Here is a 144,179-nt window from a genome sequence, read left to right as displayed (position 1 = left end):
GGTATCACTGTGATAGGAAAAGTCGGAAAGCTGGAACAGCTCGGAGCGTTGATTATAATCACATCCACTGAAAGTATGTGAAAAAATAGTGTGCAAAAATATAGTATAAAGCAATCCACAAATGTGAGAAGTAAAAAATCAGTCAAACCTGTGTGAAGTGAAATTTTGAAGGTGGGAACTTAATCTCAAAAGGGAGAAGGATCAAGTTACTCCTACCACAAGAGCAAGTTAATATTAACCCCTTCCATCCCAAGAAGCCAGACTGTCATGCCAAGACCAGTTCAAACAGATAGAAATGACCCAGTCGGTTGAGAATTGTCTGAGGCTTGCCCAGAACACAGGTGAACATGAGGTAACAATTGGTATAGGTTATATTAGTAAAATTGTCCCAATTACTCGGAAATGCCAAAGGCTACAATTGACTGAGATATAAGTTTTCACGCTACAGTGAAAAATTGATAAGAAAGGAATGTAAAACAAATCATATGAAAAGGAAGCATAGGTTAGACAATTGGAAGTCCATTACTTGAGCTATGTACTGACACAGGGTACTAAACGCCTATCAGTTTTACCCTGCCACAGTATGATAAGGAAGTTTTGACAAGTTCTGGGGCTATTCAATTTTATTTGAAATTAATAGTAGAATACAAGATCTGACCAAAGAGGGGAGACCTTCCCTGACAAATTATATAACTTGCATTGAGACTGCTAAGAAAACTCAACAATTAGATCAACACCTCCTAACTCAAGTGTTAAAACAAAGAGCCACATGGAATGGAGGTGGACATCGTAAAAAGAGATAGGCAAATATGGAGACGTAAAGATCTGTGATAAGTGATATAGCAACTGCCTTTGCCTCCGTTGTTAACACCATTGATTTGACAACATTAGATCAAAAGGTCAGAGATTTAGGGTCTCGCATTAAAGATATATTAAAAGATAAATGAAAATACAGATAAGGAATTGTCTGAGGATCAAATGCTGACCATATATTTGCAAAGGAAAGCTACAGTGCTAGAAACACATGCCCAAACCATTAATAAATTAATAAAAGAGGAATATAACGTATCTTAGCAGGCGGCTACTAATGATATCTGCTTAATGTGGTTACATCTTGAAAACACAGAGATTAGGACTTGGAGTTAGAAATTCCAGTCTGCAGCCCTGCGTACATCTGCATGTGGAAGAGACAGTGTTTATTTCAGACAGGCTGCGGGCTTCAGAGAAAGAGCAAGAGTGGAACTAGGCAAATTCTCTCTCCTGTTTTGTTTTCTAAATTTGTTTTGGGTATAGGGATTATTCCTTTGGATAAATAAATAATAAATGAAGATTTGACAAATTAATCACTTGGGCTCTCAAGAAGAGCCGCAATGGATTTTCTGTGTTTCTTTTAAAACAGGTGACCCTGGTTTTTTTTTGGGACCACGTGAGTGTTGATGGTGCAGGATTACCAAGAGTAGTTACAAAGTTACGGTGCAACCTTTGCTGGAGAAATTTGGTGCAGGAAACGATCCAGTGGTGTTAAAGATTTAAGACTTTAGCTGCAGACATCAGCAGATACCAAATGTCACAGCGTGGTGATATCAACCTGATTCTCTTCTTTTGAAAACATTTTGATTTGTTTTGTTTTAACCTATTTGTTGTCTTCCGAGACAGAATGCTCGAGGTGGGGAGATATGGGAATTTCTCTAAAGTCATTGAATTGGGCATGATAAAAAATCAATCTGGCATAAATATACAATCTAGTGGAAGTCAGGAAAGTGTAGTTGAGAATAGTAAATTGATAGCTTTCTCGTGGAGATATTTGTGTCCTTGCCTATAATGAATAATGAGAAAACTACACTCAATAGCCTGGCCACTACCCTGACATCGGGACCATGCAGGGGGAGATAAGCACTCTAGATACCCCTGATCTTTTTGATAAGATAACCTGAAAACCTAAGAATGGCTACAGTGGACATAAAAGATACAAATGTATGTTGCCATCATCTGAAACGGAGATCAGGATGAAGAACATGATTACAAAGGCCTATGGCCTGGTGAGCTATTGCAACCACTCTTTAAACAAACCAGTTGCTTTTACAGGACTGAATCCTACAGGACATATGATGTGTGCCATGGAAAATGTTCGGAAATACCATGAGGAAGAAGAGACTGGCCAGCAGAAAGTTAATATCCAAGAACACTAAGCTCATTCCTATGAGATGCTGCTAGTATGCGGAGATACATGAAGAAGATACATTGAAGAATGAGTCTCAGACGGGCTCAGTTACTTGACAACAGCACAACAGGAAAATGGTTAATGTGGTCCAAGCGAGTGAGAAATCCTTTTAAACAAGGCACTGACACATGGTCCATAGAGAAACCAACTAATTAATGAAACAGTCAGGAAACACTGGTATCAATCAAAAGGACTGAAATTAAAGTAAAGAGGGACACAGTAATTTGGATTTCCAAAATTCAGGGTTAGGTTCCCATCAGTTAACAATAAAATTGGGAGAAACAATATTTAGAAGATATCCGCACGATGGATACAAAATTACAAGATTATGAGTGGCCCAGATAGAGTAGACAGGAAGTACCTGTTTCCCCAAGCAGAGGGTTCAAGAACTAGAGGACGTAGATTTAAGCTGATTGGCTAGAACAAAAGTAAAGGGATGTGTTACTAGACATGCTGTCACTGTGTGTCCACATAGTGTTGGACACAGCCTAGAAGCACAGTGTGGGTTTAATAATACCGGTACCAATCGGGATATTAACTGTACCATGGAGGCCCTAGAGGCGGATCTAAAACCCACTTAAGTGGTATATGCCGGAGAGGGCATATTGTGTTACAACTAATTTGAAAACGTTTAAATATGCCAATCTAACTTGTGATATTTTAAGTCCAGAATTCTACTCCATTTCTGAAGTCCTGGTTCGGATTGGACCCGAGGAACTGGTAGAGATACACCGGCATAACCTCACCACCTTACAAGTTTCTGAGAATGTCAGAAAGGACTTAAAAGCATATCAGGACACATTTGGGTATCTGACACCCCTGTTGCCTAAATACTTGGAAGCATTGTGAATGGAGATACGCCTCTCCCAGAAGGTTTATTATAACCTACAACAGGACAATAACAACATTAAGCATGACATTGACCAAATTAAAGTCACCATCTGGTGAAATGACCTCTGGAATTTGGGACTGAATATACAGATCCATCTTTGGATTAGATTAGTTTCATATGTATTAGTCGTAGTGCAGTTTGTTGTAATGTGCTTCTTGATTTTCATTGCATGTAATAAATGTAAGCAGAGGATGAAGGGTTTGGCAAAGGTAGTAAAACAGAGCCTGGGTGAGAATGTCCCCATTGTCTCTGTGGTTTCAACTAAGAACACATCTTAATGGTACTGGGAGTAGCACCCGCTGGGGTAAGGTGCATGTAAAAGGGAAGACAATTATAGTTTGATAGGATTATCAGATGCTCTGCCTCTCTTCCACCCGGACTGGTGGCCAACACGAAGGGAACCTGGTTAAGATGAGGTACAGCATCTAACGGGATATTGTAGGGAGAATTTGGATTAAGGGATATAATGGGGAGGGCACCAATTCACAGGTGTAAAATGGTCTGAAAGGTACCATTCAGTCTAGTTAGGCTGGAAACAAAATATAAAGCACCATGAGATATGTGACTATGTTAGCCTTTTCAAACTAACATGAATAGGTTTAGCTGACCAAGGACATTCGCAGCTTACTTGAGAGATGTTTAGAAGGAGTCTGTTCCTGAGAACAGATAAGAGTACAAAGGCGTATTGATGAAACATGTCTGTGTTCTATTGGGACTTCTCTAGTTCAAGGGCTAGTCATATTCATTGTTATAATTCTTATAGTTTATTGCTTACTTAAATGTTGCTACACTGCAGAACCAGTGAGCACCGTAATAATTGGTTATCATAAAATGATAAAAGGGGGGAATGAGAATCCCTACGTGGTCAGTTTTCGGTAAAATATTAAAATGCCTACGTGGCAAAGAAGCAGAATGCAAAATGGTTAGAAAGGGTTAATTAGTTAGTAACTGAGATTGATACAAGTGGCCTGGCCCTCCTGCTGGGCCATATGTTTGCGTAGTCAGCAGGCCTGCATTGTCTTATCAATGATAGGTCTTTGATGTGAGTCAAGGACTGGTCTGAATGTCTCCATGTTTATGGCAGATCAATATAGGTAACGAGCTTAGCCAAAGTTGAAAGACATTCCAGGTTGGGAGATAAGGAACAGAAGGAACAGGGAAGAACATTCCAAGTTGGAAAGTGAGGAAGTTATCCCCTTTGATGTCTAACAGCAGCATGATCAGCACATGGACGATTTATGATTGGCCGGAAATAATGTAACCTCACATGGCAACCTATGCCCGGCTTATGATTGGTGGTGACCCTCGTTAAGTATGTTCCAACCCTGTTCATCTGTATAAAAACGTGTGGATTTCTGTATGTTTTTGTTCTTGCTCTGCCAGCATAGAGGGACTCTATCAGGAGTCCAAATCAATGCTGCAGACTAAGAACCCTGCTATTAAAGATGTGTTGGACTTTAAAATGTATTCGACTTCAGTTATTACTGAACCAGACTGAGGGGAAAGAATTCGGATCGTCAGTTAGACTCTCTCTTGTTGGAAATGGTCATTGCCTGGCACTTATCTGGCGCGAATGTTACTTGCCACTTATGAGCCCAAGCCTGGATGTTGTCCAGGTCTTGCTGCATGCAGGCTCGGACTGCTTCATTATCTGAGGGGTTGCGAATGGAACTGAACACTGTGCAGTCATCAGCGAACATCCCCATTTCTGACCTTATGATGGAGGGAAGGTCATTGATGAAGCAGCTGAAGATGGTTGGGCCGAGGACACTGCCCTGAGGAACTCCTGCAGCAATGCCCTGGGGCTGAGATGATTGGCCTTCAACAACCACTACCATCTTCCTTTGTGCTAGGTATGACTCCAGCCACTGGAGAGTTTTCTCCCTGATTCCCATTGACTTCAATTTTACTAGGGCTCCTTGGTGCCACACTCGGTCAAATGCTGCCTTGATGTCAAGGGCAGTCACTCTCACCTCACCTCTGGAATTCAGCTCTTTTGTCCATGTTTGGACCAAGGCTGTAATGAGGTCTGGAGCCGAGTGGTCCTGGCGGAACCCAAACTGAGCATCGGTGAGCAGGTTATTGGTGAGTAAGTGCCGCTTGATAGCACTTTCGACGACACCTTCCATCACTTTGCTGATGATTGAGAGTAGACTGATGGGGCGGTAATTGGCCGGATTGGATTTGTCCTGCTTTTTGTGGACAGGACATACCTGGGCAATTTTCCACATTGTCAGGCAGATGCCAGTGTTGTAGCTGTACTGGAACAGCTTGGCTGGAGGCGCAGCTAGTTCTGGAGCACAAGTCTTCAGCACTACAGCTGGGATGTTGTCGGGGCCCATAGCCTTTGCTGTAATCCAGTGCACTCAGCCGTTTCTTGATATCACGTGGAGTGAATCGAATTGGCCGAAGACTGGCTTCCGTGATGGTGGGGATATCGGGAGGAGGCTGAGATGGATCATCCACTCGGCACTTCAGCCTTGTCTTTTGCACTCACGTGCTGGACCCTGCCATCATTGAGGATGGGGATGTTTGCAGAGCCTCCATCCTCCCGTTAGTTGTTTAATTGTCCACCACCATTCACGACTGGATGTGACAGGACTGCAGAGCTTTGATCTGATCCGTTGGTTGTGGAATCGCTTAGCTCTGTCTATAGCATGTTGCTTCCGCTGTTTAGCATGCATGTAAGTCCTGAGTTGTAGCTTCACCAGGTTGGCACCTCATTTTTAGGTACGCCTGGTGCTGCTCCTGGCATGCTCTTCTACACTCCTCATTGAACCAGGGTTGATCCCCTGGCTTCTTGGTAGTGGTAGAGTGAGGAATATGCCGGGCCATGAGGTTACAGATTGTGCTGGAATACAATTCTGCTGCTGGTCCACAGCGCCTCATGGATGCCCAGTTTTGAGCTGTTAGATCCATTCTGAATCTATCCCATTTAGCACGGTGGTCGTGCCACACAACACATTGGATGGTGTCCTCAGTGTGAAGACGGGACTTCATCTCCACGAGGACTGTGCGGTGGTCACTCCTACCAATACTGTCATGGACAGATGCATTTGCGACAGGTAGATTGGTGAGGACGAGGTCAAGTAAGTTTTTCCCTCGTGTTGGTTCGCTCACCACCTGCCGCAGGCCCAGTCTGGCAGCTATGTCGTTCAGGACTCGGCCAGCAGTGGTGCTACCGAGCCTCTCTTGGTGATGGACATTGAAGTCCCCCACCCAGAGTAAATTTTGTGCCCTTGCTACCCTCAGTGCTTCCTCCAAGTGGTGCTCAACATGGAGGAGGACTGATTCATCAGCTGAGGGAGGACGGTAGGTGGTAATCAGCAGGAGGTTTCCTTGCCCATGTTTGACCTGATGCCATGAGATCTCATGGGGTCCAGAGTCAATGTTGAGGACTCCCAGGGCCACACCCTCCTGACTGTATATCACTGTACCGCCACCTCTGGTGGGTCTGTCCTGCCGGTGGGACAGGACATACCCAGGGATGGTGATGGAAGCGTCTGGGACGTTGGCTGAAAGATATGACTATGTCAGGCTGTTGCTTGACTCGTCTGTGGGACAGCTCTCCCAAGTCCCCAGATGTTAGTAAGGAGGACCTTGCAGGGTCGACTGGGCTTGGTGTTTTGCCATTGTCGTGTCCGGTGCCTCGTGGTCCGTCCGGTTTTATTCTTATTATGACTTTTCGTAGCGAGATTTTACAACTGAGTGGCTTGCTAGGCCATTTCAGAATCAACCACATTGCTGTGGGTCTGGAGTCACATATAGGCCAGACCGGGTAAGGGCGGCAGGCTTCCTTCCCTAAAGGACAATCGTGAACCAGATGGGTTTTTACAACAATTCCGGTAGTTTCATGGCCATCATTACTGATACTAGTATTTTAATTTCAGATTTTTATTTAATTAATTGAATTTTAATTAATTAATTGAATTTAAATTCACCAGCTGTCGTGGCAGGATTTGAACTCATGACTCTGGATTTTAGTCCAGGCCTCTGGATTACTAGCCCAGTAACATAACCACTATGCTACCGTACCCGTTGCTTGACTAGTCTGTGGGACAGCTGTCCCAATTTTGGCACAATTTTGGTTTCTGTGCTGTACGTTCTATGTAATTCTATGTAATACTGTAATGTTGACCAGAACTACCCTCCCCAAGTCACTGTTGCTGTCTTCCTCATAGCTATTGGGTGGCTTTGGGAACCAGAGGGATTTCTGCACTTCATTGTCGCTGGGTCAAAATCCTGGAACTCGCTACCTAACAGCACTGTGGGAGAACCTTCACCACACGGACCGCAGCAGTTCAAGAAGGCGGCTCACCACCACCTTCCCAAGGGCAATTAGGGATGGGCAATACATGCTGGCCTTGCCAGCGATGCCCACATCCCATGAATGAATTTTAAAAAAGGATAGGAAAAGGCCACTTGGCCCACTGGACTTTGTCCCTCCAGAACATTATCTTGTCAACGTAGCACCTAGTTGCATTTTCAATGCATCTAAAGTCAGCATCTCTACCTGCCTGCCAGATTATCCAGACATTTATCACTCATTTAGAAGAAGTTCTTGTGATAGCCGATTTAAATTGCATTTCACTAGTTTATGTTTCGGAGAGGTAATTGACAAAGTCATGCTCCCAGTGATGAGACTTGTCTGTTGGGGGTGCACATCAGGAATTTGGATTCACATCCCACATGGTTTTCCATCCAAATATGTGTACCTGAATTCCCGATATGTAGGATCGGCTCCCTACTGGGAACGTCATTTTGTACAATTACTTCTATGACCTCTGGTGCTACTATATTTGCCTTTCCAACAGCCATCGCTGGACTCCAAAATAATTGTGCAAAGCACTTTGAAAAGTTTCAATGACATGATGAAGCATTGCATAATCATAGAATCATAGAATTATACTAGCACAGAAGGAGGCCATTCAGCCCATCGTGCCTGTGCTGGCTCTTTGAAAGAACTATCCAATTAGTCCCACTCTTCTGCTCTTTCCCCATAGCTCAGCAATTTTTTCCACTTCAAGTGTTTATCCATATCCCTTTGGAAAGTTATTATTGAATTTGCTTCCACCACCCTTTCAGGCAGTGCATTCCAGATCATAACAACTCGCTGCATAATTTTTTTTCCCTCATGCCGCAGGTTTTTCTTTTTTTCTGCTTTTGCTTTTATGTTCTATTCTGGAATTACTTGGTTGAGCTATCCAATATATTGTATACTACAATGAGGTCTTCCCCCTCCCACTTTGTTCTCTTTGGGCAGTAGAGTCTGAGCTTTTTTTCCACCTCTCCTCATATCTCGTCCTTCGTGCAATTAAAATCATTCCTGTTGCTCTTCACTGCACCCTCTCCAAAGATTGCACATCCCTTTTTCTAGTGTGGCGACCAGAACTGTACACAGTACACCAGGTGTGATCATCAGTGCATTGGACAGTCTCAGCATAAGCACATTAGATTTGTATTCCATATTTTTATTAACTTTTTAAAATTACCTTGCCACACAATGTGCTCGATTTTTGGACCTCCGAGACGGCGGGTTTGTGGCGGGGGGGCTCCGAAAATCGGGGATTCCCAGGGCGGGTCCGGAGCCCAGCTCCAACCCGCCAACTTCCAGGTTCCCCAGTGACGCGCTTAGATGCGTGCGCAGCCTCCGCATGCCGGACTCCTGCCGGCAATTAAAGCTGGCGGGGTGCCACTTAAACTAATTAAGTAGGTACTTCAGGTCGTTAGCAGACCTGATTGACCTGTTATTTTAGGAGGGCTGGGATTTTCAACTCAAATGGGACTGTTTCCCGTACTGGGGGAAACACTCCCAGTTGAAATGGACGTGTTGCAGCCATCAGCTTGTGGCAGCTGCAAAGGTCCATTTGACAGGTTGGGGGGAGACCCTCACTCATTGCAGGAGGCCACTCTGTCACTTTGGACAAAGTTTGGCCTCCACCACCCTCCTCCTAACAATAAAATTCACAAACTTGCAACCTCAAACCCGGTGTGCAGACAAATGTACCTACCTTGTGGACCCCCTCAAATGTACATCTTCCGGATGGGGGCTGCCGTAGCTGCAGTCATGACCTCCTCGGAGGACGAACAGCATCACCAGCCTCGCCGGCCATGCCATCCACCTCTGACACGTGGAGCTCCACAACACAGTGCTGTGACACATCCACCTGCACAGCAGGAGGGAGGGCGACGGCAGAGAGAGATGCGTCGCAGAAGGCACTACCCTCGCCACAGGGTCTACAGACCGAGGCTCAGCTTCCTGGACCTCTCTGAGCAGCAGTGCACACGGAGGCTCAGAGTCACTCGACATGTAGTCGTGGACATCTGCAGCCTCCTTCATGCCGAGCTGCTCCCGGCTGGCTCGAGCACTATCTTCTTACCTGTCGCTGTCAAAGTCACCACTGCCCTCAACAACTTCTCCTCCACATCCTTCCAGGGTGCCACCGGGGACATCGCCGACGTCTCTCAGTCGTCTGTAGAAAAGAGCCCTGCAAATACACCTACACCCACTCTGCAGTGACACAATTGGTGGCATCAGTTGTGAGTCTTCATTGTGATCCTCAGGAAAGGGCATTATTGCACAAACCGGACAAGATTTGCAAAGACGTGGCAGTAGTGGTGCCAATATAATATGTAATGTGAGTTGATCAGAAATCAAATATAAGTAAAAACCATGACAAACCCTCAAAACCCTTATGCATCCCCTTCATGCTCACGACACGTTTGCCTTACGCTTCCTACTGCACATATGTGATGCATGCCCTGTGGCTGCAGCACAGGTAGTGGCAGGTTGGTTGAGGCTGACCGTGAAAGAGATGCATGAGAGGGTGAGTATGAGATAGAGCCATGAGATTGTATGAGGATTGAGTTGAGTGGTAGTGGTGGGATGAGTACTGGCGAGGTGAGTAAATGCAGGTAAGATGAGGATGAGCTTTGAGTGGGTGTGAGGGTGTGATAGAGTTGTGTTGGCAGTGCAGAAGGAGATGTGGGGTGGGGGCAGTGATGTGGCAGACGGAGTGTAGGGGAATGAGTAAGTGTACTCACTTTGGCTGACCTACTTAGGTCATTGAAGCGCCTCCTGCACTGTATGCAGGTGGGCGATATGTTGGTGGTGCTGGTGACCTCCTCTGCCACCTCGAGCCAGGCCTTCTTGGTGACAGAGGCTGGCCACTTCCTCCTGTCCGCCGGGGAGAAGATCTCTGTCCTCCCCCTCCTCCTCACCCCATCCAGTAGGACCTGGAGTGAGGCATCATTAAACCTGGGAGCAGCCTTTCCCCTGGGCTGCTCCATGCTGTAATTTTGCATATTTTCTGCAGCGTCAGTCAGTGGAGGACTGCTCCTTTAAATAGGGCTCCTCCAGCTGACAGCCTATGATGCAGCTGCGCAGTCTGCCCGCTGCGCAGCTTTCCAGCTCAAAACCTGGAAGCACAGGTAAGTACCTTCAATCAGGCTGCAATCGCATGCGGAGCACCCCGATTTCACTGGGCGGGTTACCCATGCACCCAGTCGACCCCCCCGCTGCCAACCCACCTCCCTCCTAAAATCGAGCCCAATGTCTCTACATTGACAGTGATAAATTCACTGTTACTTGCAGGTCCCTTTCCGAGTCTCCCTGCGCTAATTCTATTCCATCCAATTTGTACTGTCCAATGTGCAATGCTTATTAATATCAAAGTATTACTATCACATTTCACCTTCCATCTGACTGTGCATTTAAATAAATGATACAAATCCTCCATTAATCCTTAGCTGTACCTTTGATTACTACTGCTCTGTGGGGATAAAGATGGTTTCCTGATGCCTATTAATTTTAAACCTATGTCTTCTAGTACAGAGTTCACAGTATCGACTAAATAACCTGGCTACATCTACATAATGTACACTTCTCAGCATTTTACACAGAAACTCCTTAATATTTGGAAGTGTAGCAGCTTGTTACATGGGTGCACAGTGATCAGATTGATATTATATCCATGTTCTGTCAAAAGAATGATTGTAGCCAAATAAGGTGCTGTTCAAATATCTTCTTGCATAGATTAGTTTATATTGGTCCGGAAATTGCATTGAGCAGCAAACCAGCATTGCTCGCCGCTCATTAGATTTAATGTCGCCCACTAAGTTACCACATTCCTTTTGGCGGCAACTTCCTTGAACTGCGAGTTCTTTCCTGGGCTGTGTGAGTGGTGAAAGGATCTTTCAGGACCCTCAACCAGCTTGAAGCAAGCCAAGTTGTGAGAACCAGAAAGTGCAGTTCATTCACAAACCGCGCAAACTAGCAATCAGGAAGTGCCGGACAAGGTTAGAAAATGTACAGTAAAATGAGATAGAGAAAGTGAAATAAAGAGAGGGTAAGATTAAAAGACTCAGATAAAAGAGACAGAAAGAAAAAGTAAAAAAAAAATTTTTTTTATATATGTCCAAAAACTATTAAAATCAGGAATGATGAGACTCTACATTTTAAAAAGTTGATTTTTAGTGCCAGAGAGCATGTTTGGCAGTCATTCATACTTACCATGCTGTTATAGAATCATAGAAAGTTACCGCACAGAAGGAGGCCATTCGGCCCATCATGTCCGTGCCGGCCGAAAAAGATCTATCCAGCTTAATCCCACTTTCAAGCACTTGGTCCGTAGCCCTGTAGGTTACGGCACTTCAAGTGCACATCCAAGTACTTTTTAAATGAGTTGAGGGTTTCTGCCTTTTCCAACCTTTCAGGCAGTGAGTTCCAGACCCCACCACCCTCTGGGTGAAAAAGTTTCTCCTCAGTTCCCCTCTAATCCAATTACTTTAAATCTATGCCCCCTGGTCACTGACCCCTCTGCTAAGTGAAATAGGTCCTTCCTATCCATTCTATCTAGGCCCTTCATAATTTTATACACCGCCATTAAATCACCGCTCAGCCTCCTCCGATCCAATGAAAACAACCCCAGCCTATCCATTCTTTCCTCATAGCTAAAATTCTCCAGCCCTGGCAACATCCTCGTAAACCTCCTCGGTACCCTCTCTAGTAATCATATATTTCCTGTAATGTGGTAACCAGAACTGTGCACGATACTCAAGCTGTGGCCTAACTAGTGTTTCATGCAGTTCTAGCATAACCTCCCTGCTCTTATACTCTATGCCTTGGCCAATAAAGGAAAGTATCCCATAAGATATCTAGATTATAGGTTTATTATCGGGCTGGAGCTATGACGCTTGCTTTAGAGATGGCTGCTTTTAGGCCCACCTTATCTACCTGTCCTGCTACCTTCAGGGATCTGTGGACATGCACTCCAAAGTCTCCCTGTTCCTCTACACCTCTCAGTATCCTCCCATTTATTGTGTATTCCCTTGCCATGTTTGCCCTCCCCAAAGGCATTACCTCACACTTCTCTGGATTGAATTCCATTTGCCACTTTTCTGCCCACCTGACCAGTCCTTGATATCTTCCTGCAGTCTATAGCTTTCCTCTTCACCGTCAACTACATGGCCAATTTTTGTATCATCTGCAAACTTCTTAATCATACCCCTTACATTTAGGTCTAAATCATTAATATATACCACAAAAAGCAAGGGACCTCGTACTGAACCCTGTGGAATCCCACTGAAAACAGCCTTCCAGTCACAAAAACACCCGTTGCCCATTACCCTTTGCTTCCTGCCACTGAGCCAATTTTGGATCCAACTTGCCACTTTCCCTTGGATCCCATAGGCTTTTACTTTTCTGACCAGTCTGCCATGTGGGACCTTGTCAAAAGCCTTGCTCAAATCCACGTAGACTACATCATACGCACTACTCTCATCGATCCTCCTTGTTAACTCCTCAAAAAATTCAATCAAGTTAGTCAGACACAACCTTCCCTTAACAAATCCACACTGACTGTCCTTGATTAATCCCTGCCTTTTTAAATAACGATTAATACTGTCCCTCAGAATTGTTTCCAATAATTTGCCCACCAACGTGTTAAGGCTGGTAAAGTTAAAACTTAGTTTAGGCCTAAAAAACTCAGTGGATCAGTTTTGTGGTGAGATTAGTTCATTTCCAGCTGGGAAGTGCAGCAAGTTGGCGCTGGTCCCTTGATTGCAGCTGTGAGGTCCCTTTAAGACAGAGCTGACGGATCGCCAGGTGAACCAGGAAGAGCAAGATCTGGATTTCCACGTTTGACTACGCACGTGCGGTTGTCGGAACTTGCTGTTCGATTTCGGCCACTAATAACGCTGAGTGCTGTTAGGCTCACTGTTATTTTAAAAGCAATTTCCGACCCATTAAGTCTTACTGACAGTACTAATTGTACATTAATTTTAGATGTTCATGATATCAAATGTGACTGGATTTATTGGTGAATACCATGAAATGCTAATTCTGCCTGTCTAATTAGCCTACTTCTTCCAGAAAGTGACAAATGAACCATACAACTAGCTTCATGTTAAGTTATCAGATACCTCAGCGAATAATTGCTTTTTAATTACCTTCTCTTTTCTCTTCCTAATATAGCAAGGGTGGACAACTGACATTTCACAAGCCCCACATGCAGCCCTTTTGTGATTAAAGCGTACTCTTTGCATCTATCCGCACGTTAATCTCAGCTCTGTGCACTAACCACCATAAACCATTCAGGCATTCTGATCCAGCTAAAATATATTTTGAATTAATCTGAATATCAACAGAGCAAATAGTGAGCATTAATGACACTACCATGAGCACTAGACTGGAGGTGCTGCTCGGTGTTTAATGATTAAGCTGCTGTTGGTAACTAAGTGACGAAAAGAGAATGAGAGTCTGAGGTATAAAAAAGGGAACATGAATCAGAGAGACGATATTCAAAATCGGTCACCCCTTATATGCCATGCCTGATTTTCCTTTCTATTCATTTCAATAGAAAGAAAAATCGGTCGGATGTATCACAAGCAGCCAATCCACAACCGATCGTATTGCAGCCCCACCGAAGTTGAATTTCACCCCCAGAGAATTTAATGAGAAAGAGAGGGAAGAAGTGAAAGGAGAACAGAAGGAGACCAGGAGGAAGGGTGGTGGAAAAGTCAGGAGATGAGAGACTGGAGAATGAGGGAGAGCGGAAAATGAGATATGAAGAAAGGAAAATGGAGAGAGGGCAGGAGAGAATACAATCGGAATTTCAAGAAAACAGTTGGAAATAAAGCATGTCAGAAGTCATACTGGTGTGCTAGGCTTCAAAGCTTTTTTCACAGTTTACTTGTATTAGTTGCAGTCACAGTAAGAAAGTTGATGAGCATACTAGCACACTGTAATCCTGGTTTTGTGAAAATGTCAAGAAATGTTTGAGTTAACCCATAGTGCAGGTTCACCTACAACGGCGGTTTTGGGGGCAGCCATGTCAAACCTATAATGGGGGTTCTGTCCCCTAATTTCAGTAGACTCCTGGCATATGAAAAACTTGTCTAGAGAGCTCAGCCTGTAGCACACTTGGATGGGGAATGTAAAATGTGGCAATTCAGCAGGACTTAAAGGGCTGAGTTTACCATTAAAGGATGAATTGTGGTGATGGCAGAAAGTGGACTAATTGTTCACAATGGCACAATGAAGACATGTGGTCCTATTTGGGGCTGAAGGCCACCCTCCAGTAAAAGTATTGGTGCAAGCTGCATGGAGAGAGGTCACCTGTTGAGTTAATGCTCTCTTGTACCTAACTGCAAATGAGGAAGAAGTTTACTGGTATCAAGAGGAATCTGAAGGTAAGTGTGCTCATTTTTTTACACATATTTCTTGTGGGGCCCATCAAGCATGGCACAAATCTAAATTGGGAACTCCTGCCTTCTCTGGAGGCACCATTTAAAGCACTGGCCACAACCATTACCCTTATAAAGAGATATGTCTAATTTCCGCAGAAGTTCTCCAGTGGGAGATTAGAGGAATCCCTGGAGAAATGGTGTCAATTGTTAAAAACAGTTATTTACATTATTTCTCTGAGGGGGGGGGGGTCTGCCGATCTCTTGCTGTAGTTATGGAAATTCAAGGCTGCTCTTTCATTGTGCCAGAGCTGCACAGCACACTTTTCTTACCAATAGAAGTGGCAGATGTGGCATTTCTCTCGGCCATTAACAGGTTTCTCAGTGGAATCAGCAGATTAGTCCTGTAGAAATACCCATTCTCACTACTTGTAAGATATTATTGAAATGACAGCAGGAACCAAGAATAATGAAGTAAAATGTTGACAAAAGAAACAAAAATGCAAAAATGGCAGACTACTAATCAAAACTAACTAATGCAAATAGGAATATGCAGCAAAATGTCATTTGAAACATATAAGTGTTTTTCCCACAACAGAAACTCTTACCTCTCTTTCAGAAATCTACTTGACTGAGCCAGTTCTCAGGACTCAGGATTCTCAGGACTGTCCAGCTTTTATAGGCAAGGTATGGGCTTAGAAATGTTTTTGCACCAGCCTGCCAGCGCGAAATGGGCACAGGGATCAATCCCTGCGCCTGAATGGCTAGGCCCAAGGCGCACCTGATATTGGGCCTTGGACCTCATTTAAATAAGACCAGCGAGCTGCGGACACGTGCTGGGCGTCCCCAGACAGGACAGGCAGCGGCCTCAGGTAAGTGCTTAAAGAGGAAGGGAAGGCGATCATGTGGGGGGGGGGGGGTGGCAACCAGGAGAGGAGGGTGATCAGGTGGGCGATGACTGGGAGAGGGGGGGAACCAGAACTCGTTGGCAATCAGCACATGGGGACAGGGGTCGATTGAGACATTGGGAAAGAGGGCAATCATGAGGGGGGTGTGGCGGAGCAGTGGCCGGCAGCGGCTAGTGGTTTTAATGTGGAGCTGGGAGGAGCAATCCCACACCTCTCAGCTTCACATATAGGTAAGAATTTTTTAAACACTTACCTTTTTGATGGCGGCCTGCACTGGTCCCCTTAAGGACCGCTGGTTAGGCCGCATGTATTCCTGCTTTTCCTGAACACAGCCAGCAACCCAATTTTGCACAGGGAGCCTCAAACAGGCATTAGACCTCTTATTTGCATATGCAAAGGCCCTAATGGACGTCTATTTTTTTGTTTATACCAACAAGGCGGGCTTGTAATGAACGCATGCTTCCTGCCTAACGCATTGGAAGCTTAAGCACCCATTTAACACCTGAAAAACAGGCTCAGCACCATTGAACTTCTAGGCCATAGAGTCTGGTTGAGACCAAAGATGTGAATTTTGATGAGGTAGTTGATTTATGTAATTAATCTAATTAAATGAGGCCACACGTGTAGGTAGTGTGTTCCCTAGTTATAATTTTGCAGTTTAATTTAAAGTAGTATTCCAGGTTAACTTTTTCTGTAGCCTTAATAATCTTCTATGTCACTATGAGATCATCTCTCTGATTATCTAGCCCCAAATTGACTAGTACAAGCAAGGTCACACATCTGTTTTTTTGACCCCTGGCCTCCACTAGCAAGGTCCACACAATTGGAAGGGATTTACAAAATGAGCCCTAATATTTAAAATTTGTGACTCTTTGTCAGGATACAATTTCTTTTTCTGGATCTTGAGTTTTGAAAGGTTGGTTGTGCCGGTACTATAATGAAGTGAAATTTCTGTAAATGGATTGTACACTCATGCAGAATTGATTACAATTATATTTTTCATTTTGAACAATAAAGTACGTCAACGTTCTTTAATGCCATTAAGTACCTTTATTATTTCTTCACAGAAGATCTGATGAAATAATTATACAACTGACAGAAGGGAGAAAACTGAACTACAGCAACATATTATTAGATCAAATAAATTCTCCACTCTAATGCCAGTTGTAGTTTTCTGAATATGATGATTATAAAGAGCAAACTCCTGCCACAGAGTGTGTGCAGTGATGTGAAGAACATTGCTCTGGACATGGCACAAATAACAACCAGCAGACAATACAAACTTGCATAGGAAACACTACATCAGGAGAAATAAACATGATGGATAAGTATTTGAGATAATTAGTTTCAAGTTGGTGGGCAGCAAGATTCAAATCTATTGAATCTAAATCAGTGTACAGGTCAAAATGGGAGCAGTCATTTCTTACCTATGCTTCTTAGATTATGTGAATCCAGTCTGAAAGGCTATGGACCTATGGGAAAGATCTATGGGAAAGAACCTGAATAAGTACTATTTGTAATGTACTGTACTTTTATTGCACGGTATTGTGCTAAGATCACAAGATAATTATGGCTATTCCAACGTTCTCCTAGCCAGCCTCCCATCGTCCAACCTCCATAAACTTGAGCTCATGCAAAACTCTGCTGCCCGTATCCTAACCCACGCTAAGTTCCATTCTCCCATCACCCCTGGCTCCCAGTCTGGCAATACAGTGACTTTAAAATTCTCATTCTTGTTTTCATATCCCTCCATGGCCTTGCCCCTCCCTACCTCTGTAACCTCCTCCAGTCCCACAACCCTCCGAGATCTCGCGCTCCTCCAATTATTGCCTCTTGTGCATCCCCGATTTTCTTCGTCTCTCCGTTGGCAGCCGTGTCTTCAGCTGCCTAGGCTCTAAGTCTGGAATTCCCTCCCTAAACCTCTCCTCCTTTCTACCTCTCTCTTTTCCTTTAAGACGCTCCTTAAAACCTACCTCTTTGACCAAGCTTTTGGTCACCTGTCCTAATATCTCCTTATGTGGCTCAGTGTCAAATTTTGTTTGATAATGCTCCTGTGAAGCGCCTTGGGATGCTTTACTACGTTAAAGGCGCTATATAAATGCAAGTTGTTGTTGTTGTAAGGAAGGCTATTTGGCCCATCTTAGTTCATCCATTCAGAGAGATCCTAATGACCCAACCATTGTAACATCCAATTATTTCTTAAATGATTCCAGGGCTTTTTCCTCCACTACTCTATCTGGAAGGTATTCCGCATATTGATCACTCTTTGTGTGAAAAAAGAATTTCTTGATATCAGTCCTAAAATTACCTTTTACTAGTTTGAACTGTGCGCCATAGTTATAATTTTGCAGTTTAATTTAAAGTAATATTCCAGGTTAACTTTTTCTACACCCTTAACAATCTCGTCTGAGTTACCTCTCAGGTGACTCTTTTCTAGGCTGAAACCCACATTTTCTCCAGTCTTTCTCCATAATTCAGACCCCTGACACTGGGGATCTGGGTAGTAGCTTGAATGTCTCTGTTATTTCTTGACAGCCAGAAATGGACATTGTATTTAAGGTGCGGTCTATTCAGAGAATTATAAAGTTTGAATATTACACCTTCTGATTTATATTCTACTCTTCTGGCTAGGTAGTTCAACATCCGATTGGATGTGTTGATTGCTGCTCTGCATTGGTTGGACATGTTTAGTGTCGAATCTACTAAGACTCCTAGGTTTTTTTCAGCTTCACCTTTAGCTATTTCAACACCATTCACAGAGTTTCATCTATTTCTCATTCCTATGTGTGTCACTTTACACTTGCTGCATTAAATTTCATCTGCCATTGTTCTACCCACTGACATTTTGGGCTTGATTTTAACTTCCAGGTGGGAACGCAGCAAAGCGAGCGGCAGGCCCGTCCGGGAGCGGCAGCGGAGAGGCTCGGCCTATTTTAATGGCCCGGTTCCATTAGCATGCTGCTTGCCAACTTCCCTTTTAACATTTTCTTTTTCAAATATTTATCCACTTTCTTTTTTATAAGCTATTATGGATTCTGCTTCTCTGTAGGGCATTCCATGTTCTTACAACACTCTGCGTAAAAGAAGTTCTCATAACCTCTTCCTTTATTATTATAGTGATAATGTTAAATTAATGTAACTAACTCCACTACCATTGGAAATAGCATTTCTCAATTTACCTCATCAAATCCCAGCATTTCTGGTTTTATTCCAGATTTACAGCATTAGCATTCTTTTTCTTTTTATCGCATGTATGTTTTTGCGAAGTAGTTTTTGTTCTGATTAAATGACAAAATGAATGATTGAATCATCTGTGCTGCAAAGATTTTTTTGAAATTGGCTGCTTATATCTAAATCCTGATCCAAGCAGAACATTTCTTGGCAAATTAGTTATGTGTTGTTCAGGATTCAGCTGTACAACTCAAAGCAACATCTGTCTTCTGAAGGAGAGTGTCAAAGTCAAGTCACAGTAATGAAAATGAATGTTACAATTATGTTACTTCAAAACTCGTTTGCCCCTGATGAAGATTCAAAAGAACAGTCTTTGCTGACAACACTGTAACTCTTTGAATCTGCTCAGCTGGCATTTAAACAATGTCCAGGAAGGAAACAGTCAAGCTTGCACATGTGAAAATAATGTTTAGCAGCTTTTGCAAGTAATTGACTGCTTTAAGTTCCATTTGATACAATCACCTTCTGTTCAAACTCCAATCAGCATTGTAAAGTTAAATGCCAATAATATGCTAAGATAATTATTCTGTTTATAGTATTGTGTATTCAGCTTATAGTCTTGTGCTATAAGCAAGAGTTCTACACACTGCATGTAAAAATATTATGTATCGGGGTTTCAAAATAATAAACATTTCATTTGTTTTGCTCCTAATTCTCCACTGTTAAAGGCCTTTTAATGGCACATATCCTACTCCAGTTGGAAGGCAGAATGGTTGAGCTCTAGACATCTTATCGCTGCTCTGTCATTAGTCTGGCAAGAGGTATGATTTAAACAACACACCGAACAATATCACTTATTTTCCAATATCCTCCTTGTAATGGCCTCTCTCCATATAGCATTCCACTAAGCAACTTGACTTAGAGTTGACTAAATTGGGCAAAATAAATTAAGAAAATGTGAGTGTCTGAGAGCCATGTAACCTGAACTTTTGACCTGGCTAAGAATCACTGAGATCCTGGGCCATCTGGGAAGTTTGATGCTATATGTTGTAGCAGAAAGCACTCTGTTGATATTTTTTTATTGTCTGGAGATGTGGGCAGTGCTGCCAAGGCCTCATTAATTGCCCATCCCTAAACTAAGTAGCTTGCTATGCCATTTCAAAGGGCATTAAAAATTTCATGTTCGCCTAATTGGGTAGAGGTGGGAGGTCCACTTCCCTGAACAACAACAGTGACCCATTTGAGTTTTTGTGACACCTTTCTGGTGCAAGCCCACAAATGAACAAATTCAGTTTCATAACTTGTCATGATGGAATTGGAACTTATAACCCCTAGGTTGCCAGTCCAGTACAATAACTACTAGAATACCAAGCCTGCATTAAAGTGAAACAACAGCAAATCAGAACTGAGAAGGTAGGAATTGAAAGTAAGGAGAGTGGCCAGAAACCTGCCAATGAGAAACCACTAAGGAATCATGAAAATAACTTTTTCTGTATAAACTATCAGGAGAACCTACCAAGAAAAGAAAGGAGCAGGCGAATCAGTCAAATTGCTCAAAATACTAAAATAAAAACAGAAAAAGCTGGAAAAGCTCAGCAAGTGAGGCAGCATCTGTGGAGAAAAAAACAGAGTTAACCTTTCAGGTTGAAGACCTTTCATCAAAACCCAGTTCTGAGCTTGCTGAGCTTGCACTTCCTGAGCTTTCCTGAGAGTGGAATTGATTAAAGTGGACTGGGAAAATAGATTAAAGGGTAAGACGGTACATGAACAGTGGTGTTCATTTAAGGAGTTATTTTACAACTTTCAAAAAATATATATTCCACTGAGGAAAAAAGGGTGTAAAAGAAATGACAGCCATCCGTGGCTAAGTAAAGAAATTAAGGATAGTATCCGACTAAAAACAAGGACATATAAGGTAGCCAAACTTAGTGGGAGGATAGAAGATTGGGAAGTCTTCAAAAGACAGCAAAAAGTAATGAAAGGATTGATTAAGAAAGGGAAGATAGATTATGAAAATAAATTAGCAAAAAATATAAAAACAGATAGCAAGAGTTTCTATAGTTATATAAAAAGAAAAAGGGTGGCTAAGGCAAACGTAGGTCCCTTAGAGGATGAGACCGGGAAATTAATGGTGGGAAACATGGAGATGGCAAAAATGCTGAAAAAATATTTTGTTTCAGTCTTTACGGTAGAGGACACTAAGAATATCCCAACACTGGACAAACAGGGGGCTCTAGGGTGGGAGGAGCTAAATACGATTAAAATCACTAAGGAATTGGTACTCAGTAAATTAATGGGACTCAAGGTGGATAAATCCCCTGGACCCGATGGCTTACATCCTAGGGTCTTGAGGGAAGTGGCAGTAGGGATTGTGGATGCTTTGGTAATAATTTTCCAAAATTCTCTGGACTCGGCAACGGTCCCGGCAGATTGGAAAACTGCTAATGTAACACCGTTATTTAAAAAGGGTATTAGGCAGAAGGCTAGAAATTATAGACCAGTTAGCCTAACATCTGTGGTGGGTAAAATTTTGGAGTCTATTATTAAGGAGACAGTAGCGGAACATTTGGATAAACATAATGTAATAGGACAAAGTCAGCATGGCTTTACGAAGGGGAAGTCATGTCTGACAAATTTGCTTGAGTTCTTTGAGGACATAAAGTACAGGGTGGATAAAGGGGAACCAGTGGACGTAGTGTATTTAGACTTCCAGAAGGCATTTGACAAGGTGCCACATAAAAGATTATTGCTCAAGATAAAGAATCACTGGATTGAGGGTAATATTCTGGCATGGGTGGAGGATTGGTTATCTAACAGAAGCAGAGAGTTGGGATAAATGGTTCATTCTCGGACTGGCAACCAGTAGCCAGTGGTGTTCCGCAGGGGTCGGTGCTGGGTCCCCAACTCTTTACAATCTATATTAACGATTTGGAGGAGGGGACCGAGTGTAACATATCAAAGTTTGCAGATGATACAAAGATGGGAGGGAAAGTAGAGAGTGAGAAAGACATAAAAAACCTACAAGGGGATATAGACAGGCTGGGTGAGTGGGCGGAGATTTGACAGATGCAATACAATATTGGAAAATGTGAGGTTATGCACTTTGGCAGGAAAAATCAGAGAGCAAGTTATTATCTTAATGGCGAGAAACTGGAAAGTACTGCAGTACAAAGGGATCTGGGGGTCCTAGTGCAAGAAAATCAAAAGGTTAGTATGCAGGTGCAGCAGGTGATCAAGAAAGCCAACGGAATGTTGGCTTTTATTGCTCGGGGGATAGAATATAAAAACAGGGAGGTATTGCTGCAGGTATATAAGGTATTGGTGAGACCGCACCTGGAATACTGCATACAGTTTTGGTGTCCATACTTAAGAAAAGACATACTTGCTCTCGAGGCAGTACAAAGAAGGTTCACTCAGTTAATCCCGGGGATGAGGGGGCGGACATATGAAGAGAGGTTGAGTAGATTGGGACTCTGCTCATTGGAGTTCAGAAGAATGAGAGGAGATCTTATTGAAACATATAAGATTGTGAAGGGGCTTGATCGGGTGGATGCGGTAAGGATGTTCCCAAGGATGGGTGAAACTAGAACGAGGGGGCATAATCTTAGAATAAGGGGCTGCTCTTTCAAAACTGAGATGAGGAGAAACTCCTTCACTCAGAGGGTAGTAGGTCTGTGGAATTTGCTGCCCCAGGAAGCTGTGGAAGCCACATCATTAAATAAATTTAAAACAGAAATAGACAGTTTCATAGAAGTAAAGGGAATTAGGGATTACGGGGAGCGGGCAGGAAATTGGACATGAATTTAAATTTGAGGTTAGGATCAGATCCGCCATGATCTTATTGAATGGCGGAGCAGGCTCGAGGGGCCGATTGGCCTACTCCTGCTCCTATTTCTTATGTTCTTATGTTCCAGCATCCGCAGTATTTTGCTTTTGTTCAAAATACTAGAAAAAAATTTCAATGGTTATTTTTAAACTTCAGCCTGGCAAATATGGGCTCAAAATAAGGTTTTGAACAGAGATAATTATATTTCATAATAACATGACTAACTTTCACACTGCTGGCTGGGAGCCTTGCCTGCTGGCAGCACACATTGGGAGATGGGGTGCCTACCCCACCATTGGCAGCCATGTCTTAAGATGTCTAGGCCCTAAGCTCTGGAATTCTCTCCCTGAACCTCTCCATCTCTCTCTCATCTTTTAACATGCCCCTTAAATGCCACCTCTTTGACCAAGCTTTTGGTCACCTGTCCTAATATCTCCTTCTTTGGCTCAGTGTTAATTTTTGTCTGATTACGCTTCTGTGAAGTTCCTTGGGGCTTTTTAAAGGCACTTTATAAATGCAAGTGTTGTTGTTGTTGCTCTGTGTGACTGTCTGACCAGTTAAATTATTAAAAATTAGTCTATTCCCAGTGGCTGAGGCTCTCTGACAGCAATATGAAATTGGAAAATTACCCCTATACAGTTGGTCTTTATATGTTTGAGTAACTTCATTAACATTTTTACATCAAGACCTTAGCCTCTCTCAAAAATCTGAGTTTGAAGTTGATATTTTGACCAACGACTATCATGCTGTTAGCTTCAGGGAGATGGTGCAGTATGAACACGTGTGGAATTACCATCATACATCATTAGATTTCTGTCACGGCGAGTTGCAGGCTGACTCACAGCTGGAAGGCTATATCTCCTCATGGTATATTGCTCCTCAGTAATGGGTGGAAAATTGTGAGGCGTGTACCTGCGATGTCCTGATATGAAATCCCATTGAGCGAGGCTCCCCGCCAGAAGCGTAATTTTGCAAAATTGGCCATTATAAGTTAGAGACAGTTCACTAACCAGACAGTAAGGTGAGAGCGAGAGGGAAGGAGAGGCCTGGATTTTCTTACTGGGTCCACTCAATATACAGACTATATTGGGAATTCCCCTGCTTTATTGGTATTTGGAAAAAGAGCAGGAGAACAATGGAGAGATGCCAGGCTGGTCAGCGAGCACTAGAGAAGCATGGTGTCCACCCACTGGTACAACCACACCAGAACATATAGTAAAGGTGCATATACATGCATACGTCAGAAGAGCAGTGCCCGTGTAGGCTTTGCTTTACCAAGCAAGCCATCATTTCATTATGTCACATGCTGCAGTGGACCTACAATCCACCTCCACATGGGCATCACACTGCTAGTGGTTGTTAAAGTCACACCTGCCCTAAAGTTTACGTTGGTGGCCCATTTAAGGCAGTCTACCATGCAAGCAATCTTTGACCCAGAACGACAAGTCTCAGTGTGGCTTCTGGAAGATCGATGTCTATCCTCTGCAATCAAGGCTCAAGACATCTCTGAGCTTTGCAGGGCAACAGGGTGAGTCCCATCATAATAAGATCCATTCACATGCCAGAGTGCTAATTGAGTACACCATTGATATGCAGAAGGCACACCACAGGTACCTGGATTGATTTAGGGGAGTCCTATCACATGCTTCAATTAGGTTCTCAAGGATATTGATAATGTGCTGCACTCTACTCAACTTTAACTTACAAATAGGCCTCATAATGGAAGTCCCAAAGGAGGAAGTCACCCATGAGTATCAAGGAGATCAGCCAGAAGAGCAGCAGCAGCCTGAACAGGATGCAGTGGATGGCCTGTTTCCAGCTGTGAGACACATTTGTACCAGTTTCATGCAGGAGGACTTCTCTTGACTTTCACATCTAGCCACCTCATTAACAGTCCTGTCCACATCTTCCCTCTTGAAAGATGCCATCGTCCAGAGACCCTTCTTGGTGTGCAACAACGATCCAAGCTCCACCATTCATATATCAACTAATGAAAGCAACTCCAAATCTTGGCAGAGATAATCTCCACACTCACAACAACTTTAGTGCATCCATAATTTTAATTAGAACCATCACCTTGAACTTCTGTGGAGGTTCTCCACTGGGAAATCCACCCATTAAAATTGATGAATAATCATGTTAGGGGAGTGGAATCAGTCCTCAAATCCTCTGACTCCCTGTGAGGGTCCCTCCCCATTGGGAGAGGGGATCATTCCTCAAATCCTCTGACCCCCTGTGAGTCTCTCTCCCCATTGGGAGAGGGGATCAGCCCTCAAATCCTCTGACCCCCTGTGAGTGTCGCTCCCCATTGGGAGAGGGGATCAGTCCTCAGATCATCTGACCCCCTGTGAGTATCGCTCCCCATTGGGAGAGTGGATCAGTCCTCAGATCATCTGATTCCCTGTGAGTGTCACTCCCCATTGGGAGAGGGGATCGGTCCTCAGATCCTCCGACTCCCTGTGAGTGCCGCTCCCCATTGGGAGAGGGGATCAGTCCTCAGATCCTCCAACTCCCTGTGAGTGTCGCTCCCCATTGGGAAAGGGGATCAGTCCTCAGAACCTCTGATTCCCTCTAAACAACATGACAAATGCACCAGATGTCACACAGCAGACCTTACAAACAAAAACAGTTTACTGTACACAAGAAGTGCAGGTGTTTTCACTTAGTATTCAACTTGAACTAGATTCATGCTAACGATTCTTCAGACATACCACGCTGTGCATTATCTTAACAATTCACATTTTCACACCTAATTCATTACATTTGCTAACTGTTGTTTAATAATATACATGTTTTCAACCAGTCCGGCAATTTGCTGATCTCCAATGTAGCCAATAATCACTACAAGGGTGAAACTTAACTTCGACAGGGTCACAAAATGGGCAGTAGCGGATTGGCTGCCCATTATATATCCTACCCGATTTTCCTTTCTATTGAAGACAATGGAAAGAAATATTGTCCGGGCTGTATAACGGGCGGTGATCCGCTACTGCCCATTTTACACCCCTGTCGAATGAATTTCACCCTCTACATCTTAGTCAGATCCATGTGACTAATATGGCTTAATTTCCTATTCATAAATACAATATAGCAGGAGTCATCTATATCTTCTCATGTGATTTGAAGATCAATTGATTAGATTAAGTTTCCATGTATATCCATGAAAATAAAAATGCTCTGACTCTTAAAATAAAAGTGTAATATAGGTTTCCCCAGTCAAACTTCAAAGGTGGCCCTGATCCTTTAAATTCTTTGTTCTGCAGTAATCGACATTGAGGCTTTGATGTGATTTACTTTGTCAGTGAATGTAGACTAAACAAGAAACATTTGTAATCTGGAATGTCATCATGAGGTTATTGTGTAGCAGCATGTGTCTGTCTGAACGTGTGACCTGTAAGATGCGTAAAAACTGATAAACTATGCAATTTTCTATTAGTAAAATAACTGTAATTTCATTGGGCCCTAAGAAAAATCCACTCCTCTTTGAAGCAGTGATGATCCTGATTTTATGGTTACATTTTATTTTATATAATTAAATAGCATGCCTTATCAAATTTATATATGTTAACAAAAATATTGTACTCCTGTATAGCCCAGCAAAGGTATAAAAAGTAATTACAGTCCACTACAAGTTCGATAAGTTCACTATACAATGGGGAGCAAGAATGCAGCAGGCTGAAAAGGAGGCCCAGGCACCACCATTAGCAGATGGGGAAGATAAGAAAGAGGAAGAAGAAATGGTGGAAGCAGATGTGCAGCCATCAACATTTATGCAGCAGGCACTGATAGAAAAATGCTTCCAGCAATTTGTAGATTTGGCCCTTCCACAAGTAGCCCTGACCAATTTATCACTAATAAGTGGCCCCAGAAACGCCACGCTATAGATTCCCACGTACTGAACCTTAACTAGCATGTTATAGCGTCCGGCCATCTATCACCCTTTTCAAAAGAAAACTCTCTGGACTAAGAAGAAATAAAGTTCAGACAATTTATGATGTGAAATTTATACTATAGTGTAGATTTTACGAGGCTTTGTTTAAAGCAGGGTGACTTGCGCGTAATAAGGGTTTTTCGTTACTGTCTGTGATTTTCAGGCCTGCAGTTTTCTGATGCATGCTCACAATGTGCAAGATACCTTGTCGTGTAAGAAAATATACCCTTACAAGTGCTTCTACTGCCTGCTTTTGAGTTTCCTTTTGTTACCCTAAAGTATGCTTCTCCGATTTCCTAACCAATGTTATTTCGAAGGACTTTCTGACTGGGTAGGGCAAGTGTAGAATCTATTGTAGCTGCTATTGTTCAGTGCGAGCCTCAAGGATGGAGGTGGGTGCAAGGTTAGGATTCTATTAGCTTTATTGATATATTTAGCATCAAGTCTACTAAGATCTAAGGTCTCTTTCAGCTTTAGCTATTTCAACACCATTTCTTGCAGTATGTGTATTTCTCCCTCCCATGTGAAGTACTTTACACTTGTGCATTAAATTTCATCTGACATTGTTCTGCTCACATACTTATTTTCTCCAAATCATTCTGTGAGCTGTTTGCTATGCTCTGATTCCACTGCTCCTCTTAGTTTGGTATCATGAGCAGATCTGACTACTTTACATTGAGTTTCTGAGTGTTTGTCATTTATGTAAGTGAGAAACAGTAGTCGTTCCAACACCATGCCCACTCGGTACTTTCCCCACCCCCTCCCCCATTCTAACATAATGGTTACTCATTGTTTTCTATCCTTCAGCTAGCCTCTTAACCTTTTTCAAGATTTACCCTGAATCCCCATGTCTTTGAGTTTGACCTTTGGCCTTTGTGTGGAATATTCTCAAATGCTTTTTGGAATTGCAGGTACACTATACCATAGTCACTTCCTCATGGAAGTTGATGAGGTTGCTCAGACATGAGCTTCCCCTTCTGAATCCATGTTGGCTACTATTTACTTGGTTATTATTGTACAGATAATTGTCAAGTTTAGTCCTGATAATCAGTTTGATTATAGATTGGAAAGAGCTTATTCTCAGCTTTACTGTTTTGGAACTTGTAATTTTTTCTCAAAGTTGTTGGAGAGGAGGTGTAGTCCTTAGTCATAGCGACAGCATTTATTAAGGAATATTACAAGTTAATCAGAGGAAGAACTTACATCAGTTGAAATATTCATGCTGTTTTGAATAGGACACATTCTGGACATTTCCTAACTCATTTGATGGTTGTAGAAGTATAAGTGTATAAGTCATTGAAGCACTTCAAGTGGGAAATGAGCAAAGCATTTTATAATAAAGTGTATCTCAAGGCAAATTTGTCTGAACTTGAATTTTTGTTCCACTTCTGTTCCAACAACCAAGAAACTTCATCACAATTTTCTGTGGTTTACTGCCCTCTGCAGGAAATTCCAGACATTAATAAGACAATGAACAATTAATGTGTGTGTGTGTGTCTTTCTGAAAAAAAACTGTTGGGTTTTCTGAACTCCTGATACCAAAAATACATTGCATACCTCATTAGTGATGTTGTCTTACAGCACTTTTTCCACAATTGGGAAATGCCATAATTCAGAGCTTAGCAGTCACAGATTACGAATTATTGCTGTGTAATTTGAATGACTGGAGTGGAAAATTTGAGTTCACTGTAACTTTTATCAGCGGCTTTATTAAAAGTGGGATTGGAACCAGAAATTCCCTACATTATGGAATGGAATGGAATGTTCTGCTTGTCATCATCCCAGCTATTTCACACCTTATTTGAGTATAGAGCTGAGCACTGGTGACCTGAATATTCTTTTGTTGAACTGTTACAACCACCAAGACATTATAGTCAGTGTAAAAGATTGCTTTGATGACTGTTATTCCAACATACGTGTATCGGCGTGATTTAAAATGCTGAATTTTAATGTGGTCATGCATATTTAATATGGGCTATCTAAAAGAACAATAGTAGGTTATTTATTTTTGTTACTTTAAGTGCATGGGCAAATATTGCAGATATATATATATATATATATAAAGATTTCAAAAAGTCAAGATGAGCTTCCAATTCCATAATGCACAATAATTAGAGAATATAACAATATTTGTGGTGATGTTACCATTGTTCTTTATCAAGGCATGAATGACTAGTTGCTTTTAAAGTCTTTACTATATTATTCTATAGATATTTATGACTAATTTAAAATCATTCTAGACACTTCACACCTTGACGCACACATGTTATTCTTTCAATTTTCTCTATGGCAGATAGGGAAATTGTTGTGAATGTCAATTTAATATACGATTGAAGCCTAGAAATTACTGTTATCGATATTACCAGATGAACATTTAGCACTCTATTATGACATTCCTATGTCCATTATTTTAATGGAGGCATTAATCCATTTAAAGTAAACAGATCAACATCTCTGTTAAAATAAATAGAGGAATATCACATGAATGTGTTAAGATTCATCCACTAATATCAATATTAATAACTTCTAGGCTAGTGTTTTTAACATTAAAAGTGTAATAATTACGATGATGATAATAAGCAGCATCTACAGACTAACTACAATTTACAAGTCTGTGGAGTAAATGCCAAAGAAAATTGCATTTTGCTGTCACTCCCAATACAGTGTACAGTGAGTGCTGTGTGGAGCATATATTTCCAAGCAACTTAAGCTTCGAAATGTTGCCTTGTGTCATCGGCTGTTGGACTTTAATGTCTTTCCTATATTCATCCCAAACTTTCAATAAGTAAGACTGACCAATTTGGTTGAAATAGAAATTGATATGATGAAGCAACATAAACAGGTAATGACAATACAGTTTGTTATGATAAAAGTGTAAGGAAATCAAATTCAACTTCGGCGAGGGCGCAAAATGGGCAGTGGAGGATCGGCTGCCCGTTAGACAGATTTTCCTTTCCAATGAAGTCAGGCAGGGTGTATAACAGGTGGCTGATCCACTACCACCCGTTTTGTACCCTCGCCGAAGTTAAATTTTGCTCTTAATGCCTTTATAACACCATTGTCTCTGTCATTTCCTCTGAGTTTAATGGTCATGTATCCATTTCTTATTCAAACATATCACTTGGAATACACAATGTCTACACATATTACATAAGCAATTTATAATTTGTAGCATGCCTTTATCTAATTAATTCTGCAGTACACTGAAAACATATATTTAATGGAAAAACCCTCATCAAAAAAGTCATTGCTCTTTTAAAATTGGGTTCAAATTTTAAATTAGTGTAGCTTAATATACAATATGAATATACAAGATGATTAGGTGGTACAAAACATATGCGTATACAGTCTTCACTACCTTTCTTCAAGTTGAATCAGATAGTCCATTTTACTCATTTCATCAAAATAGGAAAATAAAGACAAAGAAAAAAGATTTAACACAGAGGCAAAAATACCATCACCAGGAATTTCCTTGTAGGGCGCTCCAATCGGCTGCCATTACTTCGGCAGTAGATTGGTGGAAACCCCAGATACGTGTGTAAACGTGGTTTCTATCAATCTTCCACCGAAGTTTACTACGGCTGATTGGGAGAACCCTTGAGTAAATGCCCGGCACAAGAGAGGATGAGAAGCAGACAGTACCCACCAAGAGCCAGTGCTTTCAAAACCAAGAGCCAGTGCTTTCAAGAGAGAAAAGGAAAAAATGGAAGAGAATTATCTTGTGTAAGAAAATACAGCAACATAATGGGGTAGAAATTGGTTTGCGCCGGCATGAACTGGATGCAGGGAACGATCCCTATGCCGAAACAGGTAGGCCTGAAATCTGATCGTTATTGGGCCTCGGGCCTCATCTTAAAAAGACCGGCGAGCTGCAGATGTCTATCGTGTGTCCCCAGATAGCTGACCGGCGAAATGAATACAACACAGGCAGCGGCCATCAGGTAGGTCCTGGGAGGGAAGGGCGAAGGTTGGCCAGGTGCAGCCCGCAGTAATGATAAGTTTTAAATATATCTTATCTTTTAGGTGGCAACTTCCAGTGGTCCCTTTAAGGTTAGGCCAAGTAAATCTGAGTGGAGCAGGCCCAAAGCAAACTCATTTCTGGAATGGGTCCTAATACAGGCTTTAGGCCCCTTATTAGCATATTCAAGGGGCCTAACCTCTCTTTTGGCTGACGCCAGGGTCGCCTTTACATCGCCTGAACCAGTATGGTGTCAGACGTGTTTGCGATGCTGTTCAGGCACGGGAGGTTGGCCCCCTGAATTGGACCTCTAGTTCCCTGTTTTCTGCCCAGAAAATGGGTGAATGAGACAGTTTTGCCCCCAATTATTTTTGAAATTATTTTTGAAAATACTGTTAGCTAATCACTTCTATTTCACCATCTTATTTGGGTCATTCAATATCAGGCATCCATTTTACCTAAACATAGCCTAAACTGTTGTAAAAGATATGCAAGAAGCTCACATATCAGTTTATTAGCATCTTTGAAACTGGAATATATGATGCCATTTCAGCTTTAATAGTAGATTTATAAATATTTGAACACATAAGTAACGATATTAAATAGTGGCACTAATCAGCATTTAAAAAAAATCATTAATCAGATTCTAGATCGCAATGTTATTTAGATGTTGTTCACTCGTTCCTCAAAATTCATTCTTTAGATTTAAAAACAGTAGATTCTGAATTGGAATTTCATCACACATATTGTATTCCATTGCTATCTAGGCCACATCCTGCTGTGGATTGAAAGTTAAGAGTATGCAAGTGTGCAATCTGATACTAGAATTGGAAATTTGGAAGGGAAATACCCCCTGCAATCTTCTACAGACTATAACCATTCTGATCTAATGCTTTGCCTTTCAGCATGCCAAATAAAATAGGATATCCACTTGCCTAAATAATTAAAGATCTTAGCAGGGATGTGAACTAGGAACATTTAGCACAAATAGAATAAGGGTCAACTTAGTTATGCTGATTCTGTGAAATAGCAAGATGAGCAGATGAAACCACTAGTATAAATCATCTGTAATATATTAAAAGTCTTACATTTGCGTGCACTTCCTGTCTTAACAACTTGACTTCCTTTTGACATTTTTGTCACACTTTTTGTGTCAACTATTTACCATTATAAATTCATATGTACACATTTATAATGGGTTTTGCCTGTGTAAACTTTTCATTTAAATTACACAATCTGGCCATTAAATTTCCACAAATTGTTCAAAACACTTTCTGAAAATGTTTTCAAACCCATTTTTTTTCTTAGTTACTAAAATTTCTGTCTTAAATAAAGGTTTAAAGAAAATTTTAAAAATCTAAAAAATTAAACACTTCACAGTAGTATGATTAAATATATCCATTGCATTGTCCAGAATTGTCAAATAGAGTTAGTGAATTAGTAGAAATTCATTAACTCTATTTGATTTTAAATTTGTTATTTATTTCCCAATCACTTCATTTACAGTGCTTTCAGTTACAAACAAGAAAATAATTCAATATGACACAATAAGAACATTCCTCATAGTTTCTGAAAATATAATCGTTATCTACTTTGGTATTTGTCCTGAAATGGTTTAATGGTGCAAAAAAGTAATTAATGGATATTGTCACAATGAATTGCTGAGGTTTGTCCTTTCCTTTTTCCAGTATGATATTTTCAAATGTTAAGTTTGTTTAAGAATAGGGCATGATCAGAATGCAGTGCTAATAATGTGGACAATGAGAGAATGGCGGTCCAATGGATAGCATTATAAAATGGATATAAAGGGGTAAGAAAGAGATCCCACTCAGATTAATATAGATCAAAATGCTACACTGAATATATTGGGCTCTAATCAGAATATATATATATAAGAAGGTTGGTCTTGAAATTCGTAAATAATGCTAGTGCTTTCAGATACATTTTACAGTGATGGGATGTGATAGCTAACCTGACCTCTCTGTTGGTTCTATTATAGGTCACAGTGAGCAAAGGTAGTCCCTCCTCCTCATTTTAATAAGCTTCTTGCACATAAAAAACAGACACAGGGGGCTCGGGTTTCCTGCGGCTTTCCAGCGGGGGGGCCCAGAAAATCCCGATATGCGGTCACGTGACCGGATCGCGCTGCGATCCCGACCACTTCCGGGTTCCCCGATGACGTGCGCGGCTGCGTGCGTGGCCCCCACTGGTGGGAATCCCGCAGGCAATTAAAGCCAGCGGGGTTCCACTTGAGAGTACTTACCTTGGTTGTTGAGGTCAGTTAATGAGCTGAATCAGCTGTCAAAAGAGGAAGTGTGGGATTTTACCTGCATCGCAGAGTGTTTCACACACTGGGGGAAACAGTCTCTCTCCAACCAGGCGTGTTGCAGCCAGCAGCCTGTGGCAGGTGCCAAGGTGCACTCCACGGGGGAGAGCCCTCACCCATGCAGGAGGCCACCGCGTCACATAGGGCAACCCCTGCCCCCCACCACCCCCCCGCCAAGCCAGAGGACAGACCGACACGAAACCGCAGCCCCAGTCCGAGGAACCACCCACCTACCCTGCACAACCCCTCAGACCAACACCTGCCAGATGGGTGGTGCGTGGACACCCTCGGAGGACGAACAGCATGACCAGCCCCAGCAGCCTCGCAGTCCACGCCGTCCGCCGCAGAGACGTGGAGCCCCCCAACACGGGGTTGTTGCACGCCCACCTGCACAGCAGGAGGGAGGGCTACCGCAGAGAGAGACGCATCGCAGAGGGCACTACCCTCGCCACAGGGTCCACAGACCGAGGCGCAGCTCCCCGGACCTCTCCGAGCAACAGTGCACACGGAGGCGCAGATTCGCTCGACATGTAGTCGTGGAGATCTGCAGGCTCTTTCATGCCGAGCTGCTCCTGGCTGGCCCCAGCACCAACTGATTACCTGTTGCTGTCAAAGTCACCACTGCCCTCCACAACTTCTCCTCCGCATCCTTCCAGGGTGCAGCCGGCTACACCGCCGATGTCTCTCAGTCGTCTGCGCGGAAGAGCCCTGCAAATACACCTGCACCTACTCTGTAGTAACACGATGGGTGGCATCAGTGGTGGGTCCTCATAGTGATACCCAGGAGCGGGCATTATTGGACACAACAGACAGGATTCACGGAGACATGGCAGTGGTGGTGCCAATATAATGTGTGCTGTTTGTTGCTCTGAAATTCAATATAGGTAACACCCATGGCAAACCCTCAGACACCCTTGTGCATCCCCTTCATGCTCACGAAACATTTGCCTTATGCTGCCTACTGCACATATGTGATGCATGCCCTGTGGCTGCAGCACAGGTGGTGGCAGGTTGAGTGAGGCTGGCCTTGAGGGAGATGCACAAGAGGGTGAGTATCGGATAGAGCCATGAGATTGTATGAGGATTGGGTCGCGTGTTAGTGGCAGGATGAGTACTGGCGAGGTGAGTAGGTGGAGGTAAGATGAGGATGGGGTTTGAGTGGGTATGAGGGGTGATGTGACAGAGTAGTGTTGGCGGTGCCGAAGGAGATGTGGGGTTGGGGCAGTGTTGTGGCAGATGGAGTGTAGGGGAAAGACTTCGTGTTCTCACTGTGGATGACCTACTGAGGTCATTGCAGCGCCTCCTGCACTGTATGCAGGTGGGCGATATGTTGGTGGCGCAGGTGACCCCCTCTGCCACCTCGAGCCAGGCCTTCTTGGTGGCAGAGGCTGGCCGCTTCCTCCCGCCCGCCGGGTGGAAGATCTCTGTCTTTGCCCTCCTCCTCACCCCATCTTATGATACCTGGGGTGAGGCATCATTAAACTGGGAGCAGCCTTCCCCCTGGGCTGCTCCATGCTGAAATTTGTTCCATTGGTTGCAGCATCTGTCAGTGGAGGACTGCCCCTTTAACTAGAGAGCCTCCAGCTGACAGATCGTACTGCGCATGCGCAGCCCGCCCGACGCGCAGACCAGCAGCGTGGACCCCGGAGGAGCAGGTAATTGATTCCTATTAGTGTGTTGCCTGCTACGATCGCGCGGGCAACCCACTAATTTCACCGAGCGTGTTGACCACGCTCCCGAAACCCAACCCGCCGGAAACCCGCAGGCCTGGTAAAATCGAGCCCAGGAAGACTAAGCAGCTTCTTCGACAGCATCTCCGAAACCTGCAACCTCCACCACCTAGAAGGACAAGGACAGCAGACGCATGGCAACACCATCACCTCTAAGTTCCCCTTCAAGGCACACACCGCCCTGACCTGGACATATATTGCGCTCCTTCATCGTCACAGGCTCAGAATCCTGGAACTCTCAACCTAACAGCATTGTGGGAGTATCTTCACCACACGGACCGCAGTGGTTCAAGAAGAAGACTCAACACCACCTTCTCAAGAGCAACTAGAGTTGAGCAATAAATGCCGGACTTGCTAGCAATGGCCATGTCCCCAGAATGAATAAAAAAAGTGTAATTGTCTGGGGAAGGGAAATCCAGTGAGTAGAAGGCCTTAAAGGTGCTGCTGCTTGCCAGTTTAGTGGAGGGCTGGTTTTATGATGTTGAAAGTTCTGCTTGCTGGAGAAGAATTGTGTTAAGCTGTGTTTAGGCCTCTTCTAGCCCTGCTTCCTCTTCCTGCTAGGTTGGTCTGGCGGGAAATCCACAAGCAAAGGGGGGGGTGGTGGAGGCAGATTCAATCGTGGCTTTCAAAAGGGAACTGGATGAGTACTAGAAAGGAAAAAATTTGCGGGGATAGGGCGTGGGAGTGGGACTAGCTGGATTGCTTTTGCATAGAGCTGGCACGAACTCGATGGGCCAAATGGCCTCCTTCCGTGCTGTAACCTTTCTATGATTCTTTAAGCAAAGGTAGTCCCTCCTCCTCATTTTAATAGGCTCCTTGCACATGAAGAATAGACAAAGGAAGACTGAACAGCTTCTTCGACCAAACCCGCAGTCTCCACCACCTAGAAGGACAAGGGCAGCAGGTACATGGGAACACCATTAGCTCTAAGTCCCCCTCCAATTCACACACCACCCCGGCATGGACATATATCATCGTTCCTTCATCACCGCAGGATCAGAATCCTGAAGCTCCCAACCTAACAGCATTGCATTTCCGCAGTCAGGGTTAAAATTCCCCTCTAGCTTCAAAATTCAAACTTTAACAAACCCGGCCAGTGTATTAGTCATGAGTTCTTTTTACATGGACGAGATGAGTATCAGGGGTGGAGCCTGCCTGAAGAACATGAAATGAAGAGTGGGATCTAATGAATAAAATAACCATATGACTTTGCCCACCATTTTTCTTTTCTTCGAAATGTGTTGCATTGCAAATTGGCCATGCAGGCCTATGAACCAAATTCATGATCTACACTCACTCCCAGCGAGGCTTCAGCGGTAGCGCAGACGAACAAAATGTTTACTTGACAATTCTTTATTGAATGGTTGAAGATGTACGATGAAGCCTAATGATGTTATGGAATGCTCATTCTCTATTCTATCATGTTTGTGTGTATTTTGTGGTCCCTTGCATCTTGAGGCATATTCAGTCTAGATTGTTTTTTGGAAAGGCTGATATGATATTCTTCTTATGAATTCAAGCCAGCATTAAGTCTACCTTGATGTGGCCAGGTATTGAGTTATGTATTCCTGATAAGACCTTGAACTTCCAGAAATATTTTCTACCAACAACTGAAAAGTTTCTATTGGTGGACATTGGCCGGAGATGAGTTTGATCTGCTGTATTGGCTGTCAGAAAGATGACACTATATTGAGGATTTTAAAACAGAAATTATTTGGAACCTGTCCAGAACAGTAGTCACTATTGATTTATGAATAATGAAAAGCTGCTTTTCAAAACAGCTTAAAATATTTTAATTAACACAATGAAGTCACTTCAGCAGAGAGACAAGGCTTTAGGTAGAAATGGCAGTCTTTCAATAAAATGTACATCTGTGGAAATGTCAATGGCTAAGGGGATTCTGCAATAAAGCTGATGTCTTGCTGAGTAGCATACAGAATGCGCTTCACAGGATCGTAAACAGACAAAAATTAAAGATAAATAACTCAAAGAAACAATATAGAAAATACATTAGGGTTGATTTTAACCTTGCCCGTCCATCTGGAATGATGTACAAAGGGTTAAAATGCAGGCTGGGCGGAAGCTCGGAAGCTGCTGCGTTCCCGCTCTTTGATATTTTAACTCTCGGGTTCTCAGGAGCGTGGAGACTGTCCGCTGCAGGCAGGTGAGGGCCTCATAAATATTGAAATGTTGAGGTCCAATGACGCCATTCGGACTCCGACACCAATTTAACTTGGCAAGCAGCATCATGCCAGAAGAGGCACAGGTCAGTATTAAAATGTTAAATTTCTCAGAGGTTCCTTGTAGTCCAACAAGGAAACCTTGGGCCTCCTCTGCCCTGGGCTTCCCCTCTTCCTCCAGCCACAATCGGGTGGACCCTCTCCGCCCACATACCTTCCTTGCCGGGGTCCATTTCCTTTGATCTCCAGGGGCAGCCTGCAGCCTTGCGATTTTCCACCCCCGCCCACCGACCTCTACATCATTCCTGCCAGCTTCGGGTGGGAGTCAACGGTGGGAACTTTAAATGAAGCCCAAGAGTTGGAATTTCCCGGGCCTCATGCTCTGGGGGGCTGAATGATTTGCTGGCCTCTTTGGCTACCACACCCTCGATTCCTGCCCTGAGTTAAAATTGGCGCTATTGTATCTTATAGCTAAGTACTGCAGAGTAGATTTTATATTTATTACTTTTAGTACAGTGACTATGTGCTGCATAATGTTACATTGAGTTACATCGAAACTACAACACAGAAACAGGCTATTCGGTCCAACTGGTCTATGTGGCATTTATGCTCCACACGCGCCTCCTCCCTCCCTACTTCATCTAACCCTATCAGCAGACCCTTCTATTCCTTTCTCCCTCGTGTGCTTATCTAGCTTCCCCTTAAATGAATCTATGCTATTTGCCTCAACTACTCCTTGTGGTTGCGTGTTCCACATTCTTACCACTCTTTGGGTAAAAATATTTCTCCTGAATTCCCTATTGGATTTATTAGTGACTATTTTATATTTATCACCTCGAGTTTTGAACTCCCCACAAGCGGAAACATTTTCTCTAAGTCAAATCTATCAAATCCTTTCATTATTTTAAAGACCTCCATCAAGTCAGCCCTCAGCGTTTTCATTTTTAGAGAAAAGAGCCCCAGCCTGTTTAGCCTTTCCTGATAAGTATATCCTTTCAGTTCTGGTATCATCCTTGTGAATCTTTTTTGCACCTTCTCCAATGCCTCTATATCCTTTCTATAACATGGAGACCAGAACTGTTCACAGTACTCCAAGTGTGGTCTAACCAAGGTTCCATACAAGTTCAACATAATGGGCTCGATTTTAGGGTCGGGTTTCCTGCGGGTTTCCAGCGGGGGGGCCCAGAAAATCCCGATATGCGGTCACGTGACCGGATCGCGCTGCGATCCCGACCACTTCCGGGTTCCCCGATGACGTGCGCGGCTGCGTGCGTGGCCCCCACTGGTGGGAATCCCGCAGGCAATTAAAGCCAGCGGGGTTCCACTTGAGAGTACTTACCTTGGTTGTTGAGGTCAGTTAATGAGCTGAATCAGCTGTCAAAAGAGGAAGTGTGGGATTTTACCTGCATCGCAGAGTGTTTCACACACTGGGGGAAACAGTCTCTCTCCAACCAGGCGTGTTGCAGCCAGCAGCCTGTGGCAGGTGCCAAGGTGCACTCCACGGGGGAGAGCCCTCACCCATGCAGGAGGCCACCGCGTCACATAGGGCAACCCCTGCCCCCCACCACCCCCCCGCCAAGCCAGAGGACAGACCGACACGAAACCGCAGCCCCAGTCCGAGGAACCACCCACCTACCCTGCACAACCCCTCAGACCAACACCTGCCAGATGGGTGGTGCGTGGACACCCTCGGAGGACGAACAGCATGACCAGCCCCAGCAGCCTCGCAGTCCACGCCATCCGCCGCAGAGACGTGGAGCCCCCCAACACGGGGTTGTTGCACGCCCACCTGCACAGCAGGAGGGAGGGCTACCGCAGAGAGAGACGCATCGCAGAGGGCACTACCCTCGCCACAGGGTCCACAGACCGAGGCGCAGCTCCCCGGACCTCTCCGAGCAACAGTGCACACGGAGGCGCAGATTCGCTCGACATGTAGTCGTGGAGATCTGCAGGCTCTTTCATGCCGAGCTGCTCCTGGCTGGCCCCATCACCAACTGATTACCTGTTGCTGTCAAAGTCACCACTGCCCTCCACAACTTCTCCTCCGCATCCTTCCAGGGTGCAGCCGGCTACACCGCCGATGTCTCTCAGTCGTCTGCGCGGAAGAGCCCTGCAAATACACCTGCACCTACTCTGTAGTAACACGATGGGTGGCATCAGTGGTGGGTCCTCATAGTGATACCCAGGAGCGGGCATTATTGGACACAACAGACAGGATTCACGGAGACATGGCAGTGGTGGTGCCAATATAATGTGTGCTGTTTGTTGCTCTGAAATTCAATATAGGTAACACCCATGGCAAACCCTCAGACACCCTTGTGCATCCCCTTCATGCTCACGAAACATTTGCCTTATGCTGCCTACTGCACATATGTGATTCATGCCCTGTGGCTGCAGCACAGGTGGTGGCAGGTTGAGTGAGGCTGGCCTTGAGGGAGATGCACAAGAGGGTGAGTATCGGATAGAGCCATGAGATTGTATGAGGATTGGGTCGCGTGTTAGTGGCAGGATGAGTACTGGCGAGGTGAGTAGGTGGAGGTAAGATGAGGATGGGGTTTGAGTGGGTATGAGGGGTGATGTGACAGAGTAGTGTTGGCGGTGCCGAAGGAGATGTGGGGTTGGGGCAGTGTTGTGGCAGATGGAGTGTAGGGGAAAGACTTCGTGTTCTCACTGTGGATGACCTACTGAGGTCATTGCAGCGCCTCCTGCACTGTATGCAGGTGGGCGATATGTTGGTGGCGCAGGTGACCCCCTCTGCCACCTCGAGCCAGGCCTTCTTGGTGGCAGAGGCTGGCCGCTTCCTCCCGCCCGCCGGGTGGAAGATCTCTGTCTTCGCCCTCCTCCTCACCCCATCTGATGATACCTGGGGTGAGGCGTCATTAAACTGAGAGCAGCCTTCCCCCTGGGCTGCTCTATGCTGTAATTTGTTCCATTGGTTGCAGCATCTGTCAGTGGAGGACTGCCCCTTTAAATAGAGCGCCTCCAGCTGACAGATCGTACTGCGCATGCGCAGCCTGCCCGACGCGCAGACCAGCAGCGCGGACCCCGGAGGAGCAGATAATTGATTCCTATTAGTGTGTTGCCTGCTACGATTGCGCGGGCAACCCACTAATTTCACCGAGCGTGTTGACCACGCTCCCGAAACCCAACCCGCCGGAAACCCGCAGGCCTGGTAACATCGAGCCCAATGTGTTGGAGAAACAAATCTATCAAATAGAAAAAAAATAATTTCATTTTTGTTTTGTTGAGAATATGGGGTTGAAATTCTGCAGCCCTTCATGGGGACTTCGACGTATATTACTGTTTCTTCATTGTCGCTGCATCAAAATCCTGGAAATCCCTCCCTAATACCTTTGAGGGAGCACTATCACCACAAGGACTGCAGTGGTCTAACAATGCCCACCACCACCTTATCAGGGTAACTAGGGACGGGCAATAAATGTGGCCTTGCCAGTGTCACCTATATCAGAGAACAAATATAAAAAATATATTGTTCTATTTAAGGAGATATGGCTTATGGCTTTTTAAAAATATAATAGCGGTACAGTGTACTCTGGTTCATGTGCAGGGTACCATTTTTTGAAAATGTTGAGTAACAATGGGATATAACCAGTTCTGACAAAATATCATCGACCTGAAATGTTAATCTCTTTTTCTCGCTACCTGCTGAGTATTATCAACCGAGAGTACTTGCTGAGTATTACCAACTGAGTAGTACCTGCTGAGTATTACCAGCATTTCTTGTTATTTCAGTTTTCCAGCATCTGCAGTATTTTGCTTTTGATATAACCCTATCTTGTCTGTCACTATACTCACACACCATCTGGAAGACACAGCAGCACACTCACCAAAAATGGTAGTTATGGTGGGTGAGTGGATTTCACTGAACAGACTTTTTGGAATCAACAGAATATTAAATGATTTTTTAAAAATGTACTGTGGACTTTAAAAATAACTCATACAGCTTTTTCAAAATCAACCTACTTAATGGCTTCATCTTTCAAACTCTACTACATCTCTACAAAGTTTGTACCTTTCCCCACATCTGCACATTGACAGCTCCTGAAAGCCAATCAACAAGAGGTTCCCTCCCCATTGGCCAGTGACCACACACTTGCCAGTGACGTTACAATCAGTCTTCCTGCTGCGACCAATGGGTTTTCGCGCGCAGTCACGTGGGGATGCGGCGGCGGGAAGTTTGAAATGGGTTTGGGGAAGGGTTGCGTTGGTAACGTGTGCTTTGTGCTCTCTCTCTCTCTCTCTCTCTCTCAGGCGGGATGGATGTGGGGCAGGATCCAGCAGATAATGTCGCAAGGCAGCAAGTTAAAGATGAGCTGGCTGAAAAGTGCCAGAAACTTTTCTTGGAGTTTTTGGAAGTGTAAGTGCAACGAAAATGACTTAACCTAGCAGAGGGTGGCTCAGCAATTTAAGACGTTGCTTTGGTAAATGAAAATTGGGGCACGTTTGTAATTTTGCTGTCTTGTGATATTTTACAAAAAACGCAAGTTATTCTGTTAAATGCAGCGGACTGCTCTAATAGGGTCACTTTTTGTGGAGGCCAAGGCTAGTGCTTTTATGTAACTTTTCATGGACAATAACCATAATTACGCTACGAAGTCATAAATCACAAACGTGATATCTAATACAGAAGGGTTCAGTGACATGAAGGTCGTGTTCTGCTCACGGCTGGTGCAGTTAATAGATTTAAAATATTGATAAGTAACTAAAATGAAAATGTTTTATTAATAGGAGCAAAGTACTGTAGTGTCCTCTACAGTAGCTCTTCAGTAATGGCTGTTAATTGAAATTCCAAGGTCAGTAACTAACTTTAAAACGAAATTCTTTACAGTCTTCACCAATTTCAAGCAAAGGATCACACTTCATATCCTGGTAGGGATAGTTTTTAATTTGTAACTAGGTTGAGCAAATGGTCCCATCTGTCTCTGGCACAATGATGTGATGAATGCAGCATTGGGTTGGTCACTTGTGCTGAAAGTGCTGAGGTGGAGGTACCGCTGTGTTTTTAACATAGCAACAATTTGGACTGTAGAGGATACAATATACTCTTATTTATATACTTACGTTGATTTAAAAAGCCATAGTAGGAAGATTGAATAATAACAAAATGTTTCTCATTGCAGACCATATTACTGCATTGTTTACAAACAGTGAAGTGACCAAGCATGATATTTCATCAGATCATACCACTTTTTTAAAAACAAAACTACTGGTATGAAATTGTGAATGCCACAAACATTTCATCTTAAATTGCACCTTTTTTCTTTTTATTTTCTTCTCCCCTCCCTCCCTGCAAATTCTTTCATTTCCTACACTCAAATGCTCCCATCTTGTGTGGTGCTTTGAAACAAGGGGTGCTTCTATAAATGTAAGGAGATTGTTGTATCTAATCTTGTCCCTGTAGTCTAAATCTCAGCTAGGCTCCAAAATGTAAGAATTATGTAGGTGACATTAAAGGAATGTAACTATTCAAAGAGTAAGTGTTACATTTTTATTGTAATGCATTAATGGAATGCAGTGTTAATAATTATAGGACCTGATGATAACTTTACAAGTTTTAAAAATAAAAGCTAGTTTTACCAGTAGTGGCTGTAAATGTGTGTGAGGTAAACATGAAAGTAGAGATTTATACTAACCTTTAGACCAGTAGCAAATTGAGGGAAAAATCAGTTTTGTAAGTTTTCAGCTCCTCCCACTGTGATTGAAACACCCACTCCACTATTGCAGTAATAAAGATCTTGGAATAGTTTTATTCCTGCAATATTTACTTAAAACTACTGAAGCAACTAAAACTGTTTTACACATAAATTAAATACTACTTGTGTTTGCCCAGTTGTCACTTTTGTTCATCTCTTCTCTATATTCTTTCTTTTGCTCTTTATCTTATCCAGTCAAACCTTTCCTTTTTTTTTCTAGTTTAAAGCCATTTTTTTCTGTTGTCCCCATCCAATTAGGGACATGGGCCCAATTTGAAAAGAAAGCTATTTAATTGTTTAACAAGGAGCTCTAATGTAAAATTGTTTAGTACACTAAGGGTTATTCTGCTGTCTTTATTGCTCTTCCTCAGGGATAGTCTTAAACATTCTCACTTTGACTAATCATATGATGTTCAATGTAGGTATTAACAATCTTTCACCATGCCCCCTCAAATATTTTTTTATAAAATTAAAACTGGGAGTGGCTTATTCAATTGCATTTTCCAGTCTTGGTTCAATTTTCCAAACTTCCCTTTCTTGGCTTCTTCTCCCATTTTTTTATCTTCCTCATTTGCTCTGCAAGACTCAACTGTACTGCTGAGCTCTTGACCTTGTATAGTGGTTTCATCAGACTTGACGGCAATGGTCCTGTATGCCTAAAGGTAGAGCAGAAAGAGGACAAAAGGGGTGATTTGATAGAGGTGTTTCAAGTTGTGACGGGATGGGACAAAGTAGACTATGTTCCTAGTGATTGAGGGATCTAGAATGAAGGAGCATAGATACAAGATTAAATGTGAGACTTAGGACAAAACATGAGAAACATTTTCAGAGGGTTGTGAGGCTGTAAAATTAAGCACTGGAATTTGTGATTGAAGTAGAGACCATGTCAACATTTAATAGGTTAGAAAGGTGGTTGAAGGAAAAAGGGACATGAGAACAGGGCATGCATATGGAATTAGGACTACAATTTATGTTGAGAATAAACACCAAAACTGGCTGGTTGAGCCAAATGACCTGTTTCCATGTTGTAATTTCAAAGTAGTTCTATGTAAGTAGTTAAAACAAGCAGGAGAAATTGGGGGAGAAAAGATGCATCAACAATTCATTTTACATGCAATTTTCTTCCTTATATACCTGTAGAAGCTCTTACAATATTTTTTATATTTCTTGCTAGTTTACACTCATTCAATTTTCTTCCTCTATCAATTTCTAGGTCATCCTTTGCTGATTTCTAAACCCTCCCAATCCTCAGGCTTACTTCTCTTTTTGGCAACATTCGAAGCCTCTTTTAACCTAACATTATCCTTAACTTCTCTAGTTAGCCACGGTTGGATCACTTTTCCTGTGGAGTTTTTATTCCTCAAGGGAATGTGTATTCATTGAGAATTATTAATTATTTCTTTAAATGTTTGCCATTGCTTATCTACTGTCATATATCCACTGTAGCCAACTCTCCCCTCATACCTACATAATTGGCTTTGTTTAAATTTAAGATCCTTGTTTCGGACTTAACTATATTCAATCCGGCCAATTACCGCTCCATCAGTCTACACTCAATCATCAGCAAAGTGATGGAAGGTGTCGTCGACAGTGCTATCAAGTGGCACTTATTCACCAATAACCTGCTCACCGATGCTCAGTTGGGTTCCGCCAGGACCGCTCTGCTCCAGACCTCATTACAGCCTTGGTCCAAACATGGACAAAAGTGCTGAATTTCAGAAGTGAGGTGAGAGTGATTGCCCTCGACATCAAGGGCAGCATTTGACTGAGTGTGACATCAAGGAGCCTGAGAAAAATTGAAGTCAATGGGAATCAGGGGGGAAACTCTCCATTGGCTGGAGTTATACCTAGCACAAAGGAAGATGGTAGTGGTTGTTGGAGGGTAATCATCTCAGCCCAAGGACATTGCTGCAGGAGTTCCTCAGGGCAGTGTCCTAGGGCCAACCATCTTCAGCTGCTTCATCAATTACCTTCCCTCCATCATAAGATTAGAAATGGGGATGTTTGCTGATGATTGCAGAGTGTTCAGTTCCATTTGCAACCACTCAGATAATGAAGCAGTCTGTGCCCACATGCAACAAGACCAGGACAACATCCAAGCTTGGGCTGATAAGTGGCAAGTAACATTTGCGCCAGACAAGTGCCATCTCCATCAAGAGAGAGTCTAACCACCTCCCCTTGAAATGCATCGGCATTATCATCGCCGAATCCCCCACCATTAACATCCTCGGGGCCACCATTGACCAGAAACTTAACTGGACCAACCATATAAATACCGTGGCTACAAGAGCAGGTGAGAGGCTGTGTATTCTGTGGCGAGTGACTCACTTCCTGACTCCCCAAAGCCTTTCCACCATCTACAAGGCAGGAGTGTGATGGAATACTCTCCACCTCTCTGGATGAGTGGAACTCTAACAACACTCGAAGCTCAACTTCATCCAGGACAAAGCAACCCACTTGATTGGCACCCCATCCACCACCCTAAACATTCACTCCCTCCACCACCGGTGCACCGTGGCTGCAGTGTGCACCATCCACAGGATGCACTGCAGCAACTCGCCAAGGTTTCTTCGACAGCACCTCCCAAACCCGTGACCTATGAATGAACTCTCAAACTCAATATGAAATTCATCATATTATGATCACTCTGCCCCCCAGAGGATCTTTAACAATATGATCACTAATTGACCGTGTCTCATTACACAATACTAGATCTAAAATAGCCTGTTCCCTAGTTGGTTCCTCGATATATTGTTCTAGAAGCTGACTCGAATGCATTCCTTGAACTAGTCCTCCAAACTACTTTTGCCAATTTGATTTGCCCAGTCTATATTAAGATTAAAGTCCCGCACAATTATTGCATTGCCCTTTGTTACATGCTCCTGTTTTCCTGATTTTATACTCTGTCCAACACTATAACTAGTGTTGGGCCTATAAACTACTCCTACCAGTGTTTTCTGCCCCTTGTTATTTCTTAGCTCTACCCATACTGATTCCACACCCTGATTTTTCTGAGCTAAGACCGTTTCTCACTACTGTCTTTATCTCATCCTTTATTATCAGGGCTACCCCCACTCCTTTTCCATTTTGCCTATCTTTTCTAAAAGTCCAGTATCCTGGAATATTTAGTTCCCACCTGCAACCATGTCTCAGTAATGGCTACTAGATCAAACCCATTTATCTCTGTTCCATTAATTCAACTATATTGTTATGAATGCTTCGTACATTCAGATACGGTGCTTTTAATTTTAATTTTTTCTACTATTTTTCCTTGATGTGACCTTAATCACTAATACCCTATTACCTTTGGTAAACTCTGACCTTTTCTGACACACTCTGCTTGTTTTTACCTAAATCACTACTTTGCTCTACAGCCTTGACTTTTCTCTTTAGACGTATAAAATTATCCTTACCTGAACCCTCCCCCATCTTATTGTTTAAAGCGCTATCTACCGCCCGAGTTATTTGATTCGCCAGGACACTGGTTCCAGCCTGGTTTAAGTGGAGCCCATCCCAATGGACAAGCTCCCTCTTTCCCCAGGACTGGTGCCAGTGCCCCATGAGTTTAAACCCCTGCTTCTCGCACCACTCTCAGCCACACATTTAACTATCTAATCTGTTTGTCTCTATGCCAATTTGTGCGTGGTTTAGATAGTAATCCAGAGATTATTACCTTTTGAGGTTCTGCTTTTTAATTTGGACCCTGGCTCCTCAAACTCCCTCAGCAGAATCTCATTCCTATTTCTACCTATGTCGTTGGTTTCTACGTGGACCATGACAACTGGTTCCTCCCCCTCCTGCTTCAAGTTCTTCAGCCGCGAGGCGATGTCCTTAACACTGGCACTGGGCAGGCAACACAGCCTTCGGGACTCCCGGTCGTGGTTGCAGAGAACAGTATCTAACCCCTGACTTTATTATCCCCCTGACTTTATTATTCCCCTAACACTACCACATTTCTTTTTGTCCGCCCCCCCCCCCCCCCCAACGACTTGAATGGCCTCCTGTACCTTGGTGCTGTGGGCAATTTGCCTATTCTCCTTGCAATCTTTGTTCTCATTCACATGGGTGGCAAGTATCTTGTGCCTGTTGGACAAGGGCAAAAGTTGAGGCTCCTCCACCACTGCATCTGGGGTCCCCTTACCTGCCTGACTCGCAGTCACCTCCTCCTGTTCCTGACCACTAACCAAATCTAATCCACTACCTAACCTAATGGGCGTGACAGCCTCCTGGGTCAAAGTGTCCAGGTAACACTCCCCCTCCCTGATGCATCGAAATGTCTGCACCTTGGACTCCAGCTCAACAACTCTGAGCCGAGGTTCTTCGAGTTGCAGATACTTACTGCAGATGTGATTGTCTGGGATCAAGCTGCTCTCCACAAATTGCCACATGCTGTAGTTATGGCACACCACTTGCACTGCCATTGCTATCTAATCTTGTTTTATTGATTTACTTAAAGTTTTTATTCACTTGGTTTATTTTTAGTTATTTTTTAAACTAATTAATTTATCTAGTTTAAGTTATTAATGTAATAAAGTATTAGCAATTTATAGGTTCCTAGTTTAAACTACTCCCCTAGCTTCGAGAGCAAAAAATGTATTACTCACCAACCTGCTGTCCTCTCATCTCTCTCTTTCAAATTTCTGCCTGTGTTTGAATTGGTCTCAGCTTTATGTGCTCGGCTCTCGGTCACTGCAAAAGAGTATGCCTACATAGAGATCTGGTCCATTTTGTTCTTACACCCCAAGGTCCCAATATTTTACGAGTAGACATAGGGCAGTGTGAGTCAACACCCATCAAAGTAAGCTGCTCAGACCAGTTGTGGGATAGACTGATACCACTGAACCCAGGAAGGTTTGGTGTCTAAGGCAGATCTGAATTTTTAATACCTAGGCAAGGTGTCTTCACCAGGTATAAGGTCACACTTCAGATTGTAGGGAGTGGTCATTAGCACAGAACATGAGAGTAATAGCTGGTGGAGCTCAAATCATAACTGTGCTGGCAGTGATACAGTAAGCAGACCAAAATTGACTGTTCAAATTATTAAATTAACAGTAAATCAACAATTGCAAGTGGTAGCGTTTAAAATTATCTGCGCGAAGTGCAGATTCCAACCTAGAGTTACCATAACGGAAGGGGAAAAGGTCAAAGAAAGACTGCTTAAACTGGAGGCTGCAAACGAATGATGGAAACGAGGAGAAGAACTAATACTACAAATTTGAGCCTGAAAACAAGGAACATCATTGCAAATTTAAGCAGAAGAAAGAACACCATAGACTTGATGAAAAGTGCAAGCTTTAGGCAGCAGAAATGGAGTAGCAGTGACAACGTGACTTCACGATGCCTGGACAAATTGCAACAAATTCAGTCCTGGTGTGTGCAGGCACACTCTATTCCATAACCTGTTAATTATGGAGTAAATCCTAACCTGGTTTTAAAATTTAATGATTGGGTTTAATGTCTTATCTGAAAGACAGCACCTCTGACAGTGCAGTACTGCACTGAAGTGTCAGCCTGGATTATGAACTCATGTCTGTGGAGGGGGGCTTGAACCCACAACCTTCTGATTCAGAGGTGAGAATGCTACCACTGAGCCAAGGATACACCTTAATAGCTGGTTATGAATCTAGTGGCCATTCAGGAGTGAGGTAAATAAGATTAGAAATGACCAGAATAAGCTTCTGAAGAATCTATTCAGTTAAAATATCACACTGTACCTTGAGTGACTGAAGTCCTGCTGAACCAGTAAGTGACTATCACTCCATCTAGTGGTAAACCAGTATTGCTGGAGTTACAGAACAGGATAAAACTTTCCCAGATCCTAGAGAGTACAGCCGGGCGGGACTTCCGCCTGTTGCTTTGGCCTACTCATGACCACATCCAAAATCCCACGATGGGGTAATTTCCATAATTGGGGTGCAACAAAGGTGCCTGTCTAAGTTTCTGCTGGAAACTTGGAATGGTATCCTGCCACTCTGACAGTGGAAGGCCAAGGTTGAAAAAACTTTTCTGAATGGACTTGTCCAGCTCCCCTTTGAATGCTTAGAGTATCTGCAGGAGCTGCTCGAGCTGGCAACTTGTTCCATAGTTTAATAACTCTCGGTGAAAAGAAGTAGCTCATGACCTCAAACCTACTTCTACACTTGTGTAATTATATTCACTTTTCTTGGCCTTCCTTAACCTATCTAACTGAAATAGCCTATCCACCCAACATTATTATGTTAAGCATGCTAATTGTAGCAGTGAAAAACATTGGACAATATTTAAATCCAAAATTAAATGTTTGCTATTTGTCATTTTGAGATTTGCAAGTGATGCTACTGATTGGTCAGGGATGTCTTCAATAAAATTACTAAACTTTAATATTAGTCCTTAATATTTATTGTGATATTGCTGAAAGGAGCTTTATTTGTTTAATATATCACTTCCTTAAGATCAACAATTAACTGAGTCAAAAGACAATGAAAATTAATCTTCACAAATTTGACTAGCAAAATGAATTTTTGGGGTTTATACTCTATGTAAACAAATTTTGGTTATGGCCCTTCATTTGTAATGTACACATCCAAATATGTGCATTTTTGCAAACCTACAATTGAGTTTGATTTTCTTAAACCCCATTATATTTTCAGGTTTCAAAGTGTTGATGGGGATGTCAAGTATCTTCAAGGGACTCTAGAGCTTATGCGACCAGAGCGGAATACTTTATTTGTGAACTTCACTGATATGGAATATTATAATCAGCAGCTGGCAACAACCATTCAGGAGGAGTATTACAGGTCTGAGAAAGTTATTTCTGTTGATGCATGTATCAGGTTGTCTTGTTTTAAAGTAGTGCGCAAGCTGTTTTATTAGATTCTGGTCACTCTCCCATAGTGTCGCTATGAGTCAAAGGATTTGTTATTTTATAACAATAGAGGTATTTGCTTTGCAGGGGATAATATCAGGGGCACTGATTTAGTGACTGAATAAGTCAAATTACATTATTAAATAATCTGATATTTTTCTGATGATTTTACCCTCCTCCTCTGTCCATATCCCTCCCTTTCCTTCCCCCTCTCGTTCTTTCCCCCCTCTCCCTCCTTTGCCTATGTGACAGGCCAGTTGAGATGGTACTTGAAAATTTCATCACTGCACCACCTACAGTGGTATAAGTACTGATGAAAAACTGTGGATACTTTTTTGCTAAAGGGATATGGGGGAAAAAGCGGGAACAGGGTACTGAGTTAGACGATCAGCCATAATCATTTTGAATGGCAGAGAAGGGCCGAATGGCCTACTCTTCTATGTTTCTATAATGTGATTTCCCATAAGGACTGGTTTACACAGGTGCTTTCAATGCAACGCATGTCCCATGTAGTTTCATATAATACTGGTTAATTTCCCATGGGGTTGCACACAGGACTTAAAAGACCTGTATAACATTGATATTTCTTCTCTCAGTATTTCTAAAGAATTTGACATTGTGCCTCACATGGCTACTGAAAAAAAATCAATATTTTAATACTTTGTTGGAAGAACATAAAGTACAGAGAATAAGAATGGAATCTATCCAATTAAATTAACTGAGTAACAGCATCAATAAATCCAGAATGCTGGGAGAAGGAAGTTACTGAAATGGGGATAGTTTCACTTGTTTCAAATATAAAATATAATAAATTATAAATAATAATGAGGAAAATACCTTCAGTTTTGCAGTTCCAAATTTGAAATCATGAAAATGGATATTCATTCACCGAGCATTTTGAGAGCGTGATTTATTTATTTAACACAGAAAAAAATCCTTCAGCTTTGAATCTAATGAATTACAAGAAGGAAAATGTGTTCAGATTTGAAGTTGGGAACCAGAGATGATGAAAGTGGCCATTTATTTAATTACATTGACAAAGTGGATTCAATAGTAACTTTCAAAAGGGAAGCGGATATATACTTAAAGGAAAATTTTGCAGGGCTACGAGGAAAGGGCAGGGCAGTAGGACTAATTGGATAACTCTTTCAAAGAGCTAGCACAGGAGCGATGGGCCGACTGGCCACCTCCTGTGCTGTATGATTCTAAGAGCAGACGAAGCACGGTGTATTTATTTAGAATGAAAAGGCATTATTTTCCGTGGGGGGGAAAAAGAATTCCTTCAGTTTTAAATGTAATGAATTGTAAGAATCAAAATACCTTTGGCTTGGGAGCTGGGAATATGAAATTACGAAAGCAGCATTTATTTGGAAGGAGCCTCGTCTTAAATGGTCCCCTAGGGATCAAGGTCGACTCAGCTACTGGGACTGAGTCATATGACGCTTGAGGGAGGGGGCTTTGCACTGTTTGCAGCCAGTGGTTTGGGGGTGGGTGGGCGGGGGGATATATTGCAAGGGCTTGGGGGCATTGGGCCACAGTTGGTCCAAAACTGAGGAGTACCACAGCTGTAAGGAGAAAAGAAACAGATAATAGGAAGCAGGGCTTCAAAAAAAAATTGGGAGAATAAAAAAATCCCTAATTCTGTCAATTTTTTTAACCCAGAATTTATCCATACATTTGCCGTGCAGTGCGGAACTTTGCTCGCGATAATGGAAACATCCCTGCTTCTAAGGAGTTTTATGTTGCTTTTCAAGACTTTCCAGCTAGACAGAAGTAAATAATTTGTATTTTTATATCTGTAACCACTGTTTACCTAAAGTACCCTTTGAAAAATGACACATCTACCTGTTTATAATAATTTTTCAAATGCAGCGTCAGATGGTTTTAAATGAGTGAAATGTTCCAATTTCATTTTTTTAAAACTTGTTTTTCAGATTAGAAATATCTGTACACTTGTCACTCTTGCTTGTTATCATTTTGAACTCGTAGTTGGAGACCATCTGGGAGCTGACATTTTGTCTGGAATGCTCCCAATGTGACCTCATGAAATGCTTTCCGAAGATATTAGAGGCTCATGGGACAAGCGAGGTTTCTGTGCTGTGTTGCTGGCACCCTAATTTGCATTCCAGTTTGTTAGAATAATTATGCATAGCTGCCTGCACAGCTTTGCTCCTGAGCAAGAAGTCAGCCCAATGGAGCAAGCAGAATTTCTGGCCATCAACTCCAAATTAAAGGGATGTGCACAGAAAAAGTTGAGTCTGCATATGGGAACAAATGTTTAATTCAACTTTATGAAGCTTCAAATCAATTTCAGATATTAGTGAGTTTTGGCCAATGCTTTGGGGGGCGGGGGTGGGAGAAGAGGAGGGGTTGAGAAACGGGGGAGGCAGAAAGTGAATGAGTGTACTGCACCTAATGACATGTTTCAGGGATGGCAAAATTCACATGCAGCTGGCACTTCAGAGCATGCTTCCTGAAGACACCATTTATGGCAGCAGTTGGTTAGCAGGTTCAACATTGTGAACACTCCCTGCAGGATAAGGGGTCAGGCGGAGAACAAGACAGCACACAAAGGAATCTGGCAACTGAACAGTACCCAACTATACTGTATATATTCAAATGGTTGCTTGCTGGAAAGTATTGCTTATTCCACATGCACTCCTCACCCATGCCAAGCCCTTGTGTAACTTTGTAGCTCATACTTTACATTTCATGCATATCCATGCTTCAGGATGCAAAGTACAATCTGAACTCAATGGCACATTCATATCTTTCCAGTGCCTAACCCCTTAAGTCATTTTAGAACAACCTAGCTGCATAATGCACAGTCACGCACTGACACTCGGTGACTTGCAGGTTGTGCACATCTATCAACTTCCAACCTCTTGAGACAATTGCTGGGAGAACCTGATGCCATCTTGAGGGCTCAATCCCAACATGGTGACAGGCCTCTTGTGACATGCCCAAGAAGGTCTGGTGGGATCTCTGGACCACCCTACCTGTGTAATGGTTCTGGACACCCACTTTAGCTACAGGCAAACATCCCTCTGATAAATCCAGCTGGTCTGCAGTTCCCAGATGGAAATCCAAAGGAATACCCAACCTATCAGTGCAAGCTGTTGCATGTGGCAGTGATGCACTTGTGATTGGTAGGTCATAACGAGCTAAATAAAAATAAACTAACTAGAACTGAAAAAGACTTAAAAAAAAAAGTTTCAAAACCAATCAAACAGAAAAAACCCCACAAAGTTTTAAAAAAAAATTATACTGGTCCATCTGAGGGTGATACTGCTTTAAGAGGTACTAATAGTGCAAAATTGCACTGCTTTGCTCCATTGCAGCAGGTGCGCCAGAATAAATTGGAACAGAGGGTATGCCTTGCCAGCGCATACCCTCTGTTCCAATTTATTCTGGCGCACCTGCTGCAATGGAGCAAAGCGGTGCAATTTTCATGACAGGACACTTCCCTAGGATGTCCCAAATGCATACGGTATTGAGACTTGAACCACAGAGCATTTCAAGGTTCTTTTGTCCCTGGCACAATGCCAACAGGAAACCTTGGGTTGGTGGAAGGACAGTGCCTCAGGTTTTCTGTTCCCTTTTTGTGCTGGGCTTAATTGCACAATACTGAATACTGAATTGGAAAGTCACGATGCAAAATTTGGGGAAAGGGATTGCACATAACGTCTGCTCCCAGGCTGCTTGTAACCTGCAGTTCTAAAGTATAAACACAATACAAATCCCTTTTTATATAATTCATTACGGCGTAGTTCAGCAGAATGTGTTTTCCTGTAAACTAAAATGTTTTTTTTTTGCTTGTCAATTTCTACCCACCTCTATGACTCTCACAAGGTACATTTTTCTGAGATGGGTGCCCTGCAGCACAATGCCAAAATGCCCATTCTGAGTGAGCCTAGATTGAGTGTCAGCTGGCTGTTTGACCACAAGTCTAATCTTGCCCTTACCTTGTATGCTCGGGAATTGGATTCTGAATGTAGCATCCTTAGCATCACCCCAGCTAAGATTGGCTAACTCACCGACCCAATTGGGACCTCCCTGGTTTATATGGCTTAACTGCTTGCCTCTAAGTAGAGTAATCTGTAAAATACTAAAACTGAAGGTCCTGGAAAATATGAATAAATATATTGGTGTACCAATTCTCTTTTGGTAAATAGAATTCGAGAACTTACAGCAGCGAAGATTGGGACATTGTTGTGCATTAGTGGGCAGGTGGTACGCACGCATCCTGTTCACCCTGAGTTGGTCACTGGTACTTTCTTGTGTATGGACTGCCAGTCAGTTACCAAGGATGTGGAGCAGCAGTTCAGGTACACACAGCCAACCATCTGCAAGAACCCAGTTTGTGCTAATCGGCGCAGGTTTATTTTGGATACCAGCAAGTCTCGTTTTGTGGATTTTCAGAAGGTTAGTTTTGGAAATACAGGGAGCTGGTTCTGTATTTCTCCTGTTCTCCCTCTCCTTTCTGATTGCATGCCCAACCTTTATGCTCACTGCAACCTTTCTTTACCACCTTTGAATGGGGAACATGTTCATATGAATGAAATCAATTCTTTGAATGTTGAATAGGACAAGGGGACATTACCTTAAAATCAGAGGTAGGCCATTCAGGAGAGAGGTTAGGAACCACTTCTTCACGCAAAGGGTGGTAGAAATATGGAATACTCTCTCAAAAAGCAATAGATGCCGGCTCAATTAATAATTTTAAATCTGAGATCGATAGATTTTTGCGAGCCAAGGGTATTAATGGATATGGAGCCAAGGTGGGTAAATGGAGTTAGGATGCAGATCGTCCCCTCCCCACCCCCCCCCCCCCTCCCACATCCCCACCGGGTGACTGACCCCTGATTTTCCACCCTCCTCTGATCACTGACCCACTAAACTTTGACTTTGACAGAGTTGGTAAGGGAAGAGGCAGTGTCATTGGTACAGTCAGCTTCTTAGTTATTTTGCAAGTCTTGCACTCTTGTTCCTCCTCCCAGATGACTTCAGTCTTCCGTGCCCATCTTTCCCGCAACTCCATGTTTGAATCCCTCCAATCAAGTTTCCGTCCCTGCCACAGTACTGAAACGGCCCTTATTAAAGTCACATGACATTCAATGTGACTGTGACTATGGTAAACTACCCCTCCTCCGTTCTTTGTGACCTGACTGCAGCCTTTGACATGATTGACCACACCTTCCTCCTCCAATGCCTCTCCTCCATCATCTAGTTGGGTAGGACTGCGCTCATCTGGTTCTGTTCTTATCTATCCAGTCTTAGCCACAGAATCACCTACAATGGCTTCTCTTCCCCCTCCCCCACAGGTACCTCTGGAGTCCCCCAAGGATCTATCCTTGGCCCCCTACTATTTCTCGTCCACATGCTGCCCCTCGGCGACATGATCTGAAAACACAATGTCAGATTCCACATGTATGCTGATGACGCCCAACTCTAACTCTCCTCCACTCTCTCTCATTTGTCACACTGCTTGTCTGACGGGATGAGTAAAAATTTCCTCCAACTAAATATTGGGAAGACCGAAGCAATTGTCTTTGGTCCCTGCTGCAAATTCCGTTCCCTAGCCACCAACTCGATCCCTCGCCCTGGCCACTGTGAGGCTGAATTAGATTGTTCGCAACCTTGGCATCATATTTGACCCTGAGATGAGCTTCCGACCACTTATCCGCTCCATCACCAAGATTGCCTGGTTCCACCTCCGTAAAATAGCCGGTATCTGCTCCCTATCTCTGTAACCTCGTCTAGCCCTACAACACTCAGATCTGCACTCCTCCAATTCTTGCCTCTTGCGCATCCCTGATTTTAATCGCTCCACCGTTGGCGGCTGTGCCTTCAGCTGCCTAGGCCATAAGGTCTGGATTTTCCTCCCTAAACCTCGCCGCCTCTCTACCTCTCACTCCTCCTTTAAGACAATCCATAAATCCTACCTCTTTGACCAAGCTTTTGGTCACCTGTCCTAGTATCTCCTTATGTGGCTCGGTATCCTATTTGAAAATTGCTCCTGTGAAGCGCCTTGGGATGTTTAATTATGTTAAAGGTGCTATATAAATGCATGTTGGTTTTTTTGTTGTCTTTAAAAGACTGAACGTGGGGCACCTGCTGCTCATCCCTCATTATCTGGTAACTGGCAGCTGGCCAGCTGTTCCAAGTCTTTTTTTTTCTTTTAGTTGCTGCAGGTCTCTGTTCCAGTTGCTGTTTTGCTGCTTCATTCTCACCTCTTTCCGCATCATGTACTGGAACTTTTTATAGTTCAAAGTACCTTTCTTTAAACTCTATTAGTTACTACTGCAGATTTCTACAAAATTTGTTTATAATTTTTTCCTCAGTGACTTCTCAATTTGCTTTCTCCCCCCTTGACAGAACTAGCGTTGACAGAATGTGGTGACTTCAAAGAAACCTAAACAGTGCTAAAGTAAACACACCAGCCCTCCTCAAAAATAAGAACTCTATCCCGCAATCTCTAATTTACATTCCCTACCATGGTGTGGTAGGAAGCCACATTCAAGCCTGAGATTGCCTTGCATACAATGAGTTGTACCTTGCTTGGGGAAAGTCCTGAGTGCAGGCTCAGCCCATCCCTGCATGTCATGGCAGAGAATCTGAGGGTGTCCTCATGTTGTACACCATTATCAGAGGTGATTTGATGGGCACATGAACAAGTTACCTGCCTGACCCTCAAATAGGAAAAGGTGGTGCAGAAGAAACATGGAAAACTGAAAGGGAAAATTTAACTTGCAGCTTGGGGAAAAATGTACTTTTATTGTAGGTACGAATTCAAGAAACCCAGGCAGAGCTTCCTCGTGGCAGCATTCCACGCAGTGTGGAGATCATAATGAGAGCAGAGGCTGTGGAAATGGCTCAGGCTGGGGACAGATGTGACTTCACTGGTACACTGATTGTAGTCCCTGATGTTGGCCAACTAGCTACACCAGGTAAGAAAGTGTAAACTTATTAAAAAGGCAACAACTATCCACTATACTTGAGTTAAAGGAATCCCCATTCAGCAATTAGTATCCACATTTTTATTCGTTCCACATTGCAATACAATGAATAGACCCAAGTTACAGTGAGATAAATAAGAATATATTTTCAAATCAAGTTGTATGTATAAACTGATACACCTAATATGATTGTGTTCAAAAGAAACAAGGTAATTCACTCCAGTTATACACACCTTATTTGATGATCTGATCTATTTTCCAGCTTTTTCCCACCTCGTATTTGCTTCCTCTCTTCTGAATTAGGAATTCATCAAATTTTCTTTTGAATACTTCAACAAATTGGTATTGCAAGATGGCAGCCAATTCCATAAGCTTGAACTTGCTTAAGTTATCTTATTCCTTCTTTTCCTCCCCTACAACAGTCTTATACAAAATTGCTCTCTAGATCCATCCGTATAGTTAAAACCCCTGGATCTTGCATGTGTCCATAGCATTACATCTTTAAAGGTGCCACACCTGAAAGCATGGCTTCAGAGCATTGCACCTCAAATGTCATACATCACTTCCAAAGAGCAAAAAGCCTTGTTTGATTCAAATAAACACAAATCAGTTAAATTACTAATCTATTTAATGTGGATAAATGTGACTTCATATATTTTGGGATGAAAAAACAGGAATGGGATAATACACTTAATGTAAAGACACTGAAGGGTGTGGATGAACAGAGACCTCTGGGTTCAAATGCAGAATTCCCTGAAACTGTAAAGAAAAAAGACATCAGCATTTTAGGTTTCATAAATAGGGAACAAAACTAAAGAAGTAATGAATTTGCACAAAAGATCGGTTAGGCCACTGTTGGAGTACTGTATGCAGTTTTGAGTGGCCCATTTTAGAAAGGATATTAAAACCATAGAGTTTACAGTGTACCAGGATGATGCCAGAGATGCAACACTCTCGTCATGAGGAGATGTGAGATACTGGGACTATTTCCATTGGAGCAGAGAAGGCTGAGGCAATTTAATAGAGGTCTTTAAAATATGAAGGGTTTTGATAGAGTGAATAGGGAAAGTCTGTCTCCTCTGATTGGAGAATCAGTGGTGGTGGTGGGGGGGTGGGAGGGGGAAGAGAGATCAGGTTGAGTGAAGAGAGGTTAGAAGAATTTTTTTATGTACAAGGTTGGAAATTGGAATGCTTTTCCACAGGGAGTGGTTGAGGCAGATATTGCATCTTTTAAGGGAAAATTGGATAAATATTTGAACCAGAAGATAATACAGGGCTACGAGTAGAGCAATGGGATTGGTTTTTGATTGCTCTAGCAAAGAGTCAGCACAGGCATGATGGACCAAACGGCGGTGTCTCTGCTGTAAATTTCTGTGGTTCGCTGTGTAAGTAAAGTGGCTGGGGGTGGTGGGGGGGGGGGAAAGAAGAGAAAAACACTCATAATCTTGTAAATAACTTCGAAAAGGAAGATTTTTGAGTGAGGAGGAAAAAGTAAATAAAGTACCTGCATCTTGGGTAAATACTGCAAATCCAGTACAGGAGGCAGAGCGTAAAAAGCTTTATAATATAAATATCTGAGATATGACTTTGGGGAGACAAGACTAAAAGAAAGCTACTCGCAACTTGTTTGCAAAGTGGTGGATAATTAATACAAATCTTATCTTTGATATCTGTGGAAACTGCAATAAGTACATTTTATCTACATCACCCTGCCAACTAATTTTACAGTCTACCTGCTGGAAATGTATTTCCCCTTTCATAAAAAAAAGTAATTGCTGGTATAAAATGGTGTATAAAAATTAAACTTTTGCTGTAAAAAGCTTTAGTAAATTGTAAGTAAAGTGATCACAATTTTTACAAATCAAAAGCAAAATACTGCACAATTTTTATAAATATTTGTTTTGACTGCCCAAATCATTTTCCAAATTTTGGCAGACAAGTCAGTTGTTCCTATCTCTTGCTGCTCGTTAAAATTTTGCTTTGTATCAAAATCAGGTATAAGAGCAGAGACAAGCAGTCGAGTTTCAGGGACGCAAGGATCAGAGCTTGATGGTATACAGGGCCTGAAAGCTCTGGGAGTTCGAGATCTTTCCTACAGGTTGGCTTTCTTGGCTTGTTATGTAGCACCTACTAACCCCCGGGTAAGAATCATAAGCTATTTATTTTTTTTATAAGTCTAAAGTCATAATGGGAAGGGCTTCTGTTTTAATTGGGTTTCATATTGAAAATGCTGATTTTATTGAGTCACTTTTTACAATCTAAGTTGTAGTAGCTGAGAAGTCAACAATTTTATTTAGAGCCCAACTTAATATGAAACAAGAGTATATCAAAGATGTATCCGTAGACCACTCCTATTTCTCTTCTACATGTTGCCCATTGGTAGTTAGCCAAAGATATGATGTCAGGTTCCACATATAAGCTGATGACACCCAGATCTACATCACCACCACTTCTCTCAATCCCTCCACTGCCTATGTGTTATCAGCATGTTTGGATGAGCCACAATTTCCTCCAATTAAACATAGAGAACAACACAGGAAACAGAGATTAGGGGTTAAAGGTAGTTACCCAGACTGGTGGATGGTGGGAAGTGGTGTTCCACACAGATTGGTGCTGGGACCACAGTTCACTATTTACATAAATGATTTGGACTCGGGAATTGGAAGTACAATATTAAAATTTGCGGATAATATCATGGGGGGGGGGGGGGGCGGTGGGGTATAGTTAATACTGAGGAGGACTGCGACAAAATACAAGACCGTGTTAATAAACGTGCAGAATAGGTGTGTAAATGGAAAATTTACAGATTCACATATCATTAAAAGTAGTAATGCAGGTTAACAAAGCCATAAAGTGAAAACAAAGCACTGGGTTTAATTTCTAGTGGAATAGAATTCAAAAGCACAGAGAGTTACGTTAAACTTAGAACCTTGGTTAGACCACATTTAGAGTACTATGCACATTTCAAGTCCCCATGTTACAAAAAGGATGTAGAAGCACTGGAGACAGTTGTACCCTCTTAGTTCTGATCTCATCCTTGTAATTTTTTTTGCACTATTAGGAAATATTGAATAGGCTGGGGCTCTTTTCTCTAGAAAAGAGAAGACTGAGAGGTGATCTGGTAGAGGTCTTTAAAAATTTTTTTAATTTTTTTTATTCGTTCACGGGATGTGGGCGTCGCTGGCAAGGCCGGCATTTATTGCCCATCCCTAATTGCCCTCGAGAAGGTGGTGGTGAGCCGCCTTCTTGAACCGCTGCAGTCCGTGTGGTGACGGTTCTCCCACAGTGCTGTTAGGAAGGGAGTTCCAGGATTTTGACCCAGCGACAATGAAGGAACGGCGATATTTCCAAGTCGGGATGGTGTGTGACTTGGAGGGGAACGTGCAGGTGGTGTTGTTCCCATGCGCCTGCTGCCCTTGTCCTTCTAGGTGGTAGAGGTCGCGGGTTTGGGAGGTGCTGTCGAAGAAGCCTTGGCGAGTTTCTGCAGTGCATCCTGTGGATGGTGCACACTGCAGCCACAGTGCACCGGTGGTGAAGGGAGTGAATGTTTAGGGTGGTGGATGGGGTGCCAATCAAGCGGGCTGCTTTATCTTGGATGGTATCGAGCTTCTTGAGTGTTGTTGGAGCTGCACTCATCCAGGCAAGTGGAGAGTATTCCATCACACTCCTGACTTGTGCCTTGTAGATGGTGGGAAGGCTTTGGGGAGTCAGGAGGTGAGTCACTCGCCGCAGAATACCCAGCCTCTGACCTGCTCTTGTAGCCAAAATATTTATATGGCTGGTCCAGTTAAGTTTCTGGTCAATGGTGACCCCCAGGATGTTGATGGTGGGGGATTCGGCGATGGTAATGCCGTTGAATGTCAAGGGGAGGTGGTTAGACTCTCTTGTTGGAGATGGTCATTGCCTGGCACTTATCTGGCGCGAATGTTACTTGCCACTTATCAGCCCAAGCTTGGATGTTGTCCAGGTCTTGCTGCATGCGGGCTCGGACTGCTTCATTATCTGAGGGGTTGCGAATGGAACTGAACACTGTGCAGTCATCAGCGAACATCCCCATTTCTGACCTTATGATGGAGGGAAGGTCATTGATGAAGCAGCTGAAGATGGTTGGGCCTAGGACACTGCCCTGAGGAACTCCTGCAGCAATGTCCTGGGGCTGAGATGATTGGCCTCCAACAACCACTACCATTATGAAAGGGTTCAATAAGGCCGATGTAGAGAAGATGTTTCCACTTACGAGGAAGACTAAAACTAGGGGCCATAAGTACAAGGTAGTCACTAATAAGGAATTCAGGGGAAACTTTACTCCAGAGTGGTGAGAATGTGGAGCTTGCTACTGTACAGAGTGGTTGAGGAATTTAAGGGGAAGCTAGACATGTGCATGAGGGAGAAAGGAATAGAAGGATATGTTGATAGGGTGAGATGAAATTGGGAGGAGGCTTGTGTGGAGCATAAGTGCTGGCATAGACCTGTTTGGCCGAATGGCCTGTTTCTGTGCTGCAAAATGCTATGTAATTGGAAAAACCAAAGCCATTGTCTTCAGTCCCCACCACAAACTTAATTTCCTCATCACCAGTTCCATTCCCCTCCCCGGCCACTGTCTCTGATTGAACCAGGCTGTTCGCAATCTCGCCGTCCTATTTGACCCAAGGCTGATCTGCCAACCCCACATCCTCTCCATCACAAACACCGCCTACTTCCAACTCTAACATCGCCTGTCTCCATCCCTGCCTCAGCCTATCTGCTGCTGAAACCCTCATGCTTTTGTCACCTCCAGACTTGACTATTGCAATGCCATTCTGACCGGCCTCCCATCTTGCACCCTCCATAAACTTGAGCTCATCCCAAAACTGCTGCCAGAATCCTAACCTGCACCAAATCCTGTTCACCCATCACCCCTGAACTCCTTTTGGCTTGCCCATGCTTCCAATTTATAATTCTCATCTTGGTATTCATATCCCTACAAATCTTGGCCTATCTCTGTAACCGCTTCCAGCCATACAATCCTTCAAAAACTTTGCACTCTTTCAGCTCTGGCCTCTTAACACATCCCCCACTCCCTTCGTCCCATTATTGGCGCCCATGCTTTCAGCCGTCCAGGCCCTAAGCTCTCCAATTCCCCCTCTCGCCTCCACCAAGAGCCTCCTTAAAACCTACCTCTTTGACCAAATTTTTAGACACCCCTCCCAATATCTCTTGGCTCCGTGTCAATTTTTGTCTCGTTATGCTTCTATGAATTGCCTTGGGGTGTTTTCCTACATTAAAAGTGCTTTATACCCGCAAATTGTTTTGGCTGTGCAGCCCTCACTATTGTGGCTTCCACATAACTGCACTACTTTTCTTTGGCTCAATTTTTTTTTTAAAAGTAAAATTTTAAAGAGGTATGCAAACATATTTTGTAAAGCTGTTACACTGGTTGGACGTTGCTTGGAGGAAAGTATGTTTGGTTTGCTGTCATTTTTGTGCATACACTGGGACCAATGCATATTTAAGGGTTGAAATCATTTGTTTGGCTTGGTTTCTATAGTTTGGCTGGGCTAAGGTGGAAAAGAGATCCAAACAACATAAACTCATGATTTTATTGGTTGGGCTCAGGGTTATTGTCCTTGCCTAGCTTCAGACAGGGCACTGCTGTCTGCTTATGTCTTTTCCTGCATTAGTTTCATTGAATTATTTTTGCTAAGTATACAGGTACTGAAGCCTGGAATTTCTAAGATCACTCTTGTGCCGAAATTACAATGATTTTTAGGCCGCTTTCTTAATCTTGCCAATGGGTACTTGTATCCAAATTTCCTGAGAATTGCACTCGCTGGAACATAAAAGCCTGCATAAAATAAGTAGAAATCAGCATGGAATATATGCCACTTTCCTCCTTAAGTCCCTCTTTTATCATGTTGTTTGATGGCTTCATAACATCAATAACAACAGCTTGCATTTATATAGCGCCTTTAATATAGTAAAATGTCCCTAGGCTTCACAGGAGCGTTATCAAACAAAATTTCACACCGAGCCACATAAGGAGGTATTAGGACAGATGACCCAAAGTTTGGTCAAAGAGGTAAGTGTTAAGAAACTTGTGAGAGCGAGCGAGAGAGCGATTTAGCGAGGGAATTCCAGAGCTTGGGGCTTAGGCAGCTGAAGGCACGGCCGGCAATGGTGGAGTAATTAAAATCGGGGCTGCGCAAGAGGCAAAAATTGGAGGAGTGCAGAGGTTTCGGAGGATTGTAGGACTGGAGGAAGTTAGAGAGATAGGGAGGGGCAAGGCCATGGAGGGATTTGAAAACAAGGATGAGAATTTTAAAATCAAGGTGTTCCTGGACCAGGAGCCAATGTAGGTCAGCGAGCACAGGGGTGATGGGAGGACGGGACTTGGTGCGAGTTAAGATATGGGCTTAGTTTTGTTTGAGTTCAAGTTTATGGAGGGTGGAAGATGGGAGGCCAGCCAGGAGACCATTGGAATAGTCCAGTCTGGAGTAACAAAGGCATGGATGAGGGTTTCAGCAGCAGATGAGCTGAGATGGGGCAGAGACGGGCGATGTTACACAGGTGGAAGTAGGCAGTCTTTGTGATGGAGCGGATATGTGGTCGGTAACTCATCTCAGTCAAATAGGATGACAAGGTTGTGAACGGTCTGGTTTAGCCTCGGATGGTGGCCAGGGAATGGAGTTTGCAGCGGGGACCAAAGACATTGGCTTCGGTCTTCCCAATATTTAGTTGGAGGATATTTTTGCTCATCCAGTCCTGGACCATCATTCATGCACATTAAGCACAGCATGTGTAAGAAAATGCAACTGTGGAAACTTTTCTCTTTTTAATGTAACAGATTCTGATGCCCTATTTTAAAAAAAAAACATAATCAAGGAAAATACAATGCAGGTCTCAGTAAGGAGAAATAATTTTTATAAAAAAATCAGTATAAAACACCAGAAATCGTGACCAAGTGTCTTGCTGCACCAAAAATATTGGGTGTAAATTTACATCTGTTCTGAACGGGTATAAATGCAAGAAACTCGCGGGGGTGGAGCTATGTTAATGAGCTAAGTGGGATTTTGCAGACATAACTCGAGCAGTGCAAAGGAATGATTAAATTCACGTCTAGTGATGTTTCGGCATAAAACTGGTTTACATCAGTTGCGCGCAAGTTTCCTTGGTAAAATGGTACAAATCTACTGTTACGCCATACTCATTTCGAAACTTTCTAGGAAATTCCGGACTCTCTGGTCCTAAATTCATTGAGAGTAAAATCATAGCTACCTATTTTTAGCCGCCTTAAATGATTTCTGCATAATTCCTAGGCAATGCAAGTTTCTCATTAACATAATGACTGCGTTTGCTTCTCTTTCCTCCCCTTTACCTTTTCTTGATTCACTAAAGTTTGGTGGGTCAGTGTTCAGAGAGGAAAATCAGACAGCAGAAAACATCAAGAACCAGATGACTGTGCAGGAGTGGGAAAAAGTGTTTGAAATGAGTCAGGATAAAAATCTGTATCACAATCTTTGCACCAGCCTTTACCCGACTATTCATGGTAAGTGACAGCTTAGTTTAGCCAGAGTATGAAAAACAATTCTACTTCTTAAGTCAACAGTGATGAAGCTGAACAGTTTTTAATTGTTTTCCAACTATACTACAGTTAAAATCCAGTGTTTCACTGTCTCATTGCTATTTATATTGCAGTGGTTATGCAGTGTTGCTCTGGATTCCCAATGGTTGCTAATGGGGTGTGGGGAGGGACAGAATCCAAAACTGCAGCAACTGTGAAATATTTCAAAGTTGCAATTTGTAATTTTATTTCTGGCAACCTTATCCTCAATGTTGGAAAAGGTATGTACAGGCTAGTGAATGAAAAACATGTTTGAATATTTAAGATATATTAAAAACATTGAGTAATCTCCAGATCTCAAAGGAACTGCACTAGTAGGTGGTGCTGTGAATGTGACATCCCATTCTTCACCCCCAAGTGAGTGTGTATTTGGTCCTTCCTCCTTTTCAACCTCCCTTCCCTTTCTCCTCTCTCCTCCCCCCGCCCCCCCCCCCCCCCCAAAACACAAACTAGACCACTGAACTTATATCCACCGCCCCTCTCCCTGGAGTATATAGAGGAGAACACTCCTACCACACAATGAAGAACAAAGAGAAACAGCACCTACTCAAAAATTGTTGGAAGGCAATGGCCAGAAAGCAGCAAGGCCAAGTAGCTGACTAGTTTGAGGAATTCCTGTAGCACCAGTGGAATTCCCAGTATCTGAGCCAAACAGTCCCCCCTCACAGACTAGCCATATCCTGCTTCATTTCTCTTTTTACAGTAGCTCCCTTCTCCTGATGGCTCTCCCATGCCTCAATCTTCCTACCCCCACTGATCTGAATTTCCCTTCCTGAACACTGGCTTCTCTTCCCCTTCCTCTACTCCTGTTTTCTCCCTCTGTCTCTTCCCTCTGCTCTTTTTTTCCCTCCCACCCCTTCAGTTTGCTTTCTCCTTCTCCTCCCCCTTACCTCCATCATTCAATCTTATTGATTCCATTATCCTCCACTGTTTAACTCTTGACTTGAAAATTTCAAATTGGTCTTGAATACCCACATGTAGTGCAATGGGAAATTGATCAATAATTTAAAAAGTCTTGTTCTGTTAAATATTCCATACCAGAAACTCCATATGGATAAAATTATAGGTAAAAATTCAAAATCAGTTTAAAGAATTCTTAATAGTGTTAAATACATATTTGAATAATTTCTAGCTAGTTCCTCATTAACATAATGACATTTGCATTTTCAACAAAATCCCGAACTGTAGATTACAAAATGAAAACGAATCATTATGGAATTTGAAAGTTGATGAATAGTCGGCCAGTAAGAGTGGTAATTCCTGTAAAGATGACAGGGTTATGGACTCTGCAGTGTATGTTGATTATTCTAGATCTGGAACTATTGGGTATCAAACACCCAAAATACATTTGAAACTTTTTTGATGCCCTGTAAAATATTCCAACAAGCTTTCCAATTGGTTTGTTTACACTTCTGTAGACTTATTTCATGGTTTATAGTGAACATCACTTAAGTAATTCTGAGTGGTACTTATAAATGTATATGTGACTTCTTCCAATTATTTCCTATAACTAAGACATAATTTTTTTTACAGGTAGTGATGAAATTAAGAGAGGAATCTTATTGATGCTGTTTGGTGGGGTTGGAAAGACTACAACAGATGGTATTTCTCTTCGTGGTGACATTAATATCTGTATTGTTGGTGACCCCAGCACTTCTAAAAGCCAGTTCCTTAAGTAAGCAATATGAGAAATGATCACAATTTTCAGCTACTATTGTACAGGGATCACTTTCATGAAAATAACTTTATTGCACAAAGGGAAATCTCACACTCCATTCTTGTCTGCTGTCATCACCTTTGGTGTTGTGAGTAATTCAAAGATAATTTTAATTTTGGAGGGAAATATCTCTACCAATTCTTCCAATGTTGATTTGCCATATGACTGTCTTTAAGATAAATCGCACACCTACACATAGTATCACAAAATGATTGTAAAGAATTAGTTGTTTTTTTTTCCTGTGATTATTGGTGCTGATAGTGGGAAAAGCTGTTTGCAGGGGATATTAAGCCAGGCATCATGAAGGATATAAATGAACATGAGTATATAGAATTACATTGAATGTACAGCACAGAAACAGGCCATTTGGTCCATGCTGGTGTTTATGCTCCATGTGAGCCTCCTCCCACTTGTCTTCATTTAACCCTATCAGCATAACCTTCTATTCCTTTCTCCATCATTATTATCTAGATTTCCCTTAAATGCATCAAAGCTATTCACCTCAACTATTCCTTGTGATAGCGGGTTTCACGTTCTAACCATTCTCTGAATTTCTTGTTGGATTTATTAGTATAGATGTAATCATTTTAACTCCAGGAGCGCCTCTGATTCTGTTAATTCAGCTACATGTTCAGCTTGATATGTCATTTAAAAACAAAATTGTTTTGGGGATGTGTGAGAACTGGAAAGGCCATTTTTACTGCTCATTCCTAGTTGCCCTAAGAAGGCGATGGTGGGATTTGGTTTGAACCATTGAAGTCCTTGATGGTGTTAAGTAGTGAATTCCAGGAAACTGACCCAACGATGGCAAAGGAATAGTGCTCTATGTCCAAGCAAGGATGGTGAGAGACTTTGAGGCAATCTAGCAGGTGATGGTGTTCCCATAACATTGCTGCTCTTGTTCTTGGTGGGAGGAGTTGCAGGGCTGGTAGGTGCTGTCAAAGTAAACTTGGCCAGATGCTGCAGTGCATCCTGTAGATGGTATATACTGCAGCCACAGCATGCCAATGGTGGAGGTAATGAATTTTGAGTCCAGTGGTGGTGCACCAATCAAGCAGACTGCTCTCCTGGATGGTGTTGAGCTTTTTGAGTGGTGTTGCAGCTGCACCTATCCAGGCAATTGGTGAATATTCCATCAAACTCCTGCATTGAGCTTTGTAGATGGTGGAGAAGCTTGGAGGGGTCAGGAGGTGATCCACTCAGAGTATCCAGCCTCTTCCCTGCTCTTGTAGTCAGGTGTTGAATGGCTGGTCCATTTAAGCTGTTCAGTATTAACCCTAGGATGTTGATAGTGGGGGACTCTGATGGTTTTGCCATTGATGAATGCCGGAGATAGTTGGGCCTTCTCTTGTTAGAGATGGCCATTACCTGGCACTTATGTGGCGTGAATGTTACCTGCCACTTGTCAGGCCAAGCCTGAATGTTATCCAGGTGCTGTTGTAGGCTGGCATGGGCTGCTTCATTATCAGAACAGTTGTAAAAGGAGCTGAACATTGTAGGATCATCAGTTAACAGCCCCATTCCTGTCTGTGCATTGGATAGAAGATCATTGATGAAGTAGCTGAAGATAACTGGGCTGAGTACACTTCCCTGAGGAGCTCCCACAACAATGTATTAGTGCTGTGATTGATTTCTGACAACCGTGACCATCTTGCTTCGTGAGTGCAAAAGACAAGGCTGAAGCGTTTGCAACCATCTTCTGCCAGAAGTGCCGAGGTAGATGATCCATCTCTGCCTCCTCCCAATATCCCCACCATCACAGAAGCCAGTCTTCAGCCAATTTGATTCACTCCACGTGATATCAAGAAACGGCTGTGTGCACTGGATACAACAAAGGCTCTGGGCCTCGATAACATCCCAGCTGTAGTGCTGAAGACTTGTGCTCCAGAACTAGCTGCGCCTCTAGCCAAGCTGTTCCAGTACAGCTACAACACTGGCATATACCTGACAATGTGGAAAATTGCCCAGGTATGTCCTGTCCACAAAAAGCAGGACAAATCCAATCTGGCCAATTACCTCCCTATCAGTCTACTCTTAATCATCAGCAAAGTGATGGAAGGTGTCGTCGACAGTGCTATCAAGCGGCACTTACTCACCAATAACCTGCTCACCGATGCTCAGTTTGGGTTCTGCCAGGACCACTCTGCTCCAGACCTCATTACAGCCTTGGTCCAAACATGGATAAAAGAGCTGCATTGCAGAAGTGAGGGGAGAGTAACTGCCCTTGACATCAAGGCAGCATTTGACCGAGTGTGGCACCAAGGAGCCCTAGTAAAATTGAAGTCAATGGGAATCGGGGGGAAAACTCTCCAGTGGCTGGAGTTGTACCTAGCACAAAGGAAGATGGTAGTGGTTGTTGGAGGCCAATCAACGCAGCCTGAGGACATTGATGCAGGAGTTCCTCAGGGCAGCGTCCTAGGCCCAACCATCTTCAGCTGCTTCATCAATGATCTTCCCTCCATCATAAGGTCCGAAATGGGGATGTTCGCTGACGAATGCAGTGTGTTCATTTCCATTCACAACCCCTCAGATAATGCTGCATGTGGGCATGGACTGCTTCAAGACCTGGACAACATCCAGGCATTGTCTGATAAGCGGCAAGTAACATTCATGCCAGATAAGTGCCAGGCAATAACCATCTCCAACAAGAGAGAGTCCAACCACCTCCCCTTGACATTCAACGGCATTACCATCGCCGAATCCTGGGGGTCACCATTGATCAGAAACTTAACTGGACCAGCCACATAAATATTGTGACTACAAGAGCAGGTCAGAGGCTGTGTATTCTGTGGCGAGTGGTTCACCTCCTGACTCCCCAAAGCCTTTCCACCATCTACAAGGCACAAGTCAGGAGTGTGATGGAATACTCTCCACTTGCCTGGATGAGTGCAGCTCCAACAACACACAAGAAGCTCGACACTATCCAGGACAAAGCAGCCCTCTTGATTGGCACCCCATCCACCACCCTAAACATTCACTCCCTTCACCACCGGCGCAACGTGGCTGCAGTGTGTACCATCCACAGGATGCACTGCAGCAACTCGCCAAGGCTTCTTCGACAGCATATCCCAAACCAGTGACCTCTACCACCAAGAAGGACAAGGGCAGCAGGTACATGGGAATAACACCACCTGCATGTTCCCCTCCAAGTCACACTCCATCCCGACTTGGAAATATATCGCCGTTCCTTCTTCACTGGGTCAAAATCCTGGAACTCGCTACCTACCAGCATTGTGGGAGAACCTTCACCACATGGACTGCAGCGGTTCAAGAAGGCGGCTCACCACCACCTTCTCAAGGGCAATTAGGGATGGGCAATAAATGCTGTCCTTGCCAGCAACGCCTACATCCCATGAACGAATTTTAAAAAAAAACAAATTCAGCATTCAGGTTTTGTACTCGTGTCTGGCTGTGATGTGGTCTGGAGCAGTGATTTTGGCGCAACCCAAACTGAACATCATAAGAACATAAGAACATAAGAAATTGGAGCAGGAGTAGGCCAATCGGCCCCTCGAGCCTGCTCCGCCATTCAATAAGATCATGGCTGATCTGATCCCAACCACAAATCTAAAGAACACAAGAAGTCGGAGCAGGACCCGGCCATATAGCCCCTGGGCCCTCTCCGCCACCCACAGGGCATTGACCGATCCGAACTCAGCTTCATGTCCAATTTCCTGCCCGCTCCCCATAACCCCTAATTCCCTTTACTTCTAGGAAACTGTCTATTTCTGTTTTAAATTTATCTAATGATGTAGCTTCCACAGCTTCCTGGGGCAGCAAATTCCACAGACCTACCACCCTCTGAGTGAAGAAGTTTCTCCTCATCTCAGTTTTGAAAGAGCAGCCCCTTATTCTAAGATTATGCCCCCTAGTTCTAGTTTCACCCATCTTTGGGAACATCCTTACTGCATCCACCCGATCAAGACCCTTCACAATCTTATATGTTTCAATAAGATCGCCTCTCATTCTTCTGAACTCCAATGAGTAGAGTCCCAATCTACTCAACCTCTCCTCATATGTCCGCCCCCTCATCCCCGGGATTAACCGAGTGAACCTTCTTTGTACTGCCTCGAGAGCAAGTATGTCTTTTCTTAAGTATGGAGACCAAAACTGTATGCAGTATTCCAGGTGCGGTCTCACCAATACCTTATATAACTGCAGCAATACCTCCTTGTTTTTATATTCTATCCCCCTAGCAATAAAAGCCAACATTCCGTTGGCTTTCTTGATCACCTGCTGCACCTGCATACCAACTTTTTGATTTTCTTGCACTAGGACCCCCAGATCCCTTTGTACTGCAGTACTTTCCAGTCTCTCGCCATTAAGAAAATAACTTGCTCTCTGATTTTTCCTGCCAAAGTGCATAACCTCACATTTTCCAATATTATATTGCATCTGCCAAATCTCCGCCCACTCACCCAGCCTGTCTATATCCCCCTGCAGGTTTTTTATGTCCTCCTCACTCTCTACTTTCCCTCCCATCTTTGTATCATCTGCAAATTTTGATATGTTGCACTCGGTCCCCTCCTCCAAATCGTTAATATAGATTGTAAAGAGTTGGGGACCCAGCACCGACCCCTGTGGAACACCACTGGTTACTGGTTGCCAGTCCAAAAATGAACCATTTATCCCAACTCTCTGCTTCCTGTTCGATAACCAATCCTCCACCCATGCCAGAATATTACCCCCAATCCCGTGATTTTTTATCTTAAGTAATAATCTTTTATGTGGCACCTTGTCGAATGCCTTCTGGAAGTCTAAATACACTACGTCCACTGGTTCCCCTTTATCCACCCTATACGTTATATCCTCGAAGAACTCAAGCAAATTTGTCAGACATGACTTCCCCTTCATAAAGCCATGCTGACTTTGTCCTATTAAATTATGCTTATCTAAATGTTCCGTTACTGTCTCCTTAATAATAGACTCCAAAACTTTACCCACCACAGATGTTAAGCTAACTGGCCTATAATTTCCAGCCTTCTGCCTACTACCCTTTTTAAATAACGGTGTTACATTAGCAGTTTTCCAATCTGCCGGGACCTCTCCTGAGTCCAGGGAATTTTGGAAAACTATCACCAAAGCATCCACAATCCCTACTGCCACTTCCCTCAAGACCCTAGGATGGAAGCCATCAGGTCCAGGGGATTTATCCGCCTTGAGTCCCATTATTTTACCGAGTACCATCTCGAGTGATTTTAATCGTATTTAGCTCCTCCCCCCCGAGAGTCCCCTGTTTGTCCAGTGTTGGGATATTCTTAGTGTCCTCTACTGTAAAGACTGAAACAAAATATTTGTTCAGCATTTTTGCCATCTCCATGTTTCCCACCATTAATTTCCCGGTCTCATCCTCTAAGGGACCTATGTTTGCCTTAGCCACCCTTTTTCTTTTTATATAACTATAGAAACTCTTGCTATCTGTTTTTATATTTTTTGCTAATTTCTTTTCATAATCTAACTTCCCTTTCTTAATCAATCCTTTAGTTACTTTTTGCTGTCTTTTGAAGACTTCCCAATCTTCTATCCTCCCACTAAGTTTGGCTACCTTATATGTCCTTGTTTTTAGTCGGATACTATCCTTGATTTCTTTACTTAGCCACGGGTGGCTGTCATTTCTTTTACACCCTTTTTTCCTCAGTGGAATATATTTATTTTGAAAGTTGTAAAATAACTCCCTAAATGAACACCACTGCTCATGTACCGTCTTACCCTTTAATCTATTTTCCCAGTCCACTTTAATCAATTCCGCTCTCATACCATCATAGTCTCCTTTATTCAAGCTCAGTACGCTTGTTTGAGAATCAACCTTCTCACCCTCTAATTGGATATGGAATTCAACCATGTTGTGGTCGCTCGTTCCAAGGGGATCCTTAACTAGGACATTATTAATTAATCCTGACTCATTACACAGGACCAGGTCCAAGGTTGCCTGCCCCCTTGTAGGATCAGTTACATACTGCTCAAGAAATCCATCCCTGATGCACTCAATGAACTCGTCCTCAAGGCTGCTCTGCCCAATTTGATTTGTCCAGTTAATATGATAATTAAAATCCCCCATAATTATGGCTGTTCCCTTATTACATGCCCCGACTATTTCCTGATTAATACTTCTTCCAGCAGAGTTGCAACTATTAGGAGGCCTATATACTACACCCACTAATGTTTTTTTTCCCTTATTATTCCTTATCTCCACCCAAACTGTTTCATTATCTTGATGCTTTGTCCCAATATCATTTCTCTGTATTACAGTGATTCCTTCCTTTATTAACATAGCCACCCCACCTCCCCTTCCTTCCTGCCTGTCCTTCCTTATTGTTAAATACCCTGGCACATTTAATTCCCAGTCGTTGTCACCCTGCAGCCATGTTTCTGTAATGGCCACAAGATCATACCCATACGTAGTTATTTGTGCCGTTAACTCGTCCATTTTATTACGAATGCTACGTGCATTCAGATAAAGAACTTTCAAATCTGTTTTGTGACGCTTAGTTCCTGCTTTTTCCTTTTTTAACACTTTACCTATTACTCCATACCTTCTGTCCCTTCCTGTTACGCTTTCCTCTCTCTCCCTGCTCAGGTTCCCAACCCCCTGCCACTTTAGTTTAAACCCTCCCCAACAGCACTAGCAAACACTCCTCCTAGGACAGCGGTCCCGGCCCTGCCCAGGTGCAGACCGTCCGGTTTGTACTGGTCCCACCTCCCCCAGAACCGTTTCCAGTGTCCCAGGAATTTGAATCCCTCCCCCTTGCACCATTCCTCTAGCCACGTATTCATTTGAAATATCCTCCTATTTCTACTCTGACTAGCACGTGGCACTGGCAGCAATCCTGAGATTACTACCTTTGAGGTCCTATTTTTTAATTTACCTCCTAACTCCCTATATTCTGCTTTTAGGACCTCATCCCCTTTTTTACCTATATCGTTGGTGCCTATGTGCACCACGACAGCTGGCTGTTCGCCCTCCCCCTCCAATGTTCTGTAGCCGCTCCGAGACATCCTTGATCCTTGCACCAGGGAGGCAACACACCATCCTGGAGTCTCGGTTGCGGCCGCAGAAACGCCTGTCTATTCCCCTTACAATTGAGTCCCCTATCACTATAGCTCTGCCACTCTTTTTCCTCCCAGCCTGTGCAGCAGAGCTACCCGTGGTGCCAGGAAGTTGGCTGCTGCTGCCTTCCCCTGATAAGTCATCTCCCCCAACAGCATCCAAAGTGGCATATCTGTTTGAGAGGGGGATGGACACAGGGGACCCCTGCACTACCTGCCTGCATCTCTTACTCTTCCTGGTGGTCACCCATTCACTTCCTGCCTGTATACCCTTTACCTGCGGTGTGACCAACTCGCTAAACGTGCTATCCACGAGTTTCTCTGCATCGCGGATGCTCCACAGTGAGTCCACCCGCAGCTCCAGCTCCGAGATACGATCGGTCAGTAGCTGCAGGTGGACACACTTCCCGCACACATGGTCGGCAGGGACACTGGTAGTGTCCATGACTTCCCACATCTTGCAGGAGGAGCATATCACGGGTGCGAGGCCTGCTGCCATGACTTGCCTTAGCTGAGTTACCCCTTTTAAATTACGTTGAAATTAGAAAATGTTAACTATACTAGGGACCTAGGTTCACTAAAAAAAAAACACTATCTGCTATAAAACCTGCAGATCTTCCCTTTCTTATTACTTTACTTACAGTAAAATGGTAGAAATACTCACCTGAACCTACTCACCAATCAGCTGCCTCCCCTGTGCCGCGTCACTTTCTGACTGGTGACGTCACCCCGAACTGCCGCTGGTCTCAGAGTCTCGCTCTCAGAGTAAGCTCTGGTCTCGCTCTCTCCGCGCTGTTTTTATCCACGCTCTGGTCTCGCTCTCTCCCGCCGCTCACCGCTCTCAGGTCCACTACCGCTCTGCAAGAAAAGCAAGGCAAAGCAGCACCTCCTTCCCCCACTTCACCTAACTCCCACACGTACCGAACTCTCAGCACACTGTGTAATATCCGCACACCGTGTGCAGATTTTTTGCTGAGTATGTATCGCTTGATGGCACAAGGGAAATGAGTTACAAGCTCTCTCCAAGCAGAATTGACAAGTAGTATTAATGATTTTGACATAAATGCGATGGCAGTCAGGCTAAAAGAGCCCAAAACAAACACATTTCAAGGAATAGATAGTATTTATCTGAGAATATGGAGACACTGAGGAGATCTGAAATTCATTGACAGTCCTTATGAAGGAATTACTGGACTCTGGAAGTACCAGTAGATTGGAAATAGGCTAACATGGTTTCCATTTTCAAAAAGGGTGACCAAACAGGGCAACTACAAACCCATTAGTCTTCAATATTGTTAAAAATAATAGAATTCATTATTGGGTGTGAACTTGGGAATTATTTGTACAATGATTCAGTAAACAGTAGCCAACATGGATTCACAAGGGGAAGACTCTGCCTTATCACCCTCCTTGACTACTTCTGAGGAAGTGATGTCCCATGTAGACTATGGAAAGCCCTATGATGTAGTGTACCTAGATTTTCAATAGACATTTGACAAATCCCACATGAAAGCTTATTAGTTAGGCTCCAAACATTGTGGTTTCTGATAATCTCCAAATTACTACCTGAGCCACATGCTAATTGACACAGGATCTGGAAAGTAAATGTGTGGCTCAGAGGGTGGTATGGGAAGGAGGGTTCCATTTCAAGGAACACTGGCATCTGTACTGGGACAGGAAGGATCTGTAGCGCTGAGACTGGCTGCACCTGAACCAAGCTGGAATGAAGGTCCCAGCAGGAAGGATAAATAGGACTGTAGAAAGGAGATTAAACCAATAAAAGGGGTGAGGGTCCTAGTGGAAATAATAGTAACCCAAAGAAAAAAAAAATCAGAACAAAAAGTGATAAAGATAACAAATACTCCAGGAGCAGAAAAAGTTATAGGAAGTAATAAATATATTTTTTTTAAAAAAGCAGGACCGATCAAAAACAAGAACATATTAAATTGCCTGTGGCAATTTAATTGTGAGGAAAAGCACCATCAGGGCATATAGGCAGGGTGGGGACAGTTAACCAAATAAGAGTTCTGTATACAAATGCAGGTAGCATAAGAAATAAAACAAATGAGTTGAAGCACAAACTCTGCTGAAAGGGTATGATGGAGTAGACACTCGAGACCTGACGACAAGTTGAGCATGACTGGGAGCAAAATATTCCAGGCTATTTAGGATCTTCAGAAAGGACAGAGAAATTGGGAAATGAGGAGTCGACACTATTACAGCAGTAGAAAGAAAGAGGATTTTAGTAAAGGTGATCAGACTGTGGAAACACTGGGTAGAAGTAAGGAACAGCAAAGGATGCAAGGCCCTGGTGGGAGTTGTCTGCAGACCACCTGACAGTAGTGATGTAGTGGGGGGATTGTATAAATACAGAGATCAGGGAAGCATGCAGCAGAAACAATGGTTATAATGGGGAATTTTAACTTTCACTAGAGCAGCAGAGTAATAACAATTTGCATTTTAACATAGTAAAAAGTCCCAAGGTGCTTAATGAAGGTATTGAATTTCTAGAATGTGGTTATAGTTTTCTAGAACAATGTTTTAGAACTGACAAGGGAACAGGCCATACTGGATTTAATTATGAGTAACAAACCAGAATTAGTTGACAATCTTAAAGTAAAGGAGCTTCTTGCAAATAATGACCATAATATGATTGAATTTGATATTAGGTTTAAGGGGGGAGGGAAAGTCACAAATCAAGGTCTTAAGTTTAAGTTAGGCAAACTACTTGAGAATAAATTGAGTGGGAGAACAGGATACAAGTTCAAACCAATAAAAGGCAAATTTAGAAATTACCTTAGGAACCAGTTTTTCACAGTGATCCACAATTGGAATGGATCCCCAAATAGAGGTGCAGATGAAGAAAGAAAGAACTTGCATTTATGTGACAGCATTCAGAACCTCAGATGTCCCAAAGTGCTTCACAGCCAATCAAATAATTTTGAGATGTAGTCACTTGTAGTGAAATGTGGCAGCCAATTTGTGCAGAAGTAATAAACAGCAATGAAATAAATAACCAGATTTTTTTCATAGTGATATTGGTTGTTGGTCAGGACACCAGCAGAACTCTACTGCTCTTCAAATATTGCTATGGCATCTTTTAGATCCACCTGAGGGGGCAGATGTGGCCTCATTTTAATGCCTCATCCAAGTGACCGTGCTCCCTCAGTAATGCATTGAAGTTTCAACTTAGGTTATGAGTTCAAATCCTGTAGTACGGGTTGAACCCGCCACCTTCTGACTCCGAGGCAAGATGGCTACCATCAAGCCCTGGCTCACGCTGAAAACCCTGGAATTATGTCGTCAACAATTGGATGCTTCTTCGGTGAGACTGTAGAGTCTTTGTGTGGATGAATTAAGATTTATTTATTTTGTGATTTTTTTCGTGACACTCATTAACATACGTTAAAAAAATGATAGACTTGTACTTGTGTAGTATTTCTGTTCAACCACTGGAGGACAGTAGTATATCATGTAAACCTGTTGCTGGCAAACAGAAAGATAGACAATTTCCATTAATGAATCAATTATCCATTTGTTTAAGAAGCAAAAGTGCAGCATTTTCAGCTGGTTCATTTACCAAATAAAACTACTTGTGTTTTTTAAAAAGGGGCAAAGTAATTAGGAAAGCAATTGAGGTAGCCTGCGATAGTTATTCTCCCAATTTTCTCTATTGCTTCCTATGCTGTAGTATAACTCCATGTAATGAGAACTATTCTATGCATTGTGTAAGTTTCCATTTGTCATGGTTAAGCCCAGTGAGTGTCATCAGGTACACCTGATCTCAATCCTATTCTCAGCTAACATCCATATATGCACTTTCTAGCAGACATAGGGATCAGAAATAGAACATCTCCATCCTCTTCGGCCAGGATTGAGCTAGGCGCAGATGCTCCCGTGTTAGGATAACCTGCTGGCATTCACTATGTAGACTCACTTGAGTGAGGTAGCCAGTTTCTGTGGAGCTGTACCCAAGCAAGGATTTATAATTTGAGGAGAGGCCATGAATGGTGGGAGAGCATAAAGTGAATAGAATTTCCTGTGGCCAACCATGTTTGTTAGTGAGACTAATCAGATAATTCATTGAGGGACGATATTAAGATATTTAACAGATGTTATAGTCAGCCAGACATCTCCTTTTAACTTATGTTTACATGTGATTTTTTTTTTGTTATTCGTTCATGGGATGTGGGTGTCGCTGGCAAGGCGAGCATTTATTGCCCTTGAGAAGGTGGTGGTGAGCCGCCGCCTTGAACCGCTGCAGTCCGTGGGGTGAAGGTTCTCCCAAAGTGCAGTTAGGAATAGAGTTCCAGGATTTTGACCCAGCGACGATGAAGGAACGGCGATATAATTCCAAGTCGGGATGGTGTGTGACTTGTAGGGGAACGTGCAGCTGGTGGTGTTCCCATGTGCCTGCTGCTCTTGTCCTTCTAAGCGGTAGAGGTCGCGGGTTTGGGAGGTGCTGTCGAAGAAGCCTTGGCGAGTTGCTGCAGTGCATCCTGTGGATGGTACACGTTGCAGCCACAGTGTGCCGGTGGCGAAGGGAGTGAATGTTTAGGGTGGTGGATGGGGTGCCAATCAAGTGGGCTGCTTTGTCCTAGATGGTGTTGAGCTTCTTGAGTGTTGTTGGAATACTCTCCACTTGCTTGAATGAGTGCAGCTCCATCACACTCCTGACTTGTGCCTTGTAGATGGTGGAAAGGCTTTGGGGAGTCAGGAGGTGAGTCACTTGCTGCAGAATACCCAGTCTCTGACCTGCTCTTGTAGCCACAATATTTATATGGTTGGTCCAGTTAAGTTTCTCGTCAATGGTGACCCCCAGGATGTTGATTGTGGGGGATTCGACGATGGTAATGCCGTTGAATGTCAAGGAGAGGTGGTTAGACTCTCTCTTGTTGGAGATGGTCATTGTCTGGCACGAATGTTACTTGCCACTTATCAGCCCAAGCCTGGATGTTGTCCAGGTCTTGCTGCATGCGGGCTTGGACTGCTTCGTTATTTGAGGGGTTGCGAATGGAACTGAAGACTGTGCAATCATCAGCGAACATCCCCCTTTCTGACCTTATGATGGAGGGAAGGTCATTGATGAAGTAGCTGAAGATGGTTGGGCCTAGGACACTGCCCTGAGGAACTCCTGCAGCAATGACCTAAGGCTGAGATGATTGGCCACCAACAACCACTACCATCTTCCTTTGTGCTAGGTATGACTCCTCCTCCTCCTATTAGTTGTTTAATTGTCCACCACCATTCACGACTGGATGTGACAGGACTGCAGAGCTTTGATCTGATCCGTTGGTTGTGGAATCACTTAGCTCTGTTTATCGCATGTTTCTGCTGTTTAGCATGCATGTAGTCCTGAGTTGTAGCTTCACCAGGTTGGCACCTCATTTTTCGGTACGGCTGGTGCTGCTCCTGGCATGCTCTTCTACACTCCTCATTGAACCAGGGTTGATCCCCTGGCTTGTTGGTAATGGTAGAGTGAAGAATATGCCGGGCCATGAGGTTACAGATTGTGCTAGAATACAATTCTGCTGCTGCTGATGGCCCACAGCGCCTCATGGATGCCCAGTTTTGAGCTGCTGGATCTATTCTGAATCTATCCCATTTAGCACGGTGATGGTGCCACACAACACGTTGGATGGTGTCCTCAGTGTGAAGACGGGACTTCGTCTCCACGAGGACTGTGCGGTGGTCACTCCTACCAATACTGTCATGGACAGATGCATTTGTGACAGGTAGATTGGTGAGGACGAGGTCAAGTAAGTTTTTCCCTCATTGGTTCGCTCACCATCCGCCGCAGGCCCAGTCTGGCAGCTATGTCTTTCAGGGCTCGGTCAGTAGTGGTGCTACCGAGCCACTCTTGGTGATGGACATTGAAGTCCCCCACCCAGAGTACATTCTGTGCCCTTGCTACCCTCAGTGCTTCCTTCAAATGGAGGAGGATGTTCTGTTATAAGCACAGTTGTTTAGCTATGTGTCTTGTATATAATGGAATTGTACTGTAGAATGATAGATGTTGCGTGATGCATTACAAAGCATCACTACTCCACAAGTCTTAGTAATCCATGCTTAATTATCTTTTTCTTGTATACAGTGGTAAAACATGATTTGCTGCGCTCTAATGGATGGATTGTTGTAATAAGCAAACTGTGTAGCTGAGCAGATGGTGTTGGTGGATGTAATGTGCCTGATCCGAGCCAACTGACCTTCAGTGGGTTTTATTCACTTGGGGGAGGGGAGAGTCAGATTTCCCTTCGTACAGGTTTTCCTCACTACTGCTCAGATTAAGTTACAGATGTAAAGTTCTTTCCTTACTGATTAGAATGCAGTTAACAATGTTTACAGTTTTCTTGATTTAGTATTGTAATAAAACTACATTTTATAAGCTATTTGGATTCAAAACTAATGTGTGTTGTTAGAAGTAAAGGGAGCAAACATAGGGAAGGCAAATATGCTTTAAGCAGAAACGTGAGAACACCCATGTTCATAAAATAAAAGAAGTGGATAAATACTTAATGAGAAAATGTCAAGTGTAGTGGAAAGGGATTAAATGCATAGCTTTTTGAGGGCCTGCACAGGTGCGATGGGCCAAATGGCCATCTCTTCTGTAAAATTCTGACTGTAAATACTTAACTACTAAAGCTTCATTACAATCCTAATATTAACAATTTTAAAGATACACTAAAAATCCAAAATTATGCAAAAAGAAAAACATTTTGGGGGGTAGGGAGGTGAAGTGTCTAGTCATGACCCCTCAATCATCATGAGGTGTGGGGCAGGCTCGATGGACCAGTTATTTTTTTTCCTGCCCGTCAATTTCATACGTTCATAAAATACATAATTAATTAAAAATGAGAATTAAAGGCAAAAGAATTCATTGAGTGGTTCAGTTGACATGAGTCAAAGTTTGAATGTTTTATTATCCTCTGGACACTTTTTTTTGTAGCTATTCCAATCAAATGTATATAGCAGCCTGTCCTCACTGATCTATGTTGGCTCTCAGTCCCCCAAAACCTCAAATTTAAAATTCTCATGTTTAAATTCCTCCAATGGCGTGCCCTTCCATAGAAACGAGAAGGCTGAGGGGTGACCTGATAGAGGTGGTTTTAAAACCCACCTCTTTGAGCAAGCTTTTGGACACCCCTCCTAATATCTGCCTTGGTTAGGCATCCATTTTTTTCCCTTGCACCCTTTTGAAGCACATTGTGAATTTTCCTATGTTGAAGGCGCTATATCAAATGCAAGTTGACTTTTAAAAAAAAAAGTCTGAAGTCTGCTGCAGTGATGGATGCAGACAGTGAGTTCAACTCACTTTGAGTTGGTGTGCTGGCATCACCAATAAAGGATCAAATGTTTGACATTGTAACTAAACATTATTGCAGCTCATCTAGAGTGGTTTATTGGGAAATAACACTGCTTATACTCATTAATGGTAATTGCACTGTATTAAAAATTCATAGTACTATTTATTCTCAAACCATCTTCTGCCAAGTATTTTGAACTGTAATGCGATATCAGAATGTGAATTGTTGGGCAAGTGTCCTTTGAACATTGTATATATTACATAACAATTAATGGTTTTGTTGTCCAAATTTCTCTTTGTCCTCAGACACGTGGAGGAGTTCAGTCCTCGTGCTGTCTATACCAGCGGGAAAGCCAGCAGTGCCGCGGGACTAACTGCAGCTGTAGTAAAAGACGAAGAGTCTTATGGGTTTGTGATCGAGGCTGGTGCTTTGATGTTGGCTGACAATGTATGTGAATTTCTACTTTTAAACCTTGAGGCTTTTTTGGCATTATGTTTCTAATCATAAATAATAATCACTTGGAAGTGAAATAATAGTAAAGAAAATCTAAATGTAAAAAATAAATTGAAAATACAGTTTGCAGACAGTTTATGGGTCTCGGCATCCCTAGTATCATCTACTGAAGATGGAATTGAGAGAAAAAAATGAAACATTTTAACACAGACTTGTCAGCTCATCTGCTGAAACCGTCATCCGTGCCTTTTGTTACCTCTGGACTCAACTATTCAATGATCTCCTGGCTGACTACCCACTTTGCACCCTCCGTAAACTTGAGTTCTCCAAGTCTGCTGTCCATATCCTAACTCGTACCAAGTCCCGTTCACCCATCATCCCTGTGCTCACTGACTTATATTGGCTCCCAGTTCGGCAACACCTCGATTTTTAAAAATTCTCATCCTTGTTTTCAAATCCCTCCACAGCCTCGCCCCTCCCTATTTCTGTAACCTCCTTCAGCCCTATAACTCTGAGATCTCTGCGCTCCTTCAATTCTGGCCTCTTGCACATCCCTGATTTTTAATCGCTCCACCATTGGTGGTCGTGCCTTCAGCTGCCTAGACCCTAAGCTTTGGAATTCCCTCCCTAAACCTCTCTGCTTCTCTATCCCCCCCCCCCCCAAAAGAGGCTCTTTAAAACCTACCTCTTGAAGCTTTTGGTCACCTGAACGAATATCTCCTTGTGTGGTTCGGTGTCAAATTTTGTTTGATAATGCTCCTGTGAAGCTCCTTGGGATGTTAAAGGTGCTTTATTAAATGCAAATTGTTGTTGATACTATCATTACTAAGGGCGTTATGTTGCAGCCACTGATTTCACAATGAGACCTGTACTGTGCACAGCAGCCGACAGACTTATGGCCTCTGCCCAGTGATAAAGGAGCTTTGCATTTGGATGCAAGTTGGCATGCACACAGCTCTGCTGATCAAAGGTTCCATTTAACATTTTAGTAATGAGTAACAGTACAGACCTTACAGATTAAAACATTCAAATTTAAGTTTAAAAGGTTCCTGGGTGGTCCACTTAACAACCTGGAAACTTTTTAAACTTTGCATATGGCACATAACCCAAGCGGTGTGAATACATCCTGGAGGGAGTGTTGCCATTAATGGTGTAGGAAATCAGGTAATTTGATTCGTGCTTTGAGTTGATGGATATCTGATACACATTCCCCTCTATGTAAAAGTGATAGTGTAATGACATGTTAAAGAATAATGTTTTACGAACATTTTACTAATTCTGTGAGTATTTGTCCTTATTTGCTACTGTTTTGCTGACTTGAACTACAAAGGAATCACTTTCTAAAGAACTCTGATATTGGTTAACTTCTGAAAAATTCTAACTGATCGAATACCATCTGAATAGAATAATCAGGTTATAACGAATTACTTGGAGAGCCTGAATGCTAATCTTTCATTGCTTAACCCAGCAGCAATAAAATGTACTTTACAGATCAATGAGAATTACTTGTTCTTAATGGGATAATGGGAGAGATTCTGTGTGGATATTGACTGAATCTCTCAATTGAATTTTAAGTGTTCATTCCAGCTGAACAACAGGAAATGGTACATCTCGGGATTGCAGTCACTTGAGAAGGTGTGCAGTCACCTTCCCATTAATGTAACTACACACTATCAAAAGGTTGTGATTCATTCAGATCATACTGCCTTTTTTCTCCACTCCACTAAACTGCTAGTTGGTACACACGAATATATGAAAGTGGACAGGAAAAGACCAACTGTTCTATCACTGTGCATCCGCGAGGTTGAGAGCTACATGAATAGCACATTTCAGGAGGTGGTCACCCCGTAGCTTGAGTGCAGGCAGAGGGGGACTGGGTGACTGCCAGACACTCTCTCTAACCAGCTCTGAATATTGTGAGGGAGAGGGTTCCTCTGTGGAGTGCAGCCAGAGCCAAGTCCAGAGCACCATGGATGACTCGGCTATACGGGGGCGGGAGAGAAAAGTCAGGAGAGATTCCAGGATGATATGTTGCCTTCCTGGTGCCAAGGTCAAAGATGTCACTGAACTGGGCTGCAGAACATTCTTCGGGGGAGAAGGTGAACAGCCAGAGGCCATGGTCCATATTGGTACCAATGACATGGGTAGAAAGAGGGATGAGGTCCTGCAGGCAGATTTTAAGGAGTTAGGAAAGAGATTAAGAAGCAGGACCTCAAAGGTAGTAATCTCCGGATTACTCCCAGTGCCACGTGCTAGTGAGTATAGGAATAGGAGGATAAAGCAAATGAATGCGTGGCTGGAGCAATGGTGCAGGAAGGGAGGGCTTTTGATTCCTGGGGTATTGGGACCAGTTGTAGGGAAGGTGGGACCTGTACAGGCTGGATGGGTTGCACCTCAACGAAGCTGGGACCAATGTCCTTACGGGGAGGTTCGCTGGCTGGGGGTAGGGGGGGGCGGATTAAACTAATTCGGCAGGGAGATGGGCACCAGGATGTAGCATGGAAAGGAGAAACAAGAGGCAGAAAGGATTGGGGAGAAAAATAGCACTAGAGCAAGTAATAGTACAGTATTAGGTGGGATCAGACTGAGCGAGTACAAGAAAGTCTAAGATTGGTTTGCGGTGCATGTGTGTAAATGCACAAAGCGTGGTAAACCAGGTTAGTGAGCTGCAGGCGCAAATAGCCACATGGGAATACGATGTTGTGGCGATAATGGAGACCTGCTTCAAAAATGGGCAGGATTGGGTACTAAATATTCCTGGATACAAGATATTCAGGAAAAACAGGGAAGGAAGGAAAGAAAGGGGGGGCATGGCAGTATTGATTAAGGAGAATATTGCAGTACTGGTGAGAAAGGATGTCCTGGAAGGGTCAAGACAGTATCTATTTGGTTAGTTAAGAAATAAGAGGTGCCATTACACTACTGGGTGTATTCCATAGGCCACCAACTAGTGGGAAGGATATGGAGGAGCAAATTTGCAGGGGAATTAGAGGTGCAAAGGATGCAGAGTAGTGATAGCTGGGGACTTCAACTATCCTAATATAGACTGGGATAACAATAATATAAGGGGCACAGAGGGGAGGAATTTTTGAAATGTGTTCAGGATAACTTTCTTAACCAGTATGTTTCCGGCCTAATGAGGAAGGAGGCATTGCTGGACTTGGTTCTAGGGAATGAGGCGGGCCAAGTGGAGCAAGTATCAGTGGGGGAGCATTTAGGGAGCAGCGATCATAGTATCATAAGGTTTAGAATAAGGACACAGACTGCTCTAAAGTAAAAAAATACTCAATTGGAGGAGGGCCAATTTCAATGGGATGAGATCAGATCTGGCCCGGGTAAATTGGAATCAAAGATTGGCAGGCAAAACTGCAATTGAACAGTGGGCAGCCTTTAAGGAGGAGATAGTTCGGTTACAGTCTAGGCACATTCCCGAGGCAGAAAAGTAGGGCAACTAAAGCCAGAGTTCCCTGAATGACAAAAGTGACAGTGAGTAAGATGAAACGGAAGAAAGGTGGGTATGACGGATGCCAGGTTGATAACACAAGTGAGAACCAGGCAGAATATAGAAAGTTCAGAGGGGGAGTGAAAAAGGAAATAAGACGGGCAAAGGGAGAGTATGAGAATAGACTGGTGGCCAACATAAAAGGGAATCCAAAAGCCTTCTACAGGCATGTAAACGGATAGTAAGAGGAGGGCTGTGGCCGATTTAGGACCATAAGAGATCTACTCGTGGAGGCAGAGGGGATGACTGAAGTGCTAAATGAGTACTTTGCATCTGTCTTTACCAAGGAAGAAGATGCTGCCACAGTCTCAGTAAAGGAAGATATAGTTGAGATACTGGATGGGCTAAAAATTGATAGGTACTTGAAAAGCTAGATGTACTTAAAGTAGATAAGTCACCTGGTCCGGATGGGATGCATCTTAGGATGCTGAGGGAAGTAAGGGTGAAAATTGCGGAGGTACTGGCCATAATGATCCAAACATCTGTAGATACGGAGATGGTGCCAGAGGACTGGAGAATTGCAAATATTATATCCTTGTTCAAAAAAGGGTGTAAGGATAAACCCAGCAACTACAGGCCAGTCAGTTTAACCTCATTGGTGGGGAAACTTTTAGAAACAATAATCTGGGACAGAATTAACAGTCACTTGGACGAGTGTTTAGCTAACTTGAGTTTTTTGCTGAGGTAACAGACAGTAGATGAGGGCAATGCAGTTGATGTGGTGTATATGGATTTTCAAAAGGTGTTTGATAAAGTGCTGCACGGTAGGCTTATCAATATTGTGGCCCATGGAATAAAGGGGGTAGTAGCAATATGGATACAGAATTGGCTAAGGGACAGGAAACAGTAGTGGTGTACGGTTGTTTTTTGGACTGGAGGGAGGTGTACAGGGGTCAGTGCTGGGATCACTGCTTTTCTTGATATATATTAGTGACATGGACTTGGGTGTACAGGGCACAATTTCAAAATTTGCATATGAGACAAAACTTGGAAGGGTAGTAAACAGTGAGGAAAATAGTGATAGACTTCAAGAAGATAGAGACAGGCTGGTGCATGGGCAGACACATGGCAGATTAAATTAACGCAGAGAAATGCAAAGTGATACATTTCGGTAGGAAGAACAAGGCGAGGCAATGTAAATTAGAGGGCATAACTCTAAAAGGGGTACAGGAACAGAGATCTGGGGGCTATGTGTGCACAAATCTGCCAAGGTGGCAGTGCATGTTAGAAAGTGGTTTAAAAAGCATACAGGATCCTGGGCTTTATAAATGGAGTACAAAAGTATGGAAGTCATGATGAACCTTTATAAAACACTGGTTCGGTCACAATTGGAGTATTGTTTCCAGTTCTGGGCACCACACTTTAGGAAAGATGTGAAGGCCTTAGAGGGTGAGGCAGAGATTTAGTAGAATGATTCCAGGGATGAGAGACTTTAGTTATGTGGATAGACTGGAGAAGCTGGGGTTCTCCTTGGAACAGAGAAGGTTGTGAGGAGATTTGATAGCGGTATTCAAAATCATGAAGGGTGTATACAGAGTAGATAGAGAGAAACTGTTCCCATTGGTGGAAGGGTCAAGGATCGGAGATCATAGATTTATGGTGATTGACAAAAGAACCAAAGGTGACATGAGGAAAAACTTTTACACAGCGAGTGGTTATGATCTGGAATGCACTCTGTGGGGGTGGTGGAGGCAGATTCAATCACAGCTTCCAAAAGGGAATGGGATAAGTACTGGAAAGGAAAAAATTTGCAGGGCGATGGGGAAAGGGCGGAGAAGTGGGACTAGCTGGATTGCTCTTGCATAGAGCCGGCAGGGACTCGATGGGCCAAATGACCTCCTTCCGTGCTGTAACCTTTCTATAATTCTATCCAGCCTGTGCCATGCAGTCATGATGCCTTATGCATTATATAGTCTGATTATGCATCACAATACAGGTACTCCCTACCCACCCGGTGCCATGTATTCTCCTGGGAGAAGCAAAAAATCAGACTAGTGACGGTCATCTCGCTCCTATTACACAGTCAATACATTAATTTTCTTTAGTGGAAAACAAAATTTAATTACAAAAGGAATCCACAATACTATTTCATACTTTCTTAAATTATCAATATTTGCTTTATGCAGGGCGTGTGCTGCATTGATGAATTCGATAAAATGGATGTGAAAGATCAAGTGTCAATTCATGAAGCTATGGAACAGCAAACCATTTCAATTACAAAGGCTGGTGTAAAGGTGGGAAAAGCAAGTTATATTGAGTGTTGTAGCTATTGAACAGAGAGCCTCTCAGCCCAAGGGACTAGAGCACCACTCATCCAAATAATTATAGCCTCTTGTCTGGTTCATAAAATGAGCTTACAATATAATTAGGAATGGAAATATTGCCACCTGGTGTCGATCGAGGATGTTCACCCTTTGTCCTGAAAAAAATTGGTTTCTCCATTTCAAGGATTCAAGTACATAATTAAGCCCAGCTTAGTTGGATGTTTGTTGCAGCCAGAGTGGCACACTCTGCTAGCGAGGGCATGATCTTTGGGGTGACGACTCTTGATTTGATTTTCTATTTTTGTGAAAGGATTTGATGCTTGGGATCTTTAATATTAATGTAGCCTCAATAGGTTTGAAACTTTAGGAAAGCTACCTGATGCCAGCCATTGTATTGAGTAGGTCAGGAAGCATCTGTGGCGTTTTGATGAAAGGTCATTGACCTGAAATGTTAACTCTGTTTCTCTCTCCACAGATGCTGCCTGACCTGCTGAGTGTTTCCAGCATTTTCTGTTTTTATTTCAAATTTCTAGCATATGTAGTATTTTGCTTTTGTTATTGTATTAAGCAGAATTGTTCAGTAGCTAAAGCCATAATTTCCTCTGAGGATAGAACTGCTTTTCGTCCACACTCCAGACCTTACTAAGGGTGTTGGTGTCAGCACTTCACTTGACATGACACAACAGATTATACTTCCTATTTAGCCAGCACTTCTCTTGTTTTATTGTTAATTGGCAGGCCCACAACCTTTGGTATTAGTGGCGAATGATTATAGCAATTTACTGGGTTAACTTTTCTCATGTAGACCCACAGTACGTTTGGAAAACTCATTAGGTGATTTAAGTTACTCTGATAGCACACTGGTTAACTATGTAAGATTGCATTTTAAAAATTTTAAATAGTCTGAGAAAAAGGAGGGTAGGTGAAATGTCTTTAGAGTTGTTGGCAGAAGAATGCTGTGCCACCGAGTAGTTGAGGCACAGACTATTGCATCTTTTAAGGGAAAAGTAGATATATATTTGAATCAAAGGTGTAATATTGAGACCTTCTTGTGATCTGAACTTGTATAGTGTCTTTCTCACATGTCTTTGTGCACTTCTACAATCTTTCTGAAGGTAACTGAAACATCTTAGTGAGACAAGGCCAGATATGAATTGTTAAGCTGTTTTATAGACAGCAAGTGAACATAGAGTAATGTAGCTAACCAAATATCACCCTGATTTAACTAACTATAGAACCCTCCTCGATAATAATAAAAATATGCCACACTGTTCCTATTGGTGATTTCGGTTAATTTTTTTTTCCTGGTCAGCCATCTTGATGGTTACCTTTTTGGCAACAGAAATTTAATGAGGCTGTGGCTTCATTAGCCCTTTTACAAACACTCCAATCGTGGTAATGCAGCTTACTGATGAGATGTGGGCTATAAAGTGAACAGTTTATTACTTGCCTTTCAACTAACCATACTTATTTTTTCTACTCCTGGACTTGAGCTGGTGGTATCCTGGGACAGTCAGCTTGGGAGTGTTCTGATCTGTTGCGTTTTGTATATATTCAAATGTTCATGCAAAAGGCTACAGGGCAGCTATTGAAACTTTGAAAGGATCGCTAAAGGCTGTTCTATTTGTTTATTTGCAGGTAGATATCCCAGATCACAAATGAATCTGTTTATCCTATAGCTGATGTAGGAAAGCTTAATCCTGATAATCAGGTGCTCGAAATAGAACTACATTCCATTCTCCCGAACTGAGAGATTGTTTCAAGAGTGATGGATATCACCTTGTACCATGCCGAAGTGGCCATTACTTGTGTCGGCCTGGCCTGTTTGTATGAGCAAGTTGTTCAACTGTGCATGTTCAACTGAGTGTTCTGCTTTTCACGAAAGCACAAAATTTCCAATAGGGATTTCTGGATAATGATCAGGAATATGACCGCTGGCTGACTTTCCTCCCCACCCATCTGCTTCCTGGGCTTCACTGAGGTAAACTAGAGCACGCAACTGCCTCTTGACAGATCTAGCTGGGGCTTTCCTGATTTGTATGGCTTAGCTACTCTGTGGATCAATATACTGAGTCATAAGGATTTTAAAGCCAGAATTTTAGCAAAAGATTCAATAATTTGCATATTTTGAAAAGTGAACAAAATTGATGGTGTTTTCCCTCAATTCTAATTTTTCCACAGCCCACTCTGACGTGCAGCAGTGTGAACAAACAGCACGTTACAAAAACTTATTCAAACAAGTGTCTTTCAGCAATAAGAGTGATCAGTTTTTTTTAAAAATGTGTTTAGCATGGAACAAAAATTTGATCTTGTTAGCTTATGAACAATAAAATTACTTAGTAGTTCTGACAAAGCACATCTACTCAAAAAAAAAAGTGACCCATCTTTTCTTTTTTTCACCCACGTATTTCCAGAATTTTCTGTTTATTTTGTATTGGAATCTTTAATCGATATAAAGGTTTTTTTCTCCAGTTAAATTGTGTGTGCCACAGTGATCAGTAAAATGAGCTACTTCCATTTTATTTGAAGTAAAGGAACATTGCAAATCAACTTATACCACATAACTCTTTGCACTGTCTCCTAGGCCACGTTGAATGCTAGAGCTTCCATACTTGCAGCAGCAAATCCAATAGGTGGGAGGTACGATCGATCCAAGACTCTGAAACAGAATGTAAACCTTAGTGCTCCGATTATGTCGAGATTTGATCTATTCTTTATCCTGGTGGATGAATGTAACGAGGTAACTAAACAAAATAAACTTTATTACTTTTTAAAAGTGATGGAATTTTTTTGTTTCCCCTCCTTTTGCTAGCGTGAGTCATGCCTGTTAGTCATAGTATCATAATAGGTACAGCACAGGAAGAGGCCATTCAGCCCATTGTGCCTGTACTGGCTCTTAGAAAGAGCAATCAAATTAGCCCTGTAAACTTTTTCCCTTCAAGTATTTATCCAATTCCCTTTTGAAAGTTACTATTGAATCTTTTTCCACTACCCTTTGAGACAGTGCATTCCAGATCATTACAACTCGCTGTATATGTCTGTATATGTTTCCTCATGTCGCCTCTGGCTCTTTTGCCAATCACCTTAAATCTGTGTCCTATGGTTACTGACACTACTGCCACTGGAGTTTCTCCTTATTTACTCTATCAAAACTATAATGATCTTGAACACCTCTATCAAATCTCCCCTTAACCTTCATTGTTCTAAGGCGAACAACCCCAACTTCTCTAGTCTCTCCAAATAACTGAAGACCCTCATCCCTGGTACTATTCTAGTAATTCTCTTCTGCAGCCTCTCTAAGGCCTTGACATCCTTCCTAAAATATGGTGCCCAGAATTGAACACAATACTCCAGCTGAGACGTAACCAGTGCTATATAAAGATTTAGCATAACTTCCTTGACTCTATTTATAAAGCACAAGATCCCATATGCTTTTTTAACAGCCTTCTCAACTTGTTCTGCCACCTTCAAAGATTTGTGTACGTACACCCCCAGATCTCTGTTCCTGCATCCCGTTTAAAATTGTACCATTTTAGTTTATATTTCCTCTCATTCTTCTAACCAAAACGTAGCACTTCATACTTCTGTGTTAAATTTCATCTGCCATGTGTCTGCCCATTTCACCAGTCTGTCTGTCCTCCTGAAGTCTGTTACTCTCCACATGGTTTAGTACATTTGAGTTTTGTGTCATCTGCAAACTTTGAAATCATACCCTCTATACCCAAGTCCAGGTCATTAATATATATTAAAATTATCTCATCCGACATTATCTCACCCAAGTTACATCGAGTCTATAAGCACAGAAACAGGCCATTCGGCCCAATTGGTCTATGCCAGCATTTATGCTCCACACGAGTCTCCTCCCTCCCCACTTCACCTAACCCTATCAGCAGACCCTTCTATTCCTTTCTCCCTTGTGTGCTTTTCGAGCTTCCCCTCGAATGCATCTATGCTATTTGTCTCAACTACTCCTTGTTGGTAGCATGTTCCACATTCTTACCACTCTGGGTAAAGAAGTTTCTCCTGAATTCTCTATTGGATTTATTAGTGACTATCTTATGTTTATGACCTCTCGTTTTGGACTCCCCACAAGTGGAAACATTTTCTGTCTACCCTATCAAACCCTTCCATAATCTTAAAGACCTCTATCAGATCAACCCTTGGTGTTCTCTTTTCTAGAGAAGAGCCCCGACCTGTTTAGCCATTCCTGATAAGTATATCCTCTCAGATCTGGTATCATCCCTGTGAATCTTTTTTGCACCTTGTCCAATGTCTCCATATCCTTTTAATAATGTGGAGACCAGAACTCTGCACAGTACTCCGTGTGGTCTAACCAAGGTTCTATACAAGTTTAACATAACTTATCTGCTTTTCAATTCGATCCCTATAGACTTGAGCCCCAGTGCTTGGTTTGCCTTTTTATGGCCATGTTAACCTGCATTGCTACATTTAGTGATTTGTGTATCTCTACCCAGAGTTTCCATTATTTGCATGTGAGCTTAGAAACCCTCCACCTCCACCCTTCAGGACTGCTGTTGTCATCACCTGCTCAAAGAAATCGGCTATCAGTTTGGCTCCGTAGTACCACGTTTGCTTCTGAGTCAGAACGTTGAGTTCAAGCTGGAGTCCAAGGGGTCAATTTTAGGATGGCCGAGCGGGTGCGTTTGTGGCGGGGGGAGTACCTAAAATTGGGGAATCCCGGAGTGGGTCTGGAGCCCGGCTCCAACCCGCCCACTTCAGAGTTCCCCAATGACTCGAATCGGTGCGCGCGCAGCCCCCGCATGCGGGACACCCACCAGCAATTAAAGCCGGTGGGATAACAGTTTAGTTAGTTAGGGAGGTACTTGAGGTCGTTGATAGACCTCGCTGGGAAGAGATTTTAGCAGGGATGTGATTTTGGACTCCTCAGCATGTTTCCCATGCTGTGAGAAACACTGTTGTTGCAGACATGTTTCAGTCAGCAGCCATTGGGAGATGCAGAGGATTCCTTGACAGTTGGGAATTCCTCATTCATTGCAGCAGGGCACCCTGTCACCTCAGACAAAGTTTTGCCTGCCACATCGTTGCCTCCACACTCAAAATTATTAAATCATACTCTAAACTCTGCTGTCCAAACACATTTACCTACTTTGCGGACCCCCTCGCACTCACCATCAGGATTGGGGGGGGGGTTCCATAGCTGCATTCATCACTCCATTGGAGGACGAGCAACATCACCAGCCTCGCCAGGCACGCCGACCACATCCGCCACGTGGAGCTACACAACACAGTGCTGCGCAACAGGCACCTGCACAAAGTAGTCGTGAAACTACACATACACCCACTGTTGGGTGACCCAATGGATGGCAGCAAGGGTGTTCATGGAGAACCTCATGAAAGGGCCTTACTGCACAAGCCAGTCAAGAATGTCCAAGACGTGGCAGTAGTGGTGACAATATAATATGTAATGAGTTGATCAGAAATCAAATATAAGTTTAAAAACCATGACAAACCCTCAAACACCCTTGCACCCTTGTGCATCCCCTTCATGCTCACGACACGTTTGCCTTGCGCTTCCTATTACACATGTGATGCATGCCCTGTGGCTGCAGCACAGGTAGTGGCAGGTTGGGTGAGGCTGACCTTGAAAGAGATGCATGAGAGGGTGAGTATGAGACAGAACCACGAGATTGTATGAGGATTGGGTTGAGTGGTAGTGGTGGGATGAGTACTGGCGAGGTGAGGAAGTGCAGGTAAGATGAGGATGAGTTTTGAGTGGGTGTGAGGAGTGATGTGATAGATTAGTGTTGGCAGTGCAGAAGGAGATGTGGGGTGGGGGCGGTGATGTGGCAGACGGAGTGTAGGGGAATGAGTAAGTGTACTCACTTCGGCTGACCTGGTTAGGTCATTGACGCGCCTCCTGCACTGTATGCAGGTGCGTGATATGTTGGTGGTGGTGGTGGTGGTGACCTCCTCTGCCACCTCTAGCCAAGCCTTCTCGGTGGCAGAAGCAGGCCACTTCATCCCACCCGCTGGGTGGAAGATCTCCTCCTCCTCCTCCTCACCATCCTCTCCCTCCCTCCCCCACCTCCCTCCCCGATGCTGTCAGGTGGCCTATTGTCTGCAGCATCAGTGGGCTCCTCCAGCTGAGAGCCTACCATGTGGGTGTGCAGTCCGCCCAGGGAACCCACGCGCCAACCCGCCTTCCTCCTAATTCCGGGCCCCAAGTCTTGAGCACGTAATATAAATTGATACGTCAATGTAGTACTGGAGAAGCACTGCATTGTCAGACCTCCCATCTTTTGGATGAGAACATTAAACCAGCCTGTTCGGGTGAACTATTTGAAGATGGCCAGGGAGCTCTTGTGTTCTGTCTGACATTGGTCCTTCAACCAACACCAACAAATTACCGAGTTGTTCATCTCATTTGTTGTGTTCAATTTGGCTGCTTCATTTACCCACAAGTGACTACATTTAAACAGTAATAAATTGACTGTGGAGCACTGAGACATCTAGAAGATGTGGCAATAAATTGCTAGATAATGCAAGTTTTTTTTTTCCATCTTTTTTCTTTTCCAGCCTATATCCAACCACCTTCTTTCTCTCCCCTCCCTTTTTCTCACTCTTGTCCTTGAATATATTGTTCACCAACCAACTCAATACCTATTTATCCTGTAACTCCCCCTATCCATTAGCATTCAGACCACCCTGATCAAAGTCATTAGTGACATCCTCTGTGACTGTCCCTCCTTATCCTTCTTGACTTTTCCATGGCGTTTGACACAATTTTTCCATGCTCTTTCACTATCCCTCCTCTGAAGTCCACCTCCATGGCGTTTCTTCCTGCAGAGAGCAATTAATACCTGGAATAGCCTTCCAGGTAGGCAAAACTCTGGAACCATTCAAACAACAGTTAGATGCTGTGATGGGATTGTATGTTTCGGTGGAAGAATGAGTTATTTGGGTTGAATGGTCTCCCTCATTTGTAAATGTTTTTTGCTCTTTCCTACCGTCTCCTTTGTTTTCAGCCCTATTTAAGGCCCTGTTATTCTTCCAGTTTCCAATTCTATACTCAATGTTTGCGTCCTTTTAAAATGTTGACAGATCCGCTGTATTTTTCCAGCATTTCCTCCTTTTATTCCAGTATCATTGTTGCCCAGCTCTGAACCATTTCCAGCGCTTATATCTGTTTCAAAAGTATAGTGACCAAATTGGCACACTATTCTTGTGGTCTCTAATGCTTTGTAGAATGGTCACTGTTGCTACCTTGTACTTTTTGGTCTGAAACAAAAGCAAAATACTGTGGATGCTGGAAATTTGAAATTAAAACAGAAAATGCTGGAAAAGCTCAGCAAGTGAGGCAGCATCTGTGGAGAAAGAAACAGTTAATGTTTCAGGTCAGACATTTTGTCAGAACTGGAAGATATTAGAGTTGAAGTTTTTAAGGAAAGAACAAAAGAGAAGGCCTATGATAGGGTATAGGACAAGTGATTAAATGACATTTAAATCACCTTCCACACCACCAGCCTCCACGTTCAACAGATCATCCTCCACCATTTCTGCCACCTCCAGCACGAACCCACCACCAAACACATCTTCTCCTCCCTTCCCTTTTCAGTATTCTGAAGGGACCGCTCCCTCCATGACACCCTGGTCCACTCTTCCAACGCCCGCTCTCCTCCCCACGGCACCTTTCCGTGCGAGCACAGGAGATGCAACAACTGCCTTTTCACCTCCTACCTACCCCAAACGCTCCTTCCAGGTGAAACAGCAGTTTGCTTGTACTTCTTTCAATTTAGTATACTGTATTCACTACTCACAATGTGGTCTCCTTTACAATGGGGAGACCGAATGCTGATTGGGTGATTGCTTTGCCGAACACCTCCACCCTGACCTGCCGGCCGCTTGCCATTTTAATTCCCCTTCCCACTCCTACTCTGACCTCTGTCCTCGGCCTCTTACACTATTCCAATGAAGCTCAATGTAAGCTCGAGGAACAGAACCTCATCTTTCATTTAGGCACTTTACAACCTTCAGGACTGAACGTTGATTTCAATAACTTCAGATCATAACCACTGCTCCTGTTCTTAACATTTAAAAAAAATTATTTATTGGACTGCAGCTGCTGGTTATAGTTCTGCTGTCACCATTTATAGTTACTCTAGACTGATCTTTTGTTAACCTGTCCCATTACCACCCTCCTTGCTTTGCACTATCATCCCCTTTGTCATTTAATCACTCTTGCCCCCTACCCTATCACAGACCTTCCCTTTATTGTTCTTTCCTCCCCTGCCCCCCCCACCCCGCCGGCTCTGTACTTGCTTAAGAAGTTTAACTCTTAACATCTTCCAGATCTGATGAAAGGTCTTTGACCTGAAACGTTAACTCTGTTTCTTTCTCCACAGTTGCTGCCTCACTTGCTGAGCTTTTCCAACATTTTCTGTTTTTACTTTTGTTCTGATTCTGCTTATACATCTTAACATTTGTCTTGCTCATTGTTGCTGCATAATGTGACCATTCTTTCAACATGATTCCAGCGACGAGGGATTTTAGTTGCGTGAATAGACTGGTGAAACTGGGGTTGTTCTCCTTGGAACAGAGAAGGTTGAGAGGACATTTGATAGAGGTATTCAAAATCATGAAGGGTCTAGATAGAGAAACTGTTCTCATTGGCGGAAGGGTCAAGAGCCAGAGGACATAGATTTACGGTGATTGGCAAAAGAACCAAAGATGATATGAGGAAAAACTTTTTTTACACGACTGGTTAGGATCTGGAATGCACTGCCTGAGGGGGTGGTGGAGGCAGATTCAATTATGGCTTTCAAAAGGGGGAACTGGATAAGTACTTGAAAGGAAAAAATTGCCAGGCTATGGGGATAGGGTGGGGGAGTGGGACTAGCTGGATTGCTCTTGCGTAGAGCTGGCATAGACTTAATGGGCTGAATGGCCTCCTTCCGTGCTGTAACCTTTCTATGATTTCATCAATTAATAAACCCAAATCATTTTCCTGTTGTGCTTTGTGCAACAAGGGTTTAAACAATCATATTTACTATTTTAGCATTGTATGCTTAGCATTTCTTGCTGTTAAATGTCACCTAATCTCCTCAGTTGCCCAGTGTCTGTAAATGTCGTCATATCCATCCCCCAAAGAACTTGCTTTTCTACACAAGTGTGATCTGCATACTTAAATTGTCTCAATTGATGACTATTGTGAACAGCATAAGTTCTTTACTTGAGCCCCCAAAGGTAGCTAATCACAACTGCTCGGGCAGAATTACTGCTATTGATAACTAGTCTGAGGATGATTGAATGTCTAAATAGGAATCAGTTTATTGATTCATCCAACTTCACTTAGACAAAAATCTGAGGGAGGCTTGACATAACTGGATATCTTCAAGCTGTGGATTGGAATTGACCCAAAAGGAGACTTGCAGCATCAGGGAGAAATTTAAGCTCCACTAAAATCCAATTGTATAAATATTATCTGACATTTGAATAAACAGTTTGCAATTTAAAATCTGTTTCCTTGGACATGTTTGGCTACACAAATGTTGCATGATTAGAACAAAAAGTTGTTTTATAGGTTACAGACTATGCAATTGCCAGACGAATTGTGGAGCTTCATGCGAGAAATGAAGAATCTGTTCATAGAGTGTATTCTTTAGAGGACATTAGCCGATATTTGCTGTTTGCTCGGCAGTTTCAACCAAAGGTAATATTTTTGTATTTTTCATGCTAATAAAAAAAAGTGTTTTTAAAGTTTTAATTTTAATATGCCAGTTATACAATATTTTTAGTTTCATATTACAAACACTGGAAGACTGGTATTGGACTTGATAATCTTGAGCAACTCTTGTACCCCTCGTCATATGGGAAATGACATGCAATTGATTCAGTGCCAAACTAAGACTGTTCTGTGCATCAACCAATCTGCAGATGGCTGTAATGGGGGTTACGCCTGGTAAATACGCACACTACTTGCGTGCACTACCCTTTGGATAAGATGTCGAGGCCCAATTTGCCTGTTCTGGTAGGCATGAAAGATTCAATGAAACTATTCAAAGAACAACTGGGAATTCTCCTGGTGCCCTGGCCAATATTTCACTCGCTACCAAAACAAATCGCTACCAAAGGATCGTGCTGTGCTCAAAATGGCTGCTGCATTTATCCACATAACACAGTAACTGCACAATTTAATTAATGGTATGTGAAGTGGTTTGGGATGTTTGATGTGGTGTTATATAAATGCAAATTTGTTCTTTCACCAAATTCCTCCTCAGAGGCTCCAGAAAGCTAATTAAATGGTATTTTTTCAATTAATACTGAGCTGCAAATATTTCTCATTTTTTCTTTCATAGAATGGTTACAGCACAGAAGGAGGCCATTGAGCCCGAGCCCGCACTTTGTAAGAGCAATCCAGTTAGTCCCATTCCCCTGCTCTTTCCCTGTAGCCCTGCAAATTTTTTCCCTTCAAATATTTATCCAAATCCTTTTTGAAAGCCACAATTGAATCTGCATCCCCACCACCCTTTCAGGCAGCGCATTCCAGATTATAACTGCTTGCGTAAAAAAAAAAGCTTTTCCTCGTGTCGCCTTTGGTTCTTTTGCCAATCACCTTTAAATCTGTGTCCTCTGGTTCTCGACCCTTCCACCAATGGGAACAGTTTCTCTTCATTTACTTTATCTAAAGCCGTCATGATTTTGAACACTCCTCTCAACCTTCTGTGCTCTATTGTACCCATAACGCAGCTATCTGCATCATAAAGCTTGGAATAAAATATATATTGGCAGGGCTGTAGACGTTTCTGGGGGAAAAAAAACTTTTTTCTGGTGTTAGAGACTCTGATTTTCAGAGTTCAGCAATTACTGCAGGTTTTCATTTCTTCTGCAGGTTCCAAATTATGGACCCAGATTTAGAAACATAGAAAATAGGAGCAAGAGTGGGCCTGCTCCGCCATTCAAAATGATCATGGCTGATTGTCTAACTCAATACCCTGTTCCCGCTTTTTCCTCATATCCCTTGATCCCTTTAGCATTAAGAAAAATATCTCTCTCCTTGAATACATCTAATGACTTGGCCTCCACTGCCTTCTGTGGTAGAGAATTCCACAGGTTCACCACCCTCTGAGTGAAGAAATTTCTCCTCATCTCGGTTCTAAATGGCATACCCTGCATCCTGAGACTGTGACCCCTGGTTCTGGACTCCCCAGCCATCAGGAACATCCCCCCCCCTGCATCTAGTCTGTCTAGTCCTGTTAGAATTTTATATGTTTCGACGAGATCACCTCTTGTTCTTCTAAACTCTAGTGAATATAGACCTAGTTGACCCAATCTCTCCTCATACGTCAGTCCTGCCATCCCAGGATTCAGTCTAGGAAACCTTTGTTGCACTCCCTCCATGGCATGGACATCCTTCCTCATATAAGGAGACCAAAACTGCACACATTACTCTAGATGTGGTCTCACCAAGGCCCTGTATAACTACAGTAAGACATCCCTGCTCCTGTACTCAAATCCTCTTGCAATGAAAGCCAACATACCATTCACCTTCCTAACTGCTAGCTGCACCTGAATGCTCACTTTCAGCGACTGGTGTACAAGGACACCCAGGTCTCGTTGCACCTCTTCTTTTCCCAATCTATCACCATTCAGTTACTCTGCCTTTCTGTTTTTACAACCAAAGTGGATGGCCTCACATTTATCCACATTATACTGCATCTGCCATGTTCTTGCCCACTCACCCAACTTGTCTAAATCACATTGGAGCCTCTTTGCATCCTCTTCACAGCTCACATTCCACCCCAGCTTTGTGTCGTCTGCAAACTTGGAAATGTTACATTTAGTTCCCTCATCCAAATCATTGATATGTATTGTAAATAGCTGGGGCCCAAGCACTGATCCCTACGGTACCCCACTAGTCACTGCTTGCCACCCGGAAAAAGACCAGTTTATTTGTGAGGGGGCCACCCAGTGGAATATCAGGACCTGGATCCACTGGGTTCTAGCCTGTGCTTAGATTCTTTGGGCGGGAGGGCAAAGTTTCAGGCGGAATCACTCTACGCCCTAAACATGGTCTGCTAAATCAGACAAGGTGTGGCTGGTGAGAGTGGATACTCAGAACGGGAGTTTCATTGGCACTGACCTAGAACCTGCAATACAGTCTCTACGCTCAGTAAATTTAAAAGCTACAATTCACAACTTTTTTTGTTCAGGGCGAATGCCTCTCATGTTTTCTTTCTCTGTTTTGAATAATCCCCAGCTGATCTGGTTTTCTTTGAAAGCAACAGTTGGAGGGTGGGTTGAAGTGGCATGTGATAATTCTCATTTTGATGAGGCATTCCAATGATTATGTTGGTAGAATTTGAATGTTTGTTTTTGAATGAAATTAATCAAATGGACAAAAAATGTATAAGGGGAGTGGAAATCTTAGCCTGGAAATTGGACCCGAATTGGGCCGCGATCCTGATGCAGCACATGCTGCATGTGCCTAATGAGACCGATGGCAGGACCATGGGAAATTGGTGCACGGCCTCATTTGTTTACTACCGACAAGCTGCAGGTACTAGTCGCGGCCCCAGAGACAGTTCGCCGGTTCGGGAAGAACAAAGAGGCGGGAAGCAGAGTCAGGGAGACGGAAGGCTTTCAGGAGGGAGGTGAGTGGTGGCCAACAGTGGCCCGTGAATTTAAGTAGAGCCCGGAGGAATGTTCCTGCTCCTGCCAGCTCCACAATAAGGTAAGTAAATAAATAAAAACGGGCCTTTCCGGAGGCAGCCTCCAGTCCCTTTTAAGGATCTAAGGTTTGGCTGCTAAGCACCCGAGAATACGAAGACCAGCCATCAAGTGCATGCTGCGGTCAGTTGCTGACTAATTTTGGAAAGGGAGCCTCAAACAGACATGAGGCCCCTTATTTGTATTTGCAAAGGATAAAAGCCATTTTCAAGCTCAGGCCTTGGACGCCTAAACAGGAGCCTTCACCAACATGGTGAGCGGTGCACTTTCGGCGCATGTATGATGTTACAAAATGAATTGCTGATTATGTTAGAAAGGGAAAAAGTGGTGCACAAATGATTGACTTGCACACATTTTAACACAAACGGCAGTATTGAAGATTTTGGAATGTGTCCCAGATCTGTTGGTGAAGGCATGAGCAGAAAGATGGAGCAATAAGCAAATTGTTACTTTTTTTAAGGACTACCTTTTGTTAATAATATGCATTTTTGGGGGGGGTGGGGAGGGTGGCTGTCTAAGACCAAATCAAATTTGTGTTCAGAAGAATTGACTTTGCTGTAACTCATTTTGTAAGAGTACATGAAATATATCTTGCTCTCAGTACAGTCTACTCTTGATAATTCTGTCAATTTTTAAACAACATAAATAACAGAAAAGTGGGAATTTAGTGGTAAGAAGTTAAATTATCAGATAATTTAAATAGTGATTTTGAAGTAGACTGTAATACATTTCCTAAATTAATATTTTTATGGCAGCTATTAAGTGTGTGAAAGTTGCCTGAACTATCGAATCGGTAGCAGGATAATTATAAGGCAATACTCTATTTGAAGGCTCAGGTAGCATCTTGAATTAAGGGCAAAGCTTCTTAGATTAGACCCTTGGAATTACTCCACGCTTTAATATGTATGATATGCACAGGTTCTGTGTCCTGTGGGTGTTTTATTTTGTTTTTTGTGCTGTTGGTGTGCTCAGTGTTCTTAATGTGTGATGTTTACACAATGTTAGCAATTGCAATGTTTTGTTGCTGATGTACTAAGCTATTTGGGTTTGATTACTGAAAAATTCTATACCCAGTATATATTTGTTGGAGGATAATGTAGCAAATATCAAGGAATAACTTTGCAATAATCCAGTCAAGCTATTCAGATGCCAGAAGCTTGAGCAGTTCATATCTAGCTGTACCCCCAGTGTCAATTCACCCAAATTCATTGATTTTTAAAAAAAATCTATAGTGTACAATAAATACATGGTAGTGAGCATTCTTTGTAATACATTTTCTAACCATTGCTGTTTTAAATCTTGGTTTCTATTTGGACACAGTCATGTAAGGGAGGCTGGAGTGTTATGCTAAGTGAGAAAGAAAAAGGTTGGGGAGTCAGAATTGTGTGTAATATTACTACTGCCCTGGCTATTTTGAGGGACTAGATTCTAAAACGAATCTGGACACTTTTTTTCTTTGAAGTCACATGTCCCAGTCAAATAAATAAGTCTTGGATGCTTACTGATTTTTTAAAATCTTGTTTTCAGATAACAAGAGAAGCTGAAGAGTTCATTGTTCAACAATACAAGCGCCTCAGACAGCGCGATGGTTATGGAGTTGCCAAATCAGCTTGGCGCATTACAGTTCGTCAGCTGGAAAGCCTGGTCAGATTATCTGAGGCCATGGCTCGCATACATTGCATGGATGCGGTAATGTGGAATACTGTTATCTCTGCTCAGCATCTATATAGTATTTTTTGAAGTGTATATTATCCACTCGATAGTAAATTGGTGTGAGCTCCACTTGTAATTTGCTTGGTAAGGGGGATGAAAGCATAGGGAGCCAAATGCAAGAGTGATACTTTATTGTATCCAGCAAAGAGACTGGAAGTTAATGTAAGCCAGCTTCCAAATCTTTTCAGCTTTTTTTTCTACCTTCTTTATATCCTCCTATCAATTCTTAATTCCCCTCAGAGCATGGAGAGGCAACCAGTATTTCAGCGATACCAATCCAACTGGCTGTTTTGTGATGCACAAGAGGGATTGTCATTCCTGACTTCAACTCCATTCTCTTGATGACACAGCAGAGTTTGGGAATGCATTCTGTGTGGAACTGCAGGGACAACTGGTTTTAAGGGAGAAAGTTCCCTCTTGCTTGCACAAAATGTTAGCAATGCAAAGTATTAATCGTGCTAATTGGATAATACATGTTAGTTTGAGAAGTCAAGTTTGCCTCTGTTTCCAGTTACAGTATATGGTTTTAGACTGCCTTAAAATAATCTGAAATACCATGACAAAAATCGCTTGTTAAATTATCACTTTCTTTAATATCCATATAACATGCATTGAAGGTAGCTCTACCAAAGCATGTTCATGTAAATCACATATTAATTTTTATTGATTGAAACATTAGGAGATTTGTGAATTAGGCGTTCTGACCTCTGCCTGATTGTTGAAACTGTCCTACTGTCAAGTGAGGCTCCATGCTAGGAGTACTAACTTATACAATTATCCATTTATGCTCTTTGTTCAGAGGTTTAATAACTACACTTGTATTTAAATCTGTAGTGTCTTTTCCTAAGCCTCCTGGAGGTGTATGGCTGATTTTTTTTCATAGAATTTTCAAAAACCATTGATCTAAGGCAATCTGCTAGTTACCCATTTTTAAGTTGCCCCGAAAGGTACCAATCCACAGTCCAGTCTTAAATTTGTGAAATCACCAAGTACAGTAGATGGGTGAAAAGGAAGATGTATCTTTAAAACTGAAGAACAATACACAGGTGCTCAATGTCTTGTACTGCAAACTTGATGCATAGCTTTCCATGCTATGTGTAGAAATATGTTTCCTCAATTGTTAGCGGCAACTCACTTTAAAAACCTAAAAGGATTTCTCTGAATCTATAGAGCCTCCCTGTAGAAAGTATTTGCTCCATGATGTTACACCACAAAAATTCAGTTAACTTCTGCTCTTTATGTATCTTTTGTAAATATCATGTAAGCAAAAGTTATTTCAAGACTCCCTAAGACAAGTGTTCAAACATACTGACAGTGGTGTAGGAATTAAGAGCCAATGTCTGTACATATTTTAATGCAACAATTTTACAATTTGCTTAATGAAAATGGCATTTCTAGTCTGTCACTGTTAATTTTTCTTGGCCTTACCACACAAGTAAAGGTATAATCAGCTCAGTTGGTAGCATTCTTCTGAGTCAAAGTTGTGGGTTCAAGTTCCACTCCAGGAATTAAGAAATTTGCACATAATCAAAGCTGACATTTTAGTATAGTTCTAGGACAGTGCTGTGTTTTCTTGGGTAAAATGTTAAAACATAGACCTTGTCCACATGCTGTGATGGTTCAGATGGGTGCAAAAGATCCCATGACCCTATTTGAAGAAGAGTAGAGAATTTTCCTTGTTTCCTAGACAACACTTTTTCCTGAATTAAAATATCAAACGGGGTGGGGGGTGGGCGGCGGGCGGAAGTGGTGGTGGGCAGAATGCCTTGGTCTGAGATCGGGCATCAGCAGAGGAAGCTGGGGGGGGTGGTGGGGGGGACACACTCAGTACCTTCACCACACTGACTGTAGCGGTTCAAGAAGGCGGCTCACCACCACCTTCTCTACGGCATCTAGAGATGAGCAATAAATGCTGGCCTTGCTACCAGAGCCCATACTCCAAGAATGAATTTTTAAAAAAATGGGTGTAACATTCTATAGGCCTTTTAAATTTTTGCACCGGGGATTAATGATTCTTACAGTGCAAATAATGCTGGTACTTGAAAAGGATTTTTGTTTAATAGTTTCATCTGCTCCTAACTATGCTGACCCGGAACCATACACCGGCATATCATTGAGGATCTGGTGACTTGTTCCCAGTGCTCAACCACTGTTCCTCTGCAAAGTAGTCACCAAGATGCAATCAGAGCAGCCCAACATGACTCCCACCACCTTGATGAGAAAGTGCTTGGTTTATGCTTAACTCTACATTGAAATTGGAAACTAAATGTGGATAATTCTGAGCAAGAACTTGCTTTTTATCAATATACATGATTGTGATTTAAAAGACACCTACTGTCTGTCTTTTTAGCATGGAATACAATGTATTTTCTGTACAAAATTCCACTATGTTCAGATGAAATAGTGACTTGGGGTTTTCTGTAATTACTTGTCCCATTCAAAGCCACTGCATCTTGGTTGAATGCAAAAAGTCATCCTACCCAGTTTTCTTAAGTTCCCATTGTGGGTGGGAGCTCTTGTAGAAATATGTTGTTAGTAAACATGTTTTAATTTTTCCAGATCAAAAAGCAAAAAATGATACTTCGGCTGGACATGTATATTTTGTCACCGATGCAATCAGTCTAGGATTGCCACACCAGCAGTAGCAATGTGATTTTCTATTCATTATTTTTAAAAGGACAATAAATTGTCGAGAAGTAATGGTGAATCTATGTAAAACCATAGTAAGACCACAGTTTTAGTACAACGTGCAGTTTTGGGCTCCACACTATAGGTTGAGGCAATAGAGGGTATAATGCAGATTCACTAAGATGCTGCCTGGTATGCAGAAATATGAAGAAAGCCTTGGAAAAATTGGGTCTCTTTTCATTAGGGTGATTGATTAGAGGTGGCTACAATGTCTTTGCATAGTAGGTAGAAACGAAGGGTGTAAAACAGGGTGACATAAATATAAGATTAAATGTAAGAGATTTAGACAGAGAGCAGGAGAATTTTTTTAGAAATGTTTTTAGAGGTCGTGGGGCTGTGGAATGCACGACTGGAGTTGGTGATTAAAGCAGAGACAATGAGTAGGTAGGTAGGAGAAAAAAGAAATAAAGGGAAAGGGCAACAGGGTGGGCACATAAGAATAGGACTACTGCTTGTGTGGAGGATAAACACCAACATGGACTGGTTGCGCCAAACGTCCTGTTTCTGTGTTGTAATTTCTATGTAATTCTGAGTTTCACATTTATTACTCGCCAGTTTGATTGCAGGCCTTTTTGTTTTGCCATGCATTAAAACTGCTCCTTTTGTGTTATGACCTAGTTTAGAAATTTTATGGGGGAGGGTTTAAACTAATGTGGCAGGGGGATGGGCACCAGAATGAAATATTAGAGAGGAGAAACAAGGTGCACAGAGGACTGGGAGAGATAAATAGCACTAAAGTAAATAGTTCAGAAATAGGAGGGATCAAACAGGGAGCAAATGCGAGGCAGTGTAAGATGAGTTTGGAGTGCATGCCTGTAAATGCATGTAGAGTGGTAAATAAGGTTGGTGAGCTGCAGACACAAGTTGCTACATGGGACTATGATGTAGTGGCAACAACAGAGACCTGGTTCAAAGAAGGGCAGGATTGGGTACTTAATATTCCTGGCTACAGAGTATTTCAGGAAAGATAGGGAAAGAAAGGAGGGGGGGGGGGTAGGGTGGCAGTATTGATCAAAGAAACTATTATAGCACTGGAAAGGGATGATGTAGTTGAGGGGTCAAAGACAGAATCTATTTATAGAATCATAGAATGGTCTCCTTCTGTGCAGTAACCATTCTGCCCATCGAGCCCATGCGACTCTCCAAGAGCAATCCAGTTAGTCCCACTCCCCCGCCCTTTCCCCGTAGCCCTGCAAATTTTTTCCCTTCAAGTACTTATCCAATTCCCTTTTGAAAGCCACGATTGAATCTGCCTCCTCCACCCTTTCAGGCAGCGCATTCCAGATCAAAGCCACTCGCTGCGTAAAAAAGTTTTTCCTCGTGTCGCCTTTGGTTCTTTTGCCAATCTGTGTCCTCTGGTTCTTGACCCTTTTGCCAATGGGAAGAGTTTCTCTCTATCTACTGTCTAGACCCCTCATGATTTTGTACACCTCTACCAAATCTCCTCTCAACCTTCTCTGCTCTAAAGAGAACAACCCCAGCTTCTCCAGCCTATCCATGTAACTGAAGTCACTCATCCCTGGAACCGTTCTAATAAATCTTTTCTGCACCCTCTCTAAGGCCCTCATGTCCTTCCTAAAGTGTGGTGCCCAGAATTGGGGACACTGCTCCAGTTGTGGCCGAACCAGTGTTTTATAAAGGTTCATAATAACTTCCTTGCCTTTGTACTCTATGCCTCTATTTATAAAGCCCAGGATCCCGTATGCTTTTTTAACCACTTTCTCAACCTGCTCTGCCACCTTCAACAACCTGTGTACATATACCCCCAGGTCTCTGTTCCTGCACCCCCTTTAGAATTGTATCCTTTAGTTTATATTGCCTCTCCTCGTTCTTCCTACCAAAATGTATCACTTTGTATTTCTTTGCGTTAAATTTCATCTGCCACGTATCTGCCTGTTCCACCAGCCTGTCTGTCCTCTTGAAACCTATCACTATCCTCCTCATTGTTCAGATTTTGGTTAAAATTAGGGAACAATAGAGGAGCTATTATGCTACAGGGTGTATACTATAGGCCACCAATTAGTGGCAAGGCGTAGAGGTGCAAATTTGCAGGAAAGTTACAGAACGATGCAAGAACTATAGAGTAATAATAATGGGGACTTCAATTATCCCAATATGGACTGGGATAGTAACAGTCTAAAGGGCAAAGAGGAGGAGGTATTCCTGAAATGTATACAAGAGAACTTTCTTGGTCAGTGTGTTTCCAACCCAATGAGGAAGGAAGCAGTGCTAGATCTAGTTCTGGGGAATGAAGTGGGGCAAGTAGAGCATGTTTCTGGGGGAGCATTTGGGAAACAGTGATCATAATGCCATTAGGTTTAGAATAGTTATGGAAAAGGACAAGGAACAATCCAGCAAAAGTACTTAATTGGAAGAGGGCTAATTTCAGTGAGTTAAAAGGGGATCTTGCCCTGGTGGATTGGTATCAAAAATTGGTGGACAAAACAGTAATTGAACAATGGGAGGCCTTCAGGGAGGAAATGGTTCGGGTACAGAATAGTCACATTCCCACGAGGAGGAAAGGAAAGACATCCAAAGTTAGAGCTCCCTGGATGAAAGAAGATATAGAGATTGAAATGAAACACAAAAAGGAGGCTTATGATGAATGTAAGGTTCATATCACACACTGGAGACCCAAGCTAAATACAAAGTACAGAGCGGATCTAAAAAAGGGAATAAGAGGGGTAAAGAGAGATTATGAGAATAGATTAGCAGCAACATAAAAAGGAACCCAAAATGTTTTAATAAACATATAAATAGTAAAAGGGTAGTCAAAAGAAGGGTGGGGCTGATTCGGAACAAACAAGGAAATCTTCTGGAGGCAGAAGATATGACTGAGTTGCTAAATGAATTCTTTACATTGGCCTTCACTCAAAGAGGATGCTGCCAATGTAGCAGTAAAGGACGAGGCAGGAGTGATATTGGATAGGGTAAAAATAGATGAAGAGGAGGTACTTAAAAGATTGGCAGCACTCAAGTAGAAAAGTCATTCGGTCCAGATGGGATGCATCCAAGGTTACTGAGGGAAGTTAGGGTAGAAATTGCAGAGGTTCTGGCCACAATCTTCCAATCCTCCTTAGATATGGGGGCGGTGCCAGTGGATTGGAGGATTGCAAATGTTACACCCCTGTTCAAAAAAGGGGTGAGGGATAAACCCGACAATTACAGGCCAGTCAGCCTAATGTCGGTGGTGGGGAAACTTTTAGAGACAATAATAGAATCATAGAAGTTTACAACATGGAAACAGGCCCTTCGGCCCAACATGTCCATGTCGCCCAGTTTATACCACTAAGCTAGTCCCAATTGCCTGCACTTGGCCCATATCCCTCGATACCCATCTTACCCATGTAACTGTCCAAATGCTTTTTAAAAGACACAATTGTACCCGCCTCTACTACTGCCTCTGGCAGCTCGTTCCAGACACTCACCACCCTTTGATTGAAAAAATTGCCCCTCTGGACCCTTTTGTATCTCTCCCCTCTCACCTTAAATCTATGCCCCCTCGTTATAGACTCCCCTACCTTTGGGAAAAGATTTTGACTATCTACCTTATCTATGCCCCTCATTATTTTATAGACTTCTATAAGATCACCCCTAAACCTCCTACTCTCCAGGGAAAAAAGTCTCAGTCTATCCAACCTCTCCCTATAAGTCAAACCATCAAGTCCCGGTAGCATCCTAGTAAATCTTTTCTGCACTCTTTCTAGTTTAATAATATCCTTTCTATAATAGGGTGACCAGAACTGTACACAGTATTCCAAGTGTGGCCTTACTAATGTCTTGTACAACTTCAACAAGACATCCCAACTCCTGTATTCAATGTTCTGACCAATGAAACCAAGCATGCCGAATGCCTTCTTCACCACCCTATCCACCTGTGACTCCACTTTCAAGGAGCTATGAATCTGTACTCCTAGATCTTTGTTCTATAACTCTCCCCAACGCCCTACCATTAACGGAGTAGGTCCTGGCCCGATTCGATCTACCAAAATGCATCACCTCACATTTATCTAAATTAAACTCCATCTGCCATTCATCGGCCCAGTGGCCCAATTTATCAAGATCCCGTTGCAATCCTAGATAACCTTCTTCACTGTCCACAATGCCACCAATCTTGGTGTCATCTGCAAACTTACTAACCATGCCTCCTAAATTCTCATCCAAATCATTAATATACATAACAAATAACAGCGGACCCAGCACCGATCCCTGAGGCACACCGCTGGTCACAGGCCTCCAGTTTGAAAAACAACCCTCTACAACTACCCTCTGTCTTCTGTTGTCAATCCAATTTTGTATCCAATTGGCTACCTCACCTTGGATCCCGTGAGATTTAACCTTATATAACAACCTACCATGCGGTACCTTGTCAAAGGCTTTGCTATAAAGTCCATGTAGACCACGTCTACTGCACAGCCCTCATCTATCTTCTTGGTTACCCCTTCAAAAAACTCAATCAAATTCGTGAGACATGATTTTCCTCTCACAAAACCATGCTGACTGTTCCTAATCAGTCCCTGCCTCTCCAAATGCCTGTAGATCCTGTCTCTCAGAATACCCTCTAACAACTTACCCACTACAGATGTCAGGCTCACCGGTCTGTAGTTCCCAGGCTTTTCCCTGCCGCCCTTCTTAAACAAAGGCACAACATTTGCTACCCTCCAATCTTCAGGCACCTCACCTGTAGCTGTCGATGATTTAAATATCTCTGCTAGGGGACCCGCAATTTCCTCCCTAACCTCCCATAACGTCCTGGGATACATTTCATCAGGTCCCGGAGATTTATCTACCTTGATGCGCGTTAAGACTTCCAGCACCTCCCTCTCTGTAATATGTACACTCGTCAAGACATCACTATTTATTTCCCCAAGTTCCCTAACATCCATGCCTTTCTCAACCGTAAATACCGATGTGAAATATTCATTCAGGATCTCGCCCATCTCTTGTGGTTCTGCACATAGATGACCTTGTTGATCCTTAAGAGGCCCTACTCTCTCCCTAGTTACTCTTTTGCCCTTTATGTATTTGTAGAAGCTCTTTGGATTCTCCTTTGCCTTATCTGTCAAAGCAATCTCATGTCCCCTTGTTGCCCTCCTGATTTCTCTCTTAACTCTACTCCGGCAATCTCCATACTCTTCAAGGGATCCACTTGATCCCAGCTGCCTATGCATGTCATATGCCTCCTTCTTCTTTTTGACTAGGGCCTCAATCTCCCGAGTCATCCAAGGTTCCCTACTTCTACCAGCCTTGCCCTTCACTTTATAAGGAATGTGCTTACCCTGAACCCTGGTTAACACACTTTTGAAAGCCTCCCACTTACCGGACATCCCTTTGCCTGCCAACAGACTCTCCCAATCAACTACTGAAAGTTCCTGTCTAATACCATCAAAATTGGCCTTTCCCCAATTTAGAATTTTAAGTTTTGGGCCAGACCTATCATTCTCCATATCTATCTTAAAACTAATGGAATTATGATCACTGGTCCCAAAGTGATCCCTCACTAACACATATAATCCGGGACAAAATTAATTGGCGCACTCAAAAGTATGGGCTAATAAATGAGTCAACACTGATTTGTTAAAGGAAAATCTTGTTTGACTAACTTGTTTGAGTTCTTTGAAGTAACCGAGAGGGTTGATGAGGGTAGTGCGGCTGATGTGTATATGGACTTTCAAAAGGCATTTGATAAAGTACCACATAATAGACTTGTAAACAAAATTAAAACCCATGGGATTAAAGGGACAGTGACAGTGTGGATACAAAAGTGACTAAGGGACAGAAAGCAGAGAGTAGTGGTGAACAGTTGTTTTTCAGACTGGAGGGAATAGAGTGGTGTTCCCCAGGCGTCAGTATTAGGACCGCTGCTCTTTTTGATATATATTAATGGCCTGATCTTTGGTATACATGGAATAATTTTAATGTTTGCAGATGACATAAAACTCGGAAATGTAGTAAACAATGTAGAAGATAGTAACAGACTTCAGGAGGACATAGTCAGATGACATTTAACGCAGAGAAGTGTGAAGTGATACATTTGATAGGAAGAATGAGGAGAGGCACTATAAACTAAATAGTACATTTTTAAAGGAGTTACAGGAACAGAGAGACCTGGGGGTGTATGTACACACATCTTTGAAGGTGGCAGGACATGTTGAGAAGGCTGTTTCTTTAAAAAAAAGCATATAGAATTCTGGGCTTTATTAATAGAGGCATAGAGTACAAAAGCAAGGAAGTTGTGCTTAAACCATTGTAAAACACTGGTTAGGCCTCAGCTGGAATATTCTGTTCAATTCTCGGCATCACACTTTAATGATGTCAAGGCCTTGGTGAAGGTGCAGAAGAGAATTACTAGAATGGTACCAAATGGTACCAGGGATGAGGGACTTCAGTTATTTAGAGAGACTAGAGAAGCTGGGGTTATTCTCAGAACAGAGAAGGTTAAGGGGAGATTTAATAGAGGTGTTCAAAATCATGAAGGGTTTTGCTAGAGTAAATAAGGAGAAACCGTTTCCAGTGGCAGAAGGGTCGGTAACCAGAAGACACAAATTTCGGGTGATTGGCAAAAGAGAGGCGACATGAGGAAGCATTTTTTTACACAGCGACTTATGATCTGGAATGCACTGCCTGAAAGGGTGTTGGAAGCAGATTCAATAATAACTTTCAAAGGGAATTGGATAAATAATTGAAGGGAAAATATTTACAGGGCTATGGGGAAAGAGCAGGAGAGTGGCTAATTGGACAGCTCTTTCAAAGAACTGGCACTGACACGATGGGACGAATTACCACCTTTTGTGCTGTAACATACTAAGATACAATGATATGATATTTCCATGTGAAATACCACAAGGGATATTTCAGCTCCTTCAAAGAATTGCAATACAAGGAAAACGCAAATGATCTGCATTAAATTCAAGTACTATAGCTGAAGGTGTGGAGTTTGGTGCATCTCCTGTTTTGAGCAATCATTTATTGGTATGGTAAACATTTTAATGAGTTTTTTACTTTAGTAATACACCATACCATTTGATTTTGTTACTTTTATCACATTACTTATTTTCTTGGAAGTCCAACTAGTACAAATAAATTAAATTACCAAGTGCAATTTAACTACATCCTGGAAGTAAAGGCTCTGATGAAGGTTTACACCTGAAATGCTAACTTCTCTGTTTTCTCCATTGATGCAGACTGACCTGCTGAGAGTTTCCAGCATTTTCTGTTTCAGTTCCTGGAAGTGAAGGCTAAATTTGTATTCTGTGTCCAGGTACAGCCAAAGCATGTTAAGGAGGCATTCAGGCTGCTGAACAAGTCAATTATTCGGGTGGAGACTCCAGATGTCGACTTTGATCAAAATGAGGAAAATGAACCAAATGGTGTGAATTTCACTGCTCTGTTTACCCTGCTTATCTCTTGGAGAGGATTTTTTTTTAACGGGGATTGTTCTGTGTAAGGAGGAAGTTAAAACTAATTTTTCTAACACTGCTTTATTGTGATTTTCATTTGGACATTTTCCAGAATTAAACTGAAAAGTTTGTGTTGAAAACAGTAAATGTCTGGTTTAGTAGTGAACCATACAGCCCTCAGTTCTAGTGTCTTGTCAGTTTAAATTCCTGGTCACTGCTGAGTTTGACAGGAGGGTTATAATTGGCTTCAGTGTCTTGGCTGTGAGGGGGGGAGGGGAGGACAGGAAGAGGGAATATCAGCAGCATTCTCACCGCTGATATTATCCAGAGAGGCTTGCTGGAAATACTTGTGTGTAAATGTTGGGAAAGGACAGGATCAAGCATGGCTGTGATGCTCACCATTGTCAATTATGCCTGTTAGCATAAACAATGGCCACTTAAATGATGCAGAGGAGGGTTCCTGGCACCCATAGTCCAGCACGATTCACCATCTTGAGTGTGAAGGGAGTGAATAAAATGCCAGTGGTGATTGATATTGTGGGGTGAAACATTAACATTTGTAAAGGCACAAGTGTTTTATTTACAGCAGTGGTTAGTTACAGGTCCTGCATATCGTTGCTGGATCGACCTTACATGTTGCTCTTTCCTTTTAGCTGATCACGCAATTGTCAGTAGTGTGGAGAACGATGCTGTAAATACTGATGAGGATATGGAGATGGAGCAACGCGTTCCTGGGGCACAGAGATCTGACACAAAGTCTGTTGCCCTAAAAATGTCATTTACTGAATACAGGAATATTTCTAACCTGCTAGTCCTATACATGCAAAAGATAGAAGGAGGTATGTACTGATCCGGGTTTTTGTAATGCTGTTTGTTTATATTTTTTGTTCATGGGATGTGGCAAGGCTGCATTTATTGCCCATCACTGGATTCCCTGAGAAGGTGCTAATGGTGGTGGGCTTTCTCCTTGAACCGCTACAGTCTTTGTGGTAATGGTGCTAAGTAGGGACGTCCAGGATATCGACCCAGCGACAGTGAAGGAACGAAGATGTATGTCCAAGTCAAGGTAGTGTCCAGTGCCATAACCACTACACTACCATACCTGCATAAGGGCCACAGAGATTAGGTATTCCCACCTTTTTCAAATTGCATCCATCATTTTGGTTATTGATATTGAAAAACCAAAATTTGTGAATTAAAATACATTTGTCACATTTCAGGACTATTTGGTCCAGGAGGGAATTTGGATTCATTTACATTAAGATTGTGCCATTAAGTTAATTTCAGCTCACAAGGGGTTCTGAGAATGCAGATTAGATGCAGATGAAGCAGCTAGAGAAATTATGTTTCTTACCACATCAGCTTGATTCAATGGGGTTCATTAAGACATTCCAATAACATTCACACATGTTGGATTGGCTACTATCATTAAACCAGGGGTTGGGTTGGTGGTATCTGCCAGAAGCTCACACCTGGGAGGACAGTAGCAGGTTTAATTTACAGTGTAACTGACCAATCCCCAATATGGAAAGCTGGGGAAGGGTCAGGTGTGAATTGTCTGGCTGGAACATGTGTTTTCCACTTCAAATTTCTGCACAATCTCACTTCCCAAGATTAGAGCTGACTAGTCTGACTAGATTTTGCTAATCTGCAAAGTGAATTTATCCTGCTGACAAGGATAATGTAGTGTCTATTATTTTCTGTGTTACGATGAACATTGCGAAATAGATTGAGATCCAGCATGTTTTGTTTGTTCATATATTACATGTAAATGTTGGTTTACCATTGGCCTTGTCTCCCTAGAATGTTTGTTTAGCTTTCAGAAGATATGAGAAGTGCAAGTAAAGTGGATGTGAGATTACAATATCCACTGTGCACAACAAGGTGTTTAATTGTTGTGACCTTCATGACACACTGTTGTATTACTAGATATTAGGCAGTAAATGCAACCCCCCAATCGTAAGGGATGTGGGGTCTGCTTATGGGAGAATAAGGTCGACAGGAGAGATAGGGAAAATGGAAGGGGGGGAGGAGTAGCCTTAGTCATCACAGATGAAATCACTTCAATGATAAAGGAGGCTATAACGAGAGGTAAGCAGCCAACAGAGACCTTATGGGTTGAATTGAGAAATAGGAAAGGATCTAAGACTATAGTGGGAGTTGTGTATAGCACCCCTGGCAGCAGCTCTGAAGTGCTAGATTGTGTAAATGCAGAGATTAGACAAGCGTGTAACAAAGGCATAGTGGTCTTAATGGGGGACTTTAACCTTCACATAGATTGGGGAAAGCAGACTAGCAACTGTCAGAAAGGTAGTGAATTTCTTGTGTGTCTGGGAGAGTTTTCTATAGCAGTATGTCCTAGAGGCAACAAGGGGGCAAGCCATACTAGATTTAGTCATGAGTAATGAACCAGATTTAGTTAACAGCTTAACTGTGTGTGAACATCTATCCAATAGCAATCATAACATGATCGAGTTCAATGTAGTGTTTGAAAGGGAGAAAAATGAATCAGCTGGTAAGATTCTAGACTTGGGTAAGGCTGACTTCAATGGGATGAGACAGACTGTCCACAGTAAACTGGGCAAATCTGTTAATGGGTCAAATGACTGATGATCAGTGGGAAATGTTTAAAGAAACATTTAATGTGATACAGAATCGGTTTATACCCCTGAGGGGCAAGAACTCTACTTGCCAAAAAAAACAGCCATGGACAACTAAAGAGGTATGGGACAGTATAAAACATAAAGAAAGGGCATACAAAAAGGCAAAAAATGGCACAGATCCTGGCGAATGGGAAAGATACAAAGATCAACAAAGGGTCACAAAACAGTAAGAGCTAAAAAAGAGAGTATGAAAAGAAACTTGCAAGTGATATCAAAACCAATACGAAGAACTTTTATAGTTCTATTAGGAAAAAGAGGGTGGTCAGGAGCAGTGTTAGCCCCTTAAAAACTGAAAGTGGGGATATTGTCCTTGACAATGGGAAAATGGTGGATATGTTGAACAATTACTTTGCGTCAGTATTTACAGTAGAAAAAGAGGATAGCATGCCGGAAATCCCAAGAAAACTAATATTGAATCGGGGACAGGGACTCGATAAAATTAACATAAGTAAAGCAACAGTAATGAAGAAAATAATGTCACTAAAGAGTGACAAATCCCCAGGACCAGATGGTTTCCATCCCAGGATTTTAAAGGAAGTAGGTGAGCACATTGCAGATGCCCTAACTATAATCTTTCAAAGTTCTCTAGATTCGGGAACTGTCCCTCTGGATTGGAAAATTGCACATGTCACTCTACTTTTTAAGAAAAGGAGAGAGAGGGAAACTGGAATTATAGACCAGTTAGCCCAACATCTGTTGTGGGGAAAATGCTGGAGTCTATAATTAAGGATAGGGTGACTGAACACCTCGCATTTTCAGTTAATCAGATAGAGCCAGCATGGATTTGTGAAAGGTAGGTCGTGCCTGTCAAACCTGATTGAATGTTTTTGAAGAGGTGACTAAAGTAGTGGACAGGGGAATGTCAATGGATGTTATTTATATGGACTTCCAGAAGGCATTTGATAAGGTCCCACATAAGAATGTTAGCTAAGATAGAAGCCCATGGAATCGAGGGAAAAGTACGGACTTGGTTAGGAAGTTGGCTGAGCGAAAGGCGACAGAGTAGGGATAATGGGTAGGTACTCACATTGACGGGATGTGACTAGTGGAGTCCCACAGGGATCTGTTTTGGGGCCTCAATTCTTCACTATTTATTAATGACTTAGATGAAGGCATAGAAAGTCTCATATCTAAGTTTGCCGATGACACACAGATTGGTGGCATTGTATGTAGCGTAGATGAAAACATAAAATTACAAAGCGATATTGATAGATTAGGTGAATGGGCAAAACTGTGGCAAATGGAATTCAATTTAGGCAAATGTGAGGTCATCCAGTTTGGATCAAAAAAGGATAGAACAGGGTACTTTCTAAATGGTAAAACGTTAAAAACAGTGGATGTCCAAAGGGATTTAGGGGTTCAGGTTCATAGATCATTGAAGTGTCATGAACAGGTGCAGAAAATAATCAATAAGGCTAATGGAATGCTGGCCTTTATATCTAGAGGACTAAAGTACAAGGGGGCAGAAGTTATGCTGCAGCTATACAAAACCCTGGTTAGACCGCACTTGGAGTACTGTGAGCAGTTCTGGGCACCGCACCTTCGGAAGGACATATTGGCCTTGGAGGGAGTGCAGCGTAGGTTTACTAGAATGATACCTGGACTTCAAGGGTTAAGTTACGAAGAGAGATTACACAAATTGGGGTTGTATTCTCTGGAGTTTAGAAGGTTAAGAGGTGATCTGATCAAAGTTTATAAGATATTAAGGGAAACAGGGTGGATATAGAGAAACTATATCTGCTGGTTGGGGATTTTAGGAGTAGGGGGCACAGTCTAAAAATTAGAGCCAGACCTTTCAGGAGTGAGATTAGAAAACATTTCTACACACAAAGGGTGGTAGAAGTTTGGAACTCTCTCTCTCTCTGATTTAAATTTAGCAATTGAGCTAGTATCAATTGCCGTTTGCGGAAGAGAGAGCTTTTTGGCAACTAAAGTCAATAAGGGATATGGGCCAAAGACAGGTATATGGAGTTTGATCACAGATCAGCCATGATCTTATCAAATGGCGGAGCAGGCACGAGGGGCTGAATGGCCTACTCATGTTCCTAGACTGCTGGCGCTAAATCAAAGAGAATACCTCGTGCAGACCCAAAATTTGTAACCGCATGTTTTACTGACATCTTAGCTTAAATTATAGCCTTGTAACATTTTTTTAGTCCATGTTATTGTACTTTTCTGTTCATACATATGATGTCAGCAGGAAATGTAACAATGTCCTTAGTTGCCCATACGAAGCTTTTTCAGATAGTATTTCTAATTTATATATCTAAAAGACAAAATACAAGATAAAAGGGGAAAATATCTGACCCAGGTTACGGGATGGAGTGAAGAGAAAAGAGAGATTTAAGATTAAAGCACTAAAGTAAAGGAGACTTTTTCAACTCTATCTATAAACTTTGCTCTCATTCTATTTTAGAGGTATGTCCTATTTTCTCCTTGCTCTCCTCTCACTGTGCCATACTTGCATATTTCTTGCAAGGCAGCAGGGAGGTGACCTGCAAACACATTTTATATTTCTATTGACTTTTCCACTCTTAGCAACTAGAAGAGAATACACCCTCAGATGCTTTGAAATATGAGAAAATCCAACACTGTAAAACATAGCACCAAGCCATCTTAAATGATATGCTTTTATTAATGAACAGCCCCTTACTAGTGGACTTCAACATCAGGTAATTATACTTGCATTACAAGGCTGTGTTCAGTATGAAATAAGTAGCTGCCATCAGCTATCCAATAATTTTAAACAGGAAATAGTAGTTATTAATTTACTAAACTTAATCAATGTACTACTGATCATGACACACTTGTATACAATAGTTGGAATCAGGAGATGGTTAATACGCTGCAAAATTTCGATAATGACAAAGTATTGCTGGAGTTGACTTCATCTACAATATAGATCTGCAATAATAAATTTAGTACAGAGAATCCTGATAATTGAACAACTAGAAGGGACCATTTAATGCAACACAAAACCTTGAGTTTTAATACTAATCAATTTTTTTTTTCATAGTTCTATCCTATGTTCCTATAGTTAATCTCAGGTTATCCTAACATCACAGATGAGATTTAGTCATGCAAGGCACTTTTAATTTTGCACTTTGGGGTCCTGTTTTGGAAGAATGCCCTGCGTTTCCATTCTCTCTCTTTAGCACTACACATCAGGAATTGGTCCCTGCACTATACCGCAGACTTCATCACACCTCTTTATTTGTTTTTTCATAACCTTTAAGCTCCATTCTCCAGTATCACTTTTAAATTTCCCTAATACATGAAAAAATAATAAATGTTAAATGAAACATTATTTAAAAAATAAAATTCTTCATCTTCAGTAGACAAGCCTTGTCATACTCAGTCACAAATATCAGGCTAGAAAATAAATCTGCAAGTAAGTACAACCAGGGAATGGCTGAGGTATTAAATGAATACTTTGCGTCAGTCTTCACTAGGGAAGAGGATGCTGCCAATGTAGCAGTAAAGGAGGAGGTAGTAGTGATATTGAATAGGATAGAAATAGGTAAAGAGGAGATACTTAAAAGATTGGCAGTACTCAAAGTGGAAAAGTAACCTGGTCCAGATGGGATGCATCCTAGGTTACTGAGGGAAGTAAAGGTCGAAATTGTGGAGGCACTGACCACGATCTTCCAATCCTCCTTAGATATGGGCCAGAGGACTGAAGGATTGTAAATGTTACACCTCTATTCAAAAAAGGGGAGAGGGATAAACCCGGCAATTACAGGCCTCACCATCGTGGGAAGAAAATAATCCGGGTCAAAATTAATTGGCATTCTGAAAAGTATGGGCTAATAAATGAAAGTCAGCACGGATTTGTTAAAGGAAAATTGTGTTTGACTAACTTGATTGAGTTCTTTGATGAAGTAATGGTGAGGATTGATGAGGGTTGTGCGATTGATGTGTATATGGACTTTCAAAAGGCATTTGATATAATAGACTTTTTAACAGAATTAAAGCACATTGGATTAAAGTGACAGCGGCAGTGTGGATACAAAATTGGCTACAGGACAGAAAGTAGAGAGTAGTGGTGAACGGTTGTTTTTCAGACTTGAGGGAAGTATACAGTGGTTTTCCCCAAGAGTCAGTATTTGGACCACTGTGCTTTTTGATATTTATTAATGACCTGGTCTTGGGTATACAGGGCATAATTTCAACGTTTGCAGATAACACGAAACTCGGGAATATAGTAAATAATGTGGAGGATAGTATCAGACTTCATGAGGACTGGTGAAATGGGCAGACACATGGCAGATGAAATTAACGCAGAGAAGCGTGAAGTGCTACATTTTGGTCGGAAGAATGAGGAGAGGAGATATAAACTAAAGGCACATTTTTAATGGAGATACACGAACAGAGACCTGGGGGTGTACATACACAAATCTTCGAAGGTGGCAGGACAAGTTGAGAAGGCTGTTCTTAAAAAAAAAAAAAAAAAAAAAAAAGAAGCTTATGGGATCAAGACTTTATTAATAGAGGCATAGAGTACAAAAGTCAGGAAGTTATGTTGAACCTTTATAAAGCATTGCTTAGGCCCCAGCTGGCATATTGTGATCAATTCTGGGCACCACACATTAGGAAGGATGTCAAGGCCTTTAGAGAGAAGGTCCAGTGGAGATTTACTAGAATGGTACCAGGGATGAGGGATTTCAGTTATGTGGAGAGACTGGAGAAGCTGGGTTTGTTCTCCTTAGACCTGAGAAGGTTAAGGAGAGATTTGATAGAGGTGTTCAAAATCATGAATGGTTTTGATAGAGTAAATAAGGAGAAACTGTTTCCAGTGGCAGAAGGGTCGGTAACCAGAGGACACAGATATAAGGTGATTGGCAAAAGAACCAGAGGCGACACGAGGAAACATTTTTTTACACAGCGAGTTGTTATGATCTGGAATACACTGCCTGAAAGGACAGTAGAAGAAGATTCAATGGTAACTTTCAAAATGGAATTGGATAAATATTTGTAAGGAAAAAAAATTTACAGGGCCATGGGGAAAGGCAGGGGAGTGGGACTAATTAGATAGCTCTTTCAAAGAGCTGGTACAGGCACAATGGGATGAATGGCCTCCTTCTGAGTTGTACTATACTATGATACTATGAACCTTAAATGAACCACAGCAAACCTTCCATACTTACAGCATCATAAAAAATTGCTGCTTTGGCATCGGGTATGAAAGTTAGTAGCCGCTTTTGGTGCACAATTGTGAAATAACAGCTTGGTAATGCATTGCGGATCAATGTGAGTGTTCCTATAATGTAACTGGGATGACTGCATCATATGCTTGGCCTCTCCTGTATTTCCCTACATGCAGTTGAGTAATCTCTTGGTACAATAGCCTACTTTAAGTGCTAAAAAAGCTCTGCTACTGCTGGTTTCATTAGGTATATTCTGTTGCAAGATGATGAGCAGCAAGTGCTTTGCAGCAAGATAACCATCAAAATTCTTGCAAGAAAATCTTGCATAATTGTCTGAGAATCTTTGAGCATTTCAGCAGATCATTTCATGTCTTCCAAGAGCCCAATTTCTTTTGCAAGACAATGTCAGTAATTGTTGGTGTATCTGTAGCGCCCATAAACATGCTGAGTGAATTGTAGCACCAACATGTGGGACTCTAACCTAGGATCACAGTTTCTGTAAAGCTGTGCTTCAGGACTGCTGCTCTAAATTAGTTGTGCTTTGTTATAGTGGAAGGTAATGCGGCTGTGCGGAAAAGTGACCTTATAAATTGGTACCTGAAGGAGATGGAAAGCGAGATTGAAACGGAGGCCGAACTGATTTTGAAGAAGACGCTGATTGAAAAGGTTATTCACCGACTGGTTCACAATGTGAGCATTTCGTATAGCAGATTATTAATTGTCACAGTTTTCGGACTTTGAGTGTGGAGAAACCCAGCAGGTTCTATAGATTTATTCCTGCATAGTCTCCTGAAAACTGCTCTACAGCTGTTAAAAATACAAAGAAAATGGTAGTTTTTAAAAAAAAATATGTGGGTTAAGTTTATTTTTGGAACTTTTCACAGCACTTTTTTTTTTCCTTTCTTCCCCCATCCCCCCCCCAAAAAAACTTGGGCTATCCTCTTATCCTCTGTTAGAAGACTGTTGCAGTCTGGATCACAAAAATCTTAATGGATGCAATGGGGGCATAGAGGAGAGTGTTTTTGGTGTCTCATTTTCCTATTTTCTCCAACGATATCCCAGCTAAGACTTGCAGGCTCATTCCATAGAGGAAGCCTGAAGGGACTGCCCATTGTAGCTAACCAGGTTTCACTTACTATGTTCTTTGCTACTTAGTAATGTCATATTTTCTGGTTAACTAAACTGCAGTCAATTTGAAGCACTCTTATGAAACAGATTGTGTTCAAAGTGGAACTCTTGACATTATGATGGCAATTGGTGGGATTAAAGGCTGAAAAAAATCTCAGTGCACTATTGTGCGCATGTATGCCACTTGTGACATGATGTAAATCTGCTTTAAAACCTAAGTAAATCACTATCTAGTGTGATAACTGCAATCAAGTAATTAAAAGATCCGAAACACTTGGAAAGCGATAGTGCCTTTTTGTTTTAATGAAAATAGCTTTTGGATTTTAAAGCAGTAAACTCACAATTATAAATGGAAAGCTTGAAAAGATGAAATTACAAAGGAGTGGAATTCTTTCCTCCCCTCTTCAAGCTTTAAAACTGTGACCTATTTTTGTCTTGGTGGTAAGCCGATGAACATAGTGAGAGAGGAAGTATTAAAGGGTTTAGCATCTTTGAAAGTAGATAAATCGCCAGGCCCAGATGAAATGTATCCCAGGCTGTTAAGAGAAATAAGGGAGGAAATAGCAGAGGCTCTGACCATCATTTTCCAATCCTCCCTGGCTACAGGTGTGGTGCCGGAGGATTGGAGAACTGCTAAAGTTGTACTACTGTTTGAAATGGGAGAAAGAGGTAGACCGAGTAATTCTAGGCCAGTCAGTCTAACCTCAGTGGTAGGCAAATTATTGGAATCAATTCTGAGGGACAGCATAAATTGTCATTTAGAAAGGCACGGGTTAATCAAAGACAGTCAGCATGGATTTGTTAAGGGAAGGTCGTGTCTGACTAACTTGATTGAATTTTTTGAGGAGGAAACAAGGAGCGTCGATGAGGGTAACGTGCTTGATGGAGTCTACGTGATTTTAGCAAGGCTTTTGATGAGGCCCCATGTGGCATGTGGGATCCAAGGGAAAGTGGCTAGTTGGATCCAAAATTGGCTCTGTGGCAGGAAGCAAAGAGTAATGGTTGACTGGTGTTTTTGCAACTGGAAGGCTGTTTCCAATGGGGTTCTGCAAGGCTCAGTACTAGGTTCCTTGTTTTTTGTGGTATATATTAATGATTTGGACTTGAATGTGGGGGAGGCTTGATCAAGAAGTTTGCAGATGATACAAAAATTGGCTGTGTGGTTGATAGTGAGGAGGAAAGCTGTGGACTGCAGGAAGATATCAACGGATTGATCAGGTGGGCAGAAAAGTGACAAATGGAATTCAATCCAGAGAAGTGTGAGGTAATGCATTTGGGGAGGCAAACAAGGCAAGGGAATACACAATAAATGGGAGGGTACTGAGGTGTAGAGGAAGTGAAGGACATTGGAGTGCACAGATCCTTGAAGGTAGTAGGACAGGTAGATAAGGTGGTTAAAAAGGCATAGGGGACACAATCCTTTATTAGCAGGGAGGTTATGCTAGAACTGTATAAAACATTGGTTGGGCCACAGCTTGAGTACTGCATACAGTTCTGGTCACCACATTACAGGAAAGATGTGATTGCACTAGAGAGGGTACAGAGGGGATATAAGAGGATGTTGCCAAGGCTGGAGAATTTTAGCTAAGAGAAAAGATTGGATAGGCTGGGGTTTTTTTCTTTGGAACAAAGGAGGCTGAGGGGAGATTTAATTGAGGCATATAAAATTATGACTGCTAGATAGAGTGGATAGGGAGGACCTATTTCCCTTAGCAGAGGAGTCAGTGTCCAGGGGGCATAGATTTAAAGTAAGCGGTAGAAGGATTAGAGGGGAGCTGAGGAGAATTTTTTTCATCCACAGGTTGGTGGGGGTCTGGAACGCACTGCCTGAAAGGTTGGTAGAAGCAGAAACCCTCAACTCATTTAAAAAGTACTTGGATGTGCACTTGAAGTGCTGTAGCCAGGCTTGGGCTGAAAAGTGGCAAGTATCATTTGTGCCAGATAAGTGCCAGGCAATGACCATTTCCAACAAGAGAGAATCTAACCACCTCCCCTTTATATTCAACGGCATTACCATCGCCGAATCCCCCACCATCAACATCATGGGGGTCATCATTGACCAGAAACTTAACTGGACCAGCCATATAAATACTGTGGCTACAAGAGCAGGTCAGAGGCTGGGTATTCTGCTGACTCACCACCTGACTTCCCAAAGCCTTTCCACCATCTACAAAGCACAAGTCAGGAGCGTTATTGAATACGCTCCACTTGCCTGGATGAGTGCAGCTCCAACAACACTCAAGAAGCTCGACACCATCCAGGACAGAGCAGCCCCTGCTTGACTGGCACCCCATCCACCACCCTAAACATTCACTCCCTCCACCACTGGCGCACAGTGGCTGCAGTGTGTACCATCCATAGGATGCATTGCAGCAACTCACCGAGGCTTCTTCGACAGCACCTCCCAAACCCGCGACCTCTACCACCTAGAAGGACAAGGGCAGCAGGCACATGGGAACAACACCACTTGCACGTTCCCCTCCAAGTCACACACCATCCTGACTTGGAAATATATCGCCGTTCCTTCATCGTCGCTGGGTCAAAATCCCGGAACTCCCTTCCTAACAGCACTGTGGGAGAATCTTCACCACACGGACTGCAGCGGTTCAAGAAGGCGGTTCACCACCACCTTCTTGAGTGCAATTAGGGATGGGCAATAAATGTTGGCCTTGCCAGCAACGCTCACATCCCATGGACGAATTTTTTTTTTTTTTAAAGTGTCGGAAAGTGGGATTAAGCTAGATAGCTCTTTTTCGGCCGGCCTGACTCGTGATGGTCCGAATGGCCGCCTTCTGTGCCGTAACTTTCTATGATCTGGTAGTCAGAGTCACTGTTAAGGTGAAAAGTATTGCTGTTTCTGGTGACACTTGATTGGACAAAGTGGTGGACATCTGGGATGGCCCATGTGCTGCCACTTAAACATTATATTTTTAAAAACTTCAACAGAAATAGGGCCCCATTTAATTCTGCTGTGTTGTGCCCAGAACTGCAGCTCTACATTCTAATATTTTTGAAAATGTTGGGACGGGAAAGAAGGAAGACTTTTACAACAAACTAGTCTTGTTGAACTCAGGCAAACTTCCTACCCTCCCATTCGTGCCCAGTGCTGATTTGTATTCAGCAGGTGACTGTCTCAATGTTCCATTTGTTAGTTACATTAGTAGTAGTAAACCGTTGAGGAAATTCCAAGAGGTCTGTAACTAGGTTGTGTTGTGTTTCAATGTCAAAAGATGCTCTGTGTCTTCATGGCACTGTAGCTTCTATGTTCGTTGTCTGCCTCTCAATTACCAAAACTGTACAAATACAATAAATACTTTGTACACCAAGTTTTCAATTTTTACATTTTAGTAGTAAAGTCAGTTACAATTAATGGCATTGAAAATTAAACAGACATGAAGTCAACAAAAGAAAATGGCAAATTTCATAGAATGTGCCATGAGTTTTTTGGAACTGCATCTTCGATCTTTGTGTTAGATCTTTTCTTATTTTGAATAGGAGTTGTGGTTTTTTTTTAATAAAATGTCAATATTTTTATGTTTTCCCTATTTTAATGGAACATTCCAAGCCTAATTTGGTTCAAAGCCTGGCATGTTGCACTCTATTCAGCTCAGTTTCCTCCACCATTGTAGTGGAACATAGGAACAGGAGTAGGCCATTCAGCCCCTCGAGCCTGTTCTGCCTTCAATTAGATCATGGCTGATCTATATCTTAAATCCATCTAACCACCTTTGATCCGTATCCCTTAATACCCTTGCCTAACAAAAATCTATGTAATATACAATGAAAATATTCAACGTAGAAGACTGTACTTTTGTCACATTGAGAACCAAAACAGTAAATTGCTTGAATACGATTGTAGAGATGCTGAAAAGATTTGTTATGGATGTTGAAGTAACTGCTGTTTTAATATTTTAGGATCACATTCTGATAGAGTTGACTATGTCTGGACTGAAGAAGCTAAAGGCTGGAAAAGGGGATGATGTCATTGAAGAAGATGATCCCTTCTTAGTCGTTAATCCAAACTATGTGCTAGAAGATTAGTAAATATTACATTTTCAAAATTAATTACCAGATGATTAGCACTTGAAGTTTACACTTTAATTAAAAACACATGCTGAAACACTAATTATATTAAGTATTAATATTGCAATGGTAAACCTACTGGTTCTGAGAGACTCTTGAATAGGACATGGAACTTGGCTATTTATTTTTCTTTTGTAGTTTGGAAGAACTTGGATTGGTGCTGAACATCCCCCTCATAGCAAAGGGGATAAAATATTTGTGGCAGAGTAATCACTGGCAGTGGTGCAAAATGTTTAATGTATCAGAAAATAAAAGGCTAAATTATTTTCATAAATTAAAGCTTTTATTATTGTATAGTTTTATTGTATAATTTTGAAAGATAAGGTGCTCAACGAAGAGATATAGGAAAAATACAAAACCTTTACTACTACTACTACTACTACTACTACTACTACTACTACTACTAAATTTTCATCAGCTCAGCAGTGACGATGGGGCTGAATGAACTCTCTCCACTGTTGTCAGTTCTGAACTAGTCTGGCTGCTTCAGTCATCTGTATCCCTTTCTGTGACAAGTCACTCTTGACGTTGTCTATCCAGCATTTCCTTGGCTTCTTGTTCCATGTACCTGTGTGCAGGGCTGTGAAAGGTATTCTAGCTATTTCCATTCTTGAAATATGCCCAAACTGTCAAGGTCATCTTTCATGGATCATCACGTTTTAATCTTTGCATCCTGGATACTCTCAGTATTCCTCTCAACCAACTCATCTCTACTGTTAGTATCTTTTGCTCATCAATTTTTTTTCATGTTCCAACACTCATCCATATGGGGATAACCATTGATTCATAAACTCTTACTTTTGTTTTTATGAAAATATCTTTAGCCTTCCATATCCTTCTTAATCTTCCAAAAACAGCAGATTCAAGTCCAATTCTTCTTTTGATGTCTTCACAACTCCCATTCTCTGCCACTAACCCATCAAGGCATCCCTTCCAACTGTAATATGTACAGCTTCCTGATGCTTCCCAAATGACATGGCCTTTGTCTTCCTTATATTAATGTGTAATCCAAATTTTCTACTCTCCATATACATCTGATCTTTTAGTCTCTGCAAATCTGTTTTAGATGTTGCTATAAGGTCAATGTCATCAGCAAATCTGAGATTGTTTAAAATCTTGCCACATAGGGAAACTCCTCCAATATCAGTTTTCAGTACTAGATTAAATAAATTAGACAAAAGTGTGCATCCTTGTCTCACCCCAATTGTTGATCTAAACCATTCGGTTAGTTTCCTATCCATCCTAACAGTGCTCAGGGACTTGTAGATGCTTTCTATCAGTCTGACCAGTTTCTCAGCAATACCATACATCCTCAAGACATGCCATCCCTTCTCACCATATAATGTCAAAGGCCTACTGAAAATCCATGAAGTTGTAACAATGGATGTTGTGTCATCACAAACAGTTGATCTATTGTACTTCGTCCAGGTCTTAAACTAGCTTGTTCTTCATGCAGTACCACCTCTACATATCTTTTTATTCTCCTCTGTAGTGTCTTAGTGAATACTTTTCCAGGTATACTCAGTAAGCTGATTCCTCTGCAATTGCTGCATTCGCACTTATCTCCTTTTTTTGAAGATTGGTATTGTTATTGCCTTTCCCCAGTCCTCGGGCATTTGTTCCTCTTCGAATTTTGTTAAATAGCCTTTGCATCACTTTCACAATATGTTTGTTATCCGCCTGCAACATCTCTGAAGTTATATTATCGCTACCAGGAGCCTTGTCCTTAAACTATCAAAAGAAATCTTTATTTCGTCTTCCAAGAAATCCAGCGTCAACTCCTCTTTGTACAGATAAAACCATTAGAGAACAAGATTGGTTTGAATACTCTGGATTTGTTCCTAGTGACCTAAATGTTTGCTTGGAGTAATCTAAAGGTTCTTGGTGCCAATATTAAAATTTTTACAGTTTTGATGTTTCAACAACAACTTGCATTTGTATTGCGCCTTTAATGTAGTCAAATGTCTCGAGGTGCTTCACAGGGAGCGTTATCAAACAATATTTGACACCGAGCCAAGTAAGGAGATATTAGGATGGGTGACCAAAAGCTTAGTCAGAGGTAAGTTTTGAGGAGCCTCTTAAGAGAGGGGTTTAGGGAGGGAATTCGAGCTTGGGTCCTAGGCGGCTGAAGGCACAGCTGCCAATGGTGGAGCGATGAAAATCGGGGGTGCACAAGAGGCAAGAATTGGAGGAGCGCAGAGATCTGAGGGTTGTAGGGCAGGAGGAGTATACAGGGATAGGGAGGGGCAAGGCCATGGAGGGATTTGAAAACCAGGATGAGAATTTTAAAATTGAATCGTTGCCAGACCGGGAGCCAGTGTATGTCAGTAAGGACAGGGGTGATGGGTGAATGGGACTTGGTGCAAGTTAGGATACGGGCAGCAGAGTTTTGGATGAACTCCAGTTTATGGAGGGTGCACAGGGCGGCCGGCCAGGAGAGCATTGGAATAGTCAAATCTAGAAGTAACACAGGCATGGATGAGGATTTCAGCAGCAGATGAGCTGAGGCTGCCAGTTCCCTTACCACTGGAGTAGAAGGGTCCAAGGAGGTTCCCTGATAGCTCAGTGCATGTACATGAGGAGAGGATCGGGCTTGGCTGATCTTGATCAGGCTGACTCCATATTTGAATAACCTGACAAGTTATTGGGCTTATCCATGAAGAATGACTACTTCAGCGAGGTACCAGAGCGATCCCCAACACCTTGAAGTAATTAAAAAATTGGGGGCAGGGCCTGGTTTGTGCAATATTGGGACCCAGATGAGTCGCTTGCGGAATGCATATAGTTAGAGCTGCAAATGTGAGTAAATAACTAGCTTTGGAGTAATTACCTTGTGGAGTGAATTTAACAAAGCCTAAACTCTATGAAAGTTTGCCTTTAGTTGTTGCTCAGGCAAATGAGTGGGTCTGGTGGAGTTATCTGTGGGGAAAATTGCACATGGTATGTGGAGAGAATTAGCTTGGTGGATCAAATGTCTTTTTTTCATCATACTTGCATACGGCAAAAAAACATTGCAGTTCTGCTCAACAGGAAGCTGAATCCTGATCTCTGCATTAACTAAAATGTGGTATAATATCAAGGTCAGGACCACTGCCTTTTGGATGCTTTGTGTACCTGTGGTATTCCACATTGACCTTGTTATAATGCAAAGTTAGCTCATAATGAATACCTATCGCTCCTAACGCACAGCATATGACACACTGGGAGCACCATGGGGTTTAAGAGGTGAACTATCTCATGCCAGCAGCTCTGGTCTGCTAGTCACCCTTCAAGCTATCCTGCAACTAAGGGGGGAAATTCCTAACGGTAGATGGGGGGTGGGTCTTTGCAGTCACTGACAGGCCATAAAGAGTTTGACTGGAGGTCGCTGCAGCATGCAGCAACACGAGTCATACCTCCCTTGTGAATGGCAGCTTTATTATATTCGGAATCCAATGTGCAAGTTTACTGGCAAATCATACAAAAGAAAATATCTAATATTAACCTGGGTCATGTCAGATCTATAAGCTTAAGAAATTGAAACTGTTACTTTACTTTTATTTAAAAGTACAGTTTTACATTTCATCAATGTGAGATAGTCATTTGGAATGAAACACTTTTCTCCTTTATGCATGCAGCATCTGCTTCAAGATCAGGGAGAACACTGATTATAAAGCTGTTTTCAAAATATTTGAAAATTGTAATTTTGTATGTGGCATTGATACAACTGGCATGGAAAAGGTTAACCTTAGCAACTAGGACCAGGGATGGAGGTAGAAGTTCGAGTCTCTTATTTTGAAAAATCCCCGAGTACCTTCAGTTAGAAAAAGATTGTGCAACATAAAACTTTGCAATAAAAGTAATATTTTTAGATATATTGGCATTTTCAGAGGAGGTAAATCTTTTGTTTAATATTTTCTACCTTGTCCAAACCAGACAGCAGATCAATCTTCCTGGTTTGCAGGAAAACAGATTGTTCAGATTTTGCAAGTTGCATTGAGTCTTACGAAGAAATCAATCAAGATAAAAGCTCACCTGTTGCTCCTCATGTATTTTCTCTTGCTGAACAGAGAATTTCACAGATTTTAATTTGGTTTGAGTTACACCATTAATAAATGAGTCTTGAAAAAGTTAAATATGGTATTTAAAATACTGATCCTGTTGTATATTGATTAAATTAATTAAAATTGTAAGATAAGAACAACAATCCTTTTAGCATAACATTATGGAGCAAGTGAATTTGTATTATGAATGGTTCAGAATTCTATGCACACGCAATCCTTGTTTTGACTCGTGTTCCATTTCCTGTGATTTATACAACCAAACATCTTGTAGTATTAGTGCTGGATTCTGCAATTTTTTTCATCAGGAATCCGAGTATAGTATCTCATCAATCATGTTGCTATTTTTGTGCCATCTGCGACCAATTGAAACTTTGCTGCACTTGGAATGGTTTGCTTAAAGATAATATTTACCAGCTAAACAGATCACAACTGGCTATTGTCTGTTGTGAAAATTACTACTTTTTACAATACCTTGGCAAAAAGAATCTACTAAAGAATGTAAGAGTTCAGCAAGGCAATTTCTTAGACTTTAAACTTTGTTTTTATTGAATCATATGATCACTGTAGCTTCTCCTGCATCATTTTGAGCTCCAAATATTGAACCAATGGATTTTTTTTGTGACTTAAATGGCAAAAAAATGAATACGTGTGTGTGCGCGTACGTGTGTGTGTGTATACAGTCATTATTATTGTCACGTTATAAAGCATTACAAACTTTTGAACCTGATTTTATGTTCAACCTTTTAGATGTGGCAATAAACAATTACAGTAATACTCAATTGTCAGGAGTAGCTTTATCACTGCTATATTAACTCTAAACTTCAGAAACACTTAAAACATTTTCCCCACCCTATAATCCATTTCTCCCCTCCCTGCCTCCTTCCCTCTCCATTCCTCCTTTACCATTCTGTTTTACTTTTAAGCTGCAATTTTACTTTCTTCTACCTAATGTTTCTCTGCATGATTTTTCTAAAACTTTTAAAATTCTTACTTGCCTTCTTTCTCTATCATAGATGTGAGCAAGTCAATGTCTGATGCAATTTGACATCAAAAGGTGAAGGGGCTAATGTTGAGTGAGTCTATTGAATAGTGATCCAGATGAGTAACTTCACTATGACATGATAACAGCATATTGAAAATTAGTATATTGTATCTTCTGAAATTGTAAAGCATCCGAACAGAAGCAAGTAACAAAAATTGAATATTTCAAGAGAAATCTTCAAGTATGATCTGAACTAGTTCATTCACCCCAATATCAAGAAAAAAAACTAGCAAATATCTTTGTTGAAATATCATGCCTTGGAAAACAACTGATCAAAGACAGGGGAGCAGGTAGGTGATTGGCTGGTAAGTGTTACAGCTGCTTTTTTCCCCTCTGAATTAGGGAATTGGATAAATAAAGTAAAAGCTGGGAGCGTAAAAAGAAAACTTAAACTAGTTTATTAACTAGAGAAATAAAACTATAACCGGTTTGAAGGCTTGATTTGCTTTAATTTATAAACAGGTATGGCAGGGCAGCTCAGACCCGTGGAATGCACATCCTGTGCCACATGGGAACTCCAGGACGCTTCCCGTGTCCTGGACAACCACATGTGCAGGAAGTGTAGTCAGACGGAAGAGCTCGAGCTCCGGGTTTCGGACCTTGAGCAGCAGCTGGCGCCACTACAGTGCATCCGTGAGGCTGAGAGTTTCGTGGCTAGCACGTTTCAGGAGGTGGTCACACCACAGCTTGAGTGTGCAGACAGAGAGGGACTGGGTGGCTGCCGGACAGACAAGGAGGAGCATGCAGGAAATGCAGGAGTCCTCTGAGGGCATCTCACTCTCTAACCAGTATTCAGTTCTGAAAACTGGTGGGGGAGAGGGTTCCCCTGGGGAGTGCAGCCAGAGCCAAGACCAGAGCACCATGGGTGGCTCAGCTGTACAGGGGGAGAGGGGATAGGTCGGGAGAGCAATAGTGGTCGGCGATTCTATATCGCCGAATCCCCCACCATCAACATCCTGGGGGTCACCATTGACCAGAAACTTAACTGGACCAGCCATATAAATACTGTGGCTACAAGAGCAGGTCAGAGGCTGGGTATTCTGCGGCGAGTGATTCACCTCCTGACTCCCCAAAGCCTTTCCACCATCTACAAGGCACAAGTCAGGAGTGTGATGAATGCTCTCCACTTGCCTGGATGGGTGCAACTCCAACAACGCTCAAGAAGCTCGACACCATCCAGCCCAAAGCAGCCCGCTTGATTGGCACCCCATCCACCACCCTAAACATTCACTCCCTTCACCACTGGCGCAACGTGGCTGCAGTGTGTACCATCCACAGGATGCACTGCAGCAACTCGCCAAGTCTTCTTCGACAGCACCTCCCAAACCCGCGACCTCTATCACCTAGAAGAACAAGGGCAGCAGGCACATGGGAATAACACCACCTGCACGTTCCCCTCCACGTCACACACCATCCCGTCTTGGAAATATATCGCTGTTCCTTCATCGTCGCTGGGTCAAAATCCTGGAACTCCCTTCCTAACAGCACTGTGGGAGAACCGTCACCACACGGACTGCAGTGGTTCAAGGCGGCGGCTCACCACCACCTTCTCAAGTGCAATTAGGGATGGGCAATAAATGCTGGCCTCGCCAGCGATGCCCACATCCCATAAACGAATAAAAATAGTTAGGGGAGCAGACAGGCGTTTCTGCGACCCAGGGGTGATTCCAGGATGGTATGTTGCCTCCCTGGTGCCAGGGTCATGGGCTAGGACCAATATCCTTGCAGGGAGGTTTGCTTGTGCTGTCGGGGTGGGTTTAAACAAGCTTGGCAGGGGGATGTAAACCTGAGTGTGGATTCAGATGGGATAAAGTCAGAACTGGAAATGGAAGGCAGAAAATTAGTCAGTCGGTCAGTCTGGAAGGCAGAGGGAACAAAGGTTAGAAAATAAACAAGAGGAGTTCGGCAGTCCTCAAATGTATTTACCTCAGTGCAAGGAGTATAGGAAATAAGGCAGATGAGCTGAGGGCACAGATAGACACGTGGCAGTATGGTATCTTAACTATTACAGAAACATGGCTTAAAGAGGGGCAGGACTAGCAGCTCAATGTCCCTGGTTACAGGGTTTTCAGACACGATAGAGAGGGGATAAAAAAAAGGAGGGGGGGGTGGCCATTTTGATTAAGGAAACAATTACAGTTGTGAGGAGGGATGATATTTTAGAAGGAGCATCAAATGAGGCCTTATGAGTTGAGCTAAAGAACAAAAAAGGGGCAGTCACACTACTGGGAGTGTACCATTGACCCCAAACAGTCAGAGGGAGATAGAGGAGCAAATATGTAGGCAAATTTCTGAAGTGCAAAAACAATAGGGTAGTAATAGTAGGGGATTTCAACTACCCTAATATTAACTGGGATACAAACAGTGTGAAGTGTGTAGAGGGCGCAGAATTTTTAAATTGCACACGAGAATTTTTTTAGCCAGTATATAGCAAGCCCAATGAGGGAGGTGGAGGGGGGGAGGGCAGTTCTGGATTTAGTTTTAGGAAATGAAGAGGGGCAGGTGGAAGAAGTATCAGTGGGAGAGCATTTTGGTGGTAGTGATCATAATACAGTTAGTTTTAGCATAGTTATGGAAAAGGACAAAGACAGAGCAGGAGTTAAAGTTTTCAATTGGGGAAAGGCCAATTTTATTAAATTGAGAAGTGATTTAGCAGAAGTAAACTGGAAACAGCTACTTGAAGGTAGATCAGTGTCAGAGCAGTGGGAGACATTCAAAGGGGTGATTCAAGGTGTTCAGGGCAAACATGTTCCCTCAAAGAAAAATGGAGGGGCTGCCAAATCTAGAGCCCCCTGGATGTCAAGCATATAGGGTAAGATAAGGCAGAAAAAGAAAGCCTATGATAGACACCAGGAACTCAATACTATGGAAAGCTTAGAGGAGTATACAAAGTGCAGGGGTGAAGTTAAAAAGGAAATTAGGAAAGCAAAGAGAGGGCATGAAAAGATATTAGCAGGTAAAATCAAAGAAAACCCAAAGATGTTTTATAAATACATTAAGAGCAAGAGGATAACTAAGGAAAGAGCAGGGCTTATTAGAGACCTAAAAGGTAAACTATGTGTGGAGGTGGAAGATGTGGGTATGGTTCTTAATGAATACTTTGCATCTGTCTTCACATAGAAGAGGGATGATGCAGGGATTGAAGTTAAGGAGGAGGAGTGTGAAATATTGGATGGGATAAACATAGTAAGAGAGGAAGTATTAAGGGGATTAGCATCTTTGAAAGTGGATAAATCACCAGGGCCGGATGAAATGTATCCCAGGCTGTTAAAAGAAGCAAGGGAGGAAATAGAGGCTTTAACAATCATTTTCCAAACTTCACTGGATACAGGCATGGTGCTGGAGGATTGGAGGACTGCTAACGTACTGTTTTAAAAAGGGAGCAAAGGATAGACCAGGCCAGTTAGCCTAACCTCAGTGGTGGGCAAATTATTGGAATCAATTCTGAGGGACAGGATAAACTCACTTAGAAAAGCACAGACTAATCAAGGACAGTCAGCACGGATTTGTTAAGGGGAGGTCGTGTCTGACTAACTTGATTGAATTTTTCGAGGTAGTGACAAGGAGGATCGATGAGGGTAGCACAATTGATGTAGTCTACATGGATTTTAGCAAGGCTTTTGACAAGGTCCCACATGGCAGATTGGTCAAAAACGTAAAGGCCCATGGGATCCAAGGGAATGTGGCAAATTGGATCCAAAATTGCTTCAGTGGCAGGAAGCAAGGGGTAATGGTGACGGGTGTTTTTGCGACTGGAAGGCTGTTTCCAGTGGGGTGCCGCAGGGCTCGGTACCAGGTCCTTTGCTTTTTGTGGTATACATTAGCGATTTGGACTTAAACGTAGGGGGCATGATTAAGTTGCGGATGACACAAAGATAGGCCGTGTGATAGTGAGAGGACAGCTGTAGACTGCAGGAAGATACCAATGGTCAGATGGGCAGAAAAGTGGCAAATGGAATTCAATCCGGAGAAGTGTGAGGTGATGCGTTTGGGGTGAGCAAGGGAATACATAAGTGGGAGGATACTGAGAGGTATAGACATTGCTGCAGGAGTTCCTCAGGGCACTGTCCTAGGCCCAACCATCTTCAGCTGCTTCATCAATGACCTTCCCTCCATCATAAGGTCAGAAATGGGGATGTTCGCTGATGACTGTACAGTGTTCAGTTCCATTCGCAACCCCTCAAATAATGAAGCAGTCCGAGCCCGCATGCAGCAAGACCTGGACAACATCCAGGCTTGGGCTCACAAGTGGCAAGTAACATTCGTGCCAGATAAGTGCCAGGCAATGACCATCTCCAACAAGAGAGAGTCTAACCACCTCCCCCTGACATTCAACGGCATTACCATCGCCAAATCCCCCACCATCAACATCCTGGGGGTCACCATTGACCAGAAACTTAACTGGACCAGCCACGTAAATACTGTGGCTACGAGAGCAGGTCCGAGGCTGGGTATTCTACGGCGAGTGACTCACCTTTTGACTCCCCAAAGCCTTTCCACCATCTACAAGGCACAAGTCAGGAGCGTGATGGAATACTCCCCACTTACCTGGATGAGAGCAGCTCCAACAACACTCAAGAAGCTCGACACCATCCAAGATAAAGCAGCCCGCTTGATTGGCACCCCATCCACCACCCTGAACATTCAGTCCCTTCACCACTGGCGCACCGTGGCTGCAGTGTGCACTATCCACAGGATGCACTGCAACAACTCGCCAAGGCTTCTTCGACAGTACCTCCCAAACCCGCGATCTCTACCACCTAGAAGGACAAGAGCAGCAGGCACGTGGGAACAACACCACCTGCACGTTCCCTCCAAGTCACACACCATCCCGACTTGGAAATAGATCGCCGTTCCTTCATCGTCGCAGGGTCAAAATCCTGGAACTCCCTTCCTAACAGCACTGTGGGAGAACCTTCACCACACGGACTGCAGCGGTTCAAGAAGGCAGCTCACCACCACCTTCTCAAGGGCAATTAGGGATGGGCAATAAATGCCGGCCTCGCCAGCAACGCCCACATCCCGTGAACAAATAAAAAAAATAGAGGAAGTGAGGGACCTTGGAGTGCATGTCCACAGATCCCTGAAGGTAGCAGGACAGGTAGACAAGGTGGTTAGGAAGGCATATGGAATGCTTTCCTTTATTAGCTGAGGCATAGAATATATAAGAGCAGGGATGTTATGTTGGAATTGTATGAAACATTAGTTAGGCCACAGCTTGAGCACTGCACACAGATCTGGTCACCACCTTATAGGAAGGATGTAATTGGACTGGAGAGAGTGCAGAGGAGATTTATGAGGATTTTTTTTTTATTCGTTCATGGGATGTGGGCGTTGCTGGCGAGGCCGGCATTTATTGCCCATCCCCAATTGCCCTTGAGAAGGTGGTGGTGAGCTGCCTTCTTGAGCCGCTGCAGTCCGTGTGGTGAAGGTTCTCCCACAGTGCTGTTAGGAAGGGAGTTCCAGGATTTTGACCCAGCGACGATGAAGGAACAGCGATATATTTCCAAGTCGGGATGGTGTGTGACTTGGAGGGGAACGTGCAGGTGGTGTTCCCATGTGCCTGCTGCTCTTGTCCTTCTAGGTGGTAGAGGTCGTGGGTTTGGGAGGTGCTGTCGAAGAAGCCTTGGCGAGTTGCTGCAGTGCATCCTGTGGATTACACACTGCAGCCACTGTGTGCCGGTGGTGAAGGGAGTGAATGTTTAGGGTGGTGGATGGGGTGCCATTCAAGCGGCTGCTTTGTCCTGGATAGTGTTGAGCTTCGAGTGTTGTTGGAGCTGCACTCATCCAGGCAAGTGGAGAGTATTCCATCACACTCCTGACTTGTGCCTTGTAGATGGTGGAAAGGCTTTGGGGAGTCAGGAGATGAGTCACTCGCCGCAGAATACCCAGCCTCTGACCTGCTCTCGTAGCCACAGTATTTATATGGCTGGTCCAGTTAAGTTTCTGGTCAATGGTGACCCTCAGGATGTTGATGGTGGGGGATTCGGCGATGGTAATGCCGTTAAATATCAAGGGGAGGTGGTGAGACACTTTCTTGTTGGAAATGGTCATTGCCTGGCACTTGTCTGGCGCGAATGTTACTTGCACTTATGAGCCCAAGCCTGGATGTTGTCCAGGTCTTGCTGCATGCGGGCTCGGACTGGAGAATTTTAGCTATGATGACAGATTGGATAGACTGGGGTTGTTTTCATTGGAACGGAGGAGGCTCAGGGGTGATTTGATTGAGGTGTACAAAATTATGAGAGGCCTAGATAGAGTGGATAGGAAGGACCTATTTCCCTTAGCGGAGAGGTCAATAACCAGAGGGCATAGATTTAAAGTGATTGGTAGAAGGATTAGAATGGAAGTGAGGAAAAGCTTTTTCACCCATAGGGTGTTGGGAGTCTGGAACTCATTGTCTGAGAGGGTGGTAGAGGCAGAAACTCTCAACTCATTTGAAAAATACCTGGATGTGCGCCTGAAGAGCCGTGACCTGCAGGGCTACGGACCAAATGGGGAAAAATGGGATTAGGCTGGATGGCTCGTTTCTCAGCCGGTGCGGACATGTTGGGCCGAATGGCGGCCTCCTGTGGGGTAAATTTTCTGTGATTCTATGAAGAATGTAGACTGTAAAAGTTAGATCATTTTGACCAAATTAGCTGGGGATGGGGTGAGGTGGAGCTGCAAAGTGAAACCTTTCAGAACCTTCCCTCGAGATTAAGTCAGGTGGAGTCTCAAAGCACATGGTTAATGGAAGGAATTGGCTTGTTTGGGATAATGATTTTTTTCTATTCCATACATTTTTCATTTATCCTTTTTTATCTTGCTGAACATTGCCTTTTTCTAGTTGAGCACCCTTATCTTTACTCTTCATTATTGTTTCCTATTATTCCATTGAACATAACTATGTTGTGGGCATTATTTTTCAACTGTTTTCCTACTCATCAGTTATTTCCCCTACTTCATACATTAATCCAGATGGGGACTACCAAGTGTTTTATATAGTAACAGCACCACCTTTTGTTGACTCTCTCCTAATCCAACCCAGTATCCTGTTTCCTTTTTTATTGCACCCATGCACTGGGCTGTGGGTTGCAGCAATTGTCTACAATAACCCCAAATGCCTTATGCTGCACAACTGTTCCTTCATCACATATTCCTTTATTTAAATCCTTGCTACAATAATTATTTTATATATGTCTACATTAAATTATGTTCACCATCTACTGGCCCAGTTCCCTAAAAGTTCCAAAAGGTCCTGAACCTGGTCACTTTATTCCTCATTATTTGCTCTGCCTAATTTTTGTATCATCTGCAAACGTGAAGTATTTGCTTTCATGACCCTGAATCCAAATCATTTACACATTTATAAGTAACAGGCCAAACATAGCCCCTGAAGTACCCCACTTATGACTCCTTCTAGCTTGAAAAGTTTTCATTTATAGCTATGCTCTATTCTCAGTTTTTTTTAAACCAAGAGCACCATTGCACATTATTCCTTAGCTCTTGAATGGTTAATTTTGAATTTTACCAAACTAAATCAAACGTGCTTCATTCCTTATTGGACTAGGAACGTACTGATCTAGGAAGATGTCCTGTATGCATTCTAAAAAGTATTCTCCACTTAGACTGGAATAAAAGTAATGTATATGGTCAATCTTGAGATAGTTATACCCTGTTGTTCTTGTGTATCTCTCTGAACTATCTGCAGATCTCTATTGTTTCATTTCCTGTAATGTGCACTAAAATTGCACCATTTCCCTTTCTATTTATTAACTCTATCCACATGGATTCTGTCTTAACACAACCCCCTAGGACATCTAGTGCTATGATAGAATCCTTTACTAACACTGTAACCCCACTCCCTTTCCCTATCTTTCCTGAAATTGTTCTAACCAGGAATACTGAGTCTGGTCCAAATTTAAGCCACGTATCTATATTATCTATCCATAGCTATTTATGCTTCTAACTCTCCAGTTTTTTTTTATGTTGAATGCATTGTGTTTTCACATATATGCCACTTAATCCTATTTGAGATGTTGACTTATTATTTCTCTCTTGATATCAATTTACCCTCTCCGTAAGGACACTGGTGCTGTTTTAGTTGAGGTGAAAGCCATCCCTTCAATATAGTCTTTAAGAAGAGCCTTTACCAATATGGCAGGTGGTGCATTTGAGGTGTGGAATGAGGGCACACACATCACCTGCCACAGATGCTTAGGTGTCTGTTTTATGCCTGTAAAATGGGCACGGCACCATCGAATTTCTAGGCTGTGCACTCCCTCCACACATTTGTAACAGCATTACCTGTCAGTAATACGATGGTATATCTGGTACTTTGAGCTGAAAATCTGGAATACGCAGCTGAGGCCTTGGCTTAACATCTTATCTGAAGGACAGTACCCCTGACAACACAGCACTACCTTGTATTGCACTGGGGTGTCAGATTACATTATGCATTCAAATCCTTGAACTCACAACCTTATTAATCAGAGGTGAGAGTGCTATCAAGTAAAGCAAGCTGAGCCATATATATTTGATGCACCTAATCTTTTTTGGCACATGGATAGACAGTTCTCAGATCTCATCTGTCTTTCTTGGCAAAAATGATCTGTTTTCCATCTGTTGTAGGATTTCATGATGCTGAAGATTTATCTGGCACCTTATGTTTCTTCCGCTGGTAGGAAGTATCACTTAGTAGATGTGAAAAGAATATTATTAGATCCTTATGTTGGTAAAATTCAAAATTAACCATTCAAGAGCTAAGGAATAATGTGCAATGGTGCTCTTGGTTTAAAAAAAAACTGAGAATAGAGCATAGCTATAAATGAAAACTTTTCAAGCTAGAAGGAGTCATAAGTGGGGTACTTCAGGGGCTATGTTTAGCCTGTTACTTATAAATGTGTAAATGATTTGGATTCAGGGTCATGAAAGCAAATACTTCACGTTTGCAGATGATACAAAAATTGGGCAGAGCAAATAATGAGGAATAAAGTGACCAGGTTCAGGTCCTTTTGGAACTTTTAGGGAACTGGGCCAGTAGATGGTGAACATAATTTAATGTAGACATATATAAAATAATTATTGTAGCAAGGATTTAAATAAAGGAATATGTGATGAAGGAACAGTTGTGCAGCATAAGGCATTTGGGGTTATTGTAGACAATTGCTGCAACCCACAGCCCAGTGCATGGGTGCAATAAAAAAGGAAACAGGATACTGGGTTGGATTAGGAGAGAGTCAACAAAAGGTGGTGCTGTTACTATATAAAACACTTGGTAGTCCCCATCTGGATTAATGTATGCAGTATTGGTCAATATACCATAAGAAATAGATTATTCCTTTTCAAAGGGTGCAGTTTAGAAAAACAAGATGGTATCAGCTCTCAGGAAACTAAATCGTGAGCAAAGGTTAAAGAAGTAGGGTTTTTTTTCCTATTCAAAAAGAAACTAGAAGGTGACCTAATAGAAAATTTGCAAAATAGTCACAAGGATTAATAAAGTTGATTGAGACAAATTGTTCACACTAACCAGGAAATATAGGTTAAATAGGGAATTCAGCAAATCACATATGAGAGTAAATGTTATACTTTGACAGGAATATAAATTAATATCACCCATCAGAGCCATATATTGAGAATTTCAGCACAGAGGTTAGTGGGTCTAGTAGAACTTTTCATCCTGTGGGACTGCTGACCTCCTTACCTAAATTGCTGATATGGAACTTTGCTTGTCTGGATCACATATCGGGAGCATGTTTTGTAAAATCTACCCTATGGAATGTGTTACTAGAGAGACCATTGAAGCAAATAGTATAAACAGGTTCAGCAGATGAGGTAGGGGAGTGGAGGCATATAGTGAGATAGCAAGCTAGTGAGGTGGAGATTGTCCTAGAATAGGTAGACTTGTTGGGCCAAATGGCCTTTGTCCTGGTTCACCCTGAGCGGAGTTTCCAATCTGTCACAAATATCATCTCTGAAACATTGCCTGTGTCAGTCCCTATCTCATCCCCACCGCTGTCGTAACCTTCATCCATGCTTGACTTTTCCAAAGCCTCCCAGCTGGCCTCCAACTTCTACCCTACATAAACTCCAACTCGTCTATGTCTCTGCCATTGCCTCCTATCGCATAATAAATCCTACCCAGCCACCCTCCAGCCCTCATTGACTTCCAATGTCCAACCCCCGGTGCCCTGCATTTTGAATTACCAATCCTTGTCCTTGTTTACAAATCTCTCCATGGACTTTTCCAAGTCTCCTGTAACCACCTCTAGCCCTATGTACAAGTCCACACCGTCAATGTCCTTTTTTTTTTATTCATTCATGGGATGTGGGCGTCACTGGCAAGGCCAGCATCTATGGTCCATCCCTAATTGCACTTGAGAAGGTGGTGGTGAGTCGCCTTCTTGAACCGCTGCAGTCCGTGTGGTGAAGGTTCTCCCTCCGTGCTGCTCGGTAGGGAGTTCCAGGATTTTGACCCAACGACAATGAAGGAACGGCGATCTATTTCCAAGTCGGGATGGTGTGTGACTTGGAGGGGAACGTGCAAGTGGTGGTGTTCCCATGTGCCTGCTGCCCTTGTCCTTCTAGGTGGTAGAGGTCGCGGGTTTGAGAGGTGCTGTCGAAGAAGCCCTGGCGAGTTGCTGCAGTGCATCCTGTGGATGGTACACACTGCAGCTACGGTGTACTGGTAGTGAAGGGAGTTAATGTTTAGGGTGGTGGATGGGGTACCAATCAAGTGGGCTGCTTTGTCCTGGATGGTGTCGAGCTTCTTGAGTGTTGTTGGAGCTGCACTCATCCAGGCAAGAGGAGAGTATTCCATCACACTCCTGATTTGTGCCTTGTAGATGGTGGAAAGGCTTTGGGGAGTCAGGAGGTGAGTCACTCGCTGCAGAATACCCAGCCTCTGACCTGCTGTTGTAGCCACAGTATTTATGTGGCTGGTTCAGTTAAGTTTCTGGTCAATGGTGACCCCCAGGATGTTGATGGTGGGGGATTCGGCGATGGTAATGCCATTGATTGTCAAGGGGTGGTGGTTAGACCCTCTCTTGTTGGAGATGGCCATTGCCTGGCACTTGTCTGGCACGAATGTTACTTGCCACTTATCAGCCCAAGCCTGGATGTTGTCCAGGTCTTGCTGCATGCGGGCATGGACTGCTTCACTATCTGAGGAGTTGCGAATGGAACTGAGCACTGTGCAATCAGTGAACATCCCAATTTCTGACCTTATGATGGAGGGAAGGTCATTGATGAAGCAGCTGAAGATGGTTGGGCCTAGGACACTGCCCTGAGGAACTCCTGCAGCAGTGTGCTGGGGCTGAGATGATTGGCCTCCAACAACCACTAACATCTTCCTTTGTGCTAGATATGACTCCAGCCACTGGAGTCATATCTAGCACATCCACATTGACTTCAATTTTACTGGTTCCTTGGTGCCACACTCAGTCAAATGCTGCCTTGATGTCAAGGGCAGTCACTCTCACCTCACCTCTGGAATTCAGCTCTTTTGTCCATGTTTGGACCAAGGCTGTAATGAGGTCTGGAGCCGAGTGGTCCTGGTGGAACCCAAACTGAGCATCGGTGAGCAGGTTATTGGTGAGTAAGTGCCGCTTGATAGCACTTTCGACGACACCTTCCATCACTTTGCTGATTGAGAGTAGACTGATGGGGCGGTAATTGGCCAGATTGGATTTGTCCTGCTTTTTGTGGACAGGACATACCTGTGGAATCGTTTAGCTCTGCCTATAGCATGTTGCTTCCACTGTTCAGCATGCATGAAGTCCTGTGTTGTAGCTTCACCAGGTTGGCACCTCATTTTTAGGTACGCCTGGTGCTAGATTTGTTTTGAGCTGCTAAATCTGTTCTGAATCTATCCCGTTTAGCACGGTGATAGTGCCACACAACACGTTGGATGGTGTCCAGTGTGAAGATGGGACTTTGTCTCCACAAGGACTGTGGTGGTCACTCCTACCAATACTGTCATGGACAGATGCATCTGTGACAGGTTGATTGGTGAGGACGAGGTCAAGTCGGTTTTTCCCTCGTGTTGGTTCCCTCACCACCTGCCGCAGGCCCAGACTGGCAGCTATGCCCTTCAGGACTCGGCCATCTACGTCAATAGTGGTGCTACCAAGCCTCTCTTGGTGATGGACATTGAAGTCCCCCACCCAGAGTACATTCTGTGCCCTTGCTACCCTCAGTGCTTCCTCCAAGTGGTGCTCAACATGGAGGAGGCCTGATTCATCAGCTGAGCGAGGGCGGTAGGTGGTAATCAGCAGGAAGTTTCCTTGCCCATGTTTGATCTGATGCCATGAGATTTCATGGGGTCCAGAGTCAATGTTGAGGACTCCCAGGGCCACACTCTCCTGACTGTATATCACTGTACCGCCACCTCTGGTGGGTCTGTCCTGCCAGTGGAACAGGACATACCCAGGGATTGTGACGGAAGAGTCTGGAATGTTGGCTGAAAGGTATGATTCTGTGAGATTCAGGCTGTTGCTTGACTAATCTGTGGGACGGCTCTCCCAATTTTGGCACAAGTCCCCAGATGTTAGTGAGGAGGACCTTGCAGGGTCGACTGGGCTTGGTTTGCCTTTGTCATGTCCGGTGCCTAGTGGTCCGTCTGGTTTTATTCTTATTGTGACTTTTTGTAGCGAGATTGTACAACTGAGTGGCTTGCTAGGCCATTTCAAAGGACAATTAAGAATCAACCACATTGCTGTGGGTCTGGAGTCACATAGAGGCCAGACCGGGTAAGGACGGTAGGTTTCCTCCCCTAAAGGACGTTAGTGAACCAGATGGGTTTTCTTCGACAGTCCGGTAGTTTCATGGCCACCATTACTGTTACTAGTATTTTTTATTCCAGATTTTATTTAGTTAATTGAATTTAAATTCCCCAGCTGCTGTGGCAGGATTTGAACTCAAGACTCCAGATTATTAGTCCAGGCCTTTGGATTACTAATCCAGTTACTAGTCCGGTAACTCCTTCTCTCCACTCTACCATCAGTGACACAGCCTTCAGGCATCATGGCCCAATACTCTGTTTCTCTTCCCTGTGTTTTGCTACATCTCTCCTTAACTTCAAAAGTCTCCTTGTGCCAAGATAATTGATCAATATCCAGAATATCTATCTATCTATCACCACAATTTTAACATTGCCTTGCTGCCCACCAACAGCGCACAAGCATTGTCTGTTATGGAATATTTGACCATTCCACTGTATGCTTGTCCCTGCAATCTTTCCCAGCCATCTACTTATAAAACCTTTTTTTTCCCTGAAGGTGTTAATTGACATGGTTTTCCATGCTGTACCTACGAGTCTGTTCCGGTAGTTTTTTGGGGGCGTGGGGGAGGGGAAATTCTCTGCTCCATAGTCATACAACAATATAATTGATTACAAAGTTTATGCTCCAACACACTCTTAATTCTGTTCCTTACCATATTCTTTGGTAATAAAATAGGATTTCCAATTGTATATTTGGTCAATGTCATTACAACTAAAAAAAAATTATGGCTACTGTTTATTTCTACTCGACGAATAGAGAAATGTTTAAACAAAACCAGAAATTAGGATGGTAAAGGCCTATATTACTCAGTTATGAGCATGATTTGAACCCAAGTTGAATAGTACGCTTAGTCTACTGGTTTAATTGTCAGAATTCACATGGGTGGATATGACTTCAAACAGTAACATATGTTAGATTAATTACCTTGCAACATCGATGAAAAAGATCAGTGCACATTCAATTTAAATTTTATAGCCTTACTGCTGCTTGACAGTTGATAAGTGAATACGAGCACAAAAAAACAATAAATGTGCAAGTCTTTAAAGGACATAGTCCCTAACATGAAAAAAGGAATAGGTATGTGTTGTAGAAAGAATAATGAATGGAAATTGATGTTTATGTTTAGAGTTTTATTGTGATACCTGGTTTGGCTCATTCTGCAGTCATCCTACTTGACCCAACTCAATTATAAGAACCCATTTAACTCTTGGCTCTCTCAAGGACTGATAAGAGTTCCATTTACAACCAATAACCATTTTATTAGGCAACTTCTAAATAGTGAAGGATAAAAAGACTGTTAAACTAATCATCACAAACAGAAACTTGGCTTTGGATTTACAACAAAATATTAGAGTTATACAGCACGGATAGAGGCCCTTCGGCCCATCGTGTCCGCGCCGGCCATCAGCCCTGTCTACTCTAATCCCATATTCCAGCATTTGGTCCGTAGCCTTGTATGCTATGGCATTTCAAGTGCTCATCCAAATGCTTCTTGAATGTTGTGAGGGTTCCTGCCTCCACAACCCTTTCAGGCAGTGAGTTCCAGACTCCAACCACCCTCTGGGTGAAAAAGTTCTTTCTCAAATCCCCTCTAAACCTCCCGCCTTTTACCTTGAATCTATGTCCCCTTGTTATAGTACCCTCAACGAAGGGAAAAAGCTCCTTAGTATCCATCCTATCTGTGCCCCTCATAATTTTGTACACCTCAATCATGTCCCCCCTCAGCCTCCTCTGCTCCAAGGAAAACAAACCCAATCTTCCCAGTCTCTCTTCATAGCTGAAGCGCTCCAGCCCTGGTAACATCCTGGTGAATCTCCTCTGCACCCTCTCCAAAGCGATCACATCCTTCCTGTAGTGTGGCGACCAGAACTGCACACAGTACTCCAGCTGTGGCCTAACCAGTGTTTTATACAGCTCCATCATAACCTCCTTGCTCTTATATTCTATGCCTCGGCTAATAAATTGTAAACAATTTTACAACACCAAGTTATAGTCCAGCAATTTTATTTTAAATTCACAAGCTTTCGGAGGCTTCCCCCTTCGTCAGGTGAACGATGTCCATCACCGGCATCTCCACATCATCGGCTAATAAAGGCAAGTATCCCATATGCCTTCATTACCACCTTATCTACCTGTTCCGCCGCCTTCAGTGATCTGTGAACTTGCACACCAAGATCCCTCTGACCCTCTGTCTTGCCTAGGGTCCTCCCATTCATTGTGTATTCCCTTGCCTTTTTAGTCCCTCCAAAGTGCATCACCTCGCACTTTTCCGGGTTAAATTCCATTTGCCACTGTTCCGCCCATCTGACCAACCCATCTATATCGTCCTGCAGACTGAGGCTATCCTCCTCGCTATTTACCACCCTACCAATTTTTGTATCATCAGCGAACTTACTGATCATACCTTTTACATTCATATCCAAGTCATTAATGTAGACCACAAACAGCAAGGGACCCAGCACCGATCCCTGTGGTACCCCACTGGCCACAGGCTTCCAGTCACAAAAACAACCTTCGACCATCACCCTCTGCCTTCTGCCACTAAGCCAGTTTTGTATCCAAAGTGCC

General features: G+C 42.7%; 1 protein-coding gene across 1 annotated transcript; it reads left to right on the top strand.

The window, feature by feature from the left end:
• Positions 1–41,105: 41,105 nt before the first annotated feature.
• On the top strand, positions 41,106–124,014 carry LOC137334158 (maternal DNA replication licensing factor mcm6-like). Its single transcript, XM_067998706.1, has 17 exons — positions 41,106–41,206; positions 49,172–49,318; positions 51,049–51,159; positions 53,562–53,811; positions 56,171–56,336; positions 58,341–58,486; positions 63,720–63,870; positions 65,479–65,620; positions 80,319–80,460; positions 86,095–86,202; positions 88,817–88,972; positions 95,795–95,923; positions 100,468–100,629; positions 110,603–110,711; positions 111,395–111,580; positions 119,102–119,241; positions 123,595–124,014. Exons 1-17 carry the CDS (start codon positions 41,106–41,108, stop codon positions 123,718–123,720), a joined length of 2,472 nt encoding a protein of 823 aa, XP_067854807.1. The 3' UTR covers positions 123,721–124,014.
• The last annotated feature ends 20,165 nt before the right edge of the window (positions 124,015–144,179 follow it).

This window comes from Heptranchias perlo, chromosome 2 (genome assembly GCF_035084215.1).
Source record: "Heptranchias perlo isolate sHepPer1 chromosome 2, sHepPer1.hap1, whole genome shotgun sequence".
Classification (NCBI taxonomy): domain Eukaryota; kingdom Metazoa; phylum Chordata; class Chondrichthyes; order Hexanchiformes; family Hexanchidae; genus Heptranchias; species Heptranchias perlo.
This window is presented reverse-complemented; position numbering and strand designations above follow the sequence as displayed.

Coding starts and splice junctions, on each gene's coding strand:
- LOC137334158 (XM_067998706.1), top strand. CDS start 41,106: ATGGATGTGGGGCAGGATCCAGCAGATAATGTCGCAAGGCAGCAAGTT. Junction 51,160..53,561: donor GACTTTCCAGCTAGACAGAA/GTAAATAATTTG, acceptor TTTGGTAAATAG/AATTCGAGAACTTACAGCAG. Junction 100,630..110,602: donor GCATACATTGCATGGATGCG/GTAATGTGGAAT, acceptor TTCTGTGTCCAG/GTACAGCCAAAGCATGTTAA.